This window comes from Pleurodeles waltl, chromosome 3_1 (assembly GCF_031143425.1).
Source record: "Pleurodeles waltl isolate 20211129_DDA chromosome 3_1, aPleWal1.hap1.20221129, whole genome shotgun sequence".
Lineage (NCBI taxonomy): Eukaryota > Metazoa > Chordata > Amphibia > Caudata > Salamandridae > Pleurodeles > Pleurodeles waltl.
The window spans coordinates 477535842-477680020 of record NC_090440.1 but is presented as its reverse complement, the minus strand read 5'-3'; positions in this window follow the sequence as shown (position 1 = coordinate 477680020).

Sequence of the window (144179 nt, the reverse complement as noted above, 5' to 3'; positions counted from 1 at the left end):
GAAAAGGTAAAGGGGAACACACAATGTATCACTTGGAATATAAATGTATATATATATGTATGCATAGGTACAACACAGTATAAAAACATAATGACCATTATACATCAAAATATGATGTAAAGAAATAGATATAACACATCTGCTTCCCATAGAAAGAAACAAACATGCTACAACAATATAAGGATCACTAACACTATACAAGTCTTTACATTACATGATCAATTGAACAGGAATAACTGCTGGAACTATGGCAGCTAATTCATTATATAATCTTTGTGCCATATAGATATTTTGCAGTGTTTACGTAAAACAGACATTTTGCATTCCAGCTTGCATTCAATATGTCTGCAACTACATTTTCCTTCCAACAAACCTATCTCTGACAATTTTGTCCATACTCTAAATTTGATAATTGTCTAACAACATAGCATTTTTCACAACTTTACAGATCTTTCTAGGAAAAGACAATTTAAAAAAACTTGCTCTCCATATTACTTGGTTTCTACGTATTTTGTTATTACACTTATACTTGTATTTTTGCTGATAAATATGTACTTTGTACATAATAGTCTCCCTATTGACAATAGTTGTTTTACTTCCCGTTAACCACTCTAGGGCTAATTTTGTTTCTGGATTTTTTCCTTTTAGGGATACAAAGAGAAAAACCCCAGTGACTAAGTGAGTCATAATACGGTGTGACCATATCATCTCATCCAATGCTTTCTTATAACTGGCATCATTTTCCATATTGAGTTTAATACACTCCTTGATCATTATGTTAATACACTCAACTAGACCATTAGTTCTAGAGCAGTATAAAGCAGTTTGCAAATGTTTTATAAATTTAGAAATTCCTTTATTTGTGTGTAAGTGAACTGTACACCATTATATGTGACAACGGTATACCTTCATTATGGAAAACTTCAGTCAAAAATGTGATGACTGCAATAGTGTCTGTTACACACTACTTTACTTACAACCCATTTGGAATGATCATCTACTAAGCCCAGGATAAACCTTCCCCCTGGATTAATACAATGTGTTAGTCCAATGTTATCTAAAGCAGCTTTATTCCAAGGGATAGAAGGTACTTCTTCTACAGTTATTGGATTTTTCTTGAACTGTTTACTCTTGTCACTGTACACACAGGTTAAACACTCCCTGATTTTATTTTCAATCACAGAATCAATTTGAGGCCACCAATAATGCTATCTCTCCTTGGTCTTTGTCAACCTGCAGCCTAGGCGACCTGTATGTGCTACATTGATAGGTTTCTTTTGTAACCCTGCTGGTGGAATTAACTTATACCCTCTGAACAGATTTCCCATCATTAATGTACAGTTGATTCTGAACCTCCCAAAAAGTTTTTACAGAATCTCATAGTTCAGAACATCTTTAAAGCCATTGTTTTATCACTAACTCTTTGACTTTTTGCAATGTCTGATCTGACTCCAAATAATCTTTCCATGTCTCTATATTAAGTCCATCTGAGAGCTGCCACCATAAACTGTAAATGTATTCCCACCACCCTTATCAGGAAGAGCCTTTCTAGAAAGACAGTCTGCTGTTGTATTTTATACACCAGGAATGTATAACATATTGAAATTAAATCCTTCCCATCCCAGTAACCATCTAGAAAGTCTGGGTGCGGTTCTTTCATTGCTTTTGATGGGAAAGGCAGACCTCAATGGTTCACGGTGTGTAGTTAAAGTAAAAGGGATGCCCCAAAGAAAGAATTTGAAATGGTGCATTGCCCAATAACACACCAGGGCCTCTTTTTCAGCAATGGAATGAATACCTATACTCTGCATCCGAAAATGCTCATGAAGTAAATGCACCAATTCCTTTTCCCTCTTCCAAAATTTGACTGAGGGTGGCACCTATCGCTTTAGCGTTAGCATAGGTAGTTAGTATACATTTTTTCTTGCTATCAAAATTACAGAGAAAAGGGGCATTAATATTCTTTTAACAATGCAAAGGCTTCTCGACAATCTATGCCCCAAACAAACTTCTCTGTTTTTATAATCTTCTCAAATGATAAGTAAAGCCAGTAAACATTTTTACAAATTTGGAAAAATATTGTGAGAGTCCCAAAATGATTTGACTTCCTCTTCATTATTAGGAGGTAGATCTAATTTTATGGCTTCAAGTAAATCATATTTAGGTTTTATAATTTCTTTTGATATTATATGTCATAAATGCATGCCTGATCTCACCCCAATTTGGCACTTATTCTGCAAAGTGAGCTTTTCTTCTTTCTGTTTATTGAGCACCGTTCTGAGCACTTTATTATGCTTCTCCTCTGTGCCTCCATAAATTAATAGATCATTCTTGAAAGATAATACATTTTTATCTCTTTTCTAAATTTGCTGCGTCTCCCCTTGTAATACTGCAGCAGCAGACGAGAGACCAAAAGGTATCCTGCATAACCTAGAGGCTCCAAAAGGTGTTATAAACAAGATCAAGGATCTACTAGTAGGATATAACTCTACCTGGTGGCATGGGGAAGAAAGATCAATTACTGTAAAAAGTTCTGCCTCACTTATCATGCTTAGCATTTCGTTAATGTTTAGTAAACAGTGACATGATCCACCCAAATGTTAGCATTAAGGTCTCTCAAATCTATGCACAGACAAATAAAGGTGCCTTTTCATTTAGATACTATAACTATAGAGGAGACCTGCTCGGTACATGTTACAGATACATTTACTCCCTGCATTATACATTTTTCCAGTTCAAGGATCAAAGGCTCCTTTGTCATGACAGGTACTGCTCTGCATTTACGTACAATAGGTTTGGCATTATCCTTTAGTTTTATTTTATGTTGAAAATGTTTCAAATGCCCTAAGTTGTCGGTGAACAGCTCCAGGAATTCATCATTAATCATATTTCTATTGTTAAAAGTTCCTAGTTACCAGTTCCTCCAGAGGAATTGGATCTTTATTGTAACGAACAGGAACTATATCAGGTTTCTGAATTATGTAGATTATCAAAATTGGCTTGAAAAGTGTCGCTGTCGATTAAATTGGAAGGTGAGCACAAGTCTGCAAACACCTTGATCTGCTGACCCTCCAATTCAATCTCATAACAAGGCAATTTTACATTATTTGTATGGTTGTTCACTTGAAAAGCAAACTCCTTTTGATCTTCCTCACTATCCCCAACACGACTGACCACCTTTTACTGAAATATCTACACACTAGAGAAAAATGGCCTTTGGGATTCCACTTCTTACATAATGTGGTTCTTCCTATACTATTTATACTGTTAGCTAAATGCGCCCTGCACTTCCACCTCTGAAACATTTCATCTTATACTCTGGATTTGATTTTTCTTTGTGGACCTCTTTGCGTAGCCCCTTTCCTTTCTTGATTTCTAAAACCTAATTATGAAGCCTGACTTCATTTATTTGGTGATCGCTTGATATTATCTTTTCCTTAATACAAATCTCAGTACATGCTACACTTTTTGATATGTCTATAGCACCTTTTGAATTAGGATTACCAACTAAAAGTTTCTCCTGAGTTTCAGAATTATTTGTACAACACACAAAACAATTCCTAATAAGGCAATCAGTTAATTCACCAAATTCACAGGTGTCAGCTAAGCCTTTTGACACAGTAATGTGTTTTGCTACTATTTTCCCTTGAGACAGAGCAAAAAATGTATGTCTCTCAAGTACCACTATTCTCTTTTGCTCCAAATTGTTGGTCTTATTTATTAGTGGTACATCCATCATCATTGCCATCAGGTTCAGGAAGACTTTCAAAAACTTTTGTGCTGGCAATATTTGCTAAGGTTTATTTGGTTCTAGGAGTGGTCTCTCTGGGTCCCCCACATGGGAACTAATGGGGCAGGGCATCCCTACCCTGCCCTCATATGATTGTTTTTATTTCTTTCAGGACAGGTGACTAAGGGGGTCATTACGACCCTGGCGGTCATGGACCGCCGGGGACCGCGGATGCACCGCCAACAGGCTGGCGGTGCATCCAGGCCTATTCTGACCGCGGCGGTAAAGCCGCGGTCAGAAAAGGGAAACCGGTGGTTTCCCGCCGGTTTTCCCCTGGCCTGAGGAATCCTCCATGGCGGCGCTGCAGGCAGCGCCGCCATGGGGATTCCGACTCCCTTACCGCCAGCCTGGTTCTGGCGGTTTTGACCGCCAGAACCTGGTTGGCGGTAACGGGTGTCGTGGGGCCCCTGGGGGCCCCTGCAGTGCCCATGCCAATGGCATGGGCACTGCAGGGGCCCCCTAACTGGGCCCCACCAAGATTTTCAGTGTCTGCATAGCAGACACTGAAAATCACGATGGGTGCAACTGCACCCGTCGCACCCTTTCCACTCCGCCGGCTCCATTCGGAGCCGGCATCCTCGTGGAAGGGGGTTTCCCGCTGGGCTGGTGGGCGGCCTTCTGGCGGTCGCCCGCCAGCCCAGCGGGAAACTCAGAATTACCGCGGCGGTCTTTTGACCGCGCAGCGGTATTCTGACGGCGGTACTTTGGCATTTGGTAATTTGGTCAGAATGAGGCCCTAAGTCTCTGAGTCATTTATGGCTGCCAGCATTATTTTTCTGAAGTTGCTCGCAGCCAATCAGAGCACTCGCTCCTGCAGGAGTCTGACTCTCATGGGAGCAAGATGGCTCAATTAGAACACTATTTTTAAATTGGCGCTCCTGTGTGACTCTTGCAAGCCTTTTGTGGACCCAACTGTCCAGATATACAAATATTTTTAAACCTTACTTTCTCAAACTAACCAACAGATTGACAACAAATCACAAAAATCATAGTCTGCGGACAAAGACCTAGTTTCCTCCAAATTTGGTGTAATCCAGTTCAGCGGTTTTTGCAGTAGCGCTTGTTAAAGAAGTCTGAGGAAAATGAATGGGGATTTTGCATTTTAGGGACACCCCTCTTTTCCTCAACCCTTGCTTGACTGATCATCCCAAACTTTTCATGCACAAACTAGAGAATAAAGAGTTTTGTGAAAATTCGGCAAATGATGGCAAAGTTATTAGCAACACAGAAATGTATTTTCTATGGAAACACTGACTAAAAAATATTCTGTGAAGCTTAAAACTGAAAAAAAAAAATCTAAAAAAATATAATGAGTACAGAAACTGGTGACTTTGCATTTTTACATCAGGCACTAATATTGAAATATGTAAGGGCTACAAATGTAATATTACATCTTAATGTGTGTTAGGAGAATTCAACCCCATATTCTATGGAAGATTCAGTTAGCAATAGCAGAGAGGGTCCATCATAGTGACTATAGTCATACAGATGTTTCATAGGACAGTGCTTTATCAGGTATCAGAAAGGAGGGGGTACTAATTTGGGAGTGGGGTAGCCCTGCTCAAAACAGTTTTAACTAAATATCCGCTAGACCATTTGCAGGAATGGCACAAGCACCAGGCAGTTCTCAGAAAAAAATTTAACAAACAATTTCAAAGACAATAGAACATCCATTCCAATTTAGAAAAATAGGAAGAAATAATAAGCAAACAGACACAAAAGACACAACAATTATCAATTTCAGATAAGGGAAAGCAGAGAGAACCATGAAAAAGCACAAATCACAATTCACAATACATGGTTAACCAGGACCCAGGTACTATTTCAGTCCGACGACAACAGAACGAAAGTCAGACAGGCTAAGTGTGTCATCAGATTTTGGCACTAGGGCCCCATCCCAGGTGCCAAAACCAGTTACTAAGGGGAGGGGGGCATGTTACTTCCCTCCCCAAGCCACTCCTGGCTTGGGGAGGGGCCAAATTATTTTTTGGGGGAGAGGGGGGGCATACATATCCTCCCCAAGCCATGTTCGGGCCTGAGGACCCCATCCCCTGGGGCCCAATGTATTTGGAAAGGGGAGGGAAATCTCAATCCCCAAGCCTTAAAAATGCCCCCCAGCCCAGGGCCATCACAACACATTATTTAGAGGGGACTTGTCATTAGTGATGTCATAAAAAATGTCAGAGAAAGTCATGAGTGATGTAATAATTGAGGTCATTAGCACTGCATGGCGGAGTCACACTTTATAGTTAGCTCTGCTAACTATAAGTGAAGTTAGCGCTGCTAATTATAACCAGTGAATTTCTGTGCATTTTTAGTTCAAACGTTAATGCTTTTGTATTGAATTATTATGTTTTTTTTTTTTAAACCAGAACAGATCATTTTATCACTCCTAACTTAAATGTTACTTTGACCTTTGATTTTTTCACTGAATATAGATAGCTAGATAGATAGCTAGATAGCTAGATAGACTAACACATCCTCCCTCCTCCCCTCTTATGCCGGCCGCAGCGCGGACGCACCGCAGGTGTGCCAAAGGCGCGCCAAAGGCAAGCCCGTCTGCGCCAAGACCCCCTGGCCAACACGCCCCCGCACTACCTCTCAACATTACACCGCTGACGAACTCCACACCCTAAACCCAGGTCGTTCCTCCACCTACTGCCAGGTCACACCAACGTGCACCAGAGGACCCTTCTCTTGCAGTGCTTGCAGCTTCACCTGCAAGCCAACCCCTGAACAACACACCAAAACAGACTGCCACCTAAAATGCATCCTGCTGTCCACAAACATGCAATTGAACTATGGGACCTACTGACCACTCACTCGCCAGACATCGCATTCCTCACTGAAACATGGATGATCCCTGCCTCGGAACCAGACATAGCAATAGCTATACTGGATAACTACAAAATCACCAGAAGAGACCACAACAACAAACCAGGAGGAGGAATCGCCATAGTCCATAAAAACACCGTAAGAATCTCCACCAACTCCGACGACATCATCAAGTCCGCCGAGCACGACCCCCCGGCCTGAGACCACAGTTCTGTGACAATATCACCGACACCATCAGCTCCCAAGCCCTCGCCTCAACAGACTACATCCTCCTAGGCGACCTGAACTTCCACCTGGAAAATAACAACCATACCAACACCACCAACCTAATCGACAACCTCGCCAACCTCAGCCTCAAGCAACTTGTCACCTCACCGACCCACTTCGCAGGCCACACTCTCGATCCCATCTTCACAACCAGGAAACACGTGGCCTTCAGCCACACCACCGAACTCTACTGGACAGACCACTGATGCATCCACTTTTCCTACCAAAAACCAGTCACTCACCACCACCGCACACAGCCGCCCCGACGCAACTGGAGCAGAATATCCACGGACCAACTGATCTCCACCCTCGCCCAGCCCCCCCGGGACCTCAGACCCCAACACAGCCGCCACCAACCTGCACCACTTGTTAGAAAACTGTGCCAAGACCCTCGCACCGCTCAAAAAACACCCTAACACCCCGCGCAGAATCAAGGCCAGCTGGTTCACCCCAGATTTACAGGAATCCAAACGACGTTGCCGCAGAACGGAAAAAAACTGGCGCCATGACCCCACTGCCTCCAATCGCTTCACCTTCAAGGAGGCCCTACGCAGACAGCACCAATTGACACGCACTGCCAAAAGGACCCACTTCAAAAACTGCATTGACACCAACGCTCACAACACCAAAGAACTCTTCAGCATCATCCAAGATCTAACCACCCCGAAGGCATGCTCCAACGAACCCCCGCCATCACAGGAGCTCTGCAACTCACTTGCATCCCACTTTAATCGAAAGATAGAAGAAATCCACAACAGCTTCAACTCCAAATCCTACCAGCTAACTATGAACACCCTCGAACCCCACGCTCTAAGAAACACCCACCTCCTCCACACCTGGACCCCGGTCAACACAGAAGACACTGCGAACACCATGGCCACCATCCACTCTGGATCTCCATCGGACCCCTGTCCACACCACATCTTCAACAAAGCCAACACCATCATCGCCCCCATCTCTGCCACACCATCAACAGTTCCTTCGAATCAGCCACCTTCCCAGAGAGATGGAAGCACTCAGAATCAACGCCCTGCTAAAGAAACCTAGGGCAGACCCTGATGACCCCAAAAACTACCGACTGATCTCCCTCCTCTCCTACCCAGCCAAGGTCATCGAAAAAATCGTGAATAATCAATTATCCCGGTTCCTGGAAGACAACAAGGCACTTGACATCTCCCAATCCGGATTCCGCAAAAACCACAGCACCGAGACCGCACTCATTGCTGCAACAGACGACATCAGGACCATGCTAGACAAAGGAGAAACAGCAGCACTCATTCACCTGGACCTCTCCGCAGCTTTCAACACGGTATGCCATCACACTCTCCGCACACGCCTCCACAACGCTGGAATCCGCGACAAAGCCCTGGAATGGATCTCGTCATTTCTCAAGGACAGGACCCAAAGAGTTCACCTCCCGCCGTTCCTATCAGAAGCCTCCAATATCACCTGTGGTGTCCCTCAAGGATCTTCACTCAGCCCCACACTTTTCAACGTATACATGGCCCCCCTCGGCAACATCGCACAAACATACCACATCAACATAGTCTCCTACGTCGACGACACTCAGCTCATCATCTCCCTCACGAAAGATCCCACCACTGCAAAGGACAACCTCCACAACGGACTCCATGCCATATCCAGCTGGATGGAAGCTAGCCACCTAAGGCTAAACACAGACAAGACAGAATTACTCATGTTCGGCACCAACCCCTTAGCCTGGAACGACTCCTGGTGGCCCCCCTCCCTAGGATCCGCACCCTCACAGACCACCCACGCACGCAACCTGGGCTTCATCTTGGATTCCACACTCAGCATGACTCAGCAGGTCAATGCCATCTCCTCTTCCTGCTATTACACCCTCCGCCTGCTCCGCAGAATCTTCAAAAGGATTCCCTTCGAAATTAGGAAAACCGTCACCCACGCCTTGGTCAATAGCCGATTGGATTACGGAAATGCCCTATATGCAGGAATAACAAACAAACTCCAAACAAAACTGCAAAGAATCCAGAACGCATCCGCATGCCTCATTCTGGACATTCCACGCTGCAACCACATCTCACTCCTTCTCAGAGACCTATACTGGCTACCAGTATCGAAGAGGATCACTTTCAAAATCCTCATCCACGCACACAAGGCCCTCCACAATACTGGTCCGACCTACCTCAACGACAGACTCACCTTTCAAACCCCCAATCGCAACCTTCGCTACGCCAACCATGCCCTCACCTACGTTCCTCGCATCCGCCGCACGACCACCGAGGAAGATCATTCTCCTACCTTGCCGCAAAGACCTGGAACTCCCTACCACTCCACCTCCGCCTGACCGATGACCTTCTATCTTTCAGGAAACACCTTAAGACCTGGCTTTTCGACCAGTAGCTCCCCCCCCCCAGCGCCTTGATACCTTCCGGGTGAATAGTGCACTTTACAAATCCCTGATTGATTGATTGATTGATAGATAGATAGATAGACAGATAGATAGATGGAGCTATAGAGATATAAAAGTGCTGCTCTGCAACATATGTTTTTTTTAAAAGTGCTGAGGAAGCAACACCAGGAAGGTGCGCCAGAAGAGGGAGCAGCAACAACGGTAAGAGGAGTGGAGGGGGCTGAGAAACATACACTCTTAAAGAGTTCATGGCAAAAAGTGCAAAAAGTATCTGCAGAAGCATGCTGCCAGTTAAAGTACAAACATGAAGCTGTAATTGGTCTATGCTCCATGGCAGGGTCCAACACTGCAATTTTAAGTAATGCTTTGTTTACAAAATATTTTGTTGACAGTGCATGCCTTATCGCAGGCGAAGCTTAAGACAAGTAATCTTTTCCTTTTAAATGCAGCTCAAGTTCCTGCATTAAAAAACAGTTGATTTTATCAGAAGTCAATCACAGGCTTGGTGGTCCGCTGATCCCATCAGGCCACTGTCATTGTTATGCCTTCCATTTGAAGTGAGTTGCAATTTGCATTGTAACTCATGAATATGAGGAAAGCTGGAAGGTGACCCACTCCAAATCCGAATTTTCTGAGCCAATCTATTTGTACATAGGTCCGTTCAGAAAAATATTACAGGACGCAAATTGCAACCAGTATTTTCAAGCAGTAAATAGAACATCTATCCCAAATTTCGTGGACCAAAATTAACTTAACCACAGTGCATTTTTATTCAATGTTAAATTGTATTTGATGAAGCTGCACTAAGTTAGTTTAGCCCACTTACATTCATCTGGCACTGTTTTCCCAGACAGGAGGTGGACTCCTTTGGTACTTGTTTGGCAAGCGATTAATGCAGAACAGACGTACTATGACCTACCTCTTTCATTATAATAGATAATAATTTCAGATATTTCCGATAGAAGGATTATCATAATTCTACACTAGCAGAGTGGGTTGTGCTTTGATGATAAGGTTAATTATTATTTATTTGCCACTTATTCCCCGAGATAACTCTGTTACAGAATACAGTTGTTAAACTGATTTAGGAGAGTGCCGTCATGAAAAAAGAAAAGGACCATGCGAGAGTGAAAAACAGGAGTAAGGCAAAAAAAAGCCTTCTCAAATCGCCAATCTAGAATTTAGACTTTTAAGAGCTCTGCAAGTCTCTTGTTCTTCTGTTGCTTCCTCTCTGCAGCTCTCCACCCTGGGTATGATTAGCAAAAACAGTGAGTAGTCATCAGGAAAAAAATGCAAACTCATTTGCATTTTAATGAATTTTTAATTGAACCTAAATCTGTTGTTTCTGTTTAAAGATGCAGTGTTGACTTTCTGGTCTGCGCTGCTGAGAGCCAAGTGGGATTTTAATGTGATAAAAACAATGATAATTCTACGGCTAATTAGGCTTGAAAGCTTGTCTCGCAAGTCGGGAAAGAGAATAAAGAGGATGGAATCCAATAACTTAAAACGTACACATTTGGCTTCGAGAAGCCTCGCGGGATGAGCTCAGAGGGCGAGCAATCCAACCATGGAGTCTTTGGCCCAGTAATGCCATGCAGGGGTATTCAGGGCTTATAATATCCACTCAGAAGGACAGTTATATGTGTTATCATTTTGTTCATTTATTGCAAGGATTCCCTTGGCAAACAATAGCGCATCCTAGCTAAATCAAGTGGATTCATAAGTGAATGAAAGCACTTACATAACATGATGCTTCAAACTAAATTGCCTCAAAACGCTTCTTGGTAGGAGTGGATGTGCCTGCCAATGACTTGGAATAGATGAGTTTTTAATTTGGAGATGCTGCATACCTGGGAGATTTTTATGGTTGAGTGTTAGGTAGAGGAAGATATGCAGCTATTCTTGGATTTGCTGATGGGGTACTTTGAGACGTTTCCATAGACTCATTTATTAGAGAGCCATAAAGGGGCATACTTATGAGCCCATAGTGCCACTGGAGCATCACGACCAGAGTGTCACTTTTTGTGACGCTCCGGTAGCGCTATGCCCTGCTTTGTATTTACAAGATGGTATTAAGCCACTTTTTGTGGCTTAACGTCACCTTGTAAATCCGAATCCCTCACACTCAGACCTTTGCATGGAAGGGGCATGCAATGGGTGCTGCTGTGGGCATGCCACAGCAACACCCATTGCATTTTGACGCTGCCTCAGATTTATGGGTTTGTGTAAACCTGAGACAGCACCAAAATCTGAAGCCACCCTTGGAGCAAGGCGCAACGAGGAAGAATACTTTTATTCCTCCTCATTTTTAGCTTTTTCTATGTGTGCTGCATTCTGCACCACGCATAGAAAGAACAAAATGCCAGACATGATTGTTTATGTGTTGGTAGGTGTCCCTCCCTGCACATAAACAATCATTTCAAAATGGCGCTTTGGCACTTCTGTGCCAAATCACTATTAATGATTGTTTTTGTGCAGGAAGGGACACCTTCCCACACATAAACAATCAAACCCCTCAACACAGACATCCTTGCACGGTGGTGCAAAGATGCCTGCGTTGGCAGCCAAATTTAGCGCCAGCGCAGAGTACAACACAGATGTGTGCCGTATTCAATTAAATACGGAGCATCCCTGCATTGTGAAAATGACAGAGCGAGGCGCTGCCAATTTTGGCGCATCATCTCGCTCCATCATTTTCCTTTAAATATGGGCTAAGGTTTGAGTGGGATTCTGAGTGTTTTGGATAAGAGTGTTGGTCAGATAAAGAACCAGGGTAACTCCCACCAGCAGCCAGTCTTTTTCCGATGTCCTAGTCCATTCAGCAGCAGATTAATGGAGTTTTAAATGGTTACAGGAGAGTGAGTTACAGTAAATTAACATAGCAATGGGCTGTTGGCTGTTTCTGTGGCAGTACATGAGACAGGCTATATGGCAGTACATGAGGCAGGTCACAACTGAAAAGTTAGGGAGAATAGTGGATATGTTGAGCACCTAGCAAAGATGAAAAGAGTGCTCACATTCTGGTTAAATGGTTATTTCTAGATCACTTCCTACCGGAAACTGAACAGGTGAGAAGCCCAATGTTCTTTTTTCACCTCTACACAGAGGCAGATTTGAATTAAACTGGTCACTCCTTTGGGATCTCTAAACATTTCCGGTAAGGGTCCCTAGCAGAATATCCCTAGATCCCCACCCCATTTGATTATAAATGTCATATGATTGTTGTTCTGAATACGAGAGCATGATAACGAACAAAATGCTCTTATTTTTATTCACTTCATAATTTTTTTTCTTTACGTAAAAAACGAAAATATGTTACAAAATATCGGAAATTTAAAATAGCAGATCCTGTATCTGAAAATAATGGGCTCGTCGAAGGAGTAGGTGGAAAAATGCGACTGGGGTTTTGCGTCCTGAATTGCCGACCATCTGGTCAGCGTCCACAGAACTTTATAAATAAAAATGAAATGCCTTCCAGATCCGAGCAAGGACATATACATCCAACATTGATCTATGGCTTTCACACATCCCAATCCATATAAAATGTTTAGTTCGCCATAGTGACAAATGTACAGCATCCTTGGTAACTAATTATTTTTTCACATCATTGAAAACGTGCATTATTAATTAAATAGTTCAAAAAGAAAAAATGCAACAGCACTCAGACTAAGCTAGGATGCAGAGAGTATGCCACTCAGATAATTTGCCACTGCTCTTTAAGTGAGGTAACCATTTTTTTGCTATTGCAGTTCAAGTTCAAATGTATCCAGGTATGTTGATTAACCATATAGGGAGAACAATAAGTGTCAGAAATGTACAGAAAGGTAAATAAGAAGTCGACTAACAATAAACAAGAATATAGATAAAGATTTCTGAAAAAACAGTTCTAATCTCTTTGCAAACATGCTGGCTTCAACCTAGGTATAGCAAAAGCCCAACATCCCTTGATGTAAGTAAATGCCTCTTTCTGCATGATCACCCCCAAAGTTTCGGACTGATGCTGATGGTTTTTCAACTCTGGGAGTGCACTGAGGCATGCTAACTAGACCACAGTGCCAGTGCCTTGCCCTTAAAAGTGTAATGTTTGATTGGCTATACCCAATTGGCATTATATTACTTACTTCTAAGCCCCTAGTATAAAGTAACAGTGGTAACTAGGGCTGAGACTGTAAACTGAAGTGCCTCACCAGGGATGCAGCAATGATTGGCCACCCTGGCTGCAGCAATGTGAAAACATGTCTCCCAGCCTGCCACTGCAGATTTAAACTGCTAACTGGACTTTGCCATATAAATGAATGGCAATGCCCAAACCTCCTTTATTAATATGTATGTCACCCCTACAGCATGCCTATCGAGTCCTAAGTCAGGGTGCTCTATATTAAAAAGCTGTACATGAAGTTCCATATGTTATAATAGTGAAAAACACAAATTTTAATTTTTGCTGTGGTAAGGCTAGTAGCCCCATTGGCAAGTAAGGGTAACACATTGGCCACCCAGCTCTGCTAACTTCTTAATGTGACTACTAAAGTAAGGGTTTCAGTGTATCAGATTAATAATCACATTAATCTCGACTTGATGCCCAAGTTGATTTTAATGTAACTTTTAAGGAAGTGCAACTTTTAGTAAATTGCCATTCTTGCCCAGGTTTTCCAGTATCACACAGATACTGGCCACAAGATAGCCTTGTACCCTCCTGGGGAGAAGTAAGAACAACTCTCAGGATTAAGAGCAATAAAGACATGCTGTTGGAATAGGTGTCATCTCTCCATGGCAGGAAGCTATACATGGTATCAGCCCAAAAGGCAAGCTTCCAAAGGTAAGCTGCCTTTGAAGGGCAAATGGTGGGCACACATGAGAGGGGCTGTTCATTTGTTGAAGTAGATGGGTTCGCATTTGGGAAAAGAGGGGAGACTAGTTGCTAGACTGTTTTATCTGTGGGCGTGTAACCCTCAGGTAGCCACATCACGAGGATGGGCCACCAAGCACCACCACTAAGAGAAGCATTCTTCCATCTTGGGACTGGGAAGAACAGTACACTCTGGGATAGCTAGATGCCACACTTTACAGGAGGTTGTAACCAACAGGAAAGTTCGTAACAGCCCATTGCCTAGTCACCACCACATCACCTGAGGGCATTTTCTTGGCATACCTATGGCACCTAGATCTTAGAACAAATCTGGGCTGTAGCGAGGACCGAAGAAGGAATAGTCTGCTTTTCCCTGGACCTGACAAGAGAGGCTGTGCCTGCTGGTCATTGGGCTAGCAAAGAGAGGACTGTGCCTGTTGCAGCTGGCTCATGAAAAAGTTGTTCCCGAGCCCGAGATAGGAAAGGTGAACTCAATAGTCAGCTGGTTGAATTCCTGTTGAAACACCAATGACACAAAAGGTGAAGTAGTCCATTGTGGCTAGTAATTAGCTGCAATCTTTTGGCCACTGCTGACCACCATCATACAGCCTGGATGACCAAGTCCTGATGCTCAAAATTGCACCTTAGTCTGCTGGACCTGGGAGAGGTGTCAGGGTGCAATTTGGTCACTGGCAACCACCAGCTTAAAGTATCCACTGCTGCCAGTAATATAATTTCATGTTCAAACATACTATCATATTTAATCATTCAATCATGATATCTTTTTGAGGTACTATGCATATTTTCCATCAATCAGTTGTGAGACAATTCAAAATAGCACACATAGGAAGACCTACTAATGCCACAGTTCTCCAGAATAGTAATCTCCAATGCCCATGGTATCAATTTGCACAACATGACTTTGACAATTTCGCATATTAACTCTGGTTTTACTGAAAACTATTTCACCTGCTGCCACCTGCCTCATCAGAAATCAATTAAACTTTGACAATAAGAGCATAAACCATTCAATGACCCCTGATCATAACTGAAATCCGTATCCCACCAGAGAAATTTTAAGACATGGGCAGAGGGGGAAATTATCTGGGGCCCTCATCTTCCAATAGGCCACCTATGTAGTTCTTCAGAACATATTTCCTAGATGACACTGTTACCTAATGCATATTGAACATCTCACTTTTACTACTTGACCTCTCGGCAGCCTTCTGACAGAGTCTCCCACAGCATCCTCATTTCAAGACTCCACAAATCTGGAATCAATGGTCCCGCACTGAGTTGACTGACCTCCTTCATCTCACACAGGACCCAGTGAATCAGGCTCCCCCATTACACCTGTGAACCCAAGAATCTCGTATGCACAGTCCCTCAAAGATCTACACTGAGACCTACGCTCTTCAAAGTCTGCATAGTGCCACTCTGAGAAAGTTAATCCCAAATATCTGAGTGACCTGGCAAAGAATGTGCCTCCATTCCCACTCTTGTGTTATTTCCGTCAACCATTGCGGCATCCACTACTGTTCTGATTGAACTGAAACCAGAGACTCATGATGGATGCCTCTGTATAGATTCTTCTCAAGAGTTATAGAGGAACAACATTCTCTCATTTATTAGATCTTCTCCAACCAGGTATGCACACTGAATTTAGAAGCTAGAATACCAAGGTATATAAATATCAAGGACCAAATATTGAATGCAAAATGAAAGAAATGTAAGTATAGATTGTGTGTACTTAAGTCTACTTATGTTTATTTTATTTCAATAGAGATGACACAGGACCAGGGCCTAGCTACTAGCCAATTCTCTGAGCATCTATTTAAGGTGGGACTGGACTTCCACAACTTCCACTACATTCGTCACCAGGACCAATATCAAAGCTGCATCCAGTGACGCTGAACACTTCAGTGACCTCAACTTACAGCCATACTCTGCTGAGAGAATCCAGAGCATCAGAAAAGCATAGAAAACTGATCATCGATGTCTTCACCATAACCTATGCCATCTGACCCCTGATTGACCTTGAGGCTTTTTATGTTTATGACACAAATCAAATCTAGAACTGAGAACCTTCCCATCTTCATCGACCACTGTGCCAGGACCACATTCTCCTGCAACCCATCGCCGTCTTGCCGTCCTTCAGCTTTAGCCTGTTGATTTACATGCTGACTAACCCATGGACGACCTGTCAACTTCGAAGAACTGTTTCTAAGAAAAGAAGGTAACTCTTTGACCTGGACACACCCAATGTGAGTATTTGATTGATGATTAACAGTGGTCAGCCTGAACATTTGACCTAGACCCAGCAGCCTAGTATGACCTGTTGTCCAAGGATGGCACTTTTTGTTTTTAGAGCTATTTTTATTTCAAACTTTTAAAATCTATATCTTTACTGTAGTTCAGCTCATTGAAATGTTGTTGTTTTGGTGTCACTATGATCAATAAAATATATTATAGTTTTGTATATTAAAGTGAGGTTTTGATTGTGTTTTTTTGACCTATGAACTGTTTTGTTACGTCTAAATATATTGCACATTTCATTTTCTTCAGATAAGCTTGCCTACTTTGTCCACAGATGCCAAACGTTGAGCACGGGTTTAAATTATGGAAACCTTCACTGGACCTAACAAGAATAGTGATAATATTACTTGTTGCAAACTACCATTTAATCCAACTAATAACCCACTTTCCCCACATACAATGGACATAATTACAAAGAACACCATTCCTGAAGCATGAAAGGCAAGCAGTGCTGTGATGTGGTCAAATGCAAGTGAGAGTAGCAGCAAAAGCAAAAATAGCGGCCTACACAGTATGACAGCGAAAAATAAGTAGTCTTTTTGTTATGAATGTGGTTTATGTAGGTGTAACAAGCCATGTGCAAACCACAATGTAAAACACTTAGACAATCTGAAAAGGAAGGAGCGTAATAAGTGTGTCAAATTACATATCAATGAGTCATATTCAGCCCAATATCACTGACAATTACCAGCAAGGGACTGGTTTTGTTATTTGCTTGCTTGCTATAGATTTCATTCGTGAGTGACAAAGGACCAATTCACAAACACTCTCTGGAGGCAGGAAGCCACGGTAAATGATGTAAGTAGTCCACATAGGAGTGACACTGGAACATCCCACAGTCATCCATAGATTAAAGGCAGGCAGCATGAATGCTCTCAAGAGCCCACTGAAAAGTGACAGAGGACCAACCCACTGAAATATACTGAATATAGACAGTCATGGTAAACTTTCTGGAGAGGTCAAGCATGAGTGGCAGAAAACTAATCCTGTGGAATACATTAGTTACATGGAGCTAAGGCAAAAATGCTCTAAAGACTTCTCCAGTCAGTAGTGACAAAGGAGAAACTCACAGGCTTGTAGGGATTATGGGCATACAGGCTCCTGAAGTCACAACCAAATAACATCTACTAAGCATTAAAGCCCACATAGAAGTAACATAATGAGTTGCTGATTGACCTGCTCCATGTGATTGGAATTGGTGGGACTGCACTTGCTCTTTCAATATCATTCCGTACAAAGCAGGAGCAAATGGTGCCTCTGGATCAGTTTGTGTCTGAACCTTTCCCACTAATGTGTGGTGTCCCACACGGGTCCTCACTTAGTCTAACACTAATCAATGTTTATATCACAGCCCTGGCCACCCTGATTAGATCTTTTGGTTTTTCTCAAACCTCCTATGCCGATAACACACAAATCGTTGTGCCCTCGGCAAGCAATGGCATGAACACAAGTTTCATGACTGAATGTTAGGAGTTAGTAAATGGATGGGTACAAACTGTCTTCAACTTAATTCTGGTAAGACAGAGGTTATTCTCTTTGGAAACCGGACCTCCTTTTGGACTTCTCAGTGGTGGCCGGAGGATCTCTCCCAACAGCAGTTAGTAAGACAAAGGTCTTGGGAGATTTTACGGATAATAGGCTCTCATTTGGAGAGCAGGTTTGTACTGTCAACTCGCCCTCCTTTTACACTTTGAGATTGTTGAAAAAAATGATACCTTTTCTGTCTTCTGATGCTCAAAAATGCTTGTAACGGTGCTGGTGCTCTCAAAACTGGATTATTGTAATGTAATTTATCTTGGTATGCAGCAGCAACATTTAAATAAACTTCAAATGCTGCAAAACACTGCTACTCACCTATTGCTAGGGATTTCTATATTTAAACCTGTTTCTATAGCATTTCAGACATTGCACTGGCTCCTGATCAGGGAACAAATCCAATTTAAGGCACTCTGTATGGTTTATGAAGCATTGCATCATATTGGCCCAGACCATCCTATGCACAAATTCAAATGATATTAACCAAGCTGGAGTTTATGTCCTTCTGAAACAAAGACACTGGTTATCCCAAAGTTTAAAGACACCAATTGGGGAGGCACTAGCTTTTTTTTTGGTACAGCATAAAATTGGTAACCTCCTATCCCTGTATATCAGATCTATGCCTAACTTGCTATCCTTCCGGAATGAATTGAAAACTTGGCTCTTCCGTAAATAATCTTTCTTGGCAGCATACCTTTAGCAGAGACAGCGCCGAGATATCTCCAGGTAATCACGCCCTTTATAAAATCACTTAACATTAACATTAACAGTGCTTGACTACAATTTGAGGCTGAGCGCATCCTAAAACCCTGCATCTATGATATTGCAGTGGGTGAAATTACAAAAGGCATAAACATGATCCTTGAAAGGCAAGCACAGGTCTCATGTTGCTACGGTGGTCACTTCACTTCATGCTACTATGGGCAATGTTTCCAGCTCAAGGCTTTTAACCTAAAAATCATTAGTATTATGTACAGTAGTGTAATTATTTCAAAGTATCCAAACCAAGATTAGAATTTCAGCATACATTGTTAATTTAGAACAAAAAAATCTTGAAACAGTGTCCATTATGACCTAGTGCGTGGTGCTCACCTTATATGTAGCCACATAAAAGTGAGACGCAAGATCAAATGCAAACAATTCAGGCTGCACAATGCAACAAACAGCAGTAAGTAGCAATATGTGTTATGAATGTGGCCATCATCATTGTTAAGAACAGCATATTACCCCACAAACAAAAACCTAGACAATCAGTGTAAAAACTGGGTTATTAGTTGTTCAGGATGTGACTTCTGTACAAGTCATAGGTCCACAATTGTCTCCTTACCTCAAACTAAGTACCCCATTGTAGCACTTGACAGTCTCAAGGTAGCAAAGCAGAGCAGTCCCAGCCCTCTCAGGGGAGGTGGTGTGGGCTAGTAACCTCCATTGTGAAAATATATGTATCGGTAGATGGAAATACTTTTGATAAATCACATTTGACTCCTAATGTGCCATGAACCCCAAAATCACATTAACCCCCGCCAATACCAGGTGCACGTCATAATGTGAGAGGGTACACTTTAAAATAAAGCAGGCCTATTGGCTTTGTCAAGTGGAGGCACCACATAAAGATATAAGACTACCCTATTGGCTTTGTCCGTAAAGTCACCACATTGAAATGTAAGGCAATAATCATATACCTGTAATCACAGTTAAAATCAATGGATTCAGTTAATCATGTTTAAATGCATTCATTGACAATAAGCATTGTAATGTTTATCAACAACATTATCAGTAAAACATTTGTATTAAAACACAACCTTAAACGTGTTAGAATTTTTCTTCTACCACGTTGGCCCACATAGTGCAGCCATTGGACCAACCATTAGAGGTCATTGAATAGTTTCTGTAGCTGCTACCATTCCAAATTAAGGGCCAGATGTAGGTAGCCTTTTGCGCCTCGCAAACGGCGAAAAACACCGTTTGCGAGGCGCAAAAGGCCTCACATGCAGAAACACATTTTGCGAGTCGGTACCGACTCGCAAAATGTGTTTCCGACTCTCAAATAGGAAGGGGTGTGCCCTTCCTATTTGCGACCGCATCGCGATGTACAGTTGATTTGTGACCGCGAAATCGGTCGCAAATCAACTCGCAGTTACCATCCACTTGAAGTGGATGGTAACTCATTCGCAAATGGGAAGGGGTCCCCATGGGACCCCTTCCCCTTTGTGAATGCTAAACAAAATATTTTTTCAGAGCAGGCAGTGGTCCTATGGACCACTGCCTACTCTGAAAAAAACCGAAACAAAAAGGTTTCGGTATTTTTTCTATTTGCAGCTCGTTTTCCTTTAAGGAAAACGGGCTGCAAAAAGAAAAAAAAAACTGCTTTATTCAAAAGCAGTCACGGACATGGTGGTCTGCTGTCTCCAGCAGGCCACCATCCCCTTGCGTGCCTAGACTCGCTATGGGGTCGCAAACTGCGACCCACCTCATAAATATTTATGAGGTGGCTCTTTGCGACCCAATAGCGAGTCGCAGAAGGTGTCTGAGACACCTTTCTGCATTTCTTTTTGCGAGTTGCAAATTGCGAGTCGCTGGGACTCGCAATTTGCAACTCGCAAACGGAAACCTTCCTATATCTGGCCCATAGTATTTAATAAATGTAATGTAGTAGCCCTGTGTTTCCCTATGGAAGCAGCCAGTCTTGCTGCAGTGAAAGTGGCTTTTGGGAATATTTGACAGTAAGGTCATGTTCAACATTAATTTCTACATGCCCTACTTTTAAATATCTTGCAACCTGCCTTTAGGAGCAATAAGGCCTACTTAGGTTTGACTTAGTCTCATGTGCAGTTTGCACACATGCCCACAGACATTCATGTGTAACCAGCTCAGTTCCCCTTACCCTAGCGTCACAACAGCCTTACCCTGCGTCACAGCAGCCTTATCTTATAAGGTGGACACATGCAGTAAACATGTGCAGTCCAGTTACCAGGCAATTGCCATGAGTCAGACCCAGGTAGTGAGCCTCATCTGAAGTAGAGGTCAAAAAATGGAGTGATCCAAAGCAAAAAAACCCTGGTGTACTAAATGGGCTGAACCCATGTACAACAATGAAGACCAGGAACAAATCCTGCAAAAGACCCAATGCCCAGCTCTTATAAGTCACATATATGGCCTCATTACGAAGTTGAAGGCCGACTACAAGGTTTCCACTGGGCTGACAGGCAGAAACCTCCAAAATCTATAGCTGACAGTGTTCAATGTGAGGGTGCTGGGCAGGGGGGCCCCTGCACTGCCCACAACATGATTGTGGGCAGTGCAGGGGCCCCCTGTGGCCCCCAACACTGGCTTTCTGCCTGGCAGAGAGAGGACTCGTGATCAGCACAGCATCGCTGGACTCAGCGCTGCCACGGCTGACTAAGAGCGCTACCACCCTGTCAGGAACCATGTTCCTGAAGGTAGTCCCCTGGTGGTCTGAAAGCTAGGTTCGTAATTTGGTGGTCAGACTGCCAGGAGTGCAGTGGTCCGACCGCCACCTCGAGTCTAGTGGTCTTAAGACCGCCAGACTCATGATGAGGCCCTTCATCTCTTATCAATGACTATTGGCAGTGGTATGCTCACTTGTGTATTTGTTTACTAGGGTAAGCACTCTAGAAGTTCACTCAGGAGCAACAGAGGAAAACCAGCAAACATATACTGGTTACAGACACCCATTGTCAATGAGTTATAGAGTCCACAGAGAAAAACAGAGGAGCAACATCCAGGAATGAATAGGTTGGACACAGCAATGGTAACCATGCTCTGTGGAGTTTAGAAAAGCAGCAGAAGAGCAACTCACATGGCAGTGCTGATTACTTGCAAACAGATTCCTGATACCATAATAGGGTGTGCCAAACCACAGTCCAATTAAATCTATACAACCTGCCAAAGGAGAGAAACAAACATGCCAAAATACAGATCAATGAGGCTCTGAGCCAATGCTAAGTCCCTACGATTCATATTCAGTTTACATCAACAATTAACAGAACCAAGCAGATTTTATTATTTGTTCTAGCGGGTGAATGTGATATAGGATATGGCCTGGGGAGACAAAATACCAACTTCCAGGCACTTATAGGATACAGGCAGTTATGATAATTGATCTATACAGTCCAGCGTGGAGTGACAGGAGAAAACTGTCACCAAGCACTAGATACACATGATGGATATCAGTTTGCCTTTTGGTAACCCTAAAATTGCCCCTGCAGCCTCAGGAGTCACGAAGGCAGTGGCAGAAGCAAAGTAAATAGGGCTTGTACTGCCCTTGCCACATTTTGAAGTGTTCGCACCTTGCCTTTCTACTGCCTAACACTTCAACAACAAATAAGAGACTTTTAGAGTTTAGAATGGTCAAAGGTGTTGTTTTTTCTACCCCTGGCATTTAGATGAGTTGATGTCCATCGCAAGAGGAGAATGATGTCCAACATCACTGTAATATTATTTTTCTATAAAATGTCCCCACCTGGTGTAGCATTTCTTGATTCAAAACTATCTTTCAACACTGTTAGGCACTGCATTATTCTGTCTGCACTAAGCACTGTTGCCCTTCAGTTCACCACATTCTACATTTATGTCCTATGTAGCAATTCTTCTCCAATATTGTGTTTTATTAACCCCACCTAAAATAAAATGACTCAGGCCTTCTCCACTATACCTCAGGCCAGTGAGAAACCTTAGCACAATTGAGCATGTGCCCAAATGCTTTGGTGTTCACGTAAAGAGCCCTGCATTGATGACTGTTAGAAATTTGGTCTCTAGTTGGCAGGTGTATGCACCCTGTCCAAGTAGGGACCACAATCCTAGTCAGGGTAAGTCAGATACACAACCTAAATGAATGTGTGCTCACCCTCTAGTAGCTTGGCACAGAGCAGCCAGGCTTAACTTAAGAGGCAATTTGCAAAGTATTTGAGCAACAGTTAAATTGCAGTAATACAGTGAAAACACTACAGAAAGCTTCTACACTAGTTTAGAAAAATAGAGACCATTTATCTGATTTAAAGTAGGCCAAAATGACTAAAAATATGATAAGTACTTTTCAAATTATGAATGACTCTACACATAGAGTGCAGGGAAAATTATACAGAAGTGTCAGTTCCATCTTCACTTCTATCAAGCTCTTTACTGTAAATATTCAGTGCAAAAACAATGATGTGGGTGCTCCCTGTAAGGAAATGATGGTGATGTCTCACTGGGGAGCACTCGAGATTCCAGGTTTTGGTGCAGTCTTCCAGCCGATCCATGAGTATCAACACAGCTCAGCTAATAACACAAGGCAGACCGAAGCGTTCATGCAGGGCCTCACCAGTACTGCTCCCTCAGTGACAGTTCCAGGCCTGGCTGGCGTCTCAAGGGGCTGCTCTGACTCGTCCTGGTTTCCTTGTGATCGAGCAGCGCAGGGCGATGTTTCTTCTGGAGGCTGGGCTTTGCCCATGGCTGATGGCAGTGGAGTTCTTTCATTACAATATAACCCTCCAACTTCTAGAGGCAGGGCTTCCATCAATGCTGTGACTTCATTGATCAGGTGAGGCAGAAGGGCTCCGCATGTGCTGATCTCACTAAGTACAAAAGCGCTTAACACACAATGGTAGTGGGGGAATTACAAAGCACTCAACATGCGCTGTAGAAACACAAACTTCCTCACACACGCTGGCGTTTCCAAACCTGGGACAATATGAAGCACTTCACACGAGCTGATCAGGGCAAAAGTCAGAACGCACTGCTGCTAGACTCACAAATGACAGAGTCCCACAGCAGCCGTGCTTCAGTGAAATCTTTGATGTTCCAGAGACCTTAGAGAACTGGGGGCAAGCATAAAGGATGTAGAAGAAGTCTTGGTTTTCCCCAAACTGCAGAGGCAGCAGGAAGCAGGCCAACACAGCAGAACAAATTGAAAAGTGGTAGTCCCTCCTGATAGCACAGCAGGCAGCAGGCCAACACAGCAAAACAAATGGCAAAGTGGCAGTCCCTCCTGGCAGCTCAGCTCCTCTTAGTTACAGACACCCCTTTGTGTGGAGACAGGACCCCAATTATTGAAGTGTAAGTGTCAAGCCCTCCCCTTCCCTCTGCCCAGGGAGACCCATCAGTATGCAGATAACTGCAGATGCAGCTGAGTGTCCTGTGTTTGTGGCTGTCTAGAGGGAATTCGCTAAGTGTAGTTGTCACCCTTGACGTGTATTCAGAGACAGGCTGCAGCACAGAATGGTTAAGGCAAAAAAAATGACAATTTTCTAAAAGTGGCATTTCCATACTTACAACTTAAAATCAGTGGCGGCTTCTCAGCTTGGGCGGAGGAGCGCCGCCCCCCCGCCAGCAGCAGAAGCTGCTAATCTTTCACAAGGAAGGGAAAATAAAGGATGTTTATTGTCCCTTACTTGTGAAAGGGGCAGGGCCATGGGGTTATGAGCAGTGAGGGAAGTGCACTGTGCACTCCCCTCACTGCGCATGTATGTTTGGCCGGCCGTCTCCGGCCGGTCAAACATACATGCGCAGTAGGCTCTCTCCAGCCTGGCAACGCTGTTGCCAGGCTGGAGAGAGCCTGCACAGGCTCACAGTCTGCCTGGGAGCACCTTGGGCGCTCCCAGCCAATCATGACGCTGCTCTGTGCAGCGTCAGGATTGGACTAAGGGCAGGCTGGGAGCCTGTGCCTGGCTGCAGCCTGAGGAGACGGAAGAGAGGAGAGGAGCGGAGTAGGTAAGTTTTTTTTTTTTTTTTTCCTTTTTGATTTACCCTCTCACCCCCACACACTGCCCTGCCCCCTGTAAGCATGGCGAGCCGCGATTGCTTAAAATCCAATTTTACCATAAGTTCTGATTTAAAATTGTGAGTCCAGAGACACCAAACTTCACATCTCTATATCCTCCCAACTTGAAATTACACTTAAAAGATGTTTCATGGTCATTCCAATGCTATCCAATGGCAGAGATAGTCCTTGCAATTGTGAAAAACGTAAGAGTTTTTCACTACCTGGGCAAGTTATCTAAAAGGTAAATGTCCAAGTTTTTAAATGCACTGCACCCTGCCCTTGGGTCTAACCATTGCCTACCACAGGGGTTACTTATATGTAATTGAAAGTAATGTGCAAGTGGGTACACTTGCCAGGTTGAAGTGGCAGTTTTAAATTGCACATACAGGTTCTGCAGTGGCAGCCCTAAGACATGTTTATAGGGATGTATTAGTGGTGGGACAATCAGTGTGGCAGGCCCAGTAGAAGCATTTAATTTACAGACTCTGGGCACATGTACTGCACTTTACTAGGTACTTACAAGCAAGTTAAATATGCCAATTGTGGATAAGCCAACGTTATCCTGTTTTAGCATACAGAGCACCTGCACTGTAGCACTAGTTAGCAGTGGTAAAGTGCATAGAATCCTAAAAGACAGCAGGAATGAGTCAGAAAAACAGGAGGTCAGAGGGCAAAGATGTAGGGGAAGCTACACCAAGGATGCCAGATCTAACAATGACCCATTCCCTAACAACCATTTCAGCACTCATTGGAAGTAATTGTAAAGCAAGAGGCATTTACTATATTAAACAAGGTAACCTAAATATCAGTAATTGATAAAAATGAAGGGGACAAACAGCTCCAACTCAAAGTATCTTGCCATATGTTTGCTGAAACTTCTGGAAAGGAAATCATAAAAGTCCAGTTTCTAAAGTATTGGAACACATTTCACTTTTTGGACGTCTGAATAGGTCCATGTCAAACCTTGGTCACTAAATGATTTTCATGGCATGGTTAAGGATGTTAGATGTTAGACTTGATGCAATGACTTCAGTTTTCTAATTCTGAGAGGACAGGGTAATCCAAAACAGCGATTGGAATTAGTAAACGTCTCAACTGGTTCACATCGATTCAGGGAGACATGGGAGAGAGAGGGTCTAAGCATTTGCCCTGTTCAAAATGTTTCTAGGGCGCCAAATCTTGAAGTCTTAATTTAAACACAACGCTACATATAGAAATCGTTCACTCCCTGTTTCATACCCTGAGAAGTAGAGTTTTGCCACTTAAATTCACTTTAAAAGCGTTTGAATGAAGCGCGTAGGCTGGCAAACATAACTCACCTGGTCAGAAAAATCCGTTCTTTTTAAAGAATTTTGCTTTGAATATAAATATTAGGCTTGCTCATCACAAGTAGTAAATAACCATTTTATGTATAAAGTTATTCAAAATGAATCTCATTAAGAAACAGTATAAGCAAGCAGTAAACATGACTGTATTTTCCAAAAAGACCAACATCCTGATTAGTTTGCTTGCAACACCTCTGTTATTACAGATGAGATATACTTGTGAGAAGTAGAAAGAATGTTTCTCTTCAAAGCTGTGTGTTAGTTATCTGCGCGAGGCAAAAAAAAAAAACATTTCTTTCTTAAAATTGACCAATTATCGAACAATGATGGTCGGGAGTACTTTTATTTCTGGGTATAGTCATGTATTCAGAGTCATTTTTTTTTATAGCTGCTAAAAATCCAATATTAAATTCAGAAACTAGCTGCAGCAGCTGCTAGGTCAGGTAAGGCCATGATAAATGCTGTGGGGGTAGTAACACAGAGGGGAGCTCATTGGAGGAGGTCAAAATGAGTTTGCCGACTAAACCGGGATGCTTGATGTGTTCTGATGCACACGCTCTCATTTCCACTCCCTATTTCTTAGTGATGACATTCTGTACGGGTAAGTGTAGGTAACTCCATAGGAGGCAGAGTTACCTTAGGAGCTAACTTTTTAGGGTCGAGCCTGCGTCACATGCATTAGAAAAGGGCTCGGGCTTTTTCATTGGTTCGTGGGCTTGCCTATTAAAATCTGCTTGCTTTCATTAGTCGAAGGCATGCATTCTCATGCCTTTTCCGGTGGCTAGCCCTCCTCGAGCGCATCGACCAAGTACAGAAAACATGCGAGGCTCGCTGTTTTCTGTCCGGCTCGGCAGAAGTCGAGCGCTTTACACAGTTGATTGCACTTTTTTGGGTTATGTACATAAATACACTTTTGCCATAGGTGAAAAGTCGGGTTAGGAGTTTACAACGCTATCAGCTCTAACATGAGCAAACGCGAGACCCGTTGCATTGCAAATGCATGTTTTTGACTGCTGTGAATTCACAGCAAGAAAGCAGCGGCTTCCCGGGGTTTTCCCTAGCTGTGCGAGAGTTTTCTCAAATCTAATAGACACGAAAGAATAGCATGTGACACAACCACCTTCTACTTCACCGCCTTATGTGGTCTGCAAAGAGCCACAGGAGGCCACAGATCTCTGCTGTGATGACAGCAGCTTTGACAAAGCTACCACGGCGCTGTCATACACAGAAGAGAGCATAGATCTTGGCAGGAACGCTTCGAGGTTATTATTAGTTGTGTTGGTGGTGCTGTGGAGTGCTATAATACCCCGTTTTATAGATATGTTGGAGCTGAAGATCAGGAAGGAAGAGGTGAGGACAGAAGAACTTGGGAGAGGGTTCTAGGCTGCAAGGAATCGTCACAATATACTGAAGGGAGGGGGATAGTAGGAAGGAGGGGCAGGGTCGAACCTGGGCAAAAAATAGGCCGGGATAAAAATAAATAAAAGTAGGTACCATTAGCAAACCTGGTAGTTAAAATGTGGCCAAAATGTTCTAATCAGACCAGATGTGAACTCGAAGATACTGGTATGGATATTTTGGAAGGTATTAGAGAATGCATGCATTGGAGTTTGCCGCAGGCAATGTTTGTGGTAATATTAGGGAAATCAACTGCCTCACCTGGCCATAAAAAAAAACACAAACCGCCAACAAACAGCCCACACACTGATATGTCAGACCAGCCTATTGAGCACTGCCTGATTGACAAATAGGTCAGTCCGACCCTGAGGAGGGGATCAAGGGGAAGGACGTAATGTGTATTGATCCTCATAGACCTCCTTCCCCTGCAGAGTTACTTCACAGGTCTAGAAATAGTGGTGCTCATTTGTGGCATATGCATCGTATCACTGTAGAAGGGAAGATGTCAAGATGGAGATTTTTCATTGCAAGTTTTCACACAATTTTATACACAACATAAACTTTGCTCTTGTATATAAAGCCACTTGGAACACCAGGTGAAAATCAATCACGTTATTAATACATACACTTCATTCTTCTGTATGTGAGGTTTTTCAGACGTTCAATTACAACAACCAGTGGGCCCTACATCTATTGTGGAGCTATAAACCAAACATGTGGAAATGAAAACTGATCACCATGAGATGTTTTTCATCTTTGTTTATGTTTTTAGATGCTGAAAACTGAAGGGGCAGATCTTACAGGTGTTAAACCAGGCAAATACTATTTTATCGGTCTATTTGTACTTATTGCGTGGGTTATATCTTACAAATGTTGTTATGCTCATTGGTGTCACTTGCAAACATGCCATTTACTCTCAGAAATGATAAATCACAGACTCCGAATTCCTGACCACAACGTTGTTATTCCAACCAACAATGAATGCCTAATAAGCAGCCATTTATATTTGAATAAGTGCTGCCAAAGAGGAGATGAGGGTTTAGGTGGAGGGAAGGGTAGCCATGCAAAGGTTTTATGCACACCCATAAATGTGTACTTTGTGGGTATTCAGACGAGTTATACATTTAGTTACTCACAAAAATGCACATGTGCATTAGTGTATAGAAACAATATGGTAAACTAGGTATTTGTTAGAGGAAAAGTGACAATCACTGCTATACTTCATGACTATATAATGAAATCCAGCCATTTTCTTCATATGGAAATTGATTTCACTCTGTAGAAAATAATTAAAATGTAAAATTGCCCTTGCACGAAAATCGGGCTCATTGCAGAAGCCCTTTTACTTTTTTGCCCACATTTTTCACTCATACGGTGTTTTCCTGACTCTGATGGAGCCCTGGGCACTGCTAAACAGTTTCAGGGCCTGTGCTCCAATTAAAATGGTATATGCAAATTAGATTAATTATAATTACCTGTAAGTCCCTAGCATATGGTAGTCACTTTAAGAAAATTCCTATTTAGGCAGGAAATCTTGCCACTGACTTAATCAACCAAAATGTTTGAATGTGGACAGTAATCTGTCAAAAGCATCCTGGTTAGACACACTACTACCAGTACCATCCGGCAAACTCATAATGGGGGTTAGAGTGTTTTTTGTGGTGCCAATAACTTTGTCACAGCTTGGAAAATCTTCACAAAATTGCCAAAACTTATACTTTAGTTGGTTCGGCTGCAGTGTTGAAAGTTTTGGGGTGATACGTCTAGCAGGACTGAGAAAAAGGGACACAAAACTCTTTTTCCCTATTTTATGTCAATGTTATTTTTCACATTTTTGAACATGACTACAGCCTGAACTGCTGGATGGAATTGCATCAAATTTGTCGGAAAGCTAGATCTTGGTCCAGAAAGAGTGCTTTTTGTGATTGGGGAAATCGCTTCAGTAGTGGAGATACTAAAGGTAAAAAAATAAAGATATATTGGGACGTGGACCCTCAAGGGGTCCAACTGTCCCCATGCTGATATCTGATTAGTTGCCAACACTTCAACAAGGAAGTGTTGGCAGCCATCTCGAGACTTGGCTTCAGCCTGATACCAGAAAAAAAGTGTAAAAAAAAGTAAAGTGGGCAGGGTAGGGTCATTCCGAGCCCCTAGCTTTGGTCTAGGGGTCCCTTATGGACCCCACTAGAGCTAAATAGCATTTTTTTTAAAAACCTCTTAGGAAAATCTGGGGTTCCGTAAAGTTTTCCAAGACTTGTTTTTTTAAAAAGCCCGGTCTCCCTCCTTTTTCTTCGACCCCTGGTGAGCCAGGTCCTGGGAGCATTGAGAAAGGAGGGTGACACATGGGCCATGCCTCCTTGTGCTTATATTAGCTCCCAGGGACCACCGACGATTGCACAAAAACTATGCAGGGGTGTGTGGCACCCCAGGGACCAAAACCTCCCCGGGGTAAAATTAGTATATTATATGGGGGAGGTCTGTAAGGCCTCCCCCAATGCCCTGGGGCCTGCCACCCCCCCAGGCTAAATAACAAGTTTGTGCATGGGCTTGCATGACCCCTCCATAGCCCTGGGGACCACCACCTTACCAGGGCAAGTTAGTACAATTAAAGGGGGGCACAAGGCCCCCTTGCAGCCCCAGGCCTGCCACCTCCCTGGGGCTATTTGTTTAAATAAAGGGGGGCCTCGCAGCCCCCTTGTAGCCCTGGGGACCACCTTCTCCCTAGGGCTAAATATTTAAATAAAGGGGGGACTAAGCAGCCCTTCCGCAGCCCCAGACACTGCCACCTCCTCGGTGCTGCAATAAAAAAATTAAGGGGGTCCATGGGGACTTCCGGCCTTGGGGACCACAACCTCCCTGGGGCAAATTCAACATTTGAAGGGGCCGCGTGGCCCCCTTTGTGGAGCGACAGATGGCCCTGGGGATCACCACGCCCAGGGCTAGCTCCTGCTATGTCCTGAGGTGCCCACTCTCGGGACATAGCAGTTTGCTCTGGCTTGGCAGAAGCTCTGTCAACTTCTGCCAAGTTAGAACAAACATTCCTGTTCAAGCAAGCAAGAGCTGTCAAACAGGTCTCACTTGCTGGTAGTGGAGTTTTCCTCTGTTTCCCTGCCCACAGTGATGCGGGTAGAGAAACAGAGGAAACTATTGCTTTTGCAGACAGGGAGCAGCATCTTCGGCAGCTCCTGTGTGCAAAAGCAATCCTGGCTTTTGCAGGAGACGGGGAGCTGTCTGGGACCACGAGTACATTTAGGCTCCCCCACGGACACATTGCACACTGGGTGCCCTGTGGGAAACCCAGGACAGATGGCCAAGCCCCTGGGGATGGGTCCCTAGGGCCAAGATCAGCCATGAGAGGGGGGCTCATGGTTTGTGTTTTTTTTTATTTTTTGTGGATTGCTATTGTTTTTATAATTCTATTTCCCAGTTATAACATCCCTGTCACTTTTGATTTTTCTGGTAACGTACTTTTCATTACTATACGTTGATCCACCCACTTTGGCCAAAGACCCACCCCCTATGTGTGAGTCTCTGAGTGGGTCTGTGCGTGAGTGAGTGTATGAGTATCTGAGCAGGTCTGTCAGTGAGAGTGGGAGTCTCTAAGTGGGTCTGTGAGTGAGTTCATGAGTCTCTGAGTGGGTCTGTGATTGGGTGCATGAGTCTCTAAGTGGGTCTGTGAGTGGGTGCATCAGTGTCTGAGTGGGTCTGTGAGTGGGTGTGTCAATGTCTGAGTGGGTCTGTGAGTGGGTGCATCAGTGTATGAGTGGGTATGTGAGTGAGTGTAAGTATCAAGTAACTATAACTTGCACCCTAAGGTAACAATAACTCATGCCCTCGCCATGCACAGCTAATTACCCCACAAATACAACACTCATGACATCTTTGACAGCATCATTGATAATGTCATTGTAACATCCGCAGTAAAATTATTGATCAGATAACTGTGCATGATGTGGGCACGAGTTATAATTACTTTAGGGCACAAGTTATAGTTAACTTATAGTGGCCCCTGCTTGACGGATCACCCCAAACCTTTCTGTCCCCAACAAGAATGACCAGCACACTTTTTTTTAAAAACATTTTGTGAAGATTCATCAAATGGTGCCAAAAATATAGGCAAGCCAAAAAATGCTTTTTCTATAGAAACATGGTCCTAACTATAACTACCTAGTGGCGACTGCCACTAGGTAACACAGCTGTATCTATCTATCTAGATATTCAACCACAGATTTGCTTTCTGCTGTTGGATTTCACTGTGAGGTCACTGAAGCACCAGGCATCATTACTTTCTTTCTCTCTTATTTCCTTCTTTCCTTCTTTCTATCTTTCTTTCTTTCTTTTTTCTTTCTTTCTTTCTTTCTTTCTGCTTCCCACTATAAAAGACAAACACATAAATATCTAAAACAATACACAGTACATATGATAAAATATACAATCATTAAAAGAAGACTTAAAATACTCAGGTTAAAATGAGTAAGCACCTAACCTGGATAAATTCAATTTAAAAATGCCTCTCCCAGCTCATTCATCTTTTTCGCAGAGGGCTGAGGTTGGGAGACATTGTCTAATTTTTCCCAGTTAACTTTCAGTATAAATGTCTTGTTGCCTTACAATGTATAAGATGTGTTGCCTACACAGATATTATACTCAGCAGTGAGCTTTCATCTATCTTCAGCTGACCAAACACATTTACGCCTAATACACCACATTGCGAATAGGTACTTTGATACTTTATTTAGATATGAAAATACTGAGTGGAACTACCGAAGCTGCTCGCAGGCACCTTCTCCAACAGCCTCAACTCCCACCAAAAATCAAACCTGCCCAACATTCAGTGGAATGCCAACACTTGAGCAATCTATAGGAGAACCCTCCACACCGCATGTGTTCTTTGTTTTTTATAAACAGTGTGCAAAAGTCAAAGCACTGTACATTGTAAAAAACACAACCTTAAAGTACAAAACAAAAGTCCATTAAACTTATCTAATTGAGAGAAAAAAAACTAACTACATTAGAAAACTAACTGGATTTAAGCTAACATGATGAAAAGGAAAAAGAACAAGATAAGGAAGGATACCATTAGAGAGAAGAGATTACAACCAATAGTAAAGTAGAACAGTGGAGAAAGAAATTGAACAAAGCTAAACTTACTCTGGGGAAAATGCACAAAGCTAAAGAAAATTGCGCACTCCTACCAAAAGAGGCGTTACATTATCTGTTTCTCACAGGCAACTGATGCCTTCTCACACTATTTAATCATCTTGGTGACATTCCACCAATAGCATTCATATATATCCGACCGCTGTCCAGAAATATAGATCCTCATGCTCATAAAGACAATTAAGCCCAGTGGCCAAATCAAAAGGCAAATAAATCCTGATAAAACATGGTTATCTGGCCCCAATGGACAGTTGTTTCAGTTTGAATGCACTCCTTACTGATTCAAAATACAGTAATAATATTAATAATAATAATAACAATAAATTGCCCTCATGGGCACTTCCCGTATAAGCAGTCTGTCTTCTTTAACTGCAAAAATTGTCCTTTAAAGCGGCCTACACCTATTCCAGCTGTGCTATTACAAGTGTGATCACAAAACACAACATATATCATAAAAATCCACTGAAAAAATACTTAAAATAAAACACTATACTGTAATTAAAACCATTTATAGATGGGTGCGAACACAAAACACAACATATATTATAAAAACTCACTGAAAAAATACTTAAAATAAAACAGTACACTGTAAATAAAACCATTTATAGATGGGTGTAAGGCTCCTCGTCAATATAAAGACCCTTCAGCTTCTGTGTATCGAACTTTAGAACAAGGGACTCATTGTGAGTGTGGCGGTCCGAGGACCGACACACTCACTTTGACAGTCGGAACGCCTCAACTTTGGTGGTCTTACTGACCAATTACAATCCTGGTGGGCGGACCCGCCAGGGGACCACCGTCCCCGGCAGGAATATGGCCCCTGATGGCATGATGGCAGTCAGGCTTGTAACCAGCCAGGGCGGCGCTGAACTCAGCATCTCATGGCTGAATACAACCCCTCTTTCCACCAGCCTTATCATGGGGGGTGTAGGAAAGTCCTTTTTTTTTGCCTGATCACCCCCACTCTTTCTGGATAGGTACTGGTGGTTACTGACTCTTGGCTGTGCCGTGGGTACTGCTTACCAGTCCCAGGGCCAGTGCTCTGTGTAAAATGGATATGCAAATTAGGCTAATTATAATTGGCTAAGTTAACCTACCTATAAGTCCCTAGTATATGGTAGGGCATGTAGGTTTAGGGACCACAGCATAGGTGGTGCACACCTAGGTGCATTGCTGAGGTGCCCAGTGTCATTTTAAAAGCAAGCCTGCCTTGCTGGCTGCTTTTAAAATAAAGTTATATGCAAATTCGACTTTGGAATTAAAGGTACTTCCAAAGTCTTAAACTACCTTATTTTTACATATAAGTCACCCCTAAGGTGTGCCCTATGTGCCCCTAGGGCTGGGTGCCATGTAACTATAAGCAGGGACATTATAAAAATAGATTTATAAGCCCTGGTGAGGTAAAAACAGCCAAAATCGTTTTTCCCTAATTGAAGTAAATGGCCTTCATAGGCTAGAATGGGCAGACTTTATTTAAAATTTTAAAGTCTCCTTAAATGTTACATACCAAGAATTTGGTATCAAATTGATTGTTATAATAAATCCCACAACTTCCAGTTGTGGGATTTAATATAACCAGTTCAGGTAAAAAGTTTAGACTTTACCTAAAAAGTTGCCAATTTCAGCTCTGCATTGTTTTTGCTGCTGTGCTCTGATTGGCCAGCCTGCCGTAGCCTCTGCCAGGCTACTTTAATGAGGTGTGAAGTGGCCTGGCTTCACACAAAGGAATGTGCTTGGGGGAGAGAATCTCCCCTCAGCAGATGGTGAGGCAGGAAGGGGGAGGGCTGCCAAACTGGTCTTCAAAGGCAGAGAAGGACATCTGGAGCACCCAGCAACACCCCCACATCCTGCAACCCCAGACAGCTAGGTGCCCCCTTGATTAGATTGGGAGTGGGCAGGAGAGGGGTGTGTTTATGATTTTTAGCCACACCAGTGGGTGGGCTCAGCCAGATCTCTCCTCCAAAAATCAGATTCATCCATTTTGGATTTTTAGAGACTGTTGCCTTCTGGGATGGATTTTTTGCCACACTTCACAGGAAGTGGTCATCACAGGGGGACGACCCTGTCCCTGATTGGAGAACCAGGGCCCCCCTGCTTTTCACCCAGGAGCAAGGATAAAACTGGCAGACCTGCACCCACGCCTCAGATCCCCACCAACTTTCAAGAAGAAGGAACTACAAGGAGAAGAAGGACTGCCCTGCTGGACCCCTGGCCTGCACCTGGACCCTGCACTCAGAAAGACTGCACCAGCTGCACACTTGGGCTTCACCACAAGAAGGACTTTGCCTGGCTTCCACTGGTTCAAGGAGGGACTCCCTGTTTGCTACAGGTGAAAGATTGCTATCCAGAGTCCCCTGCACCAACTCCTGAAAAAGTGACCAGCTGACCACTGTCCAGTGGCCAAAAAGGAGTTTGCGCCAGGTGTATTCTGGGAGTTGAAGTCCGCACTTCCCAAGGACCATCACAGAACTTCTGGACCCTTGGGGTGAGCTGTGGACCCCAAAAGAACCTTAAAAGAACATCTGGGTGAAGCCCCAGAAGTATGGAAAAGATTGGAGAATTTTTGAAAAAAAGCTCCATAAAGTGACCGACTCGACGCGGAAATTCTAGCCGGCTTGCCTCAACCGCGACCCGGCCTGACTTCGTGGTTCGTCCCGGTAAAGAAAAACATCCAAAAAAGAGACTAAGTCCGAACGTAAAAAGTTGACCGGGACCTTCCAGCCATCGTATCCGAGAAGGGCTCCACGGACGTCGGATCAAGATCCAGGTTTACCCCGGTCGAAGGATTTTCATCTCGAAAAAACGACTAAGTCCGAAGGTAAAAATCACCACCGAGGAAACCGACTTCGCGTATCCGGACAAGGGCTCCAGGAGGTCGGATCCAACTGGCAGGTTCGTCCCGGGGAAGAAAAACATAAAAAAAGAGACTAAGTCAGAAGGTAACTTTTTAACCGAGGCCTCCCGCGACTTGTAGCCGAGCAGGGCTCCATCGCGGTCGGCCTGAAAGTTTGACTTTGCCCCGGTCCTGGTGCAACCAGATGACCCGATTGGCGCTTTTTGTTTCTAAGCGCTAGAAAATAATAATACTTTAAAAATTCATATCTCCGGTTCCCCTGAACCGATTTTAATCGTTTTTGTGTCATTTTAAAGATAAAAATATAAGCTATTTTTGTAAATTGGTTTTGGATTTTTAAACTGTTTCCTGTGTTTTATTTAATTACTGTTTTGTGATATTTGAAAGCTTTACACTTTGTCTCCTAAGTTAAGCCTTGACGCTCGATGCCAAGCTACCAAGGGTAGAGCTGGGATTAATTTACTGAGACCTAACTGTACTTATGTGGAGGTTTGTGGCTTGTTGCTAGGTGTAGGTACCTACCTGCCCTACCAATAACCCATTTTCCAACATAATTGGAAGCAGCGACGGGATCCTGTACTTGTGTTCAATATCACGTTACAGTTTTAGATAAAACAAATTAAAAATCCTTTAAATTGTCCTAGTGCAAAAATTGTTTTTAATTTTTAATTTTAATTTTTTTTTATTAATTTGGATTAATTTCAATTATTGAATTTTTGTAATTTTTCTAAATTCTTGTTACCAATTTTTGCAAAAAGTTTTTGTTGACACAAAACTAGGGAACCATGGAGCTTGATCTGGCTAGCCTACCCACACTGACAGTAGTCCAGCTTAGGGGGTTGTGTATTGAGAGAGGGTTGCCTGCAACCACTGATCTCAGGAAGCAAATCCTGATTAAATCCCTGACAGCATGGGCTGAGGCCCAAGAGGTAGAGACAGAGGAAGCTCCAGAGGAGGAAGAAAAAGGGGAAGATGCTAACTCTAACCACTCAGGGGAGGGAAGGCATCCGAGCCTAAGTGAGGAAGAGGAAGAACGGTCCTCAGTGGATACAGTCACTAGGGGCAGACCCAAAGCTAGTGGTAGGAAGGGGGTCCTTTCAGGAGGAGAGAACCCATCCATCAGAGAAAGAGAGCTGGAAGCCCAGCTAGCCTACATAGCTTTGGAAGCAGATAAGCTTGCCCTAGAAAAGAAAAAGTGGGCAAGCAAAGAAAAAAAAGATGGAGGCAGCGAGAAAGAAACTGAGGTGTCCCTGGGTGGGGGTTTTGTCCCCAGATTACCCAAAGGGGTGGTTCCTGCCTATGTAGAGGGGGATGACATAGATAAGTGGCTGGGGGCCTTTGAGAGGGCCCTCCAGATGAGGAAAGTCAAGCCTCAGTACTGGGGTTCACTCCTTTGGGAGTTAGTTCCCAACTCTGGGAGGGATAGGCTCCTAACCATGAGTGGGGAGGATGCAGACTCATACCCCAGTATGAAGAGTTGCTTGACTAAAAAGTTTGGTCTAACCCCAGAGCAGTATAGGCTTAAGTTTAGGGACACCCAAAAGACAAGCACCCAGTCCTGGGTGGACTTTGTGGACATTTCAGTAAAAGCACTGGAGGGCTGGATACAGGGCAACAGGGTAAGTACCTTTGAGGGGCTGTACAATTTGATTATGAGGGAGCACCTTCTAACTAATTGTGTCCAAGAGAGGCTCCGCCAGTATCTAGTAGACTCTAGGTTGACCAACCCCAGAGAGCTGGGGGAGGCAGCAGATGACTGGTTAAGAACTAGGGTTAACCAGAAACCCCCAGGGGGTGATCAGAAAAAGGGAGGACATGGTTCTTCTCAGGGGAAGAACCAGGGGAAAGATGACAAAAAACCCAAAGAGTCATCACAAGAGTCCCCAAAAACTTCTCAGGGAGGGGGAGCCCCGAGCCAATTCACTTTTAAAGGGAAAGGGTATCAGGGAAAGAATTATGATCCTGCTAAAGCAGGAAAGTTTCAGGAGCTTGCTAAGGCCGGCAAGTGTTTTGACTGTCATCAGCCAGGACATAAAAGAGGAGATGCTATCTGCACCAAGAAGCCCCCCCATTGGTGGGCAATCACAGGGGATTGCTAGTGTAGGGTTGGGGGTGGAAGTTGGCCCAGGGGTGGAATCAGGGTACACTGAGGTCACCTTAGTATCCGTGGGTGGGGTGGACATTGCAACTATGGCCACCTTACCTCCCATCATGGAGAGGTATAGGCAGAGACCTAAAGTCAATGGGACTGAAGTGGAAGCTCTGAGAGATACAGGAGCCAGTGTGACAATGGTCGCAGAAAAGCTGGTTTCTCCAGAGCAGGTCTTACCTGGTGTCTTCCACCAGGTGACTTATGCAGATACCAGAACCAAACTCCATCCCATGGCTATGGTGAGTCTGGAATGGGGAGGTGTGACTGGCCCTAAAAAAGTAGCTGTAGCTCCTGCCCTCCCAGTAGAGTGTCTACTGGGGAATGATCTTGAAGCATCTGAGTGGTCAGAAGTGGAAAGAAGGGTCCATGCACAGATGCTGGACCTCCCTGAATGGGTGTGTGCTGTGACCAGGTCACAGGCGGCACAACAGGGGAATGCTGGACACTTGGACCCTGGAACAATGGGCCAAGCCTCCAAGAAAAAGAGAAAAGGCACTGGGTCTGGCTTGCCAGCCCCAACAAGTACAGAGGGTCAGGAAGAATCCAACCCTGAGGGGGAGGATCTGAACTCTGAGGGAGGGACACCTTCCCTGCAAACTCTGCCTGACTTGGCAGAACTGCAAGGGGCAGGTGGGCCCACCAGAGAAGATTTGTGCCAGGGACAAAGAGAGTGTCCCACTCTTGAGGGCCTGAGGCAGACTGCTGCCAGGCAAGAACAAGGGGATACCAGTGGTACCCACAAGGTTTACTGGGAGGATGGAGTTCTCTACACTGAGGCAAGGGCCCTTAAAGAAGGGGCTACTAGGAGAGTAGTGGTCCCCCAAAAGTATAGAGAATTCCTCCTTACCTTAAGCCATGATATCCCCTTAGCTGGTCATTTGGGACAGACCAAGACCTGGAGCAGGCTGGTCAACCATTTTTATTGGCCCGAAATGTCAGAAAAAGTCAGGGTGTTTTGCAGCTCCTGTGTCACCTGTCAAGCCAGTGGCAAGACAGGGGGCAAGCCAAAGGCTCCCTTGATTCCACTGCCAGTGGTTGGGACTCCCTTTGAGAGGGTGGGGATTGACATTGTTGGTCCCCTAGACCCACCAACTGCTTCAGGTAACAGGTACATTGTGGTGGTAGTGGACCATGCCACCAGGTACCCTGAGGCAATACCCCTCCGGACAGTCACTGCTCCCACAGTGGCTAGGGCCCTACTTGGTGTGTTCACCAGAGTGGGATTCCCAAAGGAGGTGGTCTCAGATAGGGGCACAAACTTTATGTCAGCCTATCTGAAAGCCATGTGGGAGGAGTGTGGTGTTACTTATAAGTTCAGCACACCCTACCATCCACAGACCAATGGTCTGGTGGAAAGATTCAATAAGACCCTGAAGGGCATGATCATGGGTTTGTCTGACAAACTCAGGAGGAGATGGGATGTCCTCCTCCCATGCCTGCTGTTTGCCTACAGGGAGGTGCCACAGAAGGGGGTTGGATTCAGCCCCTTTGAGTTACTATTTGGGCACCCTGTAAGAGGCCCATTGTGCTTGGTGAGAGAGTCTTGGGAAAAGCCTCTCAAGGAATCCAAGGAGAATGTGCTGGATTATGTACTAGGCCTGCGGTCTCGCATGGCTGAGTATATGAAGAAGGCAAGCAGAAACCTGGAGGCCAGTCAGGAGCTCATGAAGCTCTGGCATGATCAAAAGGCTACCATGCCTGAGTATCACCCAGGACAGCTGGTGTGGGTTTTGGAGCCCATGGCTCCTAGGGCACTACAGGCCAAATGGACTGGGCCCTATCCAATCCTAGAGAAAAAAGGTGAGGTCACCTACTTGGTGGACCTTGGCACCCCCAGGAATCCTCACAGGATCCTACATGTAAACAGGATGAAACCCCACCAGGACAGGGCAGACATGACCATGCTGATGGTCACTGATGAAGGGAAGGAGGAGGAGGGTGAACCTCTGCCAGACCTCCTGTCCTCAAAGGCAAAAGATGGGTCAGTGGAGGGAGTGGTACTCTCTCCCAAATTGACAGATCAGCAACAACAAGACTGTAAGCAAGTCTTGGGACAGTTTGCTAGTCTGTTCTCCCTGACCCCTGGACTGACCAATTGGTGTGTCCATGATGTTGACACTGGTGACAGCTTGCCTGTCAAGAACAAGCTGTACAGGCTGTCTGACCAGGTCAAGGCCAACATCAAAGCTGAAGTGGCTAAGATGTTGGACCTGAAGGTAATTGAGCCAACTGATAGTCCTTGGTCCAGTCCAGTGGTACTGGTGCCCAAAGCTAATCCCCAAGGAGGGAAGAAAGAATTAAGATTCTGTGTGGACTACAGAGGTCTAAATGCAGTCACTAGGACTGATGCTCACCCCATACCTAGAGCTGATGAGCTCATTGACAGGTTGGGGGCTGCCAAATTCCTGAGCACATTTGATCTGACCTCAGGATATTGGCAGATTGCCTTAAGTCCAAGAGCTAAGGAGAGGTCAGCATTTTCCACACCAGAGGGCCACTTTCAGTTCAAGGTGATGCCCTTCGGGATGAAAAATGCTCCTGCCACCTTCCAACGGTTGGTGAATAGAGTCCTATCTGGGTTGGAATCTTTTAGTGCAGCTTATCTGGATGATATAGCTGTATTTAGTTCCACCTGGAGGGACCACCTGGTCCACCTGAAGGAAGTGCTTCAGGCCCTGCTTCAAGCAGGCCTGACTATCAAGGCAAGCAAGTGCCAGATAGGGCAAAGTTCTGTTGTGTACCTGGGCCACCTTGTTGGTGGAGGCCATGTACAACCTCTCCAGCCCAAGATCCAGACTATCCTGGATTGGGAGGCTCCAAAAACCCAGACTCAGGTCAGGGCCTTTCTTGGCCTGACTGGGTATTACAGGAGGTTTGTTCAGAATTTTGGGACCATAGTGACCCCTCTGACTGAGCTTACCTCCAAGAAACAACCCAAGAAGGTCATTTGGACCCCAGAGTGTCAGAAAGCTTTTGACACCCTAAAACAGGCTATGTGTTCAGCACCAGTGTTACTGGCCCCTGACTATAGCAAGGAGTTTGTAGTGCAAACAGATGCTTCAGAGGAAGGGATTGGGGCAGTGTTAGCACAAGTTAATGAAGAGGGCCATGATCACCCAGTTGCCTTCATCAGCAGGCGACTACTCCCCAGAGAGAAAAAATGGAGTGCCATTGAGAGGGAGGCCTTTGCTGTGGTTTGGTCCCTGAAGAAGTTGAGGCCTTACTTGTTTGGCATTCACTTTGTGTACAAACTGACCACAGACCTCTCAGATGGTTGATGCAGATGAGGGGGGAGAACCCAAAACTGTTAAGGTGGTCCATTTCCCTACAGGGGATGGACTTCACAGTGTAGCACAGACCTGGGACTGCTCATGCCAATGCAGATGGCCTTTCCAGGTTTTTCCACTTAGCTGATGAGGACTACCAGGGTGTAGGTTAGTACCCATCACCTTTCATCTGGGGGGGGGGGGGCAGTGTAGGAAAGTCCTTTTTTTTGCCTGATCACCCCCACTCTTTCTGGATAGGTACTGGTGGTTACTGACTCTTGGCTGTGCCCTGGGTACTGCTTACCAGTCCCAGGGCCAGTGCTCTGTGTAAAATGGATATGCAAATTAGGCTAATTATAATTGGCTAAGTTAACCTACCTATAAGTCCCTAGTATATGGTAGGGCATGTAGGTTTAGGGACCACAGCATAGGTGGTGCACACCTAGGTGCATTGCTGAGGTGCCCAGTGTCATTTTAAAAGCAAGCCTGCCTTGCTGGCTGCTTTTAAAATAAAGTTATATGCAAATTCGACTTTGGAATTAAAGGTACTTCCAAAGTCTTAAACTACCTTATTTTTACATATAAGTCACCCCTAAGGTGTGCCCTATGTGCCCCTAGGGCTGGGTGCCATGTAACTATAAGCAGGAACATTATAAAAATAGATTTATAAGCCCTGGTGAGGTAAAAACAGCCAAATTCGTTTTTCCCTCATTGAAGTAAATGGCCTTCATAGGCTAGAATGGGCAGACTTTATTTAAAATTTTAAAGTCTCCTTAAATGTTACATACCAAGAATTTGGTATCAAATTGATTGTTATAATAAATCCCACAACTTCCAGTTGTGGGATTTAATATAACCAGTTCAGGTAAAAAGTTTAGACTTTACCTAAAAAGTTGCCAATTTCAGCTCTGCATTGTTTTTGCTGCTGTGCTCTGATTGGCCAGCCTGCAGCAGCCTCTGCCAGGCTACTTTAATGAGGTGTGAAGTGGCCTGGCTTCACACAAAGGAATGTGCTTGGGGGAGAGAATCTCCCCTCAGCAGATGGTGAGGCAGGAAGGGGGAGGGCTGCCAAACTGGTCTTCAAAGGCAGAGAAGGACATCTGGAGCACCCAGCAACACCCCCACATCCTGCAACCCCAGACAGCTAGGTGCCCCCTTGATTAGATTGGGAGTGGGCAGGAGAGGGGTGTGTTTATGATTTTTAGCCACACCAGTGGGTGGGCTCAGCCAGATCTCTCCTCCAAAAATCAGATTCATCCATTTTGGATTTTTAGAGACTGTTGCCTTCTGGGATGGATTTTTTGCCACACTTCACAGGAAGTGGTCATCACAGGGGGACGACCCTGTCCCTGATTGGAGAACCAGGGCCCCCCTGCTTTTCACCCAGGAGCAAGGATAAAACTGGCAGACCTGCACCCACGCCTCAGATCCCCACCAACTTTCAAGAAGAAGGAACTACAAGGAGAAGAAGGACTGCCCTGCTGGACCCCTGGCCTGCACCTGGACCCTGCACTCAGAAAGACTGCACCAGCTGCACACTTGGGCTTCACCACAAGAAGGACTTTGCCTGGCTTCCACTGGTTCAAGGAGGGACTCCCTGTTTGCTACAGGTGAAAGATTGCTATCCAGAGTCCCCTGCACCAACTCCTGAAAAAGTGACCAGCTGACCACTGTCCAGTGGCCAAAAAGGAGTTTGCGCCAGGTGTATTCTGGGAGTTGAAGTCCGCACTTCCCAAGGACCATCACAGAACTTCTGGACCCTTGGGGTGAGCTGTGGACCCCAAAAGAACCTTAAAAGAACATCTGGGTGAAGCCCCAGAAGTATGGAAAAGATTGGAGAATTTTTGAAAAAAAGCTCCATAAAGTGACCGACCCGACGCGGAAATTCTAGCCGGCTTGCCTCAACCGCGACCCGGCCTGACTTCGTGGTTCGTCCCGGTAAAGAAAAACATCCAAAAAAGAGACTAAGTCCGAACGTAAAAAGTTGACCGGGACCTTCCAGCCATCGTATCCGAGAAGGGCTCCACGGACGTCGGATCAAGATCCAGGTTTACCCCGGTCGAAGGATTTTCATCTCGAAAAAACGACTAAGTCCGAAGGTAAAAATCACCACCGAGGAAACCGACTTCGCGTATCCGGACAAGGGCTCCAGGAGGTCGGATCCAACTGGCAGGTTCGTCCCGGGGAAGAAAAACATCAAAAAAGAGACTAAGTCAGAAGGTAACTTTTTAACCGAGGCCTCCCGCGACTTGTAGCCGAGCAGGGCTCCATCGCGGTCGGCCTGAAAGTTTGACTTTGCCCCGGTCCTGGTGCAACCAGATGACCCGATTGGCGCTTTTTGTTTCTAAGCGCTAGAAAATAATAATACTTTAAAAATTCATATCTCCGGTTCCCCTGAACCGATTTTAATCGTTTTTGTGTCATTTTAAAGATAAAAATATAAGCTATTTTTGTAAATTGGTTTTGGATTTTTAAATTTCCTGTGTTTTATTTAATTACTGTTTTGTGATATTTGAAAGCTTTACACTTTGTCTCCTAAGTTAAGCCTTGACGCTTGATGCCAAGCTACCAAGGGTAGAGCTGGGATTAATTTACTGAGACCTAACTGTACTTATATGGAGGTTTGTGGCTTGTTGCTAGATGTAGGTACCTACCTGCCCTACCAATAACCCATTTTCCAACATAATTGGAAGCAGCGACGGGATCCTGTACTTGTGTTCAATATCACGTTACAGTTTTAGATAAAACAAATTAAAAATCCTTTAAATTGTCCTAGTGCAAAAATTGTTTTTAATTTTTAATTTTAATTTTTTTTTATTAATTTGGATTAATTTCAATTATTGAATTTTTGTAATTTTTCTAAATTCTTGTTACCAATTTTTGCAAAAAGTTTTTGTTGACACAAAACTAGGGAACCATGGAGCTTGATCTGGCTAGCCTACCCACACTGACAGTAGTCCAGCTTAGGGGGTTGTGTATTGAGAGAGGGTTGCCTGCAACCACCGATCTCAGGAAACAAATCCTGATTAAATCCCTGACAGCATGGGCTGAGGCCCAAGAGGTAGAGACAGAGGAAGCTCCAGAGGAGGAAGAAAAAGGGGAAGATGCTAACTCTAACCACTCAGGGGAGGGAAGGCATCCGAGCCTAAGTGAGGAAGAGGAAGAACGGTCCTCAGTGGATACAGTCACTAGGGGCAGACCCAAAGCTAGTGGTAGGAAGGGGGTCCTTTCAGGAGGAGAGAACCCATCCATCAGAGAAAGAGAGCTGGAAGCCCAGCTAGCCTACATAGCTTTGGAAGCAGATAAGCTTGCCCTAGAAAAGAAAAAGTGGGCAAGCAAAGAAAAAAAAGATGGAGGCAGCGAGAAAGAAACTGAGGTGTCCCTGGGTGGGGGTTTTGTCCCCAGATTACCCAAAGGGGTGGTTCCTGCCTATGTAGAGGGGGATGACATAGATAAGTGGCTGGGGGCCTTTGAGAGGTCCCTCCAGATGAGGAAAGTCAAGCCTCAGTACTGGGGTTCACTCCTTTGGGAGTTAGTTCCCAACTCTGGGAGGGATAGGCTCCTAACCATGAGTGGGGAGGATGCAGACTCATACCCCAGTATGAAGAGTTGCTTGACTAAAAAGTTTGGTCTAACCCCAGAGCAGTATAGGCTTAAGTTTAGGGACACCCAAAAGACAAGCACCCAGTCCTGGGTGGACTTTGTGGACATTTCAGTAAAAGCACTGGAGGGCTGGATACAGGGCAACAGGGTAAGTACCTTTGAGGGGCTGTACAATTTGATTATGAGGGAGCACCTTCTAACTAATTGTGTCCAAGAGAGGCTCCGCCAGTATCTAGTAGACTCTAGGTTGACCAACCCCAGAGAGCTGGGGGAGGCAGCAGATGACTGGTTAAGAACTAGGGTTAACCAGAAACCCCCAGGGGGTGATCAGAAAAAGGGAGGACATGGTTCTTCTCAGGGGAAGAACCAGGGGAAAGATGACAAAAAACCCAAAGAGTCCTCACAAGAGTCCCCAAAAACTTCTCAGGGAGGGGGAGCCCCGAGACAATTCACTTTTAAAGGGAAAGGGTATCAGGGAAAGAATTATGATCCTGCTAAAGCAGGAAAGTTTCAGGAGCTTGCTAAGGCCGGCAAGTGTTTTGACTGTCATCAGCCAGGACATAAAAGAGGAGATGCTATCTGCACCAAGACGCCCCCCACTGGTGGGCAATCCCAGGGGATTGCTAGTGTAGGGTTGGGGGTGGAAGTTGGCCCAGGGGTGGAATCAGGGTACACTGAGGTCACCTTAGTATCCGTGGGTGGGGTGGACATTGCAACTATGGCCACCTTACCTCCCATCATGGAGAGGTATAGGCAGAGACCTAAAGTCAATGGGACTGAAGTGGAAGCTCTGAGAGATACAGGAGCCAGTGAGACAATGGTCGCAGAAAAGCTGGTTTCTCCAGAGCAGGTCTTACCTGGTGTCTTCCACCAGGTGACTTATGCAGATACCAGAACCAAACTCCATCCCATGGCTATGGTGAGTCTGGAATGGGGAGGTGTGACTGGCCCTAAAAAAGTAGCTGTAGCTCCTGCCCTCCCAGTAGAGTGTCTACTGGGGAATGATCTTGAAGCATCTGAGTGGTCAGAAGTGGAAAGAAGGGTCCATGCACAGATGCTGGACCTCCCTGAATGGGTGTGTGCTGTGACCAGGTCACAGGCGGCACAACAGGGGAATGCTGGACACTTGGACCCTGGAACAATGGGCCAAGCCTCCAAGAAAAAAAGAAAAGGCACTGGGTCTGGCTTGCCAGCCCCAACAAGTACAGAGGGTCAGGAAGAATCCAACCCTGAGGGGGAGGATCTGAACTCTGAGGGAGGGACACCTTCCCTGCAAACTCTGCCTGACTTGGCAGAACTGCAAGGGGCAGGTGGGCCCACCAGAGAAGATTTGTGCCAGGGACAAAGAGAGTGTCCCACTCTTGAGGGCCTGAGGCAGACTGCTGCCAGGCAAGAACAAGGGGATACCAGTGGTACCCACAAGGTTTACTGGGAGGATGGAGTTCTCTACACTGAGGCAAGGGCCCTTAAAGAAGGGGCTACTAGGAGAGTAGTGGTCCCCCAAAAGTATAGAGAATTCCTCCTTACCTTAAGCCATGATATCCCCTTAGCTGGTCATTTGGGACAGACCAAGACCTGGAGCAGGCTGGTCAACCATTTTTATTGGCCCGAAATGTCAGAAAAAGTCAGGGTGTTTTGCAGCTCCTGTGTCACCTGTCAAGCCAGTGGCAAGACAGGGGGCAAGCCAAAGGCTCCCTTGATTCCACTGCCAGTGGTTGGGACTCCCTTTGAGAGGGTGGGGATTGACATTGTTGGTCCCCTAGACCCACCAACTGCTTCAGGTAACAGGTACATTGTGGTGGTAGTGGACCATGCCACCAGGTACCCTGAGGCAATACCCCTCCGGACAGTCACTGCTCCCACAGTGGCTAGGGCCCTACTTGGTGTGTTCACCAGAGTGGGATTCCCAAAGGAGGTGGTCTCAGATAGGGGCACAAACTTTATGTCAGCCTATCTGAAAGCCATGTGGGAGGAGTGTGGTGTTACTTATAAGTTCAGCACACCCTACCATCCACAGACCAATGGTCTGGTGGAAAGATTCAATAAGACCCTGAAGGGCATGATCATGGGTTTGTCTGACAAACTCAGGAGGAGATGGGATGTCCTCCTCCCATGCCTGCTGTTTGCCTACAGGGAGGTGCCACAGAAGGGGGTTGGATTCAGCCCCTTTGAGTTACTATTTGGGCACCCTGTAAGAGGCCCATTGTGCTTGGTGAGAGAGTCTTGGGAAAAGCCTCTCAAGGAATCCAAGGAGAATGTGCTGGATTATGTACTAGGCCTGCGGTCTCGCATGGCTGAGTATATGAAGAAGGCAAGCAGAAACCTGGAGGCCAGTCAGGAGCTCATGAAGCTCTGGCATGATCAAAAGGCTACCATGCCTGAGTATCACCCAGGACAGCTGGTGTGGGTTTTGGAGCCCATGGCTCCTAGGGCACTACAGGCCAAATGGACTGGGCCCTATCCAATCCTAGAGAAAAAAGGTGAGGTCACCTACTTGGTGGACCTTGGCACCCCCAGGAATCCTCACAGGATCCTACATGTAAACAGGATGAAACCCCACCAGGACAGGGCAGACATGACCATGCTGATGGTCACTGATGAAGGGAAGGAGGAGGAGGGTGAACCTCTGCCAGACCTCCTGTCCTCAAAGGCAAAAGATGGGTCAGTGGAGGGAGTGGTACTCTCTCCCAAATTGACAGATCAGCAACAACAAGACTGTAAGCAAGTCTTGGGACAGTTTGCTAGTCTGTTCTCCCTGACCCCTGGACTGACCAATTGGTGTGTCCATGATGTTGACACTGGTGACAGCTTGCCTGTCAAGAACAAGCTGTACAGGCTGTCTGACCAGGTCAAGGCCAACATCAAAGCTGAAGTGGCTAAGATGTTGGACCTGAAGGTAATTGAGCCCTCTGATAGTCCTTGGTCCAGTCCAGTGGTACTGGTGCCCAAAGCTAATCCCCAAGGAGGGAAGAAAGAATTAAGATTCTGTGTGGACTACAGAGGTCTAAATGCAGTCACTAGGACTGATGCTCACCCCATACCTAGAGCTGATGAGCTCATTGACAGGTTGGGGGCTGCCAAATTCCTGAGCACATTTGATCTGACCTCAGGATATTGGCAGATTGCCTTAAGTCCAAGAGCTAAGGAGAGGTCAGCATTTTCCACACCAGAGGGCCACTTTCAGTTCAAGGTGATGCCCTTCGGGATGAAAAATGCTCCTGCCACCTTCCAACGGTTGGTGAATAGAGTCCTATCTGGGTTGGAATCTTTTAGTGCAGCTTATCTGGATGATATAGCTGTATTTAGTTCCACCTGGAGGGACCACCTGGTCCACCTGAAGGAAGTGCTTCAGGCCCTGCTTCAAGCAGGCCTGACTATCAAGGCAAGCAAGTGCCAGATAGGGCAAAGTTCTGTTGTGTACCTGGGCCACCTTGTTGGTGGAGGCCATGTACAACCTCTCCAGCCCAAGATCCAGACTATCCTGGATTGGGAGGCTCCAAAAACCCAGACTCAGGTCAGGGCCTTTCTTGGCCTGACTGGGTATTACAGGAGGTTTGTTCAGAATTTTGGGACCATAGTGACCCCTCTGACTGAGCTTACCTCCAAGAAATAACCCAAGAAGGTCATTTGGACCCCAGAGTGTCAGAAAGCTTTTGACACCCTAAAACAGGCTATGTGTTCAGCACCAGTGTTACTGGCCCCTGACTATAGCAAGGAGTTTGTAGTGCAAACAGATGCTTCAGAGGAAGGGATTGGGGCAGTGTTAGCACAAGTTAATGAAGAGGGCCATGATCACCCAGTTGCCTTCATCAGCAGGCGACTACTCCCCAGAGAGAAAACATGGAGTGCCATTGAGAGGGAGGCCTTTGCTGTGGTTTGGTCCCTGAAGAAGTTGAGGCCTTACTTGTTTGGCATTCACTTTGTGTACAAACTGACCACAGACCTCTCAGATGGTTGATGCAGATGAGGGGGGAGAACCCAAAACTGTTAAGGTGGTCCATTTCCCTACAGGGGATGGACTTCACAGTGGAGCACAGACCTGGGACTGCTCATGCCAATGCAGATGGCCTTTCCAGGTTTTTCCACTTAGCTGATGAGGACTACCAGGGTGTAGGTTAGTACCCATCACCTTTCATCTGGGGGGGGGGCAGTGTAGGAAAGTCCTTTTTTTTTGCCTGATCACCCCCACTCTTTCTGGATAGGTACTGGTGGTTACTGATTCTTGGCTGTGCCCTGGGTACTGCTTACCAGTCCCAGGGCCAGTGCTCTGTGTAAAATGGATATGCAAATTAGGCTAATTATAATTGGCTAAGTTAACCTACCTATAAGTCCCTAGTATATGGTAGGGCATGTAGGTTTAGGGACCACAGCATAGGTGGTGCACACCTAGGTGCATTGCTGAGGTGCCCAGTGTCATTTTAAAAGCAAGCCTGCCTTGCTGGCTGCTTTTAAAATAAAGTTATATGCAAATTCGACTTTGGAATTAAAGGTACTTCCAAAGTCTTAAACTACCTTATTTTTACATATAAGTCACCCCTAAGGTGTGCCCTATGTGCCCCTAGGGCTGGGTGCCATGTAACTATAAGCAGGGACATTATAAAAATAGATTTATAAGCCCTGGTGAGGTAAAAACAGCCAAATTCGTTTTTCCCTCATTGAAGTAAATGGCCTTCATAGGCTAGAATGGGCAGACTTTATTTAAAATTTTAAAGTCTCCTTAAATGTTACATACCAAGAATTTGGTATCAAATTGATTGTTATAATAAATCCCACAACTTCCAGTTGTGGGATTTAATATAACCAGTTCAGGTAAAAAGTTTAGACTTTACCTAAAAAGTTGCAAATTTCAGCTCTGCATTGTTTTTGCTGCTGTGCTCTGATTGGCCAGCCTGCAGCAGCCTCTGCCAGGCTACTTTAATGAGGTGTGAAGTGGCCTGGCTTCACACAAAGGAATGTGCTTGGGGGAGAGAATCTCCCCTCAGCAGATGGTGAGGCAGGAAGGGGGAGGGCTGCCAAACTGGTCTTCAAAGGCAGAGAAGGACATCTGGAGCACCCAGCAACACCCCCACATCCTGCAACCCCAGACAGCTAGGTGCCCCCTTGATTAGATTGGGAGTGGGCAGGAGAGGGGTGTGTTTATGATTTTTAGCCACACCAGTGGGTGGGCTCAGCCAGATCTCTCCTCCAAAAATCAGATTCATCCATTTTGGATTTTTAGAGACTGTTGCCTTCTGGGATGGATTTTTTGCCACACTTCACAGGAAGTGGTCATCACAGGGGGACGACCCTGTCCCTGATTGGAGAACCAGGGCCCCCCTGCTTTTCACCCAGGAGCAAGGATAAAACTGGCAGACCTGCACCCACGCCTCAGATCCCCACCAACTTTCAAGAAGAAGGAACTACAAGGAGAAGAAGGACTGCCCTGCTGGACCCCTGGCCTGCACCTGGACCCTGCACTCAGAAAGACTGCACCAGCTGCACACTTGGGCTTCACCACAAGAAGGACTTTGCCTGGCTTCCACTGGTTCAAGGAGGGACTCCCTGTTTGCTACAGGTGAAAGATTGCTATCCAGAGTCCCCTGCACCAACTCCTGAAAAAGTGACCAGCTGACCACTGTCCAGTGGCCAAAAAGGAGTTTGCGCCAGGTGTATTCTGGGAGTTGAAGTCCGCACTTCCCAAGGACCATCACAGAACTTCTGGACCCTTGGGGTGAGCTGTGGACCCCAAAAGAACCTTAAAAGAACATCTGGGTGAAGCCCCAGAAGTATGGAAAAGATTGGAGAATTTTTGAAAAAAAGCTCCATAAAGTGACCGACCCGACGCGGAAATTCTAGCCGGCTTGCCTCAACCGCGACCCGGCCTGACTTCGTGGTTCGTCCCGGTAAAGAAAAACATCCAAAAAAGAGACTAAGTCCGAACGTAAAAAGTTGACCGGGACCTTCCAGCCATCGTATCCGAGAAGGGCTCCACGGACGTCGGATCAAGATCCAGGTTTACCCCGGTCGAAGGATTTTCATCTCGAAAAAACGACTAAGTCCGAAGGTAAAAATCACCACCGAGAAAACCGACTTCGCGTATCCGGACAAGGGCTCCAGGAGGTCGGATCCAACTGGCAGGTTCGTCCCGGGGAAGAAAAACATCAAAAAAGAGACTAAGTCAGAAGGTAACTTTTTAACCGAGGCCTCCCGCGACTTGTAGCCGAGCAGGGCTCCATCGCGGTCGGCCTGAAAGTTTGACTTTGCCCCGGTCCTGGTGCAACCAGATGACCCGATTGGCGCTTTTTGTTTCTAAGCGCTAGAAAATAATAATACTTTAAAAATTCATATCTCCGGTTCCCCTGAACCGATTTTAATCGTTTTTGTGTCATTTTAAAGATAAAAATATAAGCTATTTTTGTAAATTGGTTTTGGATTTTTAAACTGTTTCCTGTGTTTTATTTAATTACTGTTTTGTGATATTTGAAAGCTTTACACTTTGTCTCCTAAGTTAAGCCTTGACGCTCGATGCCAAGCTACCAAGGGTAGAGCTGGGATTAATTTACTGAGACCTAACTGTACTTATGTGGAGGTTTGTGGCTTGTTGCTAGGTGTAGGTACCTACCTGCCCTACCAATAACCCATTTTCCAACATAATTGGAAGCAGCGACGGGATCCTGTACTTGTGTTCAATATCACGTTACAGTTTTAGATAAAACAAATTAAAAATCCTTTAAATTGTCCTAGTGCAAAAATTGTTTTTAATTTTTAATTTTAATTTTTTTTAATTAATTTGGATTAATTTCAATTATTGAATTTTTGTAATTTTTCTAAATTCTTGTTACCAATTTTTGCAAAAAGTTTTTGTTGACACAAAACTAGGGAACCATGGAGCTTGATCTGGCTAGCCTACCCACACTGACAGTAGTCCAGCTTAGGGGGTTGTGTATTGAGAGAGGGTTGCCTGCAACCACTGATCTCAGGAAGCAAATCCTGATTAAATCCCTGACAGCATGGGCTGAGGCCCAAGAGGTAGAGACAGAGGAAGCTCCAGAGGAGGAAGAAAAAGGGGAAGATGCTAACTCTAACCACTCAGGGGAGGGAAGGCATCCGAGCCTAAGTGAGGAAGAAGAAGAACGGTCCTCAGTGGATACAGTCACTAGGGGCAGACCCAAAGCTAGTGGTAGGAAGGGGGTCCTTTCAGGAGGAGAGAACCCATCCATCAGAGAAAGAGAGCTGGAAGCCCAGCTAGCCTACATAGCTTTGGAAGCAGATAAGCTTGCCCTAGAAAAGAAAAAGTGGGCAAGCAAAGAAAAAAAAGATGGAGGCAGCGAGAAAGAAACTGAGGTGTCCCTGGGTGGGGGTTTTGTCCCCAGATTACCCAAAGGGGTGGTTCCTGCCTATGTAGAGGGGGATGACATAGATAAGTGGCTGGGGGCCTTTGAGAGGGCCCTCCAGATGAGGAAAGTCAAGCCTCAGTACTGGGGTTCTCTCCTTTGGGAGTTAGTTCCCAACTCTGGGAGGGATAGGCTCCTAACCATGAGTGGGGAGGATGCAGACTCATACCCCAGTATGAAGAGTTGCTTGACTAAAAAGTTTGGTCTAACCCCAGAGCAGTATAGGCTTAAGTTTAGGGACACCCAAAAGACAAGCACCCAGTCCTGGGTGGACTTTGTGGACATTTCAGTAAAAGCACTGGAGGGCTGGATACAGGGCAACAGGGTAAGTACCTTTGAGGGGCTGTACAATTTGATTATGAGGGAGCACCTTCTAACTAATTGTGTCCAAGAGAGGCTCCGCCAGTATCTAGTAGACTCTAGGTTGACCAACCCCAGAGAGCTGGGGGAGGCAGCAGATGACTGGTTAAGAACTAGGGTTAACCAGAAACCCCCAGGGGGTGATCAGAAAAAGGGAGGACATGGTTCTTCTCAGGGGAAGAACCAGGGGAAAGATGACAAAAAACCCAAAGAGTCCTCACAACAGTCCCCAAAAACTTCTCAGGGAGGGGGAGCCCCGAGCCAATTCACTTTTAAAGGGAAAGGGTATCAGGGAAAGAATTATGATCCTGCTAAAGCAGGAAAGTTTCAGGAGCTTGCTAAGGCCGGCAAGTGTTTTGACTGTCATCAGCCAGGACATAAAAGAGGAGATGCTATCTGCACCAAGAAGCCCCCCACTGGTGGGCAATCCCAGGGGATTGCTAGTGTAGGGTTGGGGGTGGAAGTTGGCCCAGGGGTGGAATCAGGGTACACTGAGGTCACCTTAGTATCCGTGGGTGGGGTGGACATTGCAACTATGGCCACCTTACCTCCCATCATGGAGAGGTATAGGCAGAGACCTAAAGTCAATGGGACTGAAGTGGAAGCTCTGAGAGATACAGGAGCCAGTGTGACAATGGTCGCAGAAAAGCTGGTTTCTCCAGAGCAGGTCTTACCTGGTGTCTTCCACCAGGTGACTTATGCAGATACCAGAACCAAACTCCATCCCATGGCTATGGTGAGTCTGGAATGGGGAGGTGTGACTGGCCCTAAAAAAGTAGCTGTAGCTCCTGCCCTCCCAGTAGAGTGTCTACTGGGGAATGATCTTGAAGCATCTGAGTGGTCAGAAGTGGAAAGAAGGGTCCATGCACAGATGCTGGACCTCCCTGAATGGGTGTGTGCTGTGACCAGGTCACAGGCGGCACAACAGGGGAATGCTGGACACTTGGACCCTGGAACAATGGGCCAAGCCTCCAAGAAAAAGAGAAAAGGCACTGGGTCTGGCTTGCCAGCCCCAACAAGTACAGAGGGTCAGGAAGAATCCAACCCTGAGGGGGAGGATCTGAACTCTGAGGGAGGGACACCTTCCCTGCAAACTCTGCCTGACTTGGCAGAACTGCAAGGGGCAGGTGGGCCCACCAGAGAAGATTTGTGCCAGGGACAAAGAGAGTGTCCCACTCTTGAGGGCCTGAGGCAGACTGCTGCCAGGCAAGAACAAGGGGATACCAGTGGTACCCACAAGGTTTACTGGGAGGATGGAGTTCTCTACACTGAGGCAAGGGCCCTTAAAGAAGGGGCTACTAGGAGAGTAGTGGTCCCCCAAAAGTATAGAGAATTCCTCCTTACCTTAAGCCATGATATCCCCTTAGCTGGTCATTTGGGACAGACCAAGACCTGGAGCAGGCTGGTCAACCATTTTTATTGGCCTGAAATGTCAGAAAAAGTCATGGTGTTTTGCAGCTCCTGTGTCACCTGTCAAGCCAGTGGCAAGACAGGGGGCAAGCCAAAGGCTCCCTTGATTCCACTGCCAGTGGTTGGGACTCCCTTTGAGAGGGTGGGGATTGACATTGTTGGTCCCCTAGACCCACCAACTGCTTCAGGTAACAGGTACATTGTGGTGGTAGTGGACCATGCCACCAGGTACCCTGAGGCAATACCCCTCCGGACAGTCACTGCTCCCACAGTGGCTAGGGCCCTACTTGGTGTGTTCACCAGAGTGGGATTCCCAAAGGAGGTGGTCTCAGATAGGGGCACAAACTTTATGTCAGCCTATCTGAAAGCCATGTGGGAGGAGTCTGGTGGAAAGATTCAATAAGACCCTGAAGGGCATGATCATGGGTTTGTCTGACAAACTCAGGAGGAGATGGGATGTCCTCCTCCCATGCCTGCTGTTTGCCTACAGGGAGGTGCCACAGAAGGGGGTTGGATTCAGCCCCTTTGAGTTACTATTTGGGCACCCTGTAAGAGGCCCATTGTGCTTGGTGAGAGAGTCTTGGGAAAAGCCTCTCAAGGAATCCAAGGAGAATGTGCTGGATTATGTACTAGGCCTGCGGTCTCGCATGGCTGAGTATATGAAGAAGGCAAGCAGAAACCTGGAGGCCAGTCAGGAGCTCATGAAGCTCTGGCATGATCAAAAGGCTACCATGCCTGAGTATCACCCAGGACAGCTGGTGTGGGTTTTGGAGCCCATGGCTCCTAGGGCACTACAGGCCAAATGGACTGGGCCCTATCCAATCCTAGAGAAAAAAGGTGAGGTCACCTACTTGGTGGACCTTGGCACCCCCAGGAATCCTCACAGGATCCTACATGTAAACAGGATGAAACCCCACCAGGACAGGGCAGACATGACCATGCTGATGGTCACTGATGAAGGGAAGGAGGAGGAGGGTGAACCTCTGCCAGACCTCCTGTCCTCAAAGGCAAAAGATGGGTCAGTGGAGGGAGTGGTACTCTCTCCCAAATTGACAGATCAGCAACAACAAGACTGTAAGCAAGTCTTGGGACAGTTTGCTAGTCTGTTCTCCCTGACCCCTGGACTGACCAATTGGTGTGTCCATGATGTTGACACTGGTGACAGCTTGCCTGTCAAGAACAAGCTGTACAGGCTGTCTGACCAGGTCAAGGCCAACATCAAAGCTAAAGTGGCTAAGATGTTGGACCTGAAGGTAATTGAGCCCTCTGATAGTCCTTGGTCCAGTCCAGTGGTACTGGTGCCCAAAGCTAATCCCCAAGGAGGGAAGAAAGAATTAAGATTCTGTGTGGACTACAGAGGTCTAAATGCAGTCACTAGGACTGATGCTCACCCCATACCTAGAGCTGATGAGCTCATTGACAGGTTGGGGGCTGCCAAATTCCTGAGCACATTTGATCTGACCTCAGGATATTGGCAGATTGCCTTAAGTCCAAGAGCTAAGGAGAGGTCAGCATTTTCCACACCAGAGGGCCACTTTCAGTTCAAGGTGATGCCCTTCGGGATGAAAAATGCTCCTGCCACCTTCCAACGGTTGGTGAATAGAGTCCTATCTGGGTTGGAATCTTTTAGTGCAGCTTATCTGGATGATATAGCTGTATTTAGTTCCACCTGGAGGGACCACCTGGTCCACCTGAAGGAAGTGCTTCAGGCCCTGCTTCAAGCAGGCCTGACTATCAAGGCAAGCAAGTGCCAGATAGGGCAAAGTTCTGTTGTGTACCTGGGCCACCTTGTTGGTGGAGGCCATGTACAACCTCTCCAGCCCAAGATCCAGACTATCCTGGATTGGGAGGCTCCAAAAACCCAGACTCAGGTCAGGGCCTTTCTTGGCCTGACTGGGTATTACAGGAGGTTTGTTCAGAATTTTGGGACCATAGTGGCCCCTCTGACTGAGCTTACCTCCAAGAAACAACCCAAGAAGGTCATTTGGACCCCAGAGTGTCAGAAAGCTTTTGACACCCTAAAACAGGCTATGTGTTCAGCACCAGTGTTACTGGCCCCTGACTATAGCAAGGAGTTTGTAGTGCAAACAGATGCTTCAGAGGAAGGGATTGGGGCAGTGTTAGCACAAGTTAATGAAGAGGGCCATGATCACCCAGTTGCCTTCATCAGCAGGCGACTACTCCCCAGAGAGAAAAAATGGAGTGCCATTGAGAGGGAGGCCTTTGCTGTGGTTTGGTCCCTGAAGAAGTTGAGGCCTTACTTGTTTGGCATTCACTTTGTGTACAAACTGACCACAGACCTCTCAGATGGTTGATGCAGATGAGGGGGGAGAACCCAAAACTTTTAAGGTGGTCCATTTCCCTACAGGGGATGGACTTCACAGTGGAGCACAGACCTGGGACTGCTCATGCCAATGCAGATGGCCTTTCCAGGTTTTTCCACTTAGCTGATGAGGACTACCAGGGTGTAGGTTAGTACCCATCACCTTTCATCTGGGGGGGGGGGGCAGTGTAGGAAAGTCCTTTTTTTTTGCCTGATCACCCCCACTCTTTCTGGATAGGTACTGGTGGTTACTGACTCTTGGCTGTGCCCTGGGTACTGCTTACCAGTCCCAGGGCCAGTGCTCTGTGTAAAATGGATATGCAAATTAGGCTAATTATAATTGGCTAAGTTAACCTACCTATAAGTCCCTAGTATATGGTAGGGCATGTAGGTTTAGGGACCACAGCATAGGTGGTGCACACCTAGGTGCATTGCTGAGGTGCCCAGTGTCATTTTAAAAGCAAGCCTGCCTTGCTGGCTGCTTTTAAAATAAAGTTATATGCAAATTCGACTTTGGAATTAAAGGTACTTCCAAAGTCTTAAACTACCTTATTTTTACATATAAGTCACCCCTAAGGTGTGCTCTATGTGCCCCTAGGGCTGGGTGCCATGTAACTATAAGCAGGGACATTATAAAAATAGATTTATAAGCCCTGGTGAGGTAAAAACAGCCAAATTCGTTTTTCTCTCATTGAAGTAAATGGCCTTCATAGGCTAGAATGGGCAGACTTTATTTAAAATTTTAAAGTCTCCTTAAATGTTACATACCAAGAATTTGGTATCAAATTGATTGTTATAATAAATCCCACAACTTCCAGTTGTGGGATTTAATATAACCAGTTCAGGTAAAAAGTTTAGACTTTACCTAAAAAGTTGCCAATTTCAGCTCTGCATTGTTTTTGCTGCTGTGCTCTGATTGGCCAGCCTGCAGCAGCCTCTGCCAGGCTACTTTAATGAGGTGTGAAGTGGCCTGGCTTCACACAAAGGAATGTGCTTGGGGGAGAGAATCTCCCCTCAGCAGATGGTGAGGCAGGAAGGGGGAGGGCTGCCAAACTGGTCTTCAAAGGCAGAGAAGGACATCTGGAGCACCCAGCAACACCCCCACATCCTGCAACCCCAGACAGCTAGGTGCCCCCTTGATTAGATTGGGAGTGGGCAGGAGAGGGGTGTGTTTATGATTTTTAGCCACACCAGTGGGTGGGCTCAGCCAGATCTCTCCTCCAAAAATCAGATTCATCCATTTTGGATTTTTAGAGACTGTTGCCTTCTGGGATGGATTTTTTGCCACACTTCACAGGAAGTGGTCATCACAGGGGGACGACCCTGTCCCTGATTGGAGAACCAGGGCCCCCCTGCTTTTCACCCAGGAGCAAGGATAAAACTGGCAGACCTGCACCCACGCCTCAGATCCCCACCAACTTTCAAGAAGAAGGAACTACAAGGAGAAGAAGGACTGCCCTGCTGGACCCCTGGCCTGCACCTGGACCCTGCACTCAGAAAGACTGCACCAGCTGCACACTTGGGCTTCACCACAAGAAGGACTTTGCCTGGCTTCCACTGGTTCAAGGAGGGACTCCCTGTTTGCTACAGGTGAAAGATTGCTATCCAGAGTCCCCTGCACCAACTCCTGAAAAAGTGACCAGCTGACCACTGTCCAGTGGCCAAAAAGGAGTTTGCGCCAGGTGTATTCTGGGAGTTGAAGTCCGCACTTCCCAAGGACCATCACAGAACTTCTGGACCCTTGGGGTGAGCTGTGGACCCCAAAAGAACCTTAAAAGAACATCTGGGTGATGCCCCAGAAGTATGGAAAAGATTGGAGAATTTTTTAAAAAAAGCTCCATAAAGTGACCGACCCGACGTGGAAATTCTAGCCGGCTTGCCTCAACCGCGACCCGGCCTGACTTCGTGGTTCGTCCCGGTAAAGAAAAACATCCAAAAAAGAGACTAAGTCCGAACGTAAAAAGTTGACCGGGACCTTCCAGCCATCGTATCCGAGAAGGGCTCCACGGACGTCGGATCAAGATCCAGGTTTACCCCGGTCGAAGGATTTTCATCTCGAAAAAACGACTAAGTCCGAAGGTAAAAATCACCACCGAGGAAACCGACTTCGCGTATCCGGACAAGGGCTCCAGGAGGTCGGATCCAACTGGCAGGTTCGTCCCGGGGAAGAAAAACATCAAAAAAGAGACTAAGTCAGAAGGTAACTTTTTAACCGAGGCCTCCCGCGACTTGTAGCCGAGCAGGGCTCCATCGCGGTCGGCCTGAAAGTTTGACTTTGCCCCGGTCCTGGTGCAACCAGATGACCCGATTGGCGCTTTTTGTTTCTAAGCGCTAGAAAATAATAATACTTTAAAAATTCATATCTCCGGTTCCCCTGAACCGATTTTAATCGTTTTTCTGTCATTTTAAAGATAAAAATATACGCTATTTTTGTAAATTGGTTTTGGATTTTTAAACTGTTTCCTGTGTTTTATTTAATTACTGTTTTGTGATATTTGAAAGCTTTACACTTTGTCTCCTAAGTTAAGCCTTGACGCTCGATGCCAAGCTACCAAGGGTAGAGCTGGGATTAATTTACTGAGACCTAACTGTACTTATGTGGAGGTTTGTGGCTTGTTGCTAGGTGTAGGTACCTACCTGCCCTACCAATAACCCATTTTCCAACATAATTGGAAGCAGCGACGGGATCCTGTACTTGTGTTCAATATCACGTTACAGTTTTAGATAAAACAAATTAAAAATCCTTTAAATTGTCCTAGTGCAAAAAATGTTTTTAATTTTTAATTTTATTTTTTTTTTATTAATTTGGATTAATTTCAATTATTGAATTTTTGTAATTTTTCTAAATTCTTGTTACCAATTTTTGCAAAAAGTTTTTGTTGACACAAAACTAGGGAACCATGGAGCTTGATCTGGCTAGCCTACCCACACTGACAGTAGTCCAGCTTAGGGGGTTGTGTATTGAGAGAGGGTTGCCTGCAACCACTGATCTCAGGAAGCAAATCCTGATTAAATCCCTGACAGCATGGGCTGAGGCCCAAGAGGTAGAGACAGAGGAAGCTCCAGAGGAGGAAGAAAAAGGGGAAGATGCTAACTCTAACCACTCAGGGGAGGGAAGGCATCCGAGCCTAAGTGAGGAAGAGGAAGAACGGTCCTCAGTGGATACAGTCACTAGGGGCAGACCCAAAGCTAGTGGTAGGAAGGGGGTCCTTTCAGGAGGAGAGAACCCATCCATCAGAGAAAGAGAGCTGGAAGCCCAGCTAGCCTACATAGCTTTGGAAGCAGATAAGCTTGCCCTAGAAAAGAAAAAGTGGGCAAGCAAAGAAAAAAAAGATGGAGGCAGCGAGAAAGAAACTGAGGTGTCCCTGGGTGGGGGTTTTGTCCCCAGATTACCCAAAGGGGTGGTTCCTGCCTATGTAGAGGGGGATGACATAGATAAGTGGCTGGGGGCCTTTGAGAGGGCCCTCCAGATGAGGAAAGTCAAGCCTCAGTACTGGGGTTCACTCCTTTGGGAGTTAGTTCCCAACTCTGGGAGGGATAGGCTCCTAACCATGAGTGGGGAGGATGCAGACTCATACCCCAGTATGAAGAGTTGCTTGACTAAAAAGTTTGGTCTAACCCCAGAGCAGTATAGGCTTAAGTTTAGGGACACCCAAAAGACAAGCACCCAGTCCTGGGTGGACTTTGTGGACATTTCAGTAAAAGCACTGGAGGGCTGGATACAGGGCAACAGGGTAAGTACCTTTGAGGGGCTGTACAATTTGATTATGAGGGAGCACCTTCTAACTAATTGTGTCCAAGAGAGGCTCCGCCAGTATCTAGTAGACTCTAGGTTGACCAACCCCAGAGAGCTGGGGGAGGCAGCAGATGACTGGTTAAGAACTAGGGTTAACCAGAAACCCCCAGGGGGTGATCAGAAAAAGGGAGGACATGGTTCTTCTCAGGGGAAGAACCAGGGGAAAGATGACAAAAAACCCAAAGAGTCCTCACAAGAGTCCCCAAAAACTTCTCAGGGAGGGGGAGCCCCGAGCCAATTCACTTTTAAAGGGAAAGGGTATCAGGGAAAGAATTATGATCCTGCTAAAGCAGGAAAGTTTCAGGAGCTTGCTAAGGCCGGCAAGTGTTTTGACTGTCATCAGCCAGGACATAAAAGAGGAGATGCTATCTGCACCAAGAAGCCCCCCACTGGTGGGCAATCCCAGGGGATTGCTAGTGTAGGGTTGGGGGTGGAAGTTGGCCCAGGGGTGGAATTAGGGTACACTGAGGTCACCTTAGTATCCGTGGGTGGGGTGGACATTGCAACTATGGCCACCTTACCTCCCATCATGGAGAGGTATAGGCAGAGACCTAAAGTCAATGGGACTGGAGTGGAAGCTCTGAGAGATACAGGAGCCAGTGTGACAATGGTCGCAGAAAAGCTGGTTTCTCCAGAGCAGGTCTTACCTGGTGTCTTCCACCAGGTGACTTATGCAGATACCAGAACCAAACTCCATCCCATGGCTATGGTGAGTCTGGAATGGGGAGGTGTGACTGGCCCTAAAAAAGTAGCTGTAGCTCCTGCCCTCCCAGTAGAGTGTCTACTGGGGAATGATCTTGAAGCATCTGAGTGGTCAGAAGTGGAAAGAAGGGTCCATGCACAGATGCTGGACCTCCCTGAATGGGTGTGTGCTGTGACCAGGTCACAGGCGGCACAACAGGGGAATGCTGGACACTTGGACCCTGGAACAATGGGCCAAGCCTCCAAGAAAAAGAGAAAAGGCACTGGGTCTGGCTTGCCAGCCCCAACAAGTACAGAGGGTCAGGAAGAATCCAACCCTGAGGGGGAGGATCTGAACTCTGAGGGAGGGACACCTTCCCTGCAAACTCTGCCTGACTTGGCAGAACTGCAAGGGGCAGGTGGGCCCACCAGAGAAGATTTGTGCCAGGGACAAAGAGAGTGTCCCACTCTTGAGGGCCTGAGGCAGACTGCTGCCAGGCAAGAACAAGGGGATACCAGTGGTACCCACAAGGTTTACTGGGAGGATGGAGTTCTCTACACTGAGGCAAGGGCCCTTAAAGAAGGGGCTACTAGGAGAGTAGTGGTCCCCCAAAAGTATAGAGAATTCCTCCTTACCTTAAGCCATGATATCCCCTTAGCTGGTCATTTGGGACAGACCAAGACCTGGAGCAGGCTGGTCAACCATTTTTATTGGCCCGAAATGTCAGAAAAAGTCAGGGTGTTTTGCAGCTCCTGTGTCACCTGTCAAGCCAGTGGCAAGACAGGGGGCAAGCCAAAGGCTCCCTTGATTCCACTGCCAGTGGTTGGGACTCCCTTTGAGAGGGTGGGGATTGACATTGTTGGTCCCCTAGACCCACCAACTGCTTCAGGTAACAGGTACATTGTGGTGGTAGTGGACCATGCCACCAGGTACCCTGAGGCAATACCCCTCCGGACAGTCACTGCTCCCACAGTGGCTAGGGCCCTACTTGGTGTGTTCACCAGAGTGGGATTCCCAAAGGAGGTGGTCTCAGATAGGGGCACAAACTTTATGTCAGCCTATCTGAAAGCCATGTGGGAGGAGTGTGGTGTTACTTATAAGTTCAGCACACCCTACCATCCACAGACCAATGGTCTGGTGGAAAGATTCAATAAGACCCTGAAGGGCATGATCATGGGTTTGTCTGACAAACTCAGGAGGAGATGGGATGTCCTCCTCCCATGCCTGCTGTTTGCCTACAGGGAGGTGCCACAGAAGGGGGTTGGATTCAGCCCCTTTGAGTTACTATTTGGGCACCCTGTAAGAGGCCCATTGTGCTTGGTGAGAGAGTCTTGGGAAAAGCCTCTCAAGGAATCCAAGGAGAATGTGCTGGATTATGTACTAGGCCTGCGGTCTCGCATGGCTGAGTATATGAAGAAGGCAAGCAGAAACCTGGAGGCCAGTCAGGAGCTCATGAAGCTCTGGCATGATCAAAAGGCTACCATGCCTGAGTATCACCCAGGACAGCTGGTGTGGGTTTTGGAGCCCATGGCTCCTAGGGCACTACAGGCCAAATGGACTGGGCCCTATCCAATCATAGAGAAAAAAGGTGAGGTCACCTACTTGGTGGACCTTGGCACCCCCAGGAATCCTCACAGGATCCTACATGTAAACAGGATGAAACCCCACCAGGACAGGGCAGACATGACCATGCTGATGGTCACTGATGAAGGGAAGGAGGAGGAGGGTGAACCTCTGCCAGACCTCCTGTCCTCAAAGGCAAAAGATGGGTCAGTGGAGGGAGTGGTACTCTCTCCCAAATTGACAGATCAGCAACAACAAGACTGTAAGCAAGTCTTGGGACAGTTTGCTAGTCTGTTCTCCCTGACCCCTGGACTGACCAATTGGTGTGTCCATGATGTTGACACTGGTGACAGCTTGCCTGTCAAGAACAAGCTGTACAGGCTGTCTGACCAGGTCAAGGCCAACATCAAAGCTGAAGTGGCTAAGATGTTGGACCTGAAGGTAATTGAGCCCTCTGATAGTCCTTGGTCCAGTCCAGTGGTACTGGTGCCCAAAGCTAATCCCCAAGGAGGGAAGAAAGAATTAAGATTCTGTGTGGACTACAGAGGTCTAAATGCAGTCACTAGGACTGATGCTCACCCCATACCTAGAGCTGATGAGCTCATTGACAGGTTGGGGGCTGCCAAATTCCTGAGCACATTTGATCTGACCTCAGGATATTGGCAGATTGCCTTAAGTCCAAGAGCTAAGGAGAGGTCAGCATTTTCCACACCAGAGGGCCACTTTCAGTTCAAGGTGATGCCCTTCGGGATGAAAAATGCTCCTGCCACCTTCCAACGGTTGGTGAATAGAGTCCTATCTGGGTTGGAATCTTTTAGTGCAGCTTATCTGGATGATATAGCTGTATTTAGTTCCACCTGGAGGGACCACCTGGTCCACCTGAAGGAAGTGCTTCAGGCCCTGCTTCAAGCAGGCCTGACTATCAAGGCAAGCAAGTGCCAGATAGGGCAAAGTTCTGTTGTGTACCTGGGCCACCTTGTTGGTGGAGGCCATGTACAACCTCTCCAGCCCAAGATCCAGACTATCCTGGATTGGGAGGCTCCAAAAACCCAGACTCAGGTCAGGGCCTTTCTTGGCCTGACTGGGTATTACAGGAGGTTTGTTCAGAATTTTGGGACCATAGTGGCCCCTCTGACTGAGCTTACCTCCAAGAAACAACCCAAGAAGGTCATTTGGACCCCAGAGTGTCAGAAAGTTTTTGACACCCTAAAACAGGCTATGTGTTCAGCACCAGTGTTACTGGCCCCTGACTATAGCAAGGAGTTTGTAGTGCAAACAGATGCTTCAGAGGAAGGGATTGGGGCAGTGTTAGCACAAGTTAATGAAGAGGGCCATGATCACCCAGTTGCCTTCATCAGCAGGCGACTACTCCCCAGAGAGAAAAAATGGAGTGCCATTGAGAGGGAGGCCTTTGCTGTGGTTTGGTCCCTGAAGAAGTTGAGGCCTTACTTGTTTGGCATTCACTTTGTGTACAAACTGACCACAGACCTCTCAGATGGTTGATGCAGATGAGGGGGGAGAACCCAAAACTGTTAAGGTGGTCCATTTCCCTACAGGGGATGGACTTCACAGTGGAGCACAGACCTGGGACTGCTCATGCCAATGCAGATGGCCTTTCCAGGTTTTTCCACTTAGCTGATGAGCACTACCAGGGTGTAGGTTAGTACCCATCACCTTTCATCTGGGGGGGGGGGGCAGTGTAGGAAAGTCCTTTTTTTTTGCCTGATCACCCCCACTCTTTCTGGATAGGTACTGGTGGTTACTGACTCTTGGCTGTGCCCTGGGTACTGCTTACCAGTCCCAGGGCCAGTGCTCTGTGTAAAATGGATATGCAAATTAGGCTAATTATAATTGGCTAAGTTAACCTACCTATAAGTCCCTAGTATATGGTAGGGCATGTAGGTTTAGGGACCACAGCATAGGTGGTGCACACCTAGGTGCATTGCTGAGGTGCCCAGTGTCATTTTAAAAGCAAGCCTGCCTTGCTGGCTGCTTTTAAAATAAAGTTATATGCAAATTCGACTTTGGAATTAAAGGTACTTCCAAAGTCTTAAACTACCTTATTTTTACATATAAGTCACCCCTAAGGTGTGCCCTATGTGCCCCTAGGGCTGGGTGCCATGTAACTATAAGCAGGGACTTTATAAAAATAGATTTATAAGCCCTGGTGAGGTAAAAACAGCCAAATTCGTTTTTCCCTCATTGAAGTAAATGGCCTTCATAGGCTAGAATGGGCAGACTTTATTTTAAATTTTAAAGTCTCCTTAAATGTTACATACCAAAAATTTGGTATCAAATTGATTGTTATAATAAATCCCACAACTTCCAGTTGTTGGATTTAATATAACCAGTTCAGGTAAAAAGTTTAGACTTTACCTAAAAAGTTGCCAATTTCAGCTCTGCATTGTTTTTGCTGCTGTGCTCTGATTGGCCAGCCTGCAGCAGCTTCTGCCAGGCTAATTTAATGAGGTGTGAAGTGGCCTGGCTTCACACAAAGGAATGTGCTGGGGGGAGAGAATCTCCCCTCAGCAGAAGGTGAGGCAGGAAGGGGGAGGGCTGCCAAACTGGTCTTCAAAGGCAGAGAAGGACATCTGGAGCACCCAGCAACACCCCCACATCCTGCAACCCCAGACAGCTAGGTGCCCCCTTGATTAGATTGGGAGAGGGCAGGAGAGGGGTGTGTTTATGATTTTTAGCCACACCAGTGGGTGGTCTCAGCCAGATCTCTCCTCCAAAAATCAGATTCATCCATTTTGGATTTTTAGAGACTGTTGCCTTCTGCGATGGATTTTTTGCCACACTTCACAGGAAGTGGTCATCACAGGGGGACGACCCTGTCCCTGATTGGAGAACCAGGGCCCCCCTGCTTTTCACCCAGGAGCAAGGATAAAACTGGCAGACCTGCACCCACGCCTCAGATCCCCACCAACTTTCAAGTAGAAGGAACTACAAGGAGAAGAAGGACTGCCCTGATGGACCCCTGGCCTGCACCTGGACCCTGCACTCAGAAAGACTGCACCAGCTGCACACTTGGGCTTCACCACAAGAAGGACTTTGCCTGGCTTCCACTGGTTCAAGGAGGGACTCCCTGTTTGCTACAGGTGAAAAATTGCTATCCAGAGTCCCCTGCACCAACTCCTGAAAAAGTGACCAGCTGACCACTGTCCAGTGGCCAAAAAGGAGTTTGCGCCAGGTGTATTCTGGGAGTTGAAGTCTGCACTTCCCAAGGACCATCACAGAACTTCTGGACCCTTGGGGTGAGCTGTGGACCCCAAAAGAACCTTAAAAGAACATCTGGGTGAAGCCCCAGAAGTTTGGAAAAGATTGGAGAATTTTTGAAAAAAAGCTCCATAAAGTGACCGACCCGACGCGGAAATTCTAGCCGGCTTGCCTCAACCGCGACCCGGCCTGACTTCGTGGTTCGTCCCGGTAAAGAAAAACATCCAAAAAAGAGACTAAGTCTGAACGTAAAAAGTTGACCGGGACCTTCCAGCCATCGTATCCGAGAAGGGCTCCACGGACGTCGGATCAAGATCCAGGTTTACCCCGGTCGAAGGATTTTCATCTCGAAAAAACTACTAAGTCCGAAGGTAAAAATCACCACTGAGGAAACCGACTTCGCGTATCCGGACAAGGGCTCCAGGAGGTCGGATCCAACTGGCAGGTTCGTCCCGGGGAAGAAAAACATCAAAAAAGAGACTAAGTCAGAAGGTAACTTTTTAACCGAGGCCTCCCGCGACTTGTAGCCGAGCAGGGCTCCATCGCGGTCGGCCTGAAAGTTTGACTTTGCCCCGGTCCTGGTGCAACCAGATGACCCGATTGGCGCTTTTTGTTTCTAAGCGCTAGAAAATAATAATACTTTAAAAATTCATATCTCCGGTTCCCCTGAACCGATTTTAATCGTTTTTGTGTCATTTTAAAGATAAAAATATAAGCTATTTTTATAAATTGGTTTTGGATTTTTAAACTGTTTCCTGTGTTTTATTTAATTACTGTTTTGTGATATTTGAATGCTTTACACTTTGTCTCCTAAGTTAAGCCTTGACGCTCGATGCCAAGCTACCAAGGGTAGAGCTGGGATTAATTTACTGAGACCTAACTGTACTTATGTGGAGGTTTGTGGCTTGTTGCTAGGTGTAGGTACCTACCTGCCCTACCAATAACCCATTTTCCAACAGGGGGGATTCCACCATGAAAAGGCTGTTGGAAAGCCAGTGGTGGGGACCCTTCTGCCCAGCACAGTCATAATGCGACTGTCTGCTTTGCTTTGCAGACAGTGCGCATTCCTAGGGTGCTTTAGTGTTGGGATATTGGCCTCTGCTCCCTTAAATGAACAGCGACCAGTATCCTCATACTGTTCCCGCCGGTCAGGCCGATGGGAAAACGTATTACAATGTTCCTGCTGGTCAGTCAGACGGGATCATTGTAATACACTCGGGGGGAATATCACCGCTATGGTGTTCTCAACATGAGGTTGGCGGTCCTGTGGTGGGACCACCAAACTCATAATGAGGCCCTAAGTCTACATTCCAAGCTCTTCAGTTGTAATTCTCTATTGCCTCCTCTAGAGGATTTGTGGGATGCAGTCCAGCACACTTTATGCAGCTTTATAGGGACTGCCTGGTGAACAAACCTAAAGTTTCATAGAAGCTGTTATATAGTGTTCTGGACTGCATCCCCAAATCCTCTAGAGGAGGCAATAGGGAATTACACACATGCACCTCCGCCGTTCTGGTGCCGGCCGGCATACGTTTTAATCATATAAGTAAATCAACAATACTGTCATGCATACCAATAGGTGAGTATGATACAAAAAAGATTAGGGTTCTGATTTTGATCTTGTCGGGACTTCTGCTGCTCTGCTATGGTGGTGGGCCCAAGTACTCTGTCAAGTTGATGCAGTTCCCACTGCTGTATTTAGATTTATGGCATTTCCTCTGTCTGCATTGACAGAGTGTACTCCGTGGCACAAGCGGTATCCCGCAGCCAACGGGGCAGATTTCAATGGTGGTGTTAACGCGTCCTTCTATGTCAATTTATTACACATTAGGACTCGTTTTAGGCCAATGAATCTTGTGACCCAGTGGAGAGACACCATAGGACGAGATAACTGATCAATATGTCAAGCAATATATCAATAATGTCATCAATATTTACCACCACAATGCACTTTTCTTTGGATAAATACATTAATCAAATTATCGACGCAACCATGACCTTTCAGTCATGAATAACCACACCTTTAATAGAATTTTATGAATTTTTTCCCTATTGATTACAATCTACGAGCAGAAGAGTTAAACTCAATACCAGGAAGCATAAGAGCATAGTCACGATATGGCAACTGTGATAAGATTTCATTAATGCAAGAATCACAAACATAAGAACATAGCCCGGCGCGAACATAGATCAAAATACAGCAAATGTCATATACGTCTCAATTCAGCATAGCGTAACGTCAGTCATTTGTCTTATTTGTGTCAGTCGAAGTGAACCCCTATCCTAACCACTAATTAGCATCAGCATGTTGGGCTTGATGCAAAACAATTTAGAACACCAATTTGGAAAACACCTAGCTATGGCCTCTATCAAAATGAGCAGTTGGTACCTAGAAAGGAAAAGCAAACAGACAAATTACAAATTGCCCTCCAAGGATTAGGTCAGCACACAGGATCAGTCTTCGTCTTCGGGACATCAGTCAAAACGCCATCAGTCTATACTCGTCTAAAGGACAGGGGACACTTCCCTCATAAGGAGGAGAAGTATATAGGGGCAGTCTATGAGTGAAGATGGTATAATAAGTCTCAAAGTCACCAAATAGAGTGACAGAGTTTCTGGATAAAATCAAAAGCGTTCCCTACCTAGTTCTAACAACCCTTCTGTGACATGGGTTTTCATCACTTTTTCGTAATACCTTCCCCCAAAGTTTTATTGGACATTTACTATACCCCACTATCTTTAACCTATCAAATTATACATTAGGTAATTCTAATTGTCACCCCACGATAATTCATAACATTTTGATTGGGCTTCATAATTGACGTCTTCGGAGGTGGCACATCCGGGGGTTACTTAATCTCTTGGCACGCCTTCTCGGGTCAGCAGTTCCTTTGTATACGGTTTAAACGTCCTTGTACATTACATTAATCTACATTTGTTTCAACTTCGGGTATAAAACTTATACTAAAGCAGCAAGCATGCGGATGAGAACAGGATTGTAATGATACATTCATCTTCCAAGTTGAAGAAAAAGAACATTTGCAGGGTCATGGCCCTTTGCGAGTCAGCACACTGAAAAACAGAAAAATGCTTTTAATATGAGAGTCAGGCATCTAAAACCCACAGCTCACACTAACTTAAGGCCTATAAGATTTTTTAATGCAATATCGTAAACGCTAATATAAACTTGATTAACCATAGCATGAACAATTTTACTCATTATTGTTATTAGTTCACATACACATTGGTGGCCACATATACCATAGTCATAATTCGAATGCACGTTAAGCAAAATCACTATTATTGTCGTTTTCTATGCAACATCGTTGAGCATTGATATAAGCATTTTATTTTAGTATATGTATTATTTAACTACGCTCTCAGTCCCTCGTCTGATGAAGCTCGTCATCACACAAACCTTTCCCTTGACCTTTCATCTTTAATTTTTCACCTTGCGCATAATGCGCATTTCAACATCTTGCCCTTTATGTGAACATTCCCAGATTTCATTGAACATTTTCTCTCTTTCACTTTCTTCATTTCATCTGGTTCTTTTAGTCCAATTTTTCTTGATTTTGCCATTGATTTTGCTTGCCCCCCAGAATCCTAATAGACAGGCCAGAACAATTAATAGACCCATTAGTATTTTTGCAAGTACCCCATTCCAAATGTTGGTAAACCAGCTCTCTACTCTGGCAATTCCTTTTCCAAATTTCTCCCAGACACAAAGTCCCTTCAAATCCTTCAAATCTGTACTATCTCTAGTTAGGTTAGTAAGCATACCTCTAATCTTTTTACTATTGTCCGGAATGAACGAGCAACAATGACGCTTGTTGAACATCTTGCAGACCCCTCCACTCTTTGCTAAAATAATGTCTAAAGCAAGCCGATTTTGAAGAGTCATAGCTCTTTCTGCAGCAAGTTCAGTATCCATCAGGAGTATAGCCCCTGTGAAATTTGTCAGCATGTTATCCATAATAGTAGACAACTTTTGAATCTTCATAGAATTCAAGATAACCCCAACTGAAGGGATTATAGCTCCAAATATGTCACCAATGACAGCAGCCACTGATTCTCGTTTTTATCTAGCATGTTGTAATTCAGATGTTTTAGGTATTTGTTTTAAGTTTTCAATCTGGTAAATCTTTGGGAAAACTATTCCAAATAACATGTCCCATACGATCCCTTAGGGAGACGGTAATAAGCATTAAGCCCACAGATGTAATAGATCCCAGGGATCGCTGGATCCTGTCCATTCAACATAAATATCCACTTACTCTGAAACAAAAACACATGTCTGCACTCACTCGTTCCCACAAACAAATTGTCCAGTTCAGATTTTGGCCTATATATACAAAGCCTACCTACATGTAATGCATCTATAGCTAGTTTGTCTTGTGTTTTGATTGCAGTGTAAGCATAATCATTTGCATATGTGCGTTTCTATAACCCTTTTTCTAATCTTTCCTTCAATGCTTTGCGTCTATCGTCAGTATGATCTAAAAAGCTTTTCGCTTCAGGTGATAGCAAGCAAGTCAAATTATTGCGATGTGCATAAGTGGTTCTAAATGTAAGCGTTGGCTCAAAGAATCCTCGAACTATTTTTATATCATGTTCCTTAGCTAACTTGTTCAAGAATTCAATCACAGGCACAAAAGAAAACACAACATCCAGATTCGAATAAATGTATTGCACATGCTCTTGATTATAGAACCTTGTTAGTAGCAAACTACAGCTAATCCCTTTGGTTAGAGGAAGGCTATGGTAGGTAACTCCTTCCTGCACAGATGAAGGAATCTTAGTGCACACATAACAGTCTTTTGCATCCATGGTCTCCACATACTTATTTAGCAAGCGATAGAAAACATTAGTAGAAAGTTCCCCTTTTGAATTAGTTCCCTCATGCAAGTGTCTTGCATCCTGCTCAAATCTTTCCCACTGTGTTAGTGTTGTAGTTTCAGGTTTTAAAGTAGTGTTAATAGTCTCTTTTTCTATCCATTGCATTCCCACAATCACTCCCACAATTATTATTGCACACACAATCCCTATTATAAGACCTAACCAACCACACACCTTACTTCCCTTGTTACTACCTCTATTATAAGCCATATCTGTATAGAATCAGATAGTAGACTAACAATCAACTTGAGAATGATTTAGAATTTTTTTTCTCTTGCTCTCGGCGTATATTTACAGCGTCTTCACTCACTCCAGGACCCCTTTTGTCAAATCAGGTTAGCAGCTTGTCATAATCAGGTTTCTCGAAGTCAATCCGGTTGTAATGTCACATTCAGTAATTTATAAAGTCTCTTTTATCAGTTTTTCAGAATTTCGATGTTAACCAAGTCTTTCCTTTGAATTAGTTCAGGTACCGTAGTACTGGCCTGGTACTTCTCGGTCAAAACAGAATGCTAGGAATTCTTGTTGCCACTCAGATGTTGTAGCATACGCCCATTCAGGACCTGTATATCTTCTGTTTGCGACTCTCTTTCTTTTCAGCCTTCGTTCACCTTGTGTTCTCCTTCACTGAGGTCTTCCACTCGGGATGTATCGTTCTCCTCTGTTATTGTTTCACTTGGTGTGTCTCTTATCCTTAAGAGTGGTTTCTCTGGCCAGTTATCACCCTTATGCATCTTCTTTCGATGTGTCTTTTCACGGCGCTAGACAGCACCCTCCTCTTGTGATATGGTGTTTTCACTTGATGGACCTGCAGCTGGCTCAGGAGATTCTGGCACACTCCGATTTCTCTCTACTATTTCTCCTTCTACTTCTGGGTCTGTACCGGGTTTGAGTTCTAACCCGTATATGTCTACTTCTGGGAGAACCTCTCCTTGATTTAGTTCTCCTGCTGCCTCTACTGAGATAGGCACTCTGTCACCTCTCTCGAACTCATTCACTGTTTGAGGGACGAGGCTGTTCTCAGTGGGCCCTCCGGCAGTCTCAGTTCCTTCTTGACTGTTTCCTGGCCCTGAGACTTCTCTTCCTGGAGATGTTGTGCCGGAAACTTCAAGTTCCTCTTCAACAGGACACGTTACCTTTTTTGTGTGACTGGCATGTATCCAGTTTGGAACTCCTGCACACTTCACAGCAGTAGTAGTTGTCAAGATTACTTGATACGCCCCTTTCCAGCGTGGCTCCAGACACGATTTTCTCACGTTCTTCTTGACAACCCCCCAGTCACCGGCTTGTAGGGTGTGGCCTGGATCTCCAATCGGTGTCAATGTGTTAGCTTCTACCTGGTGAGAGAAAGAGCGAATCACATCAGCCAAACCTTTGCAGTAGTCCAACACCATATCATCTGTGATATTCACTAGAGCATTTGCAGGTACTGCTGGCAGCTGCATAGCTCTACCCATGTGGATCTCATGGGGGGATAGTCCTGTTTTCTTGTCAGGGGTGTTTCTCATTGACATCAGCACTAAGGGCAACGCATCTGGCCATTTCATATTGGTAGCTGCGCACATTTTTGCCATTCTCGATTTCAGAGTACCGTTCATTTGCTCCACTAGTCCTGATGCTTCGAGTCGGTAGCTACAATGCAGCTTTTGTTCGATGTCAAGTGCGGCACACAGGAGTTTAATCACCTAATTGTCGAGGTGTCTGCCCCTATCTGACTCTATAGAGACCGGAAACCTGAACCTTGGTGTTAGTTCCCTAAGTAGCAATTTTGCAACTGTGAGACTGTCATTCCTACGTGTGGGGTATGCTTCAATCCAGTGACTGAAAACACACACAATCACCAACACATACTTTAATCCTCCACAAACAGGCATTTCAATGAAGTCCATTTGCATTTTGCTGAATGGACCGCCAGCTCTCCCAATGTGGCTCAAAGTTACCACTGTCCCTTTTCCAGCATTCATCTGTTGACAGATGATGCACCTGTGACAAATAACCTCGGCAGCATGTCTGAATTTTGGGTTGAACCAGTCGATTTTAAATGACCTGATCATTGCATCCCTCCCAAGGTGAGCCTGTCCATGATACAGCCTGGCAAACTGAGACAGAAGACTGTTTGGCAGGACTAGTTTTCCTTCCTCTGAGACACACAAATCATCAGCCCTCTGTACACATTGCATTCTTTGCCAGGAATGTTTCTCCTCTTTGCTTGCACGACTTTGTAATGTTTTTAACTCATCCAGAGTATCAACCACCCGTAATGCAAGGTTCAAACATGTGTAATTTTCAGTTTGCGGTAACAATTCCCACTGCTCCTTGAATGATATACAGTTCAATGCGCAAAACCTTGCGACTTGGTCTGCATGACCGTTTCCCATGGACACAAAATTTTGCGACCTAACATGTGCATTGCATTTCACCACAGCAATTTCAAGAGGTAACTGGATTGCATGTAACAAATCCTATATTTGTTCACCATTTTTCACAGGAGAACCAGAAGAGGTCATGAAACCTCTCTGTGACCAGAGTTGGCCAATATCATGTACAATTCCGAATCCGTATCTGCTATCAGTATAGATAGTGACTCTCAAGTTCACAGCTGCGTGGCATGCCTTAGTAAGGGTAATTAATTCTGCCACTGGTGCAGAAAACACTCTCTCGAGCCAGGAGGCTTCAATGATACCAGCTATTTTACATACAGCATATCCAGCTCGCAGTGTTCCAACAGAATCTTTTAAACAGGACGCATCAACAAACATGATGCAGTCATTTTCTTTCAACTGTGTGTCCTTAATATCTGGACGTGGTTTGGTACACAATTCTGTTACCTCAAGACAATTGTGTTCAAATTCTTCCTCATTGTTAATTTCAGTGTTTTCAACACGAAGTAAAGTTGCCGGGTTCAATACAGTACATCGTTTTAGTGAGACATTTAGTGACCCCAGTATGATTGTCTCGTACTTAGTGAAACAAGCATTTGTCATGTGCTGAGTTTTAATTCGAGTCAACAAAAGTTTTACTGAATGCGAACCATTACTGTTAGGGGGTATCCCATCACTGTGCCTTCACACTGCGTAAGGCTCTGACCAACTACTGCAACTGCCCGCAAACAACCCGGTAAGGCTGCTGCGACGGGGTCCAAGGTAGCTGAAAAATATGCTACAGGGCGATTTGCACCTCCATGGACCTGTGTCAAGACAGACAAAGAACAAGCATCACGTTCATGACAAAACAGTAGAAAAGGCTTTGTATAATCAGGCATGCCTAACGCTGGTGCCCTGCACATGTATTCTCTCAATTCCATAAATGACTCAAACTCTTCTTTGGACATTGCTATGGTATATGGCTCATCCTTGATCTCCTTGTCTGTCAGTTTTATCAAAGGTTTTGAGATGATCGAGAAGTTGGGTATCCACTGGCGACAGTAGCCCACCATTCCCAAAAACATCCTGACATCTCTTTTTGTCTTTGGAGGGTTCATCTGCAATATGGCTGTTATTCTTTCTTTTGATATTCTACTGGACCCTCTTTCGATCAGGTGCCCTAGGTATTTCACCTCTTTCTGGCAGTATTGCAACTTCTTAGGTGACACCTTGTTCCCATTCTTTCCCAAATGATTCAGTAAAGCAATGGTATCGTATTTACAGTTGTCCCTAGTTTTGGATGCAATCAGCAAATCGTCAATGTACTGCACTAGGGTCGAATTGAAAGGCAGCACCAAGGACTCCAAATCCTTTTTCAATATCTGATTGAAGATGGACAGTGATTCAGAAAACCCTTGAGGAATTCTGCACCAATTGTACACCTTATCCAGGAATTTGAAACTGAACTAAAATTGACTGTCCTCATGAAGAGGTATTGAAAAAAAGGCTTGTGACAAGTCTATAACAGTGAACCATTCAGCATTGCAGGGAAGCTGAAACATGATTACTGCTGGATTGGGCACTACGGGGCAACATTTTACCACAATTTTGTTTATTTTTCTCAAATCCTGCACAATTCGAACCTTCCCACAATGCTTCTTCAAACCCATTATGGGAGAGTTACACGGACTGCTCAAAACCTCTTTCAGGACTCCTTGTCTCAGAAAATCTGCAATTATCTGTGACACTTCGATAAGAACATCTTGTGCCATATGATATTGTGGCACCTGAGGAAATACCGCATTCGGCTTTACCTGGACTCTAACTGGTTCTACCCCTTTTATTAGTCCCACTTCTTTTCCTGTCAGATCCCACACCTTCTCTGTTACCGTTCCCTGTAACTTGACAGGTAGATCAATCATGTTAAGCATTGGGAACAGGGTAATTAAAGGGTAATCCTCATTAGCTATCCCTGTGTCTTCCTCTGAGAACTGACCTTCATCTCCCTCACCGTCACTATTTGTCTGTACTTCGATTCCGTCATTGGAACAGGTAATCAAACATTTTGTCTTGCACAGTAAGTCCCTTCCCAGTAGGGATACTGGACTTGAATCACAGACTACAAATCTATGTAGCCCCTGGAAGTTGCCAATCTCAACCTGTACTGGATCTGTAATCGGGTTTGTCAGATACTGGTTTGCTACTCCGACTACCCTTATGGTACGCCCTGAAAGTGGCAATTTTGGAACCTCTGCACTCCTGACTGTAAAGCGTGTAGCTACGGTATCAACCAGAAACAAGACTTTGTAGCCCATCACCTTTCCTTCCACATATGGACCCCTCTGATCCACCTCTAAGGATGCTGCAAGTCTGCACTCTTCACTGTCTGAGCTATCATCTGACCACTCTCCATTCATGCCATTTTCACCTCGTAATGGGAACTGTTGTACAGTATTATTTTGACTCATTACCTGGCCTGTGACCTGTTGAGGAAGCATCGCCTGTTGCTGTCCCATCGGAGCAATTGGTAATTGCATTTGCTGTATATGTACCATGGGAATCTGCTGTTGTACTGGTTGCATTTGCGCTGGCTGAAAACACGGCATTTGCATCTGCTGCATGGGCTGTACCCCTTGCATTTGTACCAGATTGTTTTGAAAATTCTGGTTTTGATGTCTAATTTTTGGGCCCCTTACATTTTGCAATGTACCAACATTAGCGTCTTGCTGAATAACACCATCTTGCACCATATTCGGGCACTCCCGTTTCCAGTGCCCCACGCCCCTGCAGGCGTGACATGGTAACATTCTTTTTGCCCCTTGTACGTCATTTTGAACCACAACAGTATTCAAGTCTGGACCGCGATTCACAAACCCTCGGCCTCGACCTATCGGCTGAAACGCACCATTCATTTGCGGTTGCTGCTGTATCATTTGTTGAACTCCATTTCCCTGTATTCCTGCCTGTGCAGCCCTTATCTGCATCACCATCACTTTCTCTTTCAGCTTTTTCTGTTTCAGCTCAATCTCATCACTACAGTATTTCGCACACTGCAACACTTCATCAATCAGCTTCGCTTGCCAACAAATCAAATGATTCTTAATCATCTGGCTAACTTCTGGTCTCAGCCCTTCGACGAATCTAAACACAAGATGGTTCATGTCCTTCGGTTCAATAGTTTCAGTACCACTGTAGTGTTTGAATGCCTTTAACAATCTCTCATAGTAAGCATGTATTGATTCCTTAACCTCTTGAGAGGTCCGGTCGATCTTCTGCCAATCAGTCACCTTCGGCGACACCTTTTGTTTCAAAAACTCAATCACCTTATGGTAGTACTTCATCACCTCTTCAGAGGGTGCCCCGGTCACCTTATCCCTTGCCGGCTCCTTCATCGGCCAATCTACTCCTCTCTTGCATTCAAGCCACAAATCAGGCGGAACAATGATCTCAAACAAGGTATTCAAGTCTTCCCAGAGACACTTTGCAAGTTTCACAAACCTATCTGTTTGCTGATACCACTCGATCGGTTTCTCTCTTAATCTGGGATAATCATTGGTAAAAGATAGGATGTCTCCTCTGGACCATGGTACATGGACTAAGACAACACCAGCTGTTTCTCTCATGGGTAATATTTTTACTGATTCCACATCGGGGGAGGCCTTAGCTTGATTAGACCCTGGACTGTCACCCTTTTCCTTATCTCTCTTCTTTGCCCACCTGCCTTCCCATTTTTCCAGCGCACCCCAAATTTGCGCACTTTGCAATAATTCTTTCAAATGTGCCTTCATTCCTGCAGACCTCATGTGCTCAAAATCTTTGGAGTCAAAATCCAATCTGTAACTTCTTTTCAGGTGTTTAGTGTTTCCGATATCATTATTGTATTTATCTGCCAGGTTCGCTAATCTCTGATGCACCTTGCCTACTTCTTTGGTAATCTTGGGACACAGGAATCTTAATTCTGCTTCCGTGTATGACTCCAATCTCTTTACTCCCATTGTACCTCCCACTAATTCAGCAGCTTCTGCACCTAACCTTACAAAGTTTAGGTACTCATCTTGCCTTTCCTTTTCTGGTTCAACTGTAGTCACTGCAGCCTTTTGTGAAGTATAAGTCTTTTCTAGCCATTCGTTTAGCTGTTGGACTGTGAAACCCTACAATGGCATGTTCCCTGCATGTTTCATCGGTGATTGTGAGGCATTGCTTCTGTGGGTGCTCCCACTGGGCTAAGGTCCATTAAAGACCTCGATTTTTCAACTGCTTGTTCTCCTGGGGCCATTATCTGGGGAGTTCCCATAGACCCTCCTCTTATCACATCTTGAGTCATTACTCCCTGGTCACATACGTCAGTTTTGCCTTGCGCATACAATGGCACTGGTGGACCGACAGTAATTGGCAATGATATGGCAGCAGGTGTCTGACCTGGTCCCAGACTCCGTGGAGCAGTAACTCTATAGGTCTGTTCCAAAGTACCTGGGACAGGCACTAATGGCGGGCCAGCTACTGGGTTGTACCCTGGTATCAGCTGTGGCTGCGGTTGGGACAGTAATTTCGGAGTTGACTCAATCTACACTAACTTTGATTTCGTATATATCTGGTCTGGCGGCACTATCAGATTTGTAGTAGTTTCAAGTACTGGAACGTCTGGGTAGATTCTCTGTATCTGCGGTGGAGGCTGCAACTGTATCGGTATATCTAGTGCAGTGGGTACACTGACACCATTCTGTATCAAAGCCGTATCACTAGTCTGTACCGTATCAGCGACTCCCTTCTCCTGCGTCTGGTTCCCAGGATCCATGCTAGTGCTAGGAGCGCTATGGCTCACCGCATAAGGTGGCGGGCGATCATGTAATAATCTGTCCATGAATTCCTCATCGTCTGAATCATCTTCCTCTTCCCAAGGTCTTTTATTCTCTTTAGGTTTGTTCGAGTCTTTATCTGTCTTACAGGAGGCTTTCTTTCCCTGTGTCTCTTCTCCCTGTGCTATCGCTGGGAACAATTTTAATCCATCAACAATTCCCCTTCTCCACATTTTACTCTCGTTATCCCATCTAGCCTCTGCATAAGATTTTTCTGCCCTTCTCAGTCTTCTCTGAAACTTTTCTTGCCTCTGTTTAAGAGCTATTAGATCCCAAACCGCTAAAGCCTCATACTGAGCTGGCCTCGGAGGTGGTTTCTGTACGCTTAACATCCACCTCAAATTTTCAAGTACCCTCGTATTAAACGTTCCATGTTCCGGGAATGCTAAACATCCCTCCTTCTCTGTCAATTTGCACCACTGTTTCATCCATAAACATGGCGCGACACCTTTCTCTTCCATGACTATATAAGCAGGAGTAACCTCGGGTGGTGTAGGCTCCCCATCAGTTGCTACAACATATGCGTCTCCTTTCAGAGCGCTTTTAAATACTTTTACAAAATTCATTTTGCGATTTTCTCTTATTTGTCTTTTAATCAGAAGTGACTTAATTCCCAGGACACTCTTCACCTACCTTTCTCAACCTATTGACTCTCACGGACGGCAGCCAATCCGTGCGCAACCCCTCTTGACAACTGACTATCTCAACGCGGCACCACTGATGTCACACTCACACACACTGCAGCTGATAAAGTCTTGCGGCTCGTCCGCTCCCCACTGAACCCACACAAACTAATGCAAATTATTGCAAGCACCTTAAATGACAACACAAATCTGCCAGTTTACTACAGGAAGGGTAAGACATTCGCTTCAGAACTTTACAGAGATTTCACTTGAAGCTTCAGCCGCTACTTCCTCCTTGTCAGTTCCCGCATACGCAAGCAGAATTCGACCCGCAAATTCTACTCTCGACTTGTCAATGGCTCGTCCTAGTGCACTTTAAAACTTGCCAAATCTCCATTGAAGGTTTCATACATACGTTTCAACTCAAACTTGACTTGTCAACCACACCCGATTGACCTATTAAACCTCACAGATTACAACATAAATCCAAGTGTCCCCTACACTTGTCAACATACGCCGGAGTCTTAGACCACAACGGGTCCGTACATAAACAACCAACCAATGGATAATTTTGAGCACCAAGCGCCACACTCATATGAAGTACGCCGACTTCCCTACTCTCGTACTGTGGAGTACGCCTACTCCTACTAAACGACACATACTTGGCCTAAATACACACAAATTTCACAATCACCTGCAAAAGACATAAGCTAGCAAGTGCAAAAACCCTAAACCACACACATTATGGCCCCGAGAACACCCCAACTCACTTAGGCAGGCTCCGAGATCCCGGGAAAGTCATGGTGAACTTAGAAACCCATCATACCTCCAATTTGCATTATCACAGAAAAACAAATTAAACAATGATTCTCCGTCCTAGGGCCCCCAAGGGCCAAAACCATCGCTCTGCTACCAGAACTGTTAACGCGTCCTTCTATGTCAATTTATTACACATTAGAACTCGTTTTAGGCCAATGAATCTTGTGACCCAGTGTAGAGACACCATAGGACGAGATAACTGATCAATATGTCAAGCAATATATCAATAATGTCATCAATATTTACCACCACAATGCACTTTACTTTGGATAAATTAATCAAATTGTCGACGCAACCATGACCTTTCAGTCATGAATAACCACACCTTTAATAGAATTTTATGAATTTTATTCCCTATTGATTACAATCTACAAGCAGAAGAGTTAATCTCAATACCAGGAAGCATAAGAGCATAGTCACGATATGGCAACTGTGATAATATTTCATTAATGCAAGAATCACAAACATAAGAACATAGCACAGCGCGAACATAGATCAAAATACAGCAAATGTCATATATGTCTCAATTCAGCATAGCGTAACGTCAGTCCTTTGTCTTATTTGCGTCAGTCAAAGTGAATTCATATGCTAACCACTAATTAGCATCAGCATGTTGGGCTTGATGCAAAACAATTTAGAACACCAATTTGGAAAACACCTAGCTATGGCCTCTATCAAAATGAGCAGTTGGTACCTAGAAAGGAAAAGCAAACAGACAAATTACAAATTGCATTGTCATAATTACCCTCCAAGGATTAGGTCAGCACACAGGATCAGTCTTCGTCTTCAGGACATCAGTCAAAACGCCATCAGTCTATACTCGTCTAAAGGACAGGGGACACTTCCCTCATAAGGAGGAGAAGTGTATAGGGGAGGTCTATGAATGAAGATGGTTTAATAAGTCTCAAAGTCACCAGAGTGACAGAGTTTCTGGGTAAAATCAATAGCATTCCCTACCTAGTTCTAACGACCCTTCTGTGACATGGGTTTTTATCCCTTTTTCGTAATACCTTTACCCAAAATTCTATTGGACATTTACTATACCCCACTATCTTTAACCTATCAAATTATACATTAGTCACCCCACTCTAATTGTCACCCCACGATAATTCATAACATTTTGATTGGGCTTCATAATTGACGTCTTCGGAGGTGGCACATCCGGGGGTTACTTCATCTCTTCATCTCTTGGCACGCCTTCTCGGGTCAGCAGTTCCTTTGTCCACGGTTGAAACATCCTTGTACATTACATTAATCTACATTTGTTTCAACTTCGGGTATAAAACTTATACTAAAGCAGCAAGCATGTGGATGAGAACAGGATTGTAATGATACATTCATTTTCCAAGTTGAAGAAAAAGAACATTTGCAGGGTCACGCCCCTTTGCGAGTCAGCACACTGAAAAACAGAAAAATGCTTTTAATATGAGAGCCAGGCAGCTAAAACCCACAGCTCACGCTAACTTAAGGCCTATAAGATTTTTTAATGCAATATCGTAAACGCTAATATAAACTTGATTAACCATAGCATGAACAATTTTACTCATTATTGTTATTAGTTCGCATACACATTGGTGGCCACATATACCATAGTCATAATTCGAATGCACGTTAAGAAAAATCACTATTATTGTTGTTTTCTATGCAACATCGTTGAGCATTGATATAAGCATTTTATTTTAGTATATGTATTATTTAACTATGCTCTCTCAGTGGCATATAGCACTCCGCCGCCTTGGGGACAGCTGGATTGCATCAACCATATTTAGATAATACAGTCGTGCTGGTGGCGGTCCCTCGATGACAGGAGTTTATCAAGGGACTGATCAGCATTACACTATGGCTGTGGCTATTGGATGGATGCTAGCAGCACACACCTGATGTATGTTGGCCAATTGTAAACAGCTGCAAACCACACATTCCATTTCAGACCATGATCCTTTGCCATTTCACTGCAGAACATCATTTTGCTGCCGATTTTTCCACACAGAGGGCATGTTTTTTCTTTGTTTTTTCTCGCTATTTTTATTTCCTTTCATTACACTTTTTTAAATTTTTCATCAACTTTTGGGACAGTACATTATTATTTTATTTACTCACTATGGCAGGGAAGAGGAATCTATATTTAACAGAGGGAGAATTGCCAGTCATGGTAGATGAAATTATTAGAGAAGAGCCACAATTGTTTGAAGCCCAAATGCAAACTACAACCATATCTCAGAAAAGGCAAATATGGACTAGAATTCTTGACAGAGTGGATGCTGTAGCAAACAGTCTGCACACAAGGGAGGAAATTAGGAAGAGGTGGAATGACCTCCATGGAAGAGTTTGCTCACTGGCCTCCAAGGCCCTCCTTATGACCTTGGCAGTCAGGTGACTGTCATTGCAGTAGTACCATCACCAGGCCGGTGGAAACGACTGCCAAATAATGACCATGTCGGTGATCCCTCCCATAGACAGCCAATGTACCATACCAACCGCCAGTGCAGTATGAACCCTGAACACAGCAGTAGCAATCTCCAGGCAGGCGGAAGGCTAAGATCCACCCACCACATAATGACATAGCACACCGCCAGGATTTCCGGGGTGGTACCAACACCACCAAAAGCCTGGAGGAAACACATCGTCACTCCAGGGACACAGAGGAGTCAGCGGCTGTCATGGAACATGTACTGCAAGTCTTCCTGATGATGTAACAAGTCATGTCCATCCTGGAGCACCAATGCCAACGAAGACGACGACGGTGAGTACAGCCGCCTAGCACACAAGGGAGGGAGGCAGGGAAGCAGGGAGGGAAGAGTGACACACACCCACAGTATACACGACACACACACACCACACACCCAGAACCAGCTGCAGAGTAAATCGACAGTAACAGGACCCATGAGCAAAGAAAGCCAGGATACATACCTCTGTTCCAACCACTGTAATCCAGTTGGAATTAGAGCCAAAATCTGAAGAATACTGAACTGCACATTTAGATGCAGGCCCAATGGCCAGTCTGTAGTCAAAGTCTGTAATGCCTACAGGGCAAAGTCCAAGCCCAAACTTGACTCTGTTGTGTAGCCATTTTAGTTATAGCTCCATGCACGTTAGCTAAACACACTAGGCCGCTGTACACTTTGACCTAGATATATTTTATTCGCCTTCACATTGTTATTTTTACAATAACCAGTTTTACGGTCTTGTTTTAATTTAATCTATCTAACTGTTTTTGCTTAGCCCAGCACTGTGTTCTCAAACAAGACATTCTTGATCACTTTGTGCTTCAGTCAAGGCTACAGTTTGGGACATTGCCGCTGAAGGTGGTAGAAGTTTAGTCTCCGACATTCGTACAAAATACACATCCTTATGTAGGGACATTTTCTTAGAACATCAGCTGTGTTATTATAAAACAATTCTTTGTCCCATTACACGTGAAGAGGGAGATTCCAGCCAGGGAGCCACGACTGTATGCTGAATGCTTTGCTGCAGATACTAACCCAGACTACAGGCCTTTGCTCAGGTATGAGGGTTGATGTCCTCTCGGGGCAACCTGAAAGGCAGAATTAGAGCTTGACATGCTGTGCTCAGATTATGACTTAGATAGGAAATAGTCCAGAGATTCTAGTGACAATATGATAGCGTTATTCTTCTGCTTCACTCTCCTCGTCACCTTTTTGATATTGTCATGTTGAGTCGTCCTGGTTATTGCAGCTCACGCTTTGCTATCTAAAATGCAGTTGTTTTATTAAACCAGTCTTTAAAACTCATACTGCTTCGTATTGTCATTTATATATGAGACCGAATTGTGAATGAGAGACCCGGATGTGACCTGAGTGACCACGACTTCCCTGAGAAGTATAATATGTCATGCGCTCGGCTGCCCAATCATCACTACCTCTTGGGAGAGACGAGGCACTGCTAGGTAGCCAGAGCAAAACACGGATTTAGGGTGACAAGTGTCACCCATAGTGGGTCAGACTCAGTCTCCCACACCGTGGACGATCTTGCTGCTCAAAATCCAGTAGTTTCATTTGAATAATGAGAGCCTACGCGACAACTTCTGACAACATCGGGACTTCAATGTGCAGTAGCATCATGTTGGAAATAGGCAGACACCTCAGGGGGCATGTAGGCTGGGGGCTTCTCATTGGGAGGGCGCTCCAGGCTTCTGGGTTGAGAGGGGGCTCCTTAGCTGTTGGTTTGGGAAGGGTCTCTGTGGCTTTGGTTTGGGATGGGTCTCCTTAGCTTTTGATTTCAGAGGGGGGCTCCTTGGGTTTGGCTTTGGGAGGTGCCTCCTTGGTTTTGGGTTTTGTTTTGGGAGGGATTACACTTTAGCCTTCAGTTTTGGGGACGGGGGAGTGGGCTTGGGGATGGGAGCCGGAGTCTCACTCATGTGCCCCTTGGTGGCAGCTGAAGTCTTTGGGGGTGGGACAGGGTCAGACTGGGTGCTGGAGGTACTGGGCTGGGGGGGTCGGACCTTTCTCTTACGGGCAGGATGGGGGAGGGAAGAGGTCAAGGCGGGAAAGGAAAAGCTTCTTAGGGTCAATGGGGTGGGATGTGGGAGGAGGGATGGGAGAGGAGGTAGAGGGAGTGGTGCTGGACTTGGATACAGGTACATGGACACTATGCGTTTGTGAGGTGGATGGCTGTTGGGGGTCTGAGAGCAAGTGTTTGTGCATCTTTGAAGGGGGCCAGACATGGTGGGGAGGTCAAACAGGACGTGAGGATGGATGTTGTGGTGGTGTCTGCAAGTGAGGTGGGTGTGCTTTATGAGGCGGTGGTGGTGACTGCACATATGGTGTGTGGGGTCCATGTCTGCAGGTCTGCTGTTGTGGTGACTGTGGGTAAGGCTGTGCAGGTGGCAGGTTCAGGGACTGTTTATGCAATGCATGCAGGTAGGAGTGCGGATGTGACTGTGAGAGAGGGGAGGAGGGGGAGTCACTGGAGGCAGTGGATGATGTGTGTGCATCTGTGTTTTGGCTATGTGAGTGCTTGTGGACTGGAGTGTGGTGCCTGTGTCTGTCTGTGCGAGTCTTGTCTGTTGTTTTGTGTGCATGCTTGTCAGAATGTGTGTGTGGAATGGGTTTGGGGTGAGGAGACTGGGACTGGGAAGTGGTAGTTGGAGGGGGGAATGAAGAAACAGGGATATTGGCTGCTGTCAGGGAGGAGGCCACAGCCTGAAACAATCTCTGTAGGGCCGCCAAGCCACAGTGAATGCTCTCCAGGAAGGTATTGCATTGCTGCATCTTAGATGCCATCCCCTGGATGGCATTCACTATGGTTGACTGCCCTACAGAGATGGATTTTAGGAGGTCAATAGCCTCCTCACTGAAGGCAGCAGGGCTGACTGGGGCAGGGCATGCAGTGCCTGGGGTGAAGGAGATGCCCACCTGCCTGAGTGAACGGTCATGAGCAACTCAGGAGGGGGCTACTGGTAGGGCGGTGCAGATGCAGGGGTGGTGGTTGAACCTGTAGCTGGCGTGGTCCCAGAGGGGTCCACAAGGGAACATCCATCTGCGGAGGTATCAGAGTCATTTCAATCAGCTCCTGTCCCCACCCGCCCATGGTGCTCCCCCTACCCTCCGTCCCACTGGTCCCCTCGGCATCGGTTGTCTCTGCCTCCTGTGTCCTGTGGGCTGCAGCTCCATCACTCACTAGTGCCCCTGCTCCTTTGCCAGATGATACTAAAGCACACATGGACAGGATGACAAAAGGAGGGGGGGGAGAAAGGGAGCACAGGGTCAATCACAGCAACAACAGCACAGATGACCTACACATCACCATCACACACAGCGACAAAGAATTGCAGTATGGACCATACTAACGTACCATTGGATAAGTACAACAGCAGGTAGGAGTCAGACACAGCCATTTCCACAATCAGTTGGAACCAACTAAGCCCTGTCTGACATGGAGGGCATGCTACCTAGCCATCTAAATAAAAACATTACACCCAAAGCTGGACAACACTGCAATGTCTAAGCTGGCATATTGGGGCATCTACTGACTAGAACCCTGCATCAAAATGCCATGCAGGCAACATAGATGGTTGTCACACACACTGTACTCACCTCCTTGTGGATGGTGTGATGCCCTCAAGTGCCCATCCAGCTCTGGGTAGGCCACCACCAGTATGCAGGCCATCAGGGGGGTCAGGTTCTGACGGGCACCCCTCCCTCATTGGGAGGCCATCCCCAGCTGGGCCTCTAAGGTCTTCCAGGCCCAGCATCTCAGGTCCTACCACCATTTCCTGCAGTGGGTGCCCACTGGCTATGGACCCCCAGGGTCGGCACGTCCTTGATGATGGCACGCCACGCCACAACCCCTTCTTCTGATGGGCACTGACCTTCAGGGGAAACACAGACAGAAGGACTCACATACTGCATTTGGCCCTCATCAAGCATACACATGACACATACCAATGCACAGACACTGCCACCAGCCATAACCCCCGAAATGACACACTGCCAGCACACATACAGCTCCATGCAGCCATGTCGAATGCAATTGATCCATGGCATACTCACCTGTTGGTCTTGAGGCCCATACAACTGCCCAAACAGGGGTAGGACCCCATCCACGAGCCTCTTCATCTCCTCCGACATGAAGGCTGGGGCCCATTCCCCTGTTGCACAGGCCATGGCAGGTTCCAGACACAGGTCACAGCAGCACACGCAGTGTAGATGTGGTCCTGTGGAAAGTCAGGAATCAAGTGAAGTGGTACAATAAAATGGCAGTCACGGCTGCGGCAGTGATCACCGTCACTGCTGATGTTGATCATCATTGGTTTCTATACTTCATAGAGGCCCATGTTAGCCAAGGAGGTATTGCACGGCGGTGCACACCGCCTCCCACCATGACGCCTAACGCCGGCAAAGTGAGACCACTTACACCTGTCCCTGTATACATGAGAGGCGGTTGCATTTTCTACTGCTAGTACATATGTGCTGATTTAAAAGTGTGTCATTGTTGTTGAATGTTCACACCTAAACAATTCCAGTGCCAAACATACAAACATGCTCTGTGTACACTGATGTGGTTTGATCCTGATGTCACTCCCTTCTTACTTTTGTGTCCCTTAGGTACCAACCACTGCGAAGGAATCGGAGGAGGAGGAGGCAAGCACTCATGTACAGACCCCTTGTGGACTTGGCTACACTGGAGGACAGGCACGTCATACTCACCTATCATCTGGACAGTGTCACAATCACAGAGCTGTGTGCACAATTGAAGCCTGATCTGCTATCTGCTATCAGTTGCACCACAGTAATACCCCCTCGTGTGAAGGTACTCTCATGCTCCATTTCCTGGCAACATACTTTTTCCAGGTGACAGTGGGCTTGGCTGAAGGAATGTCACAGCCAATGTTCTTTATTGTGCTTGCAAGGGTTTTGGCAGCCTTGCTCAAACACATGTGCAGCTACATCGCATTCCCCCAGGTAGATGAATTGCCCACTGTGAAGGCTGAATTCTATGCAATGGGACATATACCACATGTTATTGGCGCCATTGATGGGACCCATATTGCCTTAGCCTCCCCCCCCAGGCCAATGTACAAGTGTACAGGAATAGGAAGAGTTTCCACTCACTCAATGTTCAGATGGTGTGCCTTGCTGACCAGTACATCTCCCATGTCACCGCCAGGTATCCTGGGTCAGTGCACAATGCCTTTGTCTTGAGGAATAGGAGTGCCCCACAGTTGATGGCACAACTACAGAGGCAGAGAGTGTGGCTTATATGTGAGCCTGAGTCCCCACCCAATGTATGTCAGTGTATACCTTCAGGAGTCATAGCCCCTGCCACTGTGCAAGGCTGTGTGTCCCGCACTTCCTGCAGGTGATTCCGGGTACTCAAACCTGTCCTGCCTCCTAACGCCTGTTAGGAATCCGAGAACAGGGGCTGAGAATAGGTACAATGATGCCCAGGGGTGTACCAGGAGGTTTGTTGGAAGGACCTTCGGTCTCCTTAAGGCCAGGTTCAGGTGCCTCCTTCTGACAGGTAGATCCCTATGCTACTCCCCTGAGTAGGTCTGCAGGATTGTTGTTGTGTGTTACATGCTGCACAACTTGGCCTTCAGAAGCCATGTGCCCTATCTGCAGGAGGAAGGGTGTGACAATGCACCTGTGTCAGTATTGGACACCGAGGACAGTGAGGAGGAGGAAGAGGAGGATGATGTGGACAACAGGACACATATGATACATCAGTACTTCCAATGGTACTCAGGTAAGACTGTTGAACTAAAAATTCCTCCATTTCAGTGTTGTGCTGTGTGGCTGTAGCATAATGCCAGTCACTATCTTTGGATCCCACCTGACTGTCAACTATGCCTTCCCTTATTGCAGATGTTGCCGTGGTTACAACAGTGTAATGCCGTGATGTGTACAGACTGCTGAGACACATATGTAAGATAGATCAACATATTACAGGACATTTTCACAGGACCATACAGTTTAACACAGTTCAGTACATTGCACATACGCTTCATATAAAACACTATTACTCAAATTGTGTCCAAGAATGTTTATTAAATATTCTGGTATACAAGGATCAGTGCAATAAAGTGGGGTGATGGTTGGGAAAAGTCCAGTGTAGTGGGCCATTCTGTTTGTTGCACAGGTCCCGTGTGCAGAGGCCATAGGAAGGGGAGCAATGGCAGTTCAAAGTAGACAAGGTGACACAGTGGAACACAAGGGGGCTATTCCGGAGGGGCTCATTTCCTGACGGTGGTCTTGGAAACTGTCTCTGGTGTCTGTCTGGGTCGGAAGGAACGTTTGAGGGATGGTTCACCTTCTGCAGGGGGAGGGGTGCTGGTGGCCTGTGAGTCCTGTGGCAGGGCCTCCTGTCCACTAGCTGCAGCAGATGTGGAGGGCTAATCAGTACACTGGCTAGAGGTGGGGGCCCGTTAGTGTGCTCTGTAGTCCCGCATAATGTTCGACATGTCATTCAGCACCCCTGCAATGTAGGCCAAGGTGGTATTCAAGGACTGCATTTGTTGCATGATCTCCTGGTGGTGTTCCTCCTGCAGCCGCAAGTTCTCCTGGGATTGTTGGTAAGCGGCCAGGAAATTAGTAAGTGCCTCTTAGGCAGTCAGTTTCATGGGCCTGTCCTCCTCCTGGTGCACAGCTGTCCTCTGACTGTTCCTGGGCCCCTGTGCTTGTGTCCCCTGAACAGTGTGCCCACTCCCACTGACCTGAGGACCCTCATTGTCTTGCCTGTGAGGTATGGACTGGGGTCCCTGTACAGGTGGGCACACTACTGATTGACGTGTCCTGGGAACAGAGGTCTGGGGATGTTTAGTGGCTGCTGTGGTGTTGGATTCTGAGGGGGAGGCTCTGTAGTGGACTGGGTGTGGGATGGGGTAGCCAACTGACCAGTGGTCCCTGATGGGCCAGGGATTTCATCCAGATCCAGAGCTCCTGAGCTGCTGTCATCACGGGGATCATCTTCTGGTGGGGGACTGGGTAGCCATGGCACCTCCCCGCCATTGACATTGGCTGGGGCACCTGTGGGGATGTAAGTGGTGTATTATGCTACATGTCTGTGACATATTCTGCATCAATAGTTTCCCCATTGTTGGTGCTGTTGCCATGCCACCTTTGGTTGTGCATGGTGATTGATTGTGGGATTGTTACTTCTCCATGCTGTGCATGCATTGGTGGTGGGTGTACATGCAGGGCTGGAAGAGATGTGCATGCAGTGGGTATGGCATGCAGGGCTTGGTATTTAATTTTGGTAATTGTAGTGGTACACTGTGTGGGATGGAGTGGGGTGATGGTGTCAGGGTGAGGGGTCATGGTGGCATGCAGGTACGGGGGTGATAGGCAGTAAATGTTGACTCACCAGTGTCCAGTTCTCTGGCTACTCCAGTGAGTCCCTCAGGATGCAGGATTGCCAAGACTTGCTCCTCCCATGCTGTCAGCTGTGGGGAAGGAGGTGGGGGTCCACCGCCATTCCTCCTGATGGTGAACTGGTACGTTGCTGCATTGGAACACACCTTCCCCCATAGGTCATTTCACCTCTTCCTTAAGTCGTCCCTTGTGCATGGATGTAGTCCCACGGTGTTCACCCTCTCCACGATGCTCCGCCAAATCTCTATCTTCCTGGCAATGGAAATCTGCTAGACCTGTGCTCCAAACATCTGTCACTCCATCCTGACTATTTCCTCAGCCATGACCAACAACTCTTCATTGGTGAAACGGGGATGCCTTTGTGGGGACATGGGTGTTGCGTGGTATGTGTACGTTGTGCAGAGGGTGATGTGTGAAGTGATGGGGTGTGTGGTGTGTGGTACGTGTCGGATGAATAGGTAGTTGTGATATGTGTGTGCAGTTCCCTTTAGAATTTGTGTAGCAAAGTGCAGCTGTCTTGTTGTGTTTGCAAAGTGTTGTGGGTGATGTGGATGTGTGTTTTATAGTGCTGTTGGTGGGTGTGTGGAGTGGTTGTATTTGTGTCAGGTGTGGGTTTTTAGTTATGGCCAATGTTGTCTTGTTTTGTATTTGGGTGGCCAGTACCACTGCAGCAGTGTTCACCACTAATGGTTTACCGCCATTGAATTTTCACTCTGATGATTGGTGGGTCATTCTTTGGACGGCATAGTATTGGTGGCATAACGCTATGGGCGGTAATACCGACAGTTCATCACGTTCAGTGGATCTGGCTGATTTGTGGTTATGGCTGTTTTCTGTCCTTTGGTTATGTATGTCATACTCTGGCGGACGGATGTCCACCTCCGCAGCAGTATGTTGGCGGCAGTCAGTGCGGCGGTATTCGGTATTTACCGCCAATGTCATAATGAGGGCCCAACAAATGTCACCTGAAGGCCCAGAGGACTGCTAGTGGGTCTTGCTCCCCTTATTACAATTCCTGCCCTGGGAGGAGAAGGTCTTGCAGATCCTACATCCTGAAGGCTAGATAAGAATCCCTGGTGGAATGGAGAATTGAGCAATGTCTCACTAATCACAAATTAAGTTTCTGCCCTTAAGTTAGCTGTTCAGAATATTTTAATTTATACAAATCTAATTCATCAAACTATCTTGTTTGATCCAAATTACTAGCATCATGGTTGCATCACCCTTTTTTAACAATGCTCAATATGTGTTGTTAGAAAGTGTGTTGTTGTCCATGGATCATCCCTTGCATTTGCCAAATTTCTTGCTTTATTTCAATGTATGTTTTTCTACTTAAAAAACAGGTTCCAAACTCCATCTATTTGCACCTGAAGGAATAGTGCTTGTAAGTGTTCTTTTCACCTATTTAGATCATTCAGATATGTGTGTACAGATGGAAATGTGTGTTCATTTTCATTGTATATATTCAATTAGGTATATTTAACTCACATTTTATCAAGTATTGTCAATGGTGATTACAAATGACTGCAACTACCATGATGCCCTGTTTTGTCTCTGGAAAACACTAGTGCAACAGGATGTTGCTCAACCTCTCTTTTGCTCCATATATGCACATCTGTCAAAGTGTTATACATTTCCCACTCATTATTTTTTGCTATGTATGAAAATGTATTTTGTTGCATTGATCTAGTGTGTTATCACCTTCTTTTTACTCCATTAAACTGAGGTAATTGTGTACATAATTCATAGCACAGATTTCCAATCATGCTCTTTGGCATTCTAAATATAAGTAGCATTGATACACAATTTACTTTGTAGTGTTCATATGATGATCAATGCCATGATTGTAATAAGTGGCACAATAGTCCGTTTTTTTAGTCTATGAGGCCTTAAAATGGTTTAGTTCTCAATTCCCCACTCTACGTTGTTGGGTTGAATGTCTGGTACATGTAATTGTACACTTTCTAAATACAAAATTTCATTTCAAGACATCTCTTCAAAATTTTTACTGAAAATGTGCATCTGTGTAGATTAAGAGATTAACCTGCATGTGTAAATTTTAAAAAATCATACAAAGGTCTAATCATTTCATTGATCATAATCTTTACTTTAGATTGCTTCATTTGTAGCTGAAGACACATTTGAGGCACAATCAAGACTTTTTATTTCATATTGCCTGTAAATCATATTAGGTCCAACACCCAGTGCCAGTGGACCACCATTAGCAACTCCACTCCAGATCAGGATCAAGCCTTTAGTGAGGACACCACTCCTAAAAGTCTGGAAGATGTGGACCTGCCTAGGCTTTCTGGTCTGTCTGGGCAGACAGCTCCAGTGAGCCTCACTTGGTTCACACCTACACCTCCCACCCCAGCTGCAACAACACCTCAGCCAATTAATACTCCACTTACTCCACTTCCTCTGTCTAGAGGAATACTAAAACCCAATGGGATGGGGCACAGTGCCTGAAGGGCACAGGGTGGGCAGTAGGGGTTGTGAGACAGATAATGTGGGGCAGCAGAGTGAGGCCACTGGATACACTGTCACCCAGACCACCATTGACTGAGTCTTGGGAGCACTACAGCAGTCCTAAGACATGATGGGCCAGGTCCATAGAGAGCACCAGATCATGAAGAAGTTGTGGAGGAGCCCAATGTAAAGATGCAGAATCACAACTCAAATTTCTGATCGCTGACTGGTGGGATGTTTTACCATCATATGTATAGAACTTTTCCTGTACCATCTACCCTGTCTGTGGGCCTTCAGTATTTGGACAAAATACCCCTGTCTCGGCCACGTATAGGGAGGCCCTGCCTTATAGGAAACTGCCCAACCCACCCCAGTCCCAGCAACTCTCTCATTCAGGAGGGGACATTCATCATGTCCACCAGGAGAGGATGGCAAGACCTTCACCACCACCTCCAAGAGAATCCAAACCTAATTTCCTCCAGTGTGTGTCTACCATTCACTCTGTGGACTATTTCATGGACACATTTAAATTTTTTGAGGACATTTGTATTTTGTACATTGGACGTGAAACAATTTTAGCTCAACAAAAATAGTTTCATCCCCCATGATGGACTTTATTTCTATTTCTTTTTTCCTCTTTTTCTTCTGGTTTTATGTTTCAAACAAATTTTAGTTAATTTGTGTTATTAAAATAAATTCACATAGCACAAAGTCAAAACTTTGGTGCTATATGAATTGTAGTAATTTCTTTTTTATGTATTTTTTCCACCGTAATTTAAAAAACCTATTAATCAATAAGAGTAAGACAAAAATAAGATATAACAATTAGGTTACGTAATTTCCATTTCAAAAGAAGGTAACCATACAATAAACCAGAAATCTCAATGTATTATTGTCATACATTTGTACGGAATACTTATTTGTCAAAATTTCAGATAATTTTCACAACTCATGCATAACCCAAATAGACTGTGCCATTTAGAATTTGATGCTCCAAGACCTTGACACCATGAAAAAATGGGAAATAATCCAAATGAACATATTAAATGGGCAAACTATTATTGATTCATGTAATCAGCAGGAGCCAGACATCCTGCCTCACAATAGGAATTTCACATAAATTACACCAACAATCAAAATCATGCCAGTACTGCATGTTGTGGCCACAGGATAATTTCAATACACAGTGGCAGTATCTGGTGGAATGACACAACCACCTTTCTGTGGTGTGCTGCAAAAAGTTATTTTTACTATTATGAGACACATCAACAGCTTCATACACCTAACACAAAATGATGATTTAGCCAGTGCAAAGGGAGATCAGTTTGCTATGATTTGACATATACATGTGGTTAGAGCAAGTTAAGTAGCACATGCTCAACAGGCATTCAACAGAAAACAAGTTTAATACAATCGCAAGCACTTCCATTCAATCACTATGCACGTTGTTTCTGTACAAGATCTGTATATCCAAAGTGTGTGTCTGTCCTATGATCAACCCATGTTCCAGCAACATATCACAGCAAATGTCACACATTTGAAATTTCCAAATGAAAATGACATGATGAAGGACCCTAAACAGAATAACAAGGGGAAATGAATGAATTCACATGAGAAAATTGACTCAAATGATAAGTTAGGAGGACATATATACTTAGCACAAGCAAAGATAATCAATGTTATTAAACACAGCAGTCAATGTATGGAAACAAACATCTTTGCCCTTGAGTTTCCTGAACTAACCATTGCTCTAAAAGTCCATCGCAGACTGATATGTTCATTATGTTACAAGTTTTTTTTACATTTGGTGTTACAATATTTAAATGTAAAGTTACACTCAGGTGAAGAAGTTGTCAGTAACATCTTGATATATGTCAATTCATTCCTCTTCACCACTGTCATCTTCATTTGCCGTTTCAGCATCCTCACCGGGTGGTTCTTCATCGTACCCAGCCTCTGCTATGTATGGGATGATCCGTTGCAGGGTTATGTTGTGCAACAGGCAGCTGGCAATGGTGATTTGGCACACCTTGTGGGTGAGTAGAGGAGGGCTCCACAGGTTTTGGCCAGATATTAAAATCTGGCCTTCAGGAGCCCAAAAGCCCACTCCACTGGCCTCCATGTTCTTCCATGGACCTCAATAAAGCAGACTTCCACTGGTGTTGTTGGACTCCTCAGTGGTGCTAAAAAACTTGGTCAGTTTTGAGAAGCTGAGTCACCTATATGAAATAAAAAATACATTGACCAATAAATTGGCATACCAATGGATATTCCTAAACTATAAAAAATAATGATCTTATTGTCATATTGTATTTACCAACAAGCCAGGCCCTCTGAGGTCCCAGTTATGACATTTGAGGGGTATGCTGCTGTTCCATAGTACAAATGAGTCATGTATTTACCCAGGGAAACTGGCACACATACTTGAGATGTACAAATCTGGTAAGCAGACAACTTGCATCTTGATTGAATAGAAGTTCTGATCGCAGAAGACCTGTTCCCTGGTGTCTGGTGGCGCCAAGGCAATATGTGTGCCATCCATTGCTCCAACAACATGTGGAATGCCACCCAAAGTATACAAATCTTCCATCACATTTGCAAAATCCTTATGTCGTGAAAGCTGGATGAAGCTGTTGATATGTCTCATCTTTGAAGGTAGGACTTCTTGAGGTACGCTACTGGAAGTTGATTGTGACATGCCTCCTGATACTGCCACAGTATATTGGAAAGATCCTGTCACCACAAAATTAAGTACTGCCATGAGTTTGACAATTGATGCAATAGGTGTGGAATTTCTATTGTGAGGCAGAAGGCCTGGCTCCCCCAGATGACATAAATCCAGTATAGTTTGCCTATTCAAACAGAATGTTTTGATAATATCCTGCTCTCCCATGGTGGCAAGGAATGGAAATGGCCAGAACACTTGAGGCTATCATCTCTTCACTCTCCCTGGGTTCATATGTCTGCATAAACAAATTCACAAAATGTTAAAACGTACAAATTTGTTTTCGGATGAATGGCACAAATGCCATGTTTTTCCAAAGATATATATGGTTTCTTAACATATCTTAACACATGAAACTTTTTTTTTTTTTGTAATTTTTTTTTTTACATCTATTGTTTTAAAAAAACGAATCTGTAAATAATACATTTCAAAGATATTATTTGCGCATTATTTTTGTTTTAGATATTTAAAGTGAGCAACATTGCACAACTATCACATTGAACCACAGTAACGCAGTACATATAAATGTATATGTTTTAAATGATTCAGAAACATTAGCATTTTAAACAAAGTAGCCACCATTTTGAGTGGTATTGATGCACTAATCATTCACATACACACTATTTAACCATCTAAAATAGGGGGTGCCTGACCTTGCCGTCAGGACATTTGGAATCAGATGGCCTTGGCAGAAGTTGACTAGGTAGTGGGTGGGAAACTCCACAACGGACACTGTCATAGGCTACTGTCCATGAGAGCAGTGTAGGAAAGCCAATGGCTGTGTCCATCGCCATTGATTATGAGGTACGTTGTGTACTTGTATGCAACATTTTGAAAAAAGCTCACTTGCCTCCTAACACTGCATCCAACAACACCTCTTCAGCTTTTGCTGCTGTTTCTGACCTCTAGGAGCCAGGATACCCAGGAGAGTAGGTGACAGAGCCCCATCCTACTCACCAGAGGAGCTGGAGTTGCTGGCTACAGAGAACCTGTCCCTCTATAAGCAGCTCTAGGGCTCACCAGAGGAAAAGGCACATGTTTAAAATGTAGTTGTAAATCTGTCTGTTTTTTTTCAAACACAGCCTAAAATGACCCTTTGGCATATCCCTTTGGCAAGCCCCTCTGCACCCATCCATGTCTGGACAATGCCCAGCGCCAGGACCCCTGGTCCTCCCACCACCCACAGCTACACCACCAAGGACTCCCGGCCCTGAACTTTGGACACCCCATCAACAGCTGCTTCACAGCCCCCCCACGCACAGCCAAAGGTCCCTTCACCTGCCTACACTGCTGTTTCTCCTGCAATGTGGGCCCACATGTGCACACTAATGCCTGCTCTGCACCTAATCAGAAGACTACAAACAACCAAGCACCACTCCAGTGCACCCTGCTAAACGGTGGAAATTTGGGAAACCATCACCACCCATAATCCAGATGTCCCCTTCATCACTGAAACATGGCTAACACCCTCCTCAAATCCTGATATTGCCATTACCACCCCTGATGGCTACAAGATGATACACCAAGACTGCATTAACAAACCTGGTGGGGGCATTGCCATCATGTTGAAGGAAACCATCCAATGCACCATCACCATTGATGACCTAAAGCCCCTCTTGTAGCACCTCAACTTCCAACTCCAGATTGATGTGAATACCACGATGCAAGGCACCCTCACATACAAACCCCAGGACTATGCCCAGCCTTCTGCGAAGCCATCACAAACCCCATCGCCTCCCTCACGATCGACTTCCTCAGCTACATCCTACTCAGCAATCTCAATTTCCGCATTAATGAACCCAACGACACCACTCCACTTCCATCATAGTGAACCTTTAGGAACATTATTCTCACCAACTGGTCACCAAACCCACGCACAAAGCGGGCACACTCTGGACGTCGTCTTAACTTCTAGTGACATAATCCATTTTACTCACTTCTCTGATCTCACCTGGACTGATCACGCCATAGTCCACTTTACTATCTCCAATTCCAACACACCACCACCAAGCACCTCAGCACTTCCCACCAAAGCTGGGGTAAGATAACTGAGACCTAATGGGCACAGACCCTAGGCACTGCCCAACCTGAGCCCACACCAGACATTGACCTCAAACAGGCCATCCAAAAATTCACCACCTGGATCACCAAATCCGCCGACAAATTTGCCCTGTTGAAACCAGCAAAAACCAACAACACCTCCAAGCCAGCATGACGGTGCGCTCTGGAGCTCAGAAACTCCAAGTGCGACTGCCACTGAATCAGGAAACAATGGCGCGTGACCAAGGACCCCTCTAACAGGCAGCCCTCAACAACTACCACCACCACATCAAGACATCATCAAGAACAGCAATCACTGCCTGCATTGACACCACAGCAAACCACATGAAAGAACTTTTCAGAACCATCAAGGAATTCTGTACCCCGATAGCCACAGAGACCAATATTCACCCATCACAGAAACTCTGCAACACCCTCTCAGACTACTTCCACAGTAGGATCACTACCATATACAACAATTTTGAACCCCCAACCCTCTACCTCCAGCCTAGACAACATCTCTCAAGCAGCAAGCACCAGCCACACCATAACGTCTTGGTTCCCGATTACCACACAAACCGCAGTAGCCATCATGTCATCCATCTTCTGTGGCGCACGCACCGAACCCTGCCCCCATTAACTTTTGAATCTCAGAGCCAACACTATTACTATGGAACTAACACCGTATCCTCGACACCTTCATCTCCACGGAAACCTTCCTAAACTAATTGAAGCATGCAGAGGTCGGGCCCCTCTTAAAGAAACCCTCCACCGACCCAAGCAACCTCAAAAACTACAGACCAATCTCCCTGCTCCCCTTCCCTGCCAAAGTGTTAAAAAAAGCCATCAACCAACAGCTCACCGACTACCTCAAAAGAAACCACCTTCTTGACACCTCACAATCAGGATTCCCGACCAACCACAGTATTGAGAGGGCACTGATTACCGCCTTGGATGACATCAGGACCCTCCATGACCAAGGAGAGGCAGCAGCTCTGATCTTTCTGTATTTCTCTGCAGCTTTCAATACAGTCTTCCACCACACTCTCCTCAACTGACTCCACAACATGGGCATTCAACAAAATGCCCTCAAATGGATCGCCTCTTTCCTCTCAGGCCACACACAGAGCATCCACCTTCCTCCCTTTGCTTCTACACCCAGGAACATCACCTGAGATGTACCCCGAGGATTCTCCCTCAGTCCAACCCTTTTCAACATCTGTATGACCCCCCTCACAGAAATCGTCAGATCCTATGGACTCAATATAGTCTCCTACGCTGATGACACTCAACTAATCCTTTCACTCACCGAATACCCCCACAAAGTCATCTTCCACAATGACAAAACCAACATAGCAACATGGATGAAAAACATCTGCCTCAAACTAAACACCAACAAAATGGAGGTCCTTATCTAAAGTTGTTTAGCCTGTAGTATTTCCCAGTGATATTCACTGATGCAAAGTTGTTCTCCTCACAGAGAATGTTGGTGCCCCCTGGCCTAGATGATGTCACTGTCCTGGATTACTGTTTTTAGGAAATGACATGTGATAAGGGTAGTCAACAGGTTACGACAAAAGTATAATTTGTTGCCATATTTTGGCAAAATGGAAGACAAAAATATATTGTGTAGTAATTCTTGACTAACATTTGGGATTGATGTAGTAAAATTGCGTTACATCAATACAGACAAACAACATGTCACAAAACAATAATTTTTTCTGTCATTTCTTGGATTTACACAGGTTTTCTTTTATTTCTTTTTTTCCATACATTTTTTTCATTCCTTGTATTCATACACCATGCCCATCAGAAAGAGGCGATATAGAAGGCCATCGCCAAGAAGGCACGAATACTGGAGATCTCCAAGTGGTTCAGAATCCATTACCAGAAGAGGTGAGAGGTGAGAGGACCTTTGACGTTGGCCCAAGAAGTCATCAGAAGTTCAGCTCGGCAAGTCCTCCCAATGTGGGAAGTGTGTGTGCCACAACCTGCCCCCCCCCAATGGCCTGTATACTTGCGGTGGCCTATCCGGACCTTGATGAACAGTTGAGAGCCTAACAGCAGCATCAAAGGTGTAAGTTCTAGTGTGAGTTCAACATGTTAAATAACTATTTTTTGTTACAGCAACTAAATTTGCCATCAACATTAAGGGTGACATATGTCCAATGCAGAAGAAGAGTTCTTGAAATTTTAATTTTTGCACAAGATATATGATGATGTGTTTTGAAGATTACATTTTGGGAAAAGATACCACCTGAATTGCATTTACTATCAAAGGACTGGTTTGAGCAGACACATGCCTGTCTAAACAACAAATATACATCAGGTAGTTTGATGCAATAAGGGATAGTTGTACCAAACAGGCCACTGGTCTTCATTTTGTCAGGTGCGATACTCCTTCACTATTGTGAATGATATTATGTTAGCCTGATACAGGTGAAGTAGCATAAAAGGCTATTATGATACAGTGGATGTTTAAAAAGTCACTTTGATTAGTTGGTTTTCTACACAAACAAGAGTGAGCATGTGAGCCAAAATGACTAGTAACATCAGATTAAATGGATTCAAAACATATCCCAAATGTGTTTTAAATCAAAAATACTATTTTATTTATGTTAAAAGTGACGGATTTGCATGATGTCCTTTATAAATGTGCATGTAAGCCAGTCTGTTTTGTGAAAAATAATTGTGATAGGCACACAGTTTCTGGTACAACGCAGACAGGAATGTGTGCACACTGGGGACAGAATACCAACTATCGTAAACCATTTTACAATGTCCTGAAGTTACATTAATGATGGAGAAAAATGAGATACTTAAAGGGACTTTTGCCGATGGAAGGTGCCACACATATATGCTGGAGTATCCCATCTGGAAAACTCAATATCAGGCCCAAATCATGACCCATTTGGAAAATATAGAATTGCACCAAGGTGTAATCTGTAGCATATTATGAATTGCATGTGATACATTAATGAACAAATATATATGACTCACTGTATCCAATATTTACTGTAATGTTTCACCAATTTTTGCCTAAAGTGAAACCAACATATTTTGTAAAACAATTACACAATGGTAAAACACAATTCAAATAACTTGAGATATTTAGTAGTCAATTGTAAAAATGTTTTACTCTGCACTAAAGTGGATTAGCAATGTATGAAGGCCTATGTATTTACTTATGCTGTAGAAGTCATTTGTCAATCCACCATAAAATATTGTTTATAATTTGTTCAACTACATAGGTATCTGCATAGTGTGTGATATATGGATATACTACTTCAGTACATAATCCATATAATCTTTTTACATTTGAAATACTTTAGCCACTTGGAGTACGTTTTACTACTGGGAAATGCCCAAACAAAGGAAACAGGCTTCCAGCGTATACAAATATTGGTATAACATTGCAGAAGTTGTTGACACACATTAATTCACATTTTACTTTTTGAGGTGTTAAACAGTTCCTGCAGACAACTAAAAATGGATGAGAGACAAGGTCATACATGACACAGGAGCTATCATGGGGAATTACACAACTGTGATCATATGGGTTCTGAAAATGTTGAACATGTTCCCTGCATGCATGAGATAATGCTAATAAAGAACCAGAGTGTGAAAGCATTGAACCAGGTGGAATATGAAAACTTGGAAAATGTTTTGTGATCAAAGTTCGTGATCAGTTCTAGTTCCATAGATGCAATAAAACTATTGTATATATGATTTCTGTATCATCAGGAGCAGGCAGAGGAGACATTGGCCATAAGTGGGAAAGCAGCTGGCGACTGTGATTCGGGTACTGAGACACCTGACACCGAGGGAGGCACAGAGGCTGAGGGGACTGGAATGGAGGCTACCAGCTCAACATCATCTTCAGAGACATCTACAAGCTACTAGTCCCTAGTGGTGGTGGACTTACAACAACTTTTTCAACTGCATCCTTGTCCACCACCCAGAGAACTATGTCCATCCACCCTCTTACTCCCCCTTGGCCAAGCCCACCCCCTAAAAGGGATGGCATCTCCGCTGCAGGCACTTTACCGCCTGCTACTGTCCCCCCAGCTGTGCTGAATGAGGAGGCTATTGACCTCCTACTGAACATCTTTGTAGGCCAGACTGCACTCCTTAAAGCCATCCAGGGGATTATTTGCCAAATGCAACAAATGGTAGCATACCTAGAAGTCATTCATAATGCTATGTCTGGCCTACAGAGGTTGATTTAAGGACTAGCCTCCTCACTGACTACAGCCTCCCAACCATCCCAACCTTGTGCCCAAACTCCCACCACTTCTCCATCCCAATACCCTATTCCCAGCCCTGTCCCAAGCACACTCACTCCTTTGCATGCACCTTCTCAAACACACACAAGCAGCACACCCACAAATAAACACAAACACGCCATAAACACTGGCACACACACAAACAACATTCAGGTACCATACTACACCCACCACCATTACTGCCACCACCAGCACACCCTCACCATCACACCCACATGCACCACCACCAGCACTCCCACAGACACCCCTAACACCACAACCACAGGCATAACCAGCCCAACCAGAGATACCCCCAGCATCACACCCACATGCTCAACCACCACCACCAGCACACCCACAGACACCCCTCCCCTGCCCACCACATACACATGCACAACCACCACTAACACTAGCACACCCACATGCACAGCCATCAACACCATCAGCACATCCACAGACACCACACTGACCACCACACCCACATGTATCACCACAACCACACCCAGCACCTCAAGAGGACACCCATCCACACACACATACTTTAGAAACAACATTCACAAAATACAAATGCCCACACTGACACAAACTACGTACACCTAAGAAGAAACACCCGCAAATGTATACAACATACACCAGACCCACATGCAACTGCAACCTCAACAGACAGACACACATCACCGACTTCCACTCCTCTAGCTCCCAAACCCAACTCTTGTTTTACCCTCAAAGATGTTTTTTTGCCCTTGTCTTGACACCTTCCAAATCCCAAACCACCCCTCCGAAATGCAAAACCACCCCTTCAAACTCCAATCCACCCCTCTCATACCCAAAACCACACTTCTGAAAGCCAAGACTCCCCCTCCCAAACCAGAAAGCAGCCCTCCCAAAGCCAAGACCACCCCTCTAAACCCCCTAAAGAAAGATCATTGAGGTGCCTGCTCTGTTCCCACTAGATGCCCCTTCTTGAGGAGGTTCCCCTTGGCAGTTAGTTAGGAGGCAAGCTTAGTTCTACAGCACAACAGTACACTGGAAATTCTTGACAAATGGAGTGCCATTTATTTATATTTTTAATTTTGTGAGATGTTTAATAAACCACTATTTTGATTTCACCTAGTTCGTCCTGACAAACTTTTCTTGGCAATTGTTTGATTTCTAGCAATGTTTCTGACTAAAATGTGAAGTACATATATTTCTTTTCCATTATGGCAGGAAAACCAACATATGTTTTGAGTGCACACACTGGTTAAAATAGTATGTGATTTTCATTTGTATTGAGGTGCAGCTATTCATCATGAAAATGGACACTTGCGGCAAATAAATACGTTTGAGAATATTTTTTGAAGTGTTACTATAGGTGTGTTTATTTTACCTCGATTACTGACCAGAATAAACACATATGCATTACACCTTAAAAACAATGGGACTATTAATTGTGGATACAATACAGGACTTCCATTAGACAAGGGAAATGTTACACAAATTAATTTGGTAAATGATTCAAATTTGGGACTGGCATCTATTTAACAGGTAATCAATAAGTTAAATGCTACACCTTGTCTAGTGCAATGTCTACATCATGTTACTTTGCTCTATCCCAATGATGTGTTATGCATATGTTTTTAATCTGATAATTTTTAAAATGTATTATAAAACACCTCTGTATTGACTTTATGATCGATATTCTTTTTGGATGAGTGTCCATTTTGTGAAGGCAGCTTGTACCAAATTGAAGAATATAATCTACGGGTGTTTCCTTTAAATTTCTGAAAAGCCAACATGACACACATATGACTTGCACATTGGTATGCTATTGCTTGTAAGCAAGATTAAAAAAAAGCGTTAGTGTTGGAAAGTGAATTATTAGTAAGGGCAGGTAGGCACCTACATTTAGCAATAAGGCACAAACTCCCACAAGGTTGAGTCAAGGTCTCAGTAAATTAATCCTTGCTCAACCTTTGGTAGCCTGGTCCACGAGCAGTTAGGTTTAACTTGGGAGACAGGGGTGTAAAGCAATTAATATCAACAAAACAGTAAATAAGTAAAACACAGCACATAATAAAACATCTTTCAAATGACAGCCAAATGAAATAAATCCAATGTAGGGAACTTGAGATATGAATTTTTAAAGATTAAATGAAAAAATGCTTTCTGGTGCCTATAAATCAATAGCACCAACCGGGACATCTCGAAGCACTGAAATGGGACAAAGTCAAAAGTTGAGGCCAACCGCGATGGAGTCCTGCTCGGATACACTGAGTGGGAGGCCTCAATCAAACTTTTACCTTCACACTTAAAAACTTTTCTGCAACTCTTCTTCCTCAATGTTGTGTAGTCCTCTTCAGCAAGCCAATTTCAATGTAGATTGCCTTTTCGCGAGCCCCCTGTCAAATCCTGGAAGTGTGGAGCTCCTGAGCTTTCAGTGGGATGAATCTGAAATCCAGACTGGGTCGCAGTTGAAGGTAACTGGCTTTACTCTCGACGTCGGGTCGTCCACTTATGGAGCTTTATTTTAAAGTTAAGGGGGTAGGAAGCAGGGAGTGCTCCTGTCCAATGGGGTGCAGGCTATCAATTTCTGGGTTGACCACTTCCTGTGAAATATGGCAAAAATAAATCCCAGAAAGCAACATTCTCTAAAAATCCAAAATGGCAAAAATTCATCCTTAGAGGTTAGATCTGGCTGAGTCCACTCACTGCTGTAGCTAAATCTCTCTTAATCCACCCCTTCCAGCCCCTCTCCTAATCTAATCGGTGGGACTCCCATCTGTCTGGGAGAGCAGGAAGTGTGGAGGTCCAGTTTGTGTCCCAAGTGGCTTTCCCTCCTTAGAAGACCAGTTTGGCTACTTTTCTCCCATCCTTCTCTGCCATCTCCTGCAGCAGTTCTCCTCCCACAAGTTGCTTCCTTTTTCTGAGCCCAGGCCACTTCACACCTCATTAAGGTAGCCTGGCCTGCCAGAGGCTGACCATTCAGGAAAGGGCACTACAGGGCTAAATTTGGTAACTTTCAGAAACAGTTCTAAAACTCTTTCCCTGTGCTCGTTATATTAAATTCCACATTGGCAAGTTGTTGGAATTATTATAATATTTATTTTGGTACCAAACCTGATATATTTAGCTTATATCTGTTGAAAATAAGACTTTATTATTTTAACCCCTTTGCTGCCAGGCCTTTTCCCCCCTCCTGTGCCAAGCCTATTTTTGGCTATTTGGGGTAGTTTGCGCTTAGGCCCTCATAACTTTTTGTCCACATAAGCTACCCACACCAAATTTGCATCCTTTCTTTCTAGCACCCTAGGGATTTCCGAGGTACCCAGAGTTTGTGGGTTCCCCTGGAGGAGACCAAGAAATTAGTCAAAATACAGCACTGGCGGTCTTTTGGAGTCCGCGGCTTTGGTCGTAATGAGGGCCTCTGTCTTTTAACAACCTCCTCATCCAAGCAGGTGTGAATTGAGTGGACAGTTTTCTGCCCCCTAAGTAATTCAAAAGGTGATACACAGGTTGATTGTATGGAGTGGTACTGCCGAACTACAACACTGTCTGGACAGCTGTGTTGATAACACATTTATTTCATAAATCCCATTGTACACACCCCCTCAAATTCGAATAAAGTGCTCATCCAGGCCATTGATTTGTGGATGATGTAACAAACTTTTCAAATATTTTATGCAAATGTTACTTAGAAATTCTTCTGATGACACAAATTGCACCCAGTTGTCTAAAATAAGGAGCTCCGGGGACCCCTCCTGCAAAAACACTTCTTTCTGAAGTGTTACCACTACTTTAGAATTGGGTTCACCTACAAACCTGACTTAGCATAATAATCCATGAGAACTAAAGCATATTGTAAGTGAGATGGAGAGAGCATTAAACAGTTCCACTAGATCCATGCCGAACTTTAAATACGGGCCACAGGGATGCTCTTTAGGAATCAGAGGAGGTGTGGCTGTCCTCAAAGACTCGTCACTAGTAGCACACACCATACAATCCTTTAACAACTGATCAATCTCTCTGTCCCTCTGTGGCCACCAAAATGAAGTTTTACTTTGTACGTAGAGTGGCTCCTAAGTGTTCTTCGTGAGATTTTTCTAAACTCATCATTCTTCTTTAGGTACTAACTTATCAGACCTCATGATTAACCCATTTTCATTGGACAGCTCCTCTGATCCTTTACAGTAAGGTTGAACACTTTGACACAAAGATTTTTTTCCTGGGCCACCCCTCCATGATATACTTAGTTGCAATTTTAAGATCTTCATCAGCACCAGCAGGATCCTTCCATTCCACTTCAGAAAAAAGAAAATCTTTTTCAACTTCCACCGCAGCAATCAAGAAACAATCATCATCAGAATTGACAAATTCCTAATCTTTCTCTTTGATTGGGAACCTTGACAGAAAATCTGCCCTTATTTTCCTGGCCTTTGAAATGTGGACCATGTCAAGCTGGAATTAGAGTAACCATGAGACAAACCATATCAATCTTGGTGTATTCTTTTTAGCATTCATACCACTGGGAATGCAGACCAAAGGCCTGTGATCTGTTTAAAGTGCAAAATGTCTTTACCACAAGTAGCATTTGAATTTTTCAATGTTCCACCAGTAAGCCAAGAGTTCCTTTTCGATCACTGAGCAATGGCTTTTAGCATCTCAGAGAATCCTGGAAGCACACACAATGGTGTGCTCTTCGTCTTTTGACTTCTGCAATAACACACAGCACCCAACCCCAAATTTCTAGCATCGACCATCAAATAGCATTGGCAGGATTATATGGTTTAAGAGTGTCAACAATTGACAGCTGATGATTGGCATCTTAAAATGCTGCTGCACAGTCCACCGCACAGAAAATCCACTCTGGCTATGAGTAAATTAGAAATGGGTCTTAATGTGGATGGGAAATCAAGAATAAATCATGAGTTGAAGTAGCCTCAAGAAAGGTTTGACACCTACCTTATCAACAGGAGGTGGTGCTCCAATAATAGGAATTTACCAAACTAGGTTTCGGCCAAACACCTTCACTGGAAATCACATGTCACAAATATTCAACTGAATCCTTTAAGAATTTGCACTTTTCCCTCTTCAAAATCACTCCACGATCTCTTAAAATAGTAAGAACTTGTTTGAGAGCAGCATTGTGCATTAAGCGATCATTGGCATATCTCAGCACAGCATCTTGGAAGATAGTCACATTGAATATCCCTTTCAGCAAAATATACATCACTCATTGGAATATCGAAGCAGCTGATGCTAGCCCAAATCGCATATGGCAGTAATGATAGGTACCCCAAGGGGAAACAAATGACATCAAATGACGTGACTCTGGCTCCAATTCAATTTGGTGGTTCACCAATGCCAAATCCAATTTTGTAAAATGCTTTGCTCCCAAAATTGTTCATAACATTTCATTCATTTAAGAGAGAGGGTGAGAATCAACCCAGATTTCTCTATTGAGAGCACAAAGATCAACGCACACTCTGCACTCCCCATTCCTTTTCCATGCAACCTCCAAAGGAGAAAGCCAAAGTGAGGATTCTACAGGTTTGACAAAGCCCTATTGAGCAATCCTTTGAGTTCCTCTTCCAAGTCATTCCTGATGCTAAATGGTACCCCTTCAATGTGTGTTTAATGGGCGTGGCATTTGCTTTTATTTTTATCTTATGTTTTTGAACTATCCATTTTTCACCCCGGTTCACCTGAGAACATGCTGGGAAACTGGTTGAGTAGTTCCTAAACTTCACAACTGATACGTACAACAGCCACTTGTTCTCTTGTTCCAGCTCGCAACATCATGCAGAATAACCACCCAAGTATGTTTAAGCCTTTCATTGCAGCATACATTTTCCCTTGCACGGGTCTCCTTTTACACATCAAATTGTCTTTTAAATAACATTGTAACTCAATTTTGCCTCCTTCATACGAACCAGGGCATCTGTCAGGTGGTAATAATGGTTGAATATTCCAAGTGTTATGAAACAGCTCTTACATGATCATGGTGATCCTTGCACAAGGTTCTACTAATAACCTCAACACTTTATTCCCAACCTTAATATTGACATGGGGATCAATACAGTTTTCTGGATCACCCTGTCACACATCACCCTCACTCACAATCAGCGCCATGTCTTGAACTTCACTGATCAATTCATTTTCCGCATTTTCTTTATTATCACCCATTACCACAACATAATGCTTCTTCCGTTTAACACTCTGGCACACATTAGCAAAGTTACCCATTTTACCACAGATTCTACAGTGAACATTTTTTGCTGGGCATGGTTTACCCTCTTCTGTGTGAGATTGGTTTTCACACCTGAAACATACATTGGGTTGTTTAAAATGTTGTTATTTCAAGAGTTATCTGTCAAAGATGACTTATGACTTCTCAACTTTTCTTTCTTGCAAGGAACTGAATTTATGTGTTCCATTGGGCTGTCATCCAGTTATTTTGCAGATTTATAGATGTTTCTATGCTTTAAGCAATGTTGATAGTTTCAGACAATGTAGGATTACTTGTAGATAGAGGTTTCTGCTTTATCATTCTATCTGTGCAGTAACAAAAAAACTGATCAACTATTAGTTGTTCACTGAAGTTTGCAAATTGGGATGAAGCCACTAACTTGTGCAATGCCGATATGTATGTGTCAACATCCTCACATATTCTCTGCAAATTGGAAAATTTGTGTCTTGAAACCACCGAACTTGGAGGAACATCAAACCTGTTGGCAAGTTTTTTTTTTCTGCCTCCTGCTATTTGTCCAATTCCTCACAACCAAGGACCTCTATTTCTGTTAGTTGCTTATATGGTTAATTCTGGTCTAACTAGATGCATCTATTACTCCTAAATACATTCCAAATTCATTGACCCACTGTCTCCAAAGATTAGGCAGCTCGCCCGGGGTATCCAGAAAAGGTGGAGGTGGGTCAACCAACTGCATATTGGTATTAAGTGAAGCATTTCAATAGTGAAACCCAGAGGATAATACAAAATACAATAAACAGGTTGTGAAAAATCTGAAATAGAACAGTACCTAGACTGGCATACAATCTACAGTAAAAGACTGCCCTGAATAAAGAGTCACAGTATTTAGAACACAGTCTGAGCAGAGAAGGCTCAGTAATGTACTCGACTAGGTCAAAATATTTTCCACTATGTCCAAGGTGTGACTTTCACTGTGAAAAATCCAGAAATATTACTTTGCATCACACACACTTTATAGGCTTCACACACATACAGGCTGGGAAAAAAGCACATCAACCAGCCCAGGTGACGTAAAAGAAAATATAAGCGGTGTTGGTGTGTTCTGTGAGCAATATCTGCTCCTTCATATTAAAATACTTTGTGCATACAACATGTTAAGATGGCTGCTAGCAAATTAAATGGTGCTGATTCATTGCGCAAAAAATGCTTCTTTGGATTTAAATACTGTGGGCCATATTTATACTTTTTGACGCAAAACTGCGCTAACGCAGTTTTGCGCCAAAAAAATTAGCGTCGGCTAACGCCATTCTGAAGCGCCATGCGGGCGCCGTATTTATTGAATGACGTTAGCCGGCGTTAGTTGACCGGCGCTGCCTGGTGTGCGTGAAAAAAAAACACGTACACCAGGCAGCGCCGGCGTAGGGAAAAATGGCGTTTGGGCGTCCCAAAATGGGGCAAGTCAGGCTGAGGCAAAAAATTCGTCTTAACCCGATTTGCGCCATTTTTTTTTGGCGCCCAGACGCCATTAACATGACTCCTGTCTTAGCAAAGACAGGAGTCATGCCCCCTTGCCCAATGGCCATGCCCAGGGGACCTCTGTCCCCTGGGCATGGTCATTGGGCATTGTGGCATGTAGGGGGGCACAAATCAGGCCCCCCTATGCCCCAAAAAAATATTTTAAAATTTTTTTTTATACTTACCTGAACTTACCTGAATGTCCCTGGGATGGGTCCCTCCATCCTTGGGTGTCCTCCTGGGGTGGGCAAGGGTGGCAGGGGGCGTCCCTGGGGGCATGGGAGGGCAGCTGTGGGCTCATTTTGAGCCCACAGGTCCCTTAACGCCTGCCCTGACACAGGCGTTAAAAAGAGGCGCAAATGCGGGGTTTTTTGCCCCGCCCACTCCCGGGCGTGATTTTTTGCCCGGGAGTATAAATACGACGCATTTGCGTTGCAGTCATTTTTTTAGACGGGAACGCCTACCTTGCATCTCATTAACGCAAGGAAGGCGTTCACGCAAAAAAATGACGCTCATTCCTCATACTTTGGCGCTAGACGCGTCTAACGCCAAAGTATAAATATGGCGTTAGTTTTGCGACGAATTTGCGTCGAAAAAAACGACGCTAATTCGGCGCAAACGAAGTATAAATATGCCCCTATGTTCATTCAAAAAATGTTAAGCTGGCCGCTCATGTAGCCTTGACAAAGAAAGATAGCTATTGGATCAAATATTCTTTCCCAATCTTGGAGAATGCCCATTGTTATGGGGCTGTCGTAACTCTCTTTTTTGGAAATAGGCTGTGTGCAGCTAGTCGCTTACTTCTGCAGACAGCAAGCAAAAATTTTTGACGCTAATATCTCTTCCCAATCTAAAAAAAATGCCACTATGACGTGGTGACTATCAATGTTTTTAGAGGCAATAGGCCTTGTTCAGCTAGATTTGGAGATCCAAGGCCACAATCTGCCTAGTGTACTCTGCACAGGCATGCACAGGAAACCCAATCGAGACACAAAAACATTTTAAATAAATACGTGTATGTCGAGCGATTTGTCCCTTATTGATTGACCACAGGGAACCGTTTTTGAGATTGGCTCGGCACAACAACCTCTTCTTCGTGGATCTTCCCACTGGTGGCTGGATTCATGTAGAGATGACAACAGGTGCACATGTGGGCTCTTTTTCTTCAGGGTGCTTCTGCTTCAAGCCGTCACCACACATAATGACATAGTGCGTAAGTGCCGTGACGAAAATCATAGTTTGCTAGGTGTGAAGATACTGAGTTTGAACCACCCCAGGCTGCTCGCAGGCATCTTCCTCAACAGTCTCAACTCCCACGAGAAATCAAACCTGGTCAACATTCTATGGACTGTCCACACCTGAGGAATCTATAAGAGAATCCTTGACTACAGCATTATATAATTGTTTTCATTCAATCATTTCTGGTAGAGTTTTATAATTGTTTTTTATATTGGTAATCTTGGTATCCCTCTGTTAAAAAATGTAGAATGTTGCCCAAATTATACAACTTCTATTTTTGTTATTTAATGTTTTGTCTTGCCCAGACTTCAATCTGGTCAAATTGACTTTTCCTGTTTGGTTTACAGTATCGGAACTTACAACATATTTAGTGAATTTTTTGCATTCATCTCTCCTACTTCATAAACCAAACTCAAGTTCAAAGGTGTCTAGTAAATGCATGGGAATATGTACTCATATCGACCAAATTTAACCTATGTGTCCTACCACAGAAATTATATTCACAGTGTCAACTCTTCATCCAGTATGTGGACACTAGAAGCATTATGACCTTGAACAAAGCAAGAAAATGTAAGCGATGAAATATAGGATTTGCAAAAGGAGTCTATTGATCTATTAATAAAAATCAACATTCAAGATAGAAGGAGTAAATTTATGAGCTCAGAGTTTTGTGTATTTAATTAAAACAGAATTTCATTATTGTATGGACACCCAGGTTCAGACTCTATTGAAGTGAAATCCTCCAACATCAACACAGAGTCAAAGAAATCAGAGTATGAAATAAATGCTATATTGACTTTATCTAAAATGGAACAAATAATATAAACAAAATTATAGAAATTATAAAACATCCACTCAGGGACTTTTAATTACATTTTGCTTGGAGTTTGATGATAGATGTTTTAGAACTTGAACTGAAAGTGTTAGGAAGACCAAAAGATTTTGAAGCAGAAACATCAATGCAAATGTCTCAATAAATCAACACTGTCAGCCCCTGTAAAGATTGTCAATAAACAACATTTAAATAAATCTGATTCCGGGATCTTCAAGATGCATGGTGCCCTCTTAACTGAATAGATTCTCAAATTCACAGTCCAGATAACAAGTTCCTTATTTTCAAAAATGTTGAGAACTGCTCACCAGTATGACCATAAGTAGTGTTAAAGAGGAGAAACTGTCAACATTTCAGTCTGTAGTGGAAAACAGGTCTGTGAGACCATCATCAGGACACAGTGTTGAAGTATATATATCTGAACCAGTACTCCATAGACCATTAAAGAAACAAAAGGTGCACCGCATGTCCACAATAAACACCATGCTTAGTGTCAAGGCCAACATACAAGTCCTAAAAACTGAAAATGACAAATCAAAACGTGCCAGACTCACAGGTGACAGATCCAACCCCCAAACGTTTAGTTATCCAAACACAAATCAAGCCACAATTACATCAAAAACCACAAATGTAAAAGCCTTACCAAAGTGCAAAGCCAATTGCACAAAATACCAAAACCCATATAAGAAACTGGGGACACAGTGTTATAAATCACCAAGGTGTGCAGATTTGCATACAGGTGAATATATCCATTCATTCCTCTTACCAATCAAAGATGAAAGTAGGTAAAGGCCAGCCGGCAAACTATCTATAAAAAGTGCCAAATGCCTCAATTAAATCAAAATAAAATAAAGGACATCATCATTTGAACATTAGTATAGTCAAAGATTAAAAACATTCATGGCTGAGGACCGACCAACCCTAAATTTAACTGTAAAATGAATTAAAAACAGAGAGACCACAGCCTAACACAATAAAAAACTACAGCGGTCACCTAATCCTGAATGGAATCAAGGGGGCCATCTTGTGATGACTGTAACCCCCGGTGATCAACGTGAAAAGTCACATTTAAAAGGAGAGACACACAAACAAGATAGTATAATCTCATCTCTAATCCCAAACAGGGACAGTTTATATTTCTACACTGTTTAACCAAAAAAAACCTAGGCAGACTATCAATGTAACATGAATCATCAAGAGTGGTTGGAACTTAAGGACACAAAATGACCAAAAGGAATAAACAAAATCCTACACTTCTGATAAAATTAGGGAATACACCAAAAACAGCAAACCATAAAATCCAAAAGATCAAAGTTCTCCAAACTGTAAGTTCAAAGAAATGCAGACTAGTCCCACATAGGGTGGCCAACAAATTCCATTCCACCTCTTGGTTTAATGATTTCTTCACAGTGTTAGCCATCCATATTGTCAACAAGCGACACACATCATGTCCTCTTCTACAGCATTTAAGCCATTCCAAAACATACCATTTCATGGCATTATAAAACCATAGTTTTATAATGATTCACTTGAGAGAACTGGTAACATTACAACACACCTGTGATTGGTGTTGTATAATGTATTATCTCATCTCTGGGGTAGTTTTACCAATGTCATACAATATACAAGGACATTCAATACAGTATACAATATTTTAGCTCCCACAGTTAAAAACATTTTTCAAATTCCACACTTTTTCATTATGAACACATGATTTGACTATTCTTGTAGTTGAGCAAGCTGTGTAGTTTCGGCAGGAGAAATGACCACACATAGAGGCTAGACTTCATACATTGATTAGAGTCATCAGTCCGGGTTCAGCATGTGCATGGACCAAATGATCCTTCAAATTTCCCCCTCTTTTAAAAGCAAATAGAGGCTTATCCCACTGTCTCCGTAATGTTTTTAATCTGGTAGCTTTGCACAAACCAGTCAGGCTTAAAATAAAATGCAATGTGCAGAGTATTTGTGCAATACTTCAAACAGTAAAACAGTCAAAACACTACACAAAAATAATCCACACCAGGTTAGAAGAACAGAGCCTACTTCAATGAACAAAAGAAGACAGAAATGACAAAAATCCAGTAAGTAGAAATCAAGATAGGATTTTTTAACAATTAAAATGCAGTGTAGTGTTTAAAAGCATAAAGTGCCAACTGGGGATATCTGGCCACCCAAGCTCAAGATAAATCCAAAAGTTCAGACCAGCCTCAATGGAGCGTGGGTCAGATACAGTGCCAGATACATCCAGCTGAAATTTTATATGCTCAAAATTTGGGCCAAAAGTTCCACTTGTGGGGAAGAAGTTTGCCAGGAGCAAGGACAGCATTGCTGGTGGTAGTGGTCCGCAGGTGCGAAGAGTCAGCCCGGCATAGTAGATGGGTGGGCTGGAGCCTTGCAGTCATGAGTGGTAATAACTTGCTGTATGAAGAGACAAACTTGGAGCGACTTCCACTGACTTCCACTGATCCTTTGGGCAAGCGGAATAGTTCCGGTGAGAACAAGTCTGTTCACAATGATGAATAGCCCAAAAGCTTGATTTCAGGAGCCACAAAGCACTTCCAAGGACACAGGACTGGAAACGCACATCTTTGGAGTCAGGAGCTGGTTGGAGACGGGTCCAGGATCTGTAGCAGGTGAGTTGGAAGTCTTTTGTATCCCACAGACTTCAGAAAATAGGAGGCAAGCCAGCAAGCCCTTGGTGTCACTTTGGTTCTGGGCTGTAGAGATGAAGGCCCAGTCCTCTTACTCCCAGACAAGAGGGAAGCAGGCAGTAGGTCATCTTAGCAAAGCAGGAGTGTAGTCCTTGTAACAGCTCAGCAGATTGGCAATCCTTGTAGCAGCACAGCAGTCCTTCTTCCTGGCACAGTATACACAGGTCTAGAAGTGTACTGAGTTGGTGGTGTGAGAGGTCCAGTACTTATACCCAGTTGTGCCTTTGAAGTGGGGAAGACTTCAAAATAAGTTCTCTGAAGAACACACAGAGGTCCTCCCTTCCTGCCCTGGCTCCAGACTCAGAGTGTGCGGCCCTTTATGTGGGGCAGGACACTGCCCCTTCAGGTGTGTCAGTCCCTCCCTCCCATCCTGCCGAGGATGGCCAATCATACTGTGGATGGCTCATCAGTCACACCTAAGTTCCCTTTCTGTGTGGCTTTCTAGAAAGAATGCACATGCCAAGCTGTCTTCCCACCCTAGATGTGTATTTATGCTGCAAATGTATATTGTTTCGTAGTACTGTAAGAAAAAGTGTATATATAACTCACTAAAAATTAATCTGGAGAGGGCCATGATAGATTCAAATCTGCTGTTCAGTGCAGATATCTGTATCAACTAACAACATTTAAAATGCTTCAATTAATCTGACGAAAAATATGTGGTACAATACAACATAAAATGGTATTTGGTAATATAAATGCTTCTGCATGAATTTAATGTTTCAAATTACTATATGAACTATTTATAAAAAATACCAAGAAAAAATTAAGTTTCAAGCACAGAATGAATCTGACTTAAACCACAATAGGGGCATCTGATGGAGAAACAAGTGTCTAAATGAACCCACATAAATTATGAAAAATTCATCAGTAATATCTGTAATCACATATTTCCCTTAAAAAACAGTAGATGCTTGAAGGAAATGAACATGTTTTCATGCTGTTCCCCCAAGTTTTGCTTTTCTGACATTTTTTTGCAGCAGGGTAACCAGTAACTGCTGCAAAAGGGGGTTGAATTGCTACTGGGAACCTTGGCCCCATTGATCAGGAAAGAGCTATTAGTCACCCCCCACCCATTAGCTGGTGCCAGGCATAAATGAGGTACCCCAAAGTACTCTCCTCACAACTCTTTCTGAACCTACGAAAGATCAGAAGAGGATTTGACCTGTTGTCTGAGACCTGAGATGAGCCTTGAAGGACTGGGCAAAGAAGTAGCTCAAAGAGTCAGAAGGCTGACTTCCTGCACGGCTATACAGACACAATAACTTGCAGGATGCCTTTTCCCTCCCAAGCCCAGCTGACCTGGGGCACTTGGACACTGACTTTTCTGTTGGCCTCTACTTGGCACCTAGAGAGTCTCTAAGTGCCTTTCCCTTGATGTACAGGGGACCTAGAAGTGTATTCATGTAGTTGTTAGGGAAGATTGGCAACATTTGAAAACTTTACACTCAGAGCACCAGGGGGACCCTCTGGGAAAACAATCTGACTGGCATTATCACAGTAGCGAATTGAATTTCAGCTTCAGCCTGAGTGTAGATGTCTGCACCTTGGAAAAGCTGACAAAGTCCTATTCTGTATTGCGATTTAGAGAAATGTCTGCAAGAAACCTGTAAAGCTCCAGAGCTATGGTAGAACAGCCTGCTCCAGGTATTTGACCTTCTGGTCCATGGTGGTGAAACACTTTTAGCAGTGTTATGTTCTTTTTTCACTTTAAAAAAGTGGAAAGGTCACTCTCTTTGCTTCAAGAAAGTGAAAAAGTCCCTTTCTGAAGTGGGATGTAGAAACATTTACAAACATTTTGACTTCCAGACTTTCACAGGAGCTAATCCACTTGATGAATTCGACGAGGACTCCATGGTGGTTTGCCTTAATTCATGCCTCTGTCCCAATCCACCACTTCCATTGATTATCACTGCTTTTTTGGTGCTATTTTTTCTTACAACTTTAAAACTTCATGTCTCTGGTTCCCCTTATTCGATTTCTGAAGTCTTGGAGTAATTTTGTTTATTAAACCTTACTCCATCTTTATAATTCAGTTTAAGACTTTTACTGTTTGTTGTTTTGACTATATTGCTCTTTGGTACTGCAAAGATATTTTACACATTGTGGTACGTTAAGCCTGTCTGCTCTATGCCATTGCTGCCAAGGGGATAAGCTAAAGTTAATTTATTGACTCTAAAAAGAAGTATTATTATTCCCTGAGATGGGCAGTCACCCATTCCAAATGATAATTCGCTGTCTTACAGTGGTTAAATATTTCCAATTAATATTGAATTACTAAACATAGCAATAAATTAATTCTGGGCAAAGCACTGTTCAAAATGCAGTTTTCTGAAAATACGGTATACTTGAATATTTGAAAGTAGCTTAAAAGTGAGTTTTTGAATATATTTAAACAGAGTTAAAGAACAGGTGCACCACACACACATAATAAAGACAATTTTATCTTTACTTTGTATCACATTGACATATTTGAAATATACCTAAAAAATTAGTTACCAGAATCATTTTATCTCATACCCTAAGGTTTAAAGCTGAATTTAGGTACAGTCACAGGACATCAGCAATGCGCTTTTACCTGGGAAAAGATATGTACCAAACTAACCTAATACCATAAAACAGTTCAACTCCATACACATGAACTAATAAAATAAAGGATCGAATCCGAAAATATATACTTTGATTTGTGTTTGTCAGTAGTAGCCTCTCAGGAAAAAACGTGACTAAAGCTCCCGATGGATTGACCTGGATGCAGTGATCAGACTAAAACACCTCCAATTCCTTTGGATACTTACGATTGATATCTTAATGTGAGAAGATCATAAAATTACTATACCATAAATTGTTTAGGGTTCACTATATCGTTAAAACTGAGGTACACAGAAATAAATTTTCTGGGATAGAATTCACATTTTAATGTGGACAATACTAATACGGCCCAAGTCACATTTTAGAACATCCAAATACAAGGCCATCTTCAAGACTTGATAAAACTGCTAATTAATTTAGTTGCGGTTGGGTTGTATTGTAAATCCCTAAAATTAGAATAACATTGAGGACCTATGATTTGTGGCATTTACAGCCCTTCTAGCGACTGACATATATAGTTTTCTGTGGTGTAACATATGGATCAATCTGGGGCCTCTTGTCTGAAGGGATAAAGAAGCAGCTTGTACTTGGTTGGAAGTTTGGATGTATATATATATATATATATATATATATATATATATATATATATATATACACAATATATATATATATGTATATTTATTCTACTACTATTCTGCCTACCAGTGACAACCTTGCCTTGAGGTAATTTGGTGCCTACAGAATGAAAGGCGGAAATAGGGGTACAATCCATTTGTAAGAGCCATACTGCAGCTGAACATTACAGCATTGTAATGCAATATAGGAACTCTAAAGGGTGGTAGGAAAATGAAATGTGTCAGGTTGAGAAATGCCCTTAAGGAACACATTAGCAATGTGTGTGTTTACCATAGCGCCCCTACAGGGTAACAAAACTGACATGTGTAATTGCACTTGCCTGCTTGCTTCAGAGGTAATGTTGTCTTCACTTTTTGAATTGGTATGTATTTCTTCTATACTGAGAGTCTACAACTAACTGGCATGACTATAAAATTTGTCCTTTTTTAGGTCTGCTTTGTAAATAGGCTCCGCAAATTTCATATTGTCTTTTATCTTTTATAGGGAGCAACTGCAAGGTGATATAAACTAAGGAAATAGGATCCTATTTGTTTTGGTACTTCCTACCTGGATATGGAAGAGCTGGTTTCAGTAACCCTCCTAGAATTATTTCACTGCCATCCAGAAAGGAGAGCTTGAGTTATAAAACCAATAGTTTAAAAGGCTCCAGAATGAATATTGGACTGATTTGGAAATTGTTACAATATGTATTTTAAGACAGGTTTGTTGATAATGAAGTTCATGCTGACATGAGAGAGTGAGAGACCACACAAACATTTCATTGATAGTGTCAGATCAGAGAAGAAGGACTTCTGTTACTGGCAGATTCACCGTTATTGTGAAGAAGGCCATCCAGACACACATATTGTAAAGGAAAGAGTTCATCTTCGAAATATCATTGTGAATGGCTGTTAAATCAGACATCCTGAGCATGGTATTCCCCCAAACCTGTTGTGTTCACCCCCTGATTTTTGTTGTACTAGTTTTGTTGCCATAAGGGCTCTGTCCACTTTACCCCTACTAACCACTGCTGAAGTGCTTGTGCTCTCTCCCTAAAAAAGTGACCTAAACAAATGTTATGAGGGCTGGATGCTGTTGTCCTGTAATAGATGAGAAGGAAAGTATAACACTGAATTTGGATACAAAATTGATTAATTCTTTAAGTTGGGCAGGGACCCTAGAAAAGGGTTCCTGCATCAGAAACGGTTGCTAAAACAATGCAAAGCTTTTAGACAGACTTAGCCAGACTTGGCCCCTAATTGACACATTTTATTGACTAGCAAGTCCCTATTAAATGATAATACATGTACCAAGGGCTGGTAAATTGAATGTTGCTAGTGGGCTGCAGAACTCATTTTGCCACTATTAAAGTAACATTTTAAAATGTGTCAGGCCTGCCACTGCACACTGTAGTGCAGTTGTAAACTACTATATCAACCTTTTGAAAGGACTAAACCTTCCTTTTTAATACTTATAGTTCATCCCTAAGGTAGGCCCTGACAGCTCCTAGGACAAGGTGCATGTTGTTAAAAAAGTAGGACATGCGGATTTCACTATTAACTGTCCAGGCAGTAAAAAACTCCTCAAGTCATCTTTCACTGTTGTAAGTCTATTTCTCCCATAGACTAACACTGGGTTAACTTGTTACATTTTATTAAGTACTAACTTCAGATCTGGAGCTGATGGGGAAATTATGTTTGCACTCAAATGAATTACAATTTAATATCCTCTTTAGTGATGAAGTCAGGTTTTAAGTCACAATACTGAAAATGCCAATTTTAGAAAGTTAGCATTTTCGTGCCCAAGACCACTGTGCCTTTCTGCATGTAAACAGGGTCACATGACTGTGACTGTCTCTCCTGCAGTGGGTTGTTGATTCTTTCCAGACATGGGACAAAGGGGACTTAGATGCAGACAGGATTGGCCACCCTGATAGGATGGTGGGGTGGGCTGCACCCGGCCTCATTTCCACTTCAAAGATTTTGTCTACAGCACACTCAAGGAGACCTGGCACCAGGCCTGCCCTTGCTTTTGTCACCCTAGACAGTTGGGAGTCAAACCCAGGAAGGACAGAGAAACTGGACAGAGTTAGTTTGGGAGTAGGCTAGGGGTTGCCCTCCACACAAAGGCACTGGGGATAAACAGTGACAATCTCAGATCTCACTTCAGAACACTCCTGGACCTGTGGCCAAGTCTGGCTAAGTCTGTCTAAAAACTAACTCTTGCACTGTTTTAGCAAACCTTTCTGATGCAGGAACCCTTTTCTAGGGTCCCTGCCCAACTTAAATAATTAATCAATTTTGTATTCAAATTCAGTGTTATAGTTTCCATCTCATCTATTGCAGGACAACAGCATTCAGCCCTCATAACATTTGTTTCCTATTGTTTTAGTAGCCTTCTTATCTCGAATTTAATATAGTCTGCTACATGCTCAGAGAGCTACCAATCTGATCACATTGGATGCCTTACATCCTTAGAAAGCCGCCTTGGACACCCAGGTCCTAATTATGAGTTTGGCGGGTAGAAAAGGGCACCTGCCAAACTCCCACGGTCGGGTTACCACCAGTGCTGTCCTCTTCCTGCGGCCCATATTAAGAGTTTCCCACTGGGTCAGCAGGCGGAAACAGAATTTCCACCCACTGGCCCAGTGGGAAACAGCCCACAACATCGACGCCGGCTCATAATTACACCAGCAGCTGCTGTGCTTTTCGTGACGAGGCTGGCCTGTCTGAAACTTTATATAAATGCCTTCCCTTTTTAATACAGTTGCCACACAGGCCTCTATTTGTTCTTTCCTGTAATTCAGAAATGGCTAACTACTTCTCCCCAACAATATTTGCCAAATTCCCTTTACTTCTAAGTACACTCCTATCTGTGTGTTATACTGACTCCTGTAATTCCTGAGGTAAAATTCTCCTGATAAGATGTTCCTGGCTTGTCTCACTTGTACATTGTGCTGAGATCTTCTCGAACTCTCTAAAAACGTCTGCAAACCAAAATACCAGCTCCAAAACGTCTCACTTCTAATTTTATAACTTTTCTGTGTAGAATGTGGCTCTTTAGTTATTTACAATTGCAAATGAAATGTGCATTGATATGCGACGATCTCCCCATCCCTACTTTTTATAGAAACAAAGACATTTGTTAAAAAAAAGAGCTATTTCATTTGAAAACATCAGGTGTGCTTGTGCACCCACAATAAAAAAAGGCAACTATGCACACTTCCCTTTTGAAGCCAACTACCCTCACTTTCAGTTCTAAAGACAAGACTAGATGCGCTAGCCGGCCTAAAGTAAATGGACTTAACCTTAATTAATAAACATGGGCCCTCAAGCCCACTCCCTGAAGATGTTAAGAGTGCATAATTAGCTCCCTAAATATTCCCTGAAGGACATACTCCAGAATAAAGTTTTTTTTTAAATCTATTTTAACTTTTAAACATACATAATCTGCCCAGCACGTTTCATTCTGCCCAAATATTTGGTAAACCATGCATCTCAAATCCAATCAATCATCCATAAAACACACCCTACTCCTCAATCAACACAATAATACGATCAATACAATTTGGTTCATATATGCTTGGAAGCTGTAAACAAAAGAGGAAGAAAATGGTAAACAATGGTAATATATAGGACTGAATGATTCTATCTCATTGCGTCTTAGGGACAGATGTACGAAAGGATTTTACCCATTCTGTGTCTATGGGAAAACGCTTTCGTACATATGGCCCTTAATTCGTTGTTCTGATATTTGGCTCTTTTAAGTGTTTGCTTCTCACGCGAGTGAATACAAGTTAATGCATGATGCTAGCTTTCTGTCTTTCCATAAAATCAGTAATCCTTAGAGTAGTTCCTATGCCATATTTTACTCCTTCACCAGTGGCTACGTATCCCTGGAATGCCTCTGACAGATGATGCTAATCAGTAAAGAGTTTGCAGAAGAAAATGGCCACCTTTTTAATGTGGCAGAGAGAAGGGTATGAGACATTATCTGGGGCATCTCACATTGATTGCTTGGTTCGTGTGGAGATAGAGGGGCACCAGCACATAGATTAGGAGTAGTTTATAAAGTAGGAGAGTCAAGAATATTCAGCATTCCTGATGTCCAAGGTTGAAATATTTTTGAAGAGTATGTAATGTTCAGTTGTATCGCGTGTGATAGGAAACATGCTTGTGAAGAAATTGCTGTGCTAGCCACAGTTGGCTGTGTTGGCTTTGCTGGTTTGGTGTAGTCTGTAGGAGAGAAACAGAATAATAACTACCAACTGCTTTTCAGAAAATTGCCATAGATGTGACCGTCCCTGGAGTTAGAGGATGTAACTATTTTAGCACCTGGGTACAGTCCAACTTCTTTGAAATGTTGAGAAGAGTGAACATTATTCCTAATTTGCTATCAAGAGAACTCTCTTTTTCTCCAAATATTATGCGCTTTATATTGTTATGCTGCCTCCCAGCAAATTATCTCCTTTCATGCCTTTCCTTCCTGGTATCGTTTTACAGTCAATGGGAATTGGAAGTGAAAACAGAAAATTACAGACCTGGACGATTCTCTGAATTATTGTTTGCAGTCACACGCAGCATCTTAGAAAATGAAAGAAAGTGTAACACCTTCGATGTTAATAACAGTGTATTGAATCAAACTGTGAAAAATATTGCATGCGATTAAAAACAGCTATAAATGTAAGCAATTCAATGTTAATTAGTGCACATAAATTACCAACAGTCCACAACCGAGCATCAAATTTACACTTTTCTTCAGAGCAGCAGAACAGTTGAATGCCTCCCAGTGCAACAACCCATGCCCGCATTTGCAAAACATTTATTCAGTCTTAATTGCATACAAACTCTAGAATGTAGCCACGGTTCTGAAAGAGCACACAATAGCAGCCGACTCTTTAATCATCGGCCTATTCAGGCTCTAATCAAAGGCACATATGTAGGAGCATGAGGAAGGAGTGAATATATGTCGCAAGCACTTTCTTTTTTCTAATTATTCCTCGTTCAAATGCTAATCAGTGCCATAATCAAGGGGCATTTAGACTGAGCACTTTCAGATCTGATCCCTTGATCTGCCATCTCACACTGATTTCTATCCTAAATTAATAACTTAGCAGCTGTTGGAGCAATACGGTCTTTCAAGGCAGGCAATGTTTCAGCTGTTTATTAGTTGTGCTCATCAGTGAATGCTTTCCATGTTGGAACATGATCTGCATTTAGAGTACGTTAACAAGTGTACTTTTACCTATTGAACGGTATGATGTTAAGGAAATTCAGCTGGGGTTCTAGGTGCAGACACACTCGGGTGAGGAAGGAGGCGATAGCAAAACTAGATGTCAGGGAGTAACAAAGGAAACCAGGCACAGAATGTTTGAGTGGTACAATATGAATGGCCTTGCATGACTTGAATGGTGAAGAGTTGTTTTTCCACGTGTTACGTACAAGGCTGTTGCTAATAATCTCATTCCATCCCGTGTCTTGCAATGCTCTGCAATAGTAGAGAAGGTAAGAAAGTCAGATAAACAGTACATTAATAGAGAGTTGTTCTCGACCTGCTAGCAGAGGATAGTGAGTGCTAATTACAGGTATCCAAATGTCTTCTTACCTTTAAATAAGTAAGCTGACACCCCTTTCTGTTTTAACCTTGAACACAGTGAGCATTCATTCCTCTAGAGAGGGAAGTGTACATTACAACTGGAACAAAAGGAGCCTTTTTTCAAGATGAACTGCTGCAATTCTGTTGATTGCTCTTTGAAAGGGTGAGGCTATGACTGGCCGTCCATATTATGGCAGATGCTGAGCCTTATGTATTTGCCTCTGTGTTTTAATGATTTTAATTGTTGATGGTACTGCGCAAATCCTGCATAGAGAGGGTATAGGTGGATGCAACATAGGCCAGGTGACCAAGGGAACGAATCGAATAGGACTAATGCTCCTAAAGAAAATAGCCTAAGGCAGTGTGATGCCCTGATGATATAAGTAAGTCACATATTGCTCAATTGACACAGTGAAGGGAAGGACATTATACAGTATATCTGCAGCAGTCAATTTTTTAGCAACAGTCATTTTGTAAACTCGTTCTTAGATTCAGCCAGACGTGGCCAGTTTATTACATCCCCACTGGGAAATCAGTATGGGACGTATGCAATGTAAACATCTGAATTCAAAGCAACAAAATTACTAATTTTTCGTACTGATTAAGCAAAAATTAAACATTATGAATTTGAGAGTCCCAGCCTATACTTGCGTGATACATTTTTGTTTTCTTGTATCTTGTTCATGCTTGATACCTCAAGGAAAACCAGGAAATTTGAAAGCCATCACTTTTTTGTCTCGTATGGAGAGCAGGTTTAAGATTTGTTGTTTGTCTGACTGATCTCTCATATTGTATCATATTCGGGCAAAAAAACCTTCATTCACTATGGAGACTTTTACAGCACTGTACATTACAATGCATATAATACAACACATTGACCTTTACAATGCATATATGTGTGCATTGTAAAAAGACAAAGGTTATAGGGACGTTATATTTAGGTTCAGATTTTACACAAATAAAACCATAGAAATTCAGAAGTTATATATCTCAAGAAACTATAATTCGTGCCCTAAGGTAACTTATAAGTAGTGCCCCCCATGCACAGTTTTCTCATGAATAACTTTATTGCAAATGTTGCAGTGATATTATCAAATATGTCATAGAAGATGTCATGACTCATGTAATATGTAAGGTAATTAGCAGTGCATAGCAACGATGCGAGCTATAGCTGTCTTATTGAACGAGTTATAGTTTCTTGAGATAACTTTAACCATAACTGCTGAATTTCTATGTTTTTGTGTGTGTACAATTTGAACCTAACTATAACGTCTCTGTAAGCTTTGGTTTTCAGTGAATTTCTAAGTTTAAAAAACAATTCTATTTCCTATCTATAATGTCCCTGAAACGAATTTCGAGGATTTTTTTATGTAAAGTAATATTTAATAACCATATGGTAATCCAACTGCTTTGTAAGATGGCCAACCTCCCCCCCCCATATGTAGCCAACTCCAAGCTGTGCACAACTTTCGACAATGAATGGTGGGAGGGTGGACACAGGGCCTGCGGCCATCCTAGCCTTATTGTGTCAGTATGTGCCTCCCTGCCCTCATGTCCATGTTCTCTTCCCCCGCCTGTTACCAAGTGAGCGTTTGCCTTGCAGAGTTTCGCTGACATATCTTGTTGTGTAGCCATTTTAGTTATAGCTCCATGCACATTATTTTAACACTGTAGGCCTGCCGCTGTGCACTTTAGCCTAGATATATTTTATTCAGTTTTGTTTATTATTTTAACAATAGCCACTTTTGCGATCTTGTTTTATTTCTCTCTATCTCGCTGTTCTTGCTTAGGCCAGCACTATGTTCTCAATGAAAACATTCTTGTTCACTCTGTGCTTCTCTCAAGGCTACAGTGAGATAGGTTGTCGGTAAAACGTGGTAACGCTTTGTCTCTGGCATTTACAGAAATATACACATCATTGCGTAGGGACATTTTCTCAGAACATCAGCTGTTTTATTATATAAACACTTCCCTATCCCATACATGTTAGAGGGAGATTCCAGCCAGATGACCACAACTGTATGCTGATTCCTGAACGCTTCGCTACAGCTGCTTATGCAGACTTCAGGCCTTTGCTCAGGTACAGGGAGAACCTGGGAAGGGCAGAACTAGAGCTAAACATTCTGTGCTCTATTATAGCCTAGGTAGGAGTTAGTCTATTGACGTTAGTGACAACATGGAAGTGTTATCTCTATGCTTTACTTTCCTTGTCACAATTTTAATCCTGTCCAGCTTTATCGTCCAGGTTATTGCAGTGCATGCTTTATTGTATATGATGCAGTTGCTTCATTAAAACCTTATTGAAACATATACTGCCTCTGTTTGTCATTGTAAATGTGAGACTAATGTAACTGAGAGAAACGGATGAGATCTCAGTGACCACGATTTCCCTGAGGAATCAATTGTGTCATGCGCTCAGCTGCCACTCAATGACAGACATTTCTTCATTAAAGTCTACTATTTCAGGTAGAATACACGCAGATTGCAGAACCCATTGGCAACCTTTGATGAAGAAGTTGAATTTTCAGATAAGCACTTATATATATGCTATACTCGTGCTATTGTAGCAGATTTCCGAGATTATTCATCACAATGACCTTAGTGCAGCCACGAGATGCTTAACAATTAAAAGGATGAGATGGCACTGACCTGGAGTGCAGGTAGTGATGTCTCCCTCTTCATTTTCAGGTCCATCATCGTAAAACAGCACAACGTACCTTTTTCTCCCATCAGAGGGTATTTATGAGCCAGTTATTTCAAATCTTTTTAATATGCAGCCTACCACGTGAAGCATTGTTAATAAATCAATTAACATCAATCCAAATTTTTTGACATGTACAAATCATTCTTTTGGGTCGAAGAAGTGGATTAATTTGTGCCCCTGTTGTACTAGTCCATCATCAAAAAGATACTGATCAAAACATCATCTTAAAAACATTTGTACTGTACTGGACTCAGACTTTGAATAACTTATTCGTATGTATCTTAATTAGAGAATCAATTAAGTAGATTCCTAGCCTTATAGGGGCCCAATTATTTTCAGTCATCACCACCTGGAGTTAAACGGGTTAAGCCTTTTATTTTTCCTTAAATGTCTCTAGTCACTTATAGAGGTTCCTGGGAATCTAGGTTGTTCATAATTTTCAAGTATTATTCAACATGCTTTGATCTTGTGGTGAAGTGTGATTGGTTAACTTCAGGAGGTGTCGTTTCATTTGGAGTGTTGGGACGTGCATTATATGCTGTCCTTCCTCGTAAGTACAGTTTTCTCTGCATGTGTTTGTTTTTCTAATATTCCATTCTTCCTCTTTACATTGATAACACTCCACCACACATGGTTGGAGTGAATTGGCTAACAGCTGTGGAGCATATACCATAAGGAGTAGATTCATCTGGCACCCTGAGTAAGTGTCTAGGGATATGTAAGTGGCAATAAAATGGCTCCCCTTTTACCTTCAGGGTGATCAAATTACTCACAATAATTGGGCCCAAACAGGGCCGAGGTGCCAACTAATTGATCCTCTAATTAATATTTATGTTAATATTTCTCTAAGGTTTTGGGTCCAATATATTCTAAATGTTTTTAAGCTGAGGGTTTATTCACTGGTTTTTTTGTCTTTGGGCGCAGAAGTGGTTAAATGGATCAGTGCGATGGGCCCAAATTAGATGCTCTTTGACACAACAGAAAAGCACTTACATGTCAAACATGTTGCACTGATGTTAATTGCTATATTGGAATGCTTCATGTGGTAGCCTGAGGCAAATATTTCAACGGAATTAAATTAGTGGTTTATATCTGCCCTGTGGCGTGGGACAAAAAAAAAAACATGCATAAGAGTTCAATTTATGGCCGATTTGGGGGCACCTTGATTGTGTTTTCTTGAACTGCTCGAGTCCCCTGGGCCTTTAAAAGGCACTCCACGTCAAATAAATGCTTAGTAAATTTAGAGGCAGCACACCGCCTACACCCCTTCAGACTACAAGAGAGCTAACCAGCTCAATTAGGAGCAGGCCTAAACCTGGATCCTCTCCATCCAAATACAAAACAATAGAACTGGTGAACTGGGGAGCAGGAGAGTGATGTAATTTATGCAGACGTCTGAAAATAGGGTGGAAAGAGGCCGTCCTCATTGTGTAACTTGGCCTTGCCATCACTGCAGGTTGGTAGCAGCTTTGTTTTGCGGACTCGTTAATTCTGCACAAGGACAGTCTGAACCCCTCTCTTTATGAAGCCACTTCATTTCGTTTGGACGCAATCTGTCACTGTCTGTGAGGAGAGCGTGGAACAGCCGCGTCTCCGCACAGCTCCCTACGCACTGTTCATTATGTCCCTATGATTCATGTCTTGATTTGCTGGCAGAGACAGTGTGGCCTTGATGCTGGGTTTTCATCGCTGCTCGCACGGGCATTATCAGATTGCTGCACCTACTGATCATTTGTTTTATCATTATTCTCCAACTGTACTTAACACACCATGTTGCCCCCAGTAAAGGTGATGCATTATGCAATATATTATTTCTGTGGAGCAGTATGCTGGGGGTGAGTTAGCCTCAAAGCACTGTCTCTTTACACATCATGAAAATAAAACCATCAAATGCAATAAAACGAAGCACTGAACAGAAGAACAGTGTGAACGATCTGGGTTTTTCGAAACTCTTATGGAAAAGAGTTCTAGATTACAAATACTGCAGATGACAATGTGTGCCTTCTACCGTCACCACTGACGCCTCCCCCCTGTGTCCCTTGTGTGAATTCCTCATCTGGCCGTCAGAAGCACATAATGCATTGTTCAGAGGCCTGCAAAGCACTGTTTCCTCTAATGACTACCCAGACCCGGTTTACATACCTTGCTTTGCTTTATTCACTTCAGTGCTATTGCACAGAGCTCATTGAACATACTTGGATACAGTCCATAATACACAATGATAGCCACCCCCGCAGAATCTTGTAAAGGGACCTTGACAGTTGATATCCCACATATTTTAGTATTTAGGTTGCATGAGGGGCTGGGGAAGAGCTGAAAGGGGGAAAGTCCATTTCTTCTGCAGGAGCCTGTGTTACGCCCCTATCTGAATAGTATGGTTTATGGACTCTGGTCTAGATTTATCAAAGAATTGCGTTGATGCAAGGACAATGCAATCCTTTAGTCAGATTTACCAAGCTATAGAAGGCCGTCTTGCATGGCCCTGAATGGCTTCATCAATCCAGAGTCACACAAGGCAGCGCAAATAGCTGTCTTGCGTGACTCTGTGACTGAAGAAGCTGCCATGGGTGATCATGAGTGTTCCCACGCATCCACCCATGCTTTTTTGACACATTTCCAGATTTCCCCAAACCAGTAAATTTGGGAATATGTTAAAATTGTACACCTGAGGTACTGGGTTTTTCAGAACCGGTACTGATCCGGTAACCCAGCGGTGCCAGGGTACACCCAAAGACCTCGGGTACTTTCCTGATTCAGACTACAGAAACTCAGAGTCTTCTAGGTGAAGTCAAAGATCGAATTTATTGGCTGCAACCAATTGACAAGTGTCCTAGAAGTACAACAGCACGATTTGTATGTTCTCAGGAGACTGTGTTTCAATGCAAAGTCAGGTTTCCTTATATACAGTTTTTTAAGCTTCAGGCAAACATTCTTGACATTTTGGTTGGTCATTCACATGTTTTCACTACAAAGGAAAAAACAGTGTCATGATGAAACCTTATATTTCATGTCATCCAACCCATAATAAATTACCCAGCAAGGCCTAGTATTTTACATCAGATAAGTGTGGACCCCTAATAAAAACGGGCACCTCCCCCTCGTAAAGTAAGAAGAAGAAAAGAGCAGGTGCAGGTGTGAGCAAGTTAGGCAGGGTGTGTGAGCGATAATAAGGGTTTTATGGCCTGGTGTGCCTTGATGCTATCTGATTCGGCCACTGGGAGAGGGACTGACCAAACAGGTTTGGCCTGAGGCAATGGTTCCAGCTTGCCCAGGTCAGAGAAAAGTCAATCAAGGTGTACGTGTCCTTAGAATCAAATCTGACTGTATTATAAGCCTATGTGAGGGCAACTTTTAAAAATGGCTGCCGTGTATAAAATGGGAGCCAGGAGTGCAGGACGAAAATGGCGATTTCGAGGTGAAAACGCTGCTGGAATTGAGCGAAAATGCTCATGCTTAGTGTACTAGTCATTATCGGTCTTTTGATACTAAAATCGTACTGCTGTGGCAAAGTAAATTACATGGGTCCAGAATTTTTAGAACCACACACCTCCATGATAGAGGTTCAATAAGGAGAAATATGTTTATTTCTCCTTGTTGTTTCCTCTCAGTGGGCAGCAGTCTATTGCAGCACACTTAGAAAGAGGAAAACGCCTCTAAGGATTGTTTTTGTGCAGGAAGGTGCCCCATGCATTGCGCTAGGCAGCACATAATGCTCCAGCACAGGTAGAGAGCAGGAATATGCTGCATCTTGGCTGCAATAGTTTATTCCTGCCCTCTCTATTTAACGTAGCACAAGTTGTCTTGCTGCGTTGTGCTGCATCAAATAATGATAAACCTACCTCTCTATTTATTAAAAGTTATACTTTGTTAGCTTTCAAATTACATAACATGCTAGTATACATATGGATGTAGTATTTTCATTCTTCTAATTGAGCAAATCATCACGGAGTCAAGAGAGTACCACAAGTTAAATAAAATGAACGTTCTTTTGTATTAGCAGCACATGCTTGCTACTACCTAGCCCGAGAGGGATTAAGTCACAATCAAAAGTAACAAAATTAAATTGTAAAAAAGAAAAGTTGAAAAAAGCATACTTGGGTAAAAATGGCAGACTGGGGGCCAGGTTAGGAGTTCTACGGACGGCTTTAACCGTCTGCCGAATCTCTGACCGGGAGGTTACCACCACACTGGCTACCTCCCTGCCAGACCCGTTAAGAGGTTTCTGCTAGGCTGGGGATACCTAGGTTTCCACCCACCAGACTAGCGGGAAACAGGCTACTGCATTGTCTCTGGCTTGAAATTGAGCAGCCAGCAGGTTGCACCAGCACCCATGCAATTTTCACAGACAGTGAACATTGCAACAATGCTGGGAACGGGGGCCCCTGCTCTCCACCAGCCTTTTCATGGTAGTGTTACCGCCATGAAAAGGCTGGCAGAGATTAAGGTCATAATCCACAGGGCAATGCTAAATGCAGCACTGCACTGGCGGATTAGGATCTCCGCCACGGCCAGATCACCGGGATCCAAGACTTAGTGGAGCTGGCGGTTCCCTGGTGGTCGGACCGGCAGGGATGTTTTGTGGCGGTCGGACCGCCACATAGGCAGTAGTCCAGACTGCTACAGTGCGACTGCCACTGTAATGAGGCCCAAAATGTTTAAAACTGAGGGCCATATAATTCATTCACGCAACTCAGCATGACAACTTACTTCACTGCGTAAAAGGGAAAGGACAAGAATGTGTCACATTTACCAATATATGGTAGTATATGGTGCATTCCGGTTCTTTACCTTCCTTGGTGCACAATCTACTGTAGCACCAACACAGTCACCCTTGTGCCATGGTGAAAGGGGGACTGTGTTGATGGCAGGAATATCTTTGTGTATGAAGGGACACCTTCCTGCACAAAAAACAATCCTTTGAGGCGTTTTCCTCTTTTTCAGTATGCTGAAAAATAGAGTACACCTGAAAGGAGGAGACAACAAGAAGAAATAAAGATATTTCTCCTTGTTGCACCTCCCCTTGGAAGGCATGTGGTTTAATTCCTTTCAGCCTCTTTGTCTGTAGCTATATCTAGTTTTCCTATTGGAAATTGCACTGGGAAAACCAAATTGTAGTGAATCCTATCTTGTTTTAATGGGAAGCAGGAGTTAGCTTAGCCTTCTGGCTTGTGGACTCGTGCCCCCGTCACCCAGTAACTTTTGCTCTACTTAGCTTGCTCTGTTTAGCGCTATTATTTAATTATAATTTTCAAGATGGCTGCATTGCTTTTAGTCAGGCCAATGTTTTAGTTTCATGTTCTCAGTGCCACCGTGCTAAGGTGTCACTATCAAGCGACAAAGATAAACAAGCTATAGGCATTCACATTAGGTACTTTCCCTCTTTGCGCTTTCGAGGGAATTGTTTAGATAAATTGCTGACCCAAGCATGTCTTGTTATCTATTGTTTGGGAACAGACCTATGTCAGGGGTCCGATCAGATTTGTATAAATACATCTCACACAGACAGATAGTCAGAGGGATTCCTACCAGATGCCATCACTTCTATAGATGTTTCACGTCACCTTTGCTCTGGCCTTGTATCCCCTCAATGTCTGTTCTAGAGACCTCATTCCAAGGTAACAAGGGTTGGGGGGGCTCTTCTCATGGACACCGCATTGGTAGATTAGATTTATCACACCTAGCTCTTTTTAGGTTAGGGGTTAGGTTCACCATATTAGGGTATTAGGACATACATTATATCTAATGTCATTTTATGTTATTGCAAGATGGTGAGGGTCTTTGTACTAATGCAATTTATTGTAGACTGCAGAATTGCTAATAAAAAACTCTTAAGCTTTTACTGCATCTCCTTCATTGCTTTTGTATTTGATTGAGATATGTTGTTCATGTGTTAAAGGTGTAATTTCCGTTTAACCACAACACTCCTTGAGATGTCGCACTCTTGAGTCCATGCATAAAGGCTGCCACAAATAACCTTTTACTGTTTGTGTTTTTGGTGAGGTGCTGCTTGTGAGCCGGAAGGGTTGGGATGACAGTTGCGAGCAACAGGACTGGCATAGTCACCTACAAATAAGTACTGTCATCTTAAACCAGCAGTCTCGCCTAGAGCAAGAGTCATACTACGACATGGTGCCACCAACGATGGTGTTTAGGCACTAATTTACAGACACCCTGATTATCACAGTCTCACACACAATAGGTACCCTAAGTACCATTATACGGAGATGTCCATGGTCTTGGGGAAGATCCTCCTCAGCTGAACAGGGAGCACCTAAGTAGGCTGTAGGTTGTTCAAGATTGAACTCTCAAAAGGACTTTTACTCCCCATTTGGTGTTCCATCGCTGTTACCCATTACAAAATGTGGCTAATGCAATAGATATTCCTGAGAATGCTAGACAAGCATTAAAATGATAACAAGTAGCGCATGGCTTAACGGATGATGGTGGGGATGTCACATTCACAGTAGAAGCCAATGAAGCTTACCAAGCAGAAACATTCTACACTTAGGTCACCTTTCCTGAGGAAGACCAAAGATCACACACATTCCACTCCTGCAGCATAGCTCATGTACCACAATGGTACCAAGCATACCAATATCTTGAAATACCTATCACCTATCAAGAACATCAGAACTGGTTTAATGGCGCCATACCACATGTAATACAACCCGTGAAACTAGGGGCCAGATGTAGCAAAGGTTTTTTCCCATTCTGTGTCAATGGGAAAATGTGTTCGTACATATGGCCCTAGGTCACTTAGGTAATGACAGACCAACGTGGCCTATGTTTGCCACATACACACGTCACCAGCTATACAAAATATGCAGGCAGCTAATCTGGCCAACTTAAACATTGAGCTTGCATCACTATATAGATGACTTGTTCAGATCGTAATGCGAACTTTGAACACTACACCTATGCGTCAAGCACTACCAGCACCTGCTGGATATCAATTGGCTACTACTGGGGTTAATCCACATACAGTACATTCCATTATGGGTAAAGTGCCCACAGAACGAGAGAAAATCCCATTCTGGATAGCCCAGAAAATAAATCAGCTTGAAACTGTGTTTCCCCATACGGGGCCACAGGATAAACATAGAATTCTGACTATGTGCTTGCCTTTTGGGATGGTTCCCTCAGTGTTAAAGCAAATACAGAATGAGCACGGGGCTCCACCAGCCCTATATTTGGGGATGAAACTAATGCGGAATTTCGATGCAGTTGCCTCAATAATACTTGGTAATATTAAAGGAGAAGCAGTAGCATTGGCTATACGCCAGTGGCTCCATGTAGGAGGCTGGCCTGGCTTATGGTGGGTACCTTGTGGTACTTACACCTTGTGCCAGGTCACGTTATCCCTTATTAGTAGATTAGTAGTGTTCTAGCAGCTTAGGCTGATAGAGGTAGCTATAGCAGAGCAGCTTAGGATGAACTAGGAGACATGCAAAACTCCTACTATACCACTTATATCACTTAGCACTATATCATAAGAAAACACAATACTAAGAGTTACTAAAAATAAAGGTACTTTATTTTAGTGACAATATGCCAAAAGTATCTCAGAGAAAATACTCCCTTAGGGGGTAAGTAATATACACAAAATATACACACAGACCAAAATCAGGTAAGTAAACAGTTAGAAAAGTAGTGCAAACACTGTAGGACACAATAGAATGCAATAGGAGACAATATGCCTAGGGGCAACACAAACCATATACTCCAAAAGTGGAATGCAAACCACAAATGGACCCCAGGCCTAGTATAGTGTGTAGAAGATCACTGGGAGTGTAAGAAAACACTAAGGGTGTCCAAGATACCCCACCCCAGGACCCTGAAAAGTAGGAGTAAAGTTACCCTACTACCCCTGTAAGAGTCGCAGTTGAAGGTTTTGGGTGCTGCCAGCGCCCAGGAAGGACCAGGAGCTTGCCCCTTGGAGGATGAGACAGAGGGGGCCCTCAGCAATACCGAGAGCCCACGCAGAAGCAGGCAGCACCCACAGAATTACCTGAACAGGCAATCAGAAGATCTGAGCACGATGGTCGACTCAGCACAACAAAAGAGGGTCCCACGAAGTCGGAGTCCAACTCCATGAGTTGGACAATGCAGGACGGAGTGCTGGGGACCTGGGCTAGGCTGTGCACAAAGGAAGTCTTGCAGAAGTGCACAGAAGCCCTAGCAGCTGCAGTTCACGCAGAACACTGGATTACTGTCTGGTGTGGGGAAGCAAGGACTTTCCTCCACCAAATTTGGACAGAAGGGCCACTGGACTGTCGGGGACACTTGGATCCAGCTCCTGTGTTCCAGGGACAATGCTCGTCAGGATGAGAGGGGACCCAGTGGACCGGTGATGCAGAAGTTTGGTGCCTGCGTTAGCAGGAGGAAGATTCTGTCGACCCACGGGAGATTTCTTCTTGGCTTCCAGTGCAGGGTGAAGGCACACAGCCCTCAGAGCATGCACCACCAGGAAACAGTTGAGAACGCTGGCAGGATGAGGCGCTACAATGTTGCTGGTAGTCTTCTTGCTACTTTGTGCAGTTTTGCAGGCATCCTGGAGCAGTCAGCGGTCGATCCTTGGCAGAAGTCAAAGAGGAAAGTGGAGAGGAACTCTGGTGAGCTCTTGCATTCGGTATCTGGTAGAGAAACCCACAGGAGAGACCCTAAATAGCCCTCAGAGGAGGAATGGCTACAGAGAAAGGTAAGAACCTATCAGGAGGGGTCTCTGATGTCACCTGCTGGCACTGGCCACTCAGTGGTGTCCATTGTGTCCCACACACACTGGAGGAGCTCTGGGCACCTCCCCTGGGAGGTGCTGGTCATGGGAGTGGTCACTCCCCTTTCCTTTGTCCAGTTTCACGCCAGAGCAGGGCTGGCTGGTTCCTGAACCAGTGTAGACTGATTTATGCAAGGAGGGCACTATCTGTGCCCTTCAAAGCATTTCCAGAGGCCAGGAGAGGCTACTCCCCTCAGGCCCTTAACACCTATTTCCAAAGGGAGAGGGTGTAATACCCTCTCTCAGAGGAAATCCTTTGTTCTGCCTTCCTGGGACTGGGCTGCCCAGGTCCCACGGGGGCAGAAACCTATCTAAGGGTTGGCAGCAGCAGTAGCTGCAGAGAAAACCCCGGAAAGTTAGTTTGGCAGTACCTGGGCTCTATGCTGGAGCCCCAGGGATGCATGGAATTGTCCCCTCAATACCAGAATGGTATTGGGGTGACAATTCATTGATCCTAGACATGCTACATGGCCATGTTCGGAGTTACCATGGTGATGCTACATATAGGTATTGACCTATATGTAGTGCACACGTGTAATGGTGTCCCCGGACTTTCCCTGAACAATGTGGGGGCACCTTGGCTAGTGCCAGGGTGCCCTCACACTATGTAACTTTGCACCTAACCTTCACTAAGTGAGGGTTAGACATATAAGTGACTTATAAGTTACTTAAGTGCAGTGTAAAATGGCTGTGAAATATTGTGGACGTTATTTCACTCAGGCTGCATTGGCAGTCCCGTGTAAGAATTTGTCTGAGCTCCCTATGGGTGGCAAAATAAATGCTGCAGCCCATAGGGATCTCCTGGAACCCCAATACCCTGGTACCTAGGTACCATATACTAGGGAATTATATGGGTGTTCCAGTGTGCCAATCAGAATTGGTAAAATTAGTCACTAGCCTGCAGTGACAATTTTAAAAGCATCGAGAGCATAAACACTGAGGTTCTGATTAGCAGAGCCTCAGTGATACAGTTAGGCACCACACAGGGAATGCATACAGGGCACACTTTATGAGCACTGGGGTCCTGGCTAGCAGGATCCCAGTGACACAGGCAAAAACAAACATACATACAAGTAAAAATGGCGGTAACATGCCAGGCAAGATGGTACATTCCGACATTCCGGTAAGTTCTACTGTTGGACTAGAAGAAAGATCTACCTAAAATAATTTCTGATACCTTTACCAGTATAGGATGGGACAATTTAGGAGCCAAGCCAAAAAAGTCTGAAATACAAAGTGCCACCCCTAAGGAAGGTACTGACCAAGCACATGACTGTTCTAAGAAACAATGTGATAAACAAAAACAATTTAAAGACAGACAAAATCAGAGTACAGATTCTCCACACCTGGAGAACGCCGAAAGGAGAAATAATCTCAGAAATAGAGAAAATATAAAAACTCCTGATAGATATACTGATTCACGTCCCTCTCATTCCTTTCAGGACACACCGGATAGACGTAGCAAGAGATGTGGCAGTCCTGATCGATGTCCTGAATACTTTATACAGAAGACAGACTCACCACAGTCTTCAGACAAAAAAGGAGACAAGTCCCCACAAAAAAGCCACAGTTTAAAAAGAAAAACTTGCAGCACTGTCAATTAAGAATGCCAGTACACTTGAGAACATTGCTGAAGAACAAGACGTAGGCAGAGACATTGCTAGACAGCGCGGCAGAGGTCAGGATATGTCGCCAGAGTCTGAAATGCATTTGGATGCAACAGCAACTAGTGATGTCATTGCAGTTGAGACTGCGGATGGGCATGTCCTTCCACCCGACGGGTTTATGATTTAAACATTCATATTGAGGGGGACATAGAACGCACTAGTAGTGTGATATTCTGGGCTGAACTTAGTTGTGATGTCCTACTGGTCGAGAGGGACTGGCCACATGAACACATCTGTAAGCTCCCACAAGGGGAAGATGTCATTCTGCCTTCTTTTTCTGACCTTATTCCAGAAGTAGTACAACAAGCCTACGCTGTCAAATGGGCTTTGGCGCAGACACCTGCGTTATACCGCAATCATGTAGGTAGGGACAAGGAGTCTACTGGTCCTGTTATACCTATCAGGTCTACACCCCAACCACAGCCAAAATATCCTGTTAAACACAAAGCAAAAGGGTGATCCTCACTGAGCTCGAGTACCAGGGTGTAATTGAGCCTTGCATCTCTGTAATGAATAATCTATCATTCCCTGTTGCAAAACTCGGCCATTCATACGGAACAGATCACAGACATTTAGACAGTCATGCACGCACATAAGCTACACAAAATTCACATAGTACAGCACTTATTAACAACATAGGGCTATAGTTATACTTTTTGATGCAAAACTGCGCCGACGAACTTTTGCGTCAAAATGTTTGATGTCGGCTAATGCCACTTCTTTGTGCCACCTGGGTGTAAAATTTATACTTTGATGCTCCGTGGCGCAAACCACGGGTTAGAGTCATTTTTTTTTTTACTCTAACCATTGCACCACGTCATAAAGCAAAATGATGTTAACGCGACGAAAATGACTTTAATCTGGTTTACGACGTCGCAAACCGGATAGGCGCCATTTTTCCCCGCAATTGCATCAAAAAGTCTTTCAAACACAGCAAAATGTGCTGGGGAGACCCAAAACTGATCCAGGAGAGACCCCAGGAAGACCCCAATCGACCAGGAACCAGTCAGCCGGACCCAGACAAGACCCAGGGGAGGGAGAAGAAGAAAAGGAAGTGTTGTTTCAGTGCAGGGGAGCAGGAAATACTGGTAAAAGAGGTGACGGAACACCAGCATCAAAATTGCCAATTGGGAGGAGAGAGGCAATTTGGCAACAAATTGTGGACAAGATAAACAGTGTGTAAGAAGTACGGAGAACAGTTACTGAATGGAAGAAACACTGGCATGACTGCAAGCTCAGGACCAAGGAAAAGATGGCAAGGAACAGGAAGGCAGCCCTGCAGACTGGAGGTGGGAGTCCAGCACCACAGGAGGCCCTGGACCAGATGGAGGAGATGGTGGCAGCCTTCATGCCAGAGGAGATCGTCACAGGGATTCAAGGACAGGACAGCGCAGACTTCCAGGAAACCACACAGATGCAGGGTAAGTTGCATGGGGGACAAAATTGCATAAATGTTAACTGTAAGCGGGGGGACATACCTACTACACAATGCATGTCAGCCCTGAAAATCAGCCAGTGGAAAGGGCAAAGGGGCATGGCATGGGTGCATGGGCTGTGCAGGGGAACCCAGGGGCACAGCACAACACTACACCAACAACCTTTGCATGGGGGTACTCTGCTATGCCAAAGGATGTTGGAAAGGCAAAGCCAGTCCAGGAGGGTAGGGTACAACGTAAAACTGGCCTGCTGTCACACGACAGCTGGTATTGTCACAACATGAACTAGGGCTCAATTTCCAGTCTCAGGCCATATCCGCAGGTGGTATTTACCATTGACAACAGTTGCCACTACCACCTGTGCTGTGTGTGCAGGTCAAGTAGCTAATGGCAGTTACGTGCCCATGGATCAAACACTCCCAAAATAGAGGGTTCAGGACGACAACCTTATCAATCCCCTGTAATTCCTAACAAAGTGTAAAACCTGTCAAATGCTCATATCTATAGGCACTATAAACATCAGGTATTGTTATTACATTATGCAGCAGTAATGTCATACCCATGCTGCCCATTCCAGGGTCTACCCCGTGCCTGTGTTACAATTGCTGCAATGCCACCTTGCAACATCCCAACTGTTATACTGCTAAGACAATAGCACCGAGGGGGAGGACATATGTGTCTAGCTAGTTAAACACACCTGCACAGTCATAAGAGGAAATGGAACACTGCCAGGCCCATCATTGCAGTCCAATGTAGCACACATTCCCCAACATCAACATTACACACTCCCAATTCTGACACCTGTATCGTACCATGCCAATGATATGCATAGTATGTGCTTGGTCTCAGCAACATATAGGTGTAAGTGAAATATCCAAGACTGGGTCAGTTCCATATTGTTAAGTGTGGTGCAAGTGGCATCAGAACACCGACAGCCATTGCAAGGCCTCACCATGCTAATGGAAGTAGACGGAGGGTTGAGTAGGACAATAAGGTGGCAAAATACAACTTGGACAGAAGCTACACCTAGATGATGTGACGCAGACAATTCCCCAAACTGCCTACACTACATGTGACATGCAGGTGGGGCATAGGCCTGTGAGAATGCTAATATTAATGACAGGAATAATGAACAGGAACCAAGATTACAATATCTCACAAATAGGAAGTCAGTAATGTCATATTGCAACTGCCACAACACAGACACACTAATTGTACAACATCTCATTGCAGAGGACGTTGGCTCTCCTGTGGATATGCCTGTCCTGGACTTCCCTGATGACATGGATGACGAGCTGACAAACATTAGCTAGCAGACCCTCAAAGATGTCCTTGGAACCCTCCAGACTCCACCGTCAGTCACAAGGAGGAGTACAGATACAACAGCCATCACAGAGGGATAGTACGACCTGCCAGCTCCAACCCAGCTGAGGACTCTGAGGACACTAGTACCACCTTTGAGAGGGCAGTTGTGGGAGTACAGTGGGAGCTGGCCAAGGAGGTGCGGGTGGGGATGCAAAATATGGCAGCCAGCCTTGAGGGGATGCGCATGTACATGATGTCATCTGCAGAATAGGCAGCAGCCATGTAAGCGCTACCATCCCTCCTGCAACGACTACAACAATGTGTGAGGGATTTCACCACAGCAGTTAGGGAGTTGCCACAACACCTGGCATCCCAAACCTTTGACTGCGTGCACGAATGCAATCATGACCCCCTCAGGGCCGACCTAGCTGCCTACCGCAGTGATTTAGCTGCTATACTCAAGAACTAGCAGCTCCTCCTTGCTGCAGTAATGCCCTTATTAGCCCCACAGTTGGCAGCTACTGGAAATTCTGACTCCACGTCTTCAAACACTGAAGTGTGTGTTGCCCCTTCAAACCCACCACCTCCAAGGGCAGAGGAGAAGACACACACATCAGAAGATGAAGACGTGGAACAGATCACCTTCACCCGTAGGAGTACCCGGTAGCACAAGTCCATGCCACATGGGCACTGATATCCTACGTCCTGTGCTTGTTAACATGGCAGTCTTGCTACAGTTGGTAACATGCACTGTTCTCCAGCACACTGCTTACCTTAACACTATGCACTGCAATTGTCTCTCACTACCTCATTGGCAATTAATGTACCTCTGCACTGAATGACACTTCAGCCCAGCATGTCCAATGACATGTCCCTCACTATTGCACTTGTGTTGCATCACAATAAAAGGCGTCACACCAAAGGACTTACAATCCTGGACTATGTAAATATTCGCACTACAGCACTTTAAAATGAATAGCACTTACACAACCACTTTGTCTCTGTGTAATGTGACACATCAACTGTGTAGGAGATTCGATTTGTGATGTATGTGACATGTCAATGGCCATAGAATGTCAATACAATAGTGTAGAAAGAATGTGGGCTGATAACTATGCACTGGGGTCTGTATTTTATCATCATCTGTGCTTCCTTAGGCCTATTTCTGAAGTGAAATGAGAACAAACAGTATAATCCTGTGTAGAACAGAAAAAGTCAGCTTCAAAGTATGTATAAGCTGAAACTCAATGTGGCCAACATTCCCTTCAAGACAATCTTTATGTATGTGATATCTGACTATAATCTTCAATCACACACACACACCATACAGCAGTAATGGATGTGTACGAGGTTATGGATAACTATGTAACCTGGGAGTACAATGTAAGAAATGATAGGTGCGAGTTATGTATGCAGAACTACATAAGATTATCAGGGTTCACATGAACATCAGGCTGCAGGCAGACGTCCCACAGTGCCCAAGATTCCAATTCAGGACTCAAACGATGACAGATTTAAAAACACACCAACCTTTATAACACATTGGGAACCATAGTAACCTTGAGTGGTGGGTGCAATGGATGGCAGATACATAGAGAAGTAGCTTTGTTGCAGCTGCCAATGTGACAGCTCATTTGGAACTGGGAATAACCATGTCAATAATGGTATTCTGATGCAGGATGGAACACAAATGCAAATACTAAATTGACACTGTACACCCATGCCAAGGCCCTGATCCCCAAACATATGTCACATACTGTAAAGGAGTACCTAAAACTTTATTTTACAGTAATAAAGGAAACTTAAACTAGGAGAAACACCTTAACTAACCTAACCTATCCTAACTATACATTACCCACAATTGGTCCTAACTACCCTAAGCTAAACTTACTTATCACATTTAACTAAACACTCTAAACATCAACCCTCCATCCCCCTTATATGACGGGACACATGTAGGACAACATATACTAACCTAAACACATACTAAATTATCCTAAACAAATGTTTATTTGTTTGTATTTTTATTTATATTTTTTATTTTTTTTGTATTTTTTTATTTTTATACACATAAACCCCAACATCATCCCCCAACGAAAAAATTAAATAATATAACCCCCTCCTCCCCCAACCCTCTTATACTAACTAAACTAACAGCCTACTCTACCCTAACACTAAGCCCCCTAAACCCACTAAAGATAAGAACAAGGAAAGAGGAGAGAGGGGAGGGAATCATGGGTGAGGATCCATTATTAACAAATTGGCCCTGCGCAGGATTTTTTTGATACCCCGCAGTCTCCTGCTATTACGGGACACCTCCTGCTGCAGCCTGTCCATCCTGCGCAACATTTGTTGCATGTCACATTTCAGTGTCTGAAATTCCACATTGTCTATCACAGCAGCTGGGGTTGTCTGTGTACCACTTGTAGATGCCATTGCTGGTGCTGGTGCCGTGGTTGGAGGGGGAGGTGCAGGAGGTGCTGCTTGTGGGCCTGGAGCAGATGAAGTTGAGGGACCTGCTACAGTGGCTGTCATTGTGGGGCCACTGTGGTCTGAGCTGTGGTGGTGGTGGTGGCTGTTGTGGGCAAGGATGGCCCCCCTTGGGCATATGCGCTCCAGACCCCTGTGGCTCTCTCATGGTGATAACGACGTGCCATATTGCGGAACCCAGCCTCCACATCTAGTATGTGGTGGTAACGTACTGCCTGCCTCTGGAATTCCCTTATTTCCTGGGCATTCATGTTGGCAGCTGTGAAAATAAAGAAAGACAAACATTAGTGACATCATTGTGTGCTACATCTACAGATGATATTCTAACATTTTGTCAAAAATAGCACATACAGTCCAAATCACAGTACAGATGATAGAATGTCCCTGAGGAATGACGCACAAATGCAGTCTACACATGTACTATCTAACAACACAGCAATGCACAACAAGGTGTGTACTTAATTAAATGATATGTACATCTTTGTACTGCTATTAGTCACATAACAAATGCTGCAAGTACTCCACATGTGCCAGGCCAACTAATGACTATCTTCTGGATGACAATCAAGACCCACAAGACCTGTGATTTGTAAATGGAACTGGCTGGACGGGATACAGTTGGTAATCATGAGGGGGCATTGTAGTTTGGAACACATGAATGTTTGAATTACATGTCTGTCTTCTACACTGGGATCATCATACCTAGGTACACATATTTCCTTGCCCCAACCCTGTGCCTCAGGGGGGATGGACATGCAACACATACTTTCAAACATCAAGGACAGCCAGGAAGCTTTGGACAGCAGTCCATGAGTTTAGTCAGTCCACTACAGGTAAGGAGGGTTGCCAACTAGGATTGATTCAAACTTTAGATAATTACATCCACACTAATTTTCTAAATGTGGACAATTGTCTACATCATTACATCTCACTGACACCTTTCCAAAATCATGCACATTGATGCAAGCACCCATCTGGCCTTGACTTGCATGCACACCTATGACATTTCACTCAAGTGCCACATAAACGGAGCACAACATGTGGAGCTAGATGCTGTCGGAAAGTCAACTATACAGTCCTACATGTTCATTACTTAACAGGGATGCTCAAGTCTGTGGGTAAGACATCGGCATCACTGGTCTGTGTGAATCCGGGTATGACTTGCTGAATAAATCATGACACTGGCCACCTCCAAATTAATCTTTGGCATACATGTAGCAACTAATCACCTAGTTCACCTGCCCATGCCTATAGTGCAGCACTCGAATCCCAATATATGACTCTCCACCACAGAATGTCCAACTCGAACATGGAACAAAATGTCAACCTCCAGTTTAGTCACATATCAGATCATGTGCCAGCACATCATACCTTGCAATGGGTCCAACACACAGGAGTCAATCACACAACAGCTGTAAACACAACAAAGGACAAACATATTTAACACTTACTGGATACGCCTGGGTCCGCAAATCGAGCCACTTCACCAATTCTATATGGGGTGGGTCCACCTGTAAAACATGGAAGGGTGATATGTGCTCAATGTCTGCTCACTGTACAAAACTTGAATCAACAAATTACTGTGTGTGACATTTTATATGATGGAGCAGCACATCAGGCATATAGACACACCAACAGACATAGTCAGGCAAACATGCATTGACACTGTCACTCCAGTGAGTGATAGACACACATATGCATACATGCATTGGCCCTAACAATCATGTGGTGCCAAACATGAATACTCAATTTTGTGCTTAATTATTTCTAGAGGGTACTCCATTTCATAATTTGTTATTATGAGAGACATGCAAAGCCACATTCCTGGTGCACTGCAATACCAGTGACTCAGGTATTGTGGCTTGTGCATCATGGTACAATGAGTTACTGTGTGATTGTCATGTGGGTTGAGTTTCATTCAGGAATTATTGTGCTTTCAATGGTCCATTATATGTGTGCCTGTGTTGTATGTAGGTTACATATTCCGCATTGGCAGTGTACCCAAAGCCGTATATGCCCCCTATGACAACATGATGGCCGGGATCCTGTGTGTTACTTGATGACAATGTTACGCTAAACATGGATTGGCCATTTATCTAAATCAAACCACAAAAAGATGTATGCTGACAGTGTCTAATTTGATCATCCGTGACAGAATGCATGGGCACAGGTGCACCTTAAATGTGTTACTCTGGGCCCTGTGTACCTATATCAGGTATTGTAAATCACAGTTTGCCACGTTCATTAACTTAGAATTGCCAAGTTGGGTGCTCTGTGGTAATACATCTGAACTGACACAGTCTACTAATTAAAACATGGGTTTGCAAAAGTGGAGAAGTGTGGCACAATGGTTAGAGCGGCAGACCCTGAAGCTGAGATCTGGCTCAAGACCAGGGTTCAAGTCCCGCTTCGGCAGGTCTTGGGCTCAATTCCCTTGGACCAGATAATTCTCGCCTCGGTGCCTAATCTAATTAATGGGTCCAACTCTGGGCAATAGCTTGCTTAATCTCCACAACGGCCCCAACAGCGCTTGGATGCCTGGCTTCACCCTGGGGGTGCCCAGCAGTGGACACCTCACAGGGAAAAGCCAGGAGGGGTTCCATAGCGGTATGAGTACAGCGCCTTGAGACCCTAACGGGTGAGTAGTGCGCTATACAAGTGCAAATTTACATTTACATTTACATTTACATTTACAAATGTCCTACTTCAGCAATCGTAATGAGGTAGGTCTCTATTTGAAAGTACCTTGGGAATGGCAGCACTCACAGGAATGCTGGCCTGCTGATCTTAACATACCACCATGTCTGTGATAGCCTTCATACTGAGAAATTAATAATTGTACATATGCTGCACTGTATCAGCAGGGGTGTACCAAACGTATAATAACAAACTCGTTTGTCACTTTAAATGTATGATGGAAGCAGTTTGAGGTCCCTTGCACAACATTATGCAAATAAATAGTTTGTGACCATGCATTCACAAAGTTCAGGGATCCCATGATGACCCATTTACTTTAGAAAATTGTTGGGCTATAAAATGACACAGACGGCAAATGCACCAACTCTGTACCAGAAACAATTAACTTAGGCCCAGATGTTTTTTATGTGTAGCATTTGCTTCATTTGTTCACGCTACAGCTATGGAAAGTAGCACAAAATATTTAGATATTAGCAAGTGTGCTATACTTTGGCATCCAGAAATAATTTAAATGCTGCACAAAGTCCAAATATAGGCCTAAGATATTAACAGAGGTTAGGAAGATCTTTGTACGTGTGGCCATGAATACTGTTCAGACATGGTTTAAAAAAAATGGGGACTACATTGGTTCCTTGTATTAGCATGTGAAATACATCCCGCTCCTGGTACACTCACAGGCCCTGAATCATAAAGTGATTTTTGCCACATTACCATCATCTATTCACACCAAAGTGGCACTAATTTACAAGATAAAGCTGTCTTTTGTAAGTTTGTGCAGCTTTTGGGTCAACAAATCACGGTAATGCATTGCAAAAACTGTATAAATCATGGTCACTGTTTGTTCAACTTGCATTCCACATGTCCTCAAACATTGCATGCAGCATGTCACAAAATCTGCTACTGTCACTACAAAGCATTGTACTGTACACATTAGTCTAATTTGTACTCACCAACAGGGCCCCCAATCACCACACCCACTTGGGCCAGCAGGTCCTGCTCTCGGGCCACCAGATTGGCCCAGCAATGTTTTAATTGGTGGTCGTTGCGCTGGCTGTTGAAGAGTCTTCTTAGGTGGACCAACACCTTTGCTCACCTGAGCCTCCTAGCCTCCGTATGATACCCCTGTATCACCCTGCCTCCAACATCAGGGGGAAGAAGTGGCACACCAGCCATACAAAAGCCCCCAGTTCCTCCTCACCCATTCTCCCCAGACGTGGCCTTCCCAACATCTCAACAACAATAAGGATAGGAAAGGGTAAAGAGGGAAAAACAGGGAAAGGATTTATGGAAAGGAAACTTAAAGAACCCACAAACAGCCCAACAATACCTCAACTAACAATACCCACTAACACACTCCCAACAGTGCAAGACAAATCTAATTGTAAAAAAATTACAAAAACACACTTACACTGATTAACACAGACACTTACACAAAAACTGAATACAATGGAAATAGCACACAAGAGACAAAAGCACAATATTCACAGATACAACTCAATACACAGCCACACAGTCTAGAATAATCACAGACTGCAAAGTGAAAGTGAAAGTACACCCACTGTACCATGTCTGTAAACAGGATATCCTATTACATCACTTCCTGTCTCAAATGCAGGGCATTTTCATTATATCACATGACATTTTATGACGCTTATGGGCTTTGCGTCAATATTGTTTGACGCATAGGCATAAAAATT